Source organism: Lygodium microphyllum, chromosome 23 (assembly GCF_053477565.2).
Source record: "Lygodium microphyllum isolate KBCC chromosome 23, Lygodium_microphyllum_v1.1.10, whole genome shotgun sequence".
Lineage (NCBI taxonomy): Eukaryota > Viridiplantae > Streptophyta > Polypodiopsida > Schizaeales > Lygodiaceae > Lygodium > Lygodium microphyllum.
In genome coordinates, this window is record NC_141157.1 from 14,970,730 (window position 1) to 15,114,908 (window position 144,179).

General features: G+C 42.1%; 1 protein-coding gene across 4 annotated transcripts; it reads right to left on the minus strand.

Annotated features, from left to right (window-relative positions):
• Nucleotides 1–36,035: 36,035 nt before the first annotated feature.
• Nucleotides 36,036–113,307, minus strand: LOC148015913 (bifunctional nitrilase/nitrile hydratase NIT4A-like). Of its 4 annotated transcripts, none has more exons than XM_087663746.1 (6): nt 113,178–113,307; nt 91,485–91,604; nt 63,337–63,516; nt 37,405–37,698; nt 37,022–37,303; nt 36,036–36,905 (listed from the first exon to the last, which is right to left on the minus strand). In XM_087663746.1, exons 1-6 carry the CDS (start codon nt 113,185–113,187, stop codon nt 36,721–36,723), a joined length of 1,071 nt encoding a protein of 356 aa, XP_087519872.1. In that variant the 5' UTR covers nt 113,188–113,307; the 3' UTR covers nt 36,036–36,720. The 4 variants fall into 4 exon arrangements, with proteins under 4 accessions (XP_087519872.1, XP_087519871.1, XP_087519874.1 ...); XM_087663745.1 differs by having other exon boundaries at nt 113,059–113,193; XM_087663748.1 differs by having other exon boundaries at nt 36,037–36,905; nt 91,485–91,637; nt 113,059–113,185.
• Between the last annotated feature and the right edge of the window lie 30,872 nt (nt 113,308–144,179).

Here is a 144,179-nt window from a genome sequence, read left to right on the forward strand (position 1 = left end):
AAATTATGGATGTATTGATAATTGAGGTAATGTTGCAATTACTGATCCATGTACTACATTCTACAAAGGTCTCGAGAATAAAGTGTGTAACAAGATATGGCATTTTTGAATGTGTTTTTATGTTAATATTTACAATAAAAATATTATAATTTTATAAAGCCAAAATACAATAAGAAAACTCAAATTTAAGTTGAGAGTGAAGATTAACAACAAAAACTTTGTTCATACTTCAAAGCTAGTACAACAAATTTTAGTCAAAGTCACGTCTTCTATGAATGTGGAGGACACGTCCAAAAAGGTAATATTACAAACAATATTCATTCCATTGGAACAAATGCATCCTTCACTATCAAGAGATTCTTTACAATTTGAAAGTCTTTAGGGGTTATAGTAATGCATTTAGCATGTCTTGCACAATGTTAAGCATTAGTCATCAAGTCTAGCAAAAAGGCTCTATAGCCCCCTAAAAAGTGTGAATACATTCTTTGGTGAAGTGATCGGGTCTATCTTGACCTTGTGATAGAAACCACCTCTTGCTTTGTGTTTAATAATATAGGTGTTGCATAATATCATGAACAAGTTTTGAGAAAGTAGTCTTTGGAAAGATGAGATTGAAAGAGCGTTGGTACTTCCTAATTTTTCTTAAGGCCACTGTACTTAGCCTCCAATTACGCTTCTCGTAGGGATGTTGAGGAGGACCCTTGTTAGGGCAACTTGAGGAATCTAGGTTAGGTTCAGAAGGGGGTGGTCTGTTGGTAGGCTGCAAAGTACTACTATCAAAGATGGCATTTGGGCCAGTAGGTGCCCCATTGAGTTGAACACAATAGGGGCCTTTGAGAGGAAGCTTCTTTACTACTACCTTTTGCACAACAATTTTTCCTGTACAGCAACATAGAGATAAACATATAGAGATGTTAATGAAAATAGAGATACACATAGATGTTAGTGGTATTAGGGGATGGAAGGACATACAAAGATGTCAAGGAAAATGGAATAGTTGAATGTAAAGGGAGAGTGCATAGATAGATAGATTAATGGTGAGTAGGAGAGGCCAAGTTAGGTTTTATAGACATAGAGAAAAGCTCACAATAGAGCTATGAGAGAGAAGTGAAATAGAGAAGAAAAACCTACAGTGAAGGAATGCCCTAAAATTTTTGGATGAATTTTTTTTTAATTTTACCTCCAAATACATTTCTAAAAAACTAGAAATTTGACCAACATGTTTGTTTATTGACCAAAATAAATAATCCCAAAAATATCTTAAAAGGAATCCCAAAAATTTTCTTTTTTTGCTCAAAATATAAATTACTTCGAATCTAGTAAACATATCTCATTGAAAACCAAGCACCACACTCTCATAACTGACTTCTTTTCAAATATAAAATTTGGTTTTAAAAGGGTCATTGAATGAGTGAAGCTAAGTAACAAAAAAATATAAGGGTAGTTTAATCAAATTGCATTTCCTTTGTGAAAGCTATATATAAATAAACCTCAACTTGTAATGAAAGGATCCCAAGCCCCCTCTTAATTATTCTCTTAATTTTTACTTAGTTACTAAGTGGAAGTGAATAAAAATTATTGAGTCTACTTTCAACTTGCCAATATTCTCTTAAGATTTACTTAGTTACTAAGTGGATATGAACAAAAGACCTTGAGTCAACTTCTAGCTTGCCAATATTTGTATTTCTTATTGGGATATTATTCACACTAGTAATGTAAAATGTTTAACATGAGTTATTGAGGACATTGATGTTAAAGGAAGGCCCTTAGTGTGCATAATTTGTTAGATAAGAAAAAATAATGTCAAGAAAGACCCTCAATGTGCATAATGCATTGGATAGAGAATTCACACGTATAATGAAGGGACATTGCTTTGGGATGGATAACTAAGGATGCCTAATACAAGGCTTTGTGAAACATTATTACAACTTGATAATTGTATATTCATGTATTATTAGTCATTCGAGGCACATTGAAAATAATTAAGCTAGTATTCTTGATAATTAATCAGATTTATAGAGATATTAATGCAATGAGTAGTAGAACTTTTGAAAGCTATGAACATCACAAGCATCCACTTTATCACACATGATGGATGCATTTTATAAATGTGGGAGCTCTCGCTCAACCGCCAAGATCCACAGACCACTTATTGCTTCAAGCGTTTCAAGCCGAGCACTAATGGCTACCTCTCACATAGCCGACGCACTACCTATCCATGAGTGTAGTGAGCTTACCTCTATGCTGATCGAGTTACCTCCTCTCCTGTGCACTTCGGTAGCTCCACGATCCAAGTGCAAGCTTCAAGCAAGCTCCATCCTCAAGCTCCATGCTCCAAGCTCCATTGCCATGAGCAAGAGAAGAGAAGAGAAGAGAAGAGAAGAGAAGAGAAGAGAAGAGAAGAGAAGAGAAGAAGAGAGGAGAAGATGGAGAGCTTTCCCTCCCCGGTCCCTCACCCTCATACACTCACTCCCTCACACTCTCACACTCCCTCTCTCAAGCACAAGCTCAAGCAAGCAAGCAAGAAGAATAAGAAGAAGAAGAAGAAGAAGAAGAAGAAGAAGAAGAAGAAGAAGAGCCACTTTTGGCCACACACAAGAATGAGCTTCTCATTCACTTTTCAACTTTATATACAAAACCCTAAATCCCTTTTGGGCGGTCATCCCCTTATCCCCTTTTTTACATGGCCGCCGGCCGTGGCTTAGGGCCTTTTTTCCATTGTCCTCCTATCTTCCTAGCTTCCTTCCTACCGCCCATCTACCTTTACAAATTGCATGGGTGAGAGCCCGGCGCTATTTAAATTAAATCATGATGCGCTTGCGCTCTTTTACAAAAGTATCGACTTGTGCTTTTTCTTATGCACATTTTTCCTTTATTTAGGACTTTTTTGCACTTCTTGTGTTTCCATATTTTTCTTGGCGCGCCTTCGTCTTCTGTTTCACTTTTTCCTTGGCCTTTGTCTTCTGCTTTAGATTTTCCACCTTGTTCGTCTGAGGGTTAACATTACCCCCCTCCTAGAGGAGTGCCAGTCCCATGGCACTCACCGTTGTAGGTAGCAGGCTTTGGCATGCACCGAAGACGTGGGTGGAAGGGACCGCTGTGGTTTGCCGTGGAGGGGTTTTGGTGGTGGTGTGGATGAAGGTCGTTGGGGGCATGTGGTTGGTGATAGGACTGGAAGTTGCACTCATGGGTTGGCACATATGTTGATGTTTTGGGGATTCTGTGGTCGATAATTCTTGGTGGGCTTGCATGGTGATAAAGGATAAGAATTCAGAGTTGAGTGTTGATGAAGGGCGAACGACACTTTTGTTGGAGTTGTCAATACCTGCAATTGAAAACCTCGCATATGTGGTCTCTCCCTCGAGGTAGTGCTAGGATTTTTATCGTGCACAAGACGTAGTTCGATTAGTTTGGGAGACATGTCAAACTTTAAGCAAGCTGAGAGTATTGTCTTGCACTTGAGGCAAACTGTGTATATATTTCGGTGCAGATATGATGTGAGTGCTTGTGCATACTTAGATATTACGTAGTTAGAAGACCACGGGTCTGGTTCCTCGTAACAATGTGTGGATGAATCAAAGTTGTCCATGTTGAGGAGTACACATGAAGGTGTATGACATCCTTTGCATTGTGACAACATGATGTTGCATAATAATTGAATACATTGACACCGAACTTTCGGTAGCTGGTAGCTACTGGGCTTGCTCGACGAGTATGGTGTACTTTTCATGACCATTCGTGTGGTGCTTACCACGATCGATTGCAATGGTATTAAGGGGACTAGGGACGGAGCTAGCCCACCAAGATCATTGGATGTACCTAATTAGAGGACCCCTAGGTGATGTGCTGTGATTGTGGGTGCTTCTTTTCTTTTTCTTTTTTTCTCCTTTTTTTTAATTTCTCTTTTTCTTCTTTCCTTTTCTTCCCCCCCCCCCCTTTTTTTTAAATTTAAAGAATAACATGAGTACACCCATTGCAATACGTTGAGGCTATCAGCCTTTCAATTGGATTGGAAAATGTCGAGATTCAAGGCCTGTGAAAATGGATATTACAGCGATGATTATATCCTAGCCTCGTTGCTAGAGGAACAATTGTTGAGATGAGGAGATAAACTGGAGATTTTGCAAAACCTCTTTGTCATGTGCGATGTCGATACAATTGAGTTAACAGCTGACGTGAGTGCCAGGTGTAGAGTTTGACTCAGAAAGAGAGAGTGGCCACCACTGATCGTGCTTTGGGCCATGCGATGTGGGCGAATGGCAAGGGTGATTTTCTCTTTCGGTGGTGAGGCTTCGTCATGGCTCTTTGTGAGGTTGGTGGTCTTGCAGTGACTTGGGCCTTGAACACTTTCGCACAAAGACTTGTGTCGTCCTGCATCCACTCGACACTTCGTGAGAGTATATGCAAGTCACTTGCATCAATCATAATGAACATATGCAACACAAAAAGATATCACTTTATCAAAATCCTATGGTGCTAACTGCGATGCATATCCTCGACGCTTGTTAAAGACGTTACATGTATTAGTAGGTAAGGGAGGTTTGTACAGTTGGGGAGCCTGCCCCTTTAACCACTTAGGGACAAAAAGCTATGGCAAGATGGCCTTTGCTAAGAAGCTTATACAACATAGGGGCTATTCTATTTGGATGAGGCGGGGTGAGTTCGGGTGGTTGGCCGACTGGGGCTGTGCCGATGAGGGGCTCCCATTAGGCCCGGCAGGGAAGATATCGACTAGGACCCGAACGGTGTAATGCTTGGCCGCATCTGTTTCAAGAATGCTTTTAAATAATTCATCAAATTCCCTCTTTTTTCTAGCTGCCTTCTCCTCTTTCGAGCACCTGGTGCTCAAGCGTCTGGTGAGGGCCTGCACGGTTGGTGTCACTACACCCGGGTGCTCCCTTGAGCCTTCGTCCTCTTGGCTTGGGGAGCTTTCGGCCTGCGTCCTGGGTGGTGTCACTTAGGGCCTCTTTTTGGTACGTACCTCTTAAGGGTAGGCATATATCGCTCTGGTGGAGGCGTTTGTGCCTTATGCTCCTTTCTACGGAGGAGAGCTTCCTTGCATGCCAATTGCATTGTGTGCTCCATGACGACTACTGTGGGGGGAATCTGCAAAATGTGAGCCAAGGTTAGGCTTTGAGGTAGGATATAATTATTTGCATGAAAGGGATTAAATAGTGGATTATCAAGTGCATATGAGGAGGAGGGGCGAGGTGAGGCATGCAGTGTTTGTTGTAGAGGGATGGTCCCCGTGATGATGTTCATCCTGCCTGGACTGCGAGGTGTGTTCCAGCCATTAGTAGATCTTGGCTTATGCTAAGTTGCGTGGAGTAGTTGTTAAGGAGTGGAGTAGGTCTCATCCCCAGAAGGATAGATCGAAAACAGGGGGAAAGCTTGTAGAAAGGGACGATGCCTTGTCTACGCCCGCAGAGGTGTTGGTCAGGGCTTCTTATGGTGGTAATGAGAGTTGTATGCCCTCCACTTGGAGGCAGGAATGGTCACACAGCCTCTAGACGTGTGGTGAGAGGAGGACCTGAGGAGCTCAGCCTGTCAAACCCAAACTCTTCTCCCTACGCTTGACTATCATTGCTTGTGTGTGTTGATATTATCTATACAGGGTCACAAAACTCATTGTTTATTTATGTACATATTTATGAATCCAAGTCACTTCGTGAGGATAAAAACCAATTGTAGAACTCAGGATTGTACTGGAGTGTGGCACACGCATCCAGTACTTGTGGTAGCTTACTCAATAACAATAGATATTTTGCAACATCGAGTAGCATGGTACCTTGCCCGAGTCTACTGGCAACATGTAACTCCTCCTCAGTGAGAACCTTATTAGCTAGAGAGTTCTCTTGGCTAGTTCCGACTAAGTCCATACCCCGAATGGCAGTCAGTACTCGAAAGGAAGTCGGCGCCACATAGGTTGGGTCTCTTTGAGAACGCCATTCAGCCAATCGCTCCTCTGAGACTGTCATAATCTGGGCTCCTAGTTCGGCCATTGCCACGTGGTTTTCATACCAATGTTTTTCAAATTAACTTCAACCCTCTGATTATCGCTTTAGTTGCTCTATCTCTAAGAGATTTGGTTGGTAGAGCACATCATTGAATGTTATAGTTAAGCGTAGTTCGTCGGCTTCCTCATTAGAGGTGAGTCGCATGCGTTCATGCAGGAGCCTATCATAGTGCTTGTCAAGATGTTCTTACTCTTCCTAGGATAGGGAAAATGGAAAGTATTCCCCAAGGTGCTTCTTGGGGAATGCACCCATGTCCGCAAGGACGTAGACACGTGCGAATATTTTGAGTTTAGCATCCAACTCAGTTAAGCATTCTATGATACTTCTATGTTCAACAAGGGCTTGCTCGGTTGCTATCTCATGCAAGGTTCTAGGAGTTTCCCTAGGCTTTATCATAGTTGGGGGCTCAGGCCTAGATGAGCAAGATTGGTCAATGCTAGGATTGCTTATGCTCTCGGGGTTTCCATGTTTCTCTTGAGGTCTTACTGCTATTGTGTCATGGTTCTCCTTGGATGTGATTGGTATAGTCTTGTCACCCTATTGTGATAGTGTTGTATCCACTCTTGATTGGTCAATGCGAGCTCTATTGTCGGTGGATTGAGTGTTGCAAGCAACCGTTGATGGTAATGGTTGCTTTGATTTTTCAGAGCACATGGATGCATCTGAGGTTTCACAGCTACTAGGGGAGATGGCAATGGGTTCCTTAGTGGGTGGACTTGATGCTTTATTCCCAAGTTCTTCCATACTCTTGGTCTCAATGTTCTTGGCATCCACAACCACTTGTAACTGCCATTGTGCTCGTTGTGTTCTCCTCTTGTTCGTGGGCAATGAAGGTGTCTTTCTCAAAGACTCAAGTCCCTGAACTAGGTCAGCCATTGATGTGCTTGGTTGGGCCTTAGCACTCTCTTTCTCTGGTGTGCTCTCATGAGACTTAGCTGCAACATGCTGAACATCCTTGCTAGGTTTATTGGTCAGATGTGCCAGCTCCTTGGCCACACCTTTGAGAGGTTTTTCCTCAAGCCTAGGCTTTAGGTGCTTCGACAGTGCTAGAGATATCAAGGATGTTGGTTGCGACACCTCTTCCACCGGTGAATGGCTAAGGACATGTTCCGCAAGGGGCATCGTCATGGCCAAAGGTTGCGACTGTTAAGATTCCTGATTGGAAGTAATGACGGCTAGTTCAGTGGATTGGACACTGTTAGTAGATTGCTGTGTCAGGTCCTTAGGCAGATCAGAAGTGGGTGTGTCTTTTGTCGCCCTTTGAGCATTCACTTGTGCAGATCGAGCCTCAGTTGATCTAGTCACATTAGATTGCAAAGGTATATCCTTGGACCGAGAGCTACGGGTGGTGTCATGTCCCACCTCTTGGACATTTGGAAGCTTAGATGGTGACAGAGATTGGGATTGAGCACATGCACTTGACGATTGCTGTTGCGCTTCCTGTGTGCATTTAGGGAAAGAGGGTGTAGGAGACTTGGGACTCCTAGGTGGTCTTGGCATTAGCTTGAGGATTTCCTTGCAGCTATTAGGCGATTTTGCCATTTGCTTTGTTGAGCAATTAGCCTTATCATGAGCAATGTTGTGCCTGTGATGCTCATTATCCTCTTGGAAAGTCAAAGGCTCCTTGGGAACTAATGGTTTTTGTGCATACTCAATGGTTATATTTGATGTCTGCTTATTAAGCACACTAGGCTGAGGATCTACCTTTCGAATAGTCATGCTTGGTTTCTTGCCTCGAGACTTGGATTTTTGTTTAGATTTCCTCCTGCGCTTCTTTGCTTTTGATGTAATCTGTCCTTCAACTGATAGAGGAGGTTTAGCAAGGGGTTTTGGTATCCAAATCCATTGGTTACCTGCGTAATACCCTTGAGTACGCAGCAACACTTTGGATATCCATCTCAGCGTTGTGCTTGCTCTCCATCGATACCTTCGTCTATAAGGCTTGGGCTTCTTTTGGGGTCTTCTACGATATTTGTAAGTTCAAAGCCTGCCCTTGGCATTGTCTCCTGACCTTCTTGTTTCAAGCATGGCCTTGCTCACTGGTTCTCTTTGTTCAACATGCACTTGTACCAACTCCTTCAACGAGTCCTTGCCCTCATTACTAGGCTTGCCTGCTATGCCAGAATGTTCCTTATCTTTCCCTTGAGGTTTGATGAGGTCACCCTTACTAAAGGTCGTGATTATCCTCACATCCGGTAGTGACAAGTGTATCCTCTATGCTACATAGTCGGCCTCACACTTCGCGGCCCTTTCGAAAGGTCGTCCGAGGAGGGTTTCCTTTCCACAATTAATACTATTTGGAGGAACATGGAATAGGATAGGCAAGCTTTCCATTTCAATGGTTACAAGGATTTTGCACTTCCCCATAAGTGCTTGGGAGTGTCCCCCATAAGGACTAAGAGTTGCCTTAGTCGGTGTGAGCTTTGGTTGGCCTAGTAGAGTCTATGCTTCATAGGTCAAGATATTAAAATCAGCTCCTCCGTCAATGCGAGCATTGACATAGTGCTCCCATTTTGTGGCGAGTTTGACCCTAAGATAAGCAGGTGGTACTACGTCTTTGTCTTTCGGGTCTTGGCCTGTAAATTCAAGCCTTTTGATACATGCCCTTGAGTCCCCAATCATATGACCAGATGTGGATTCTCCACTGATGTCTTGGGTCATCTATGCAGTGCCGTTCAAGGTGCATCTATAATTAAGACTGTCATGTCTAGTCATCTTGCAGTCATAGCTTGATGTTGTTTCATTCCGCTTTGACTAGATGCAGTCCGGACGCAATCTATACATGTTTTTGTGGTATGGCCTTTGTGCCCTTGTTGGCTAGATTGGCCCATTGAGGTTCTAGGGTCTCTGTTGTTTCGAGTATGGGCTTTTGGTTGCTGTTTTGCAAGTGAGGATCTATGCTTGTGCAGAGCCCTTACTACACTAGGATCTAATTTGGAGGATCTGTCGCAGCGCGTGTTTTTTCTCCAAACTACTTGGGGGAGGTGCAGAGGCAGAGCCCCCTCTGCGGGGGTCCAGGGGGGTAGTCCCTCCCGGCTCGCAGGACTGTTACGGTAAATGCCATGTGCGATTTGAAGGACCGTTTATAGCCAAGTTTTGAACTACTTACTCTAGATTTCAGCCCAGTGATAGATCTATGATGTGGTTTCAGCTTTATATGGTCTATCGGTCAGTTTCAGAGTCTACAGGTTAAAATTGGAAAAAATCCAAATTTGGCCCAACAGGTCCAAATTGCAGGGGCCGAATGCTCGATTCGGACCGTTTGAATGGCTGAGGGCCAAATGAGAAAGGGCCGAATGTAACTAGTCCAAATGTCAAATTTGGCTAGTCCGAGTGTGGATGTCAGAGGGCCAAGTGGCCGATGGGCCGAGGGCCGAGTCAGGTTGGGCCGAGTGAAAGGCGTCCGAGTGTAGTTGGCGGAGTGGGCTGAGTGGTTCGAGGGGGGTTGGGCTGAGCCGATAGGGCTGAGGCAGATGGGCCGAATGCCAAGTTGGCCCGAATGGTCGATTCGGATGGGCCGAGTGATGGGTGTCCGAGTTGAGTAGTTCGAGTGGTTGGCATTCGAGTGATAGTGGGTTGAGGGTCGATTCTGGGACTTGGCCCCCTAGAATCGCCGTACTCAAATCACACGGCTTAGGCCACGACCTATCGCACGCACCTCCAGATCAAAGCTATGGGTGGAGGGGAAGAGTTATATATACCTGGAATAGCAAATAAACTCCAAAATATAAATCGGCAAACAAATCAAACCCTTATGTCCTGTTATGACAACTGAAATCCTATTGCTTATTTTCCTTTGTTTTTGTTTGTTTTTTCCTACCCTAATGCATCCGAATAATAAGAAAAATACCTACAATACTCCAACATGCTTTCCCAAATCCAAAAAACCAAAAACCTACTTGCTAGGGAGATCAAATACCTCTTCAAACTCCCTCGCTTCCTACCTATCTACCTCAAGCACTGGTTCGGGAAAAACCCTTACTTCAATGCTCGATTCGAAGTGCGCAAGCACTCAAGGCTTGAATCCGTTGGTCCCGGCAATGGATCCAAAATGTGGGAGCTCTCGCTCAACTGGCAAGACCCATGGACCACTTATTGCTTCAAGCGTTTCAAGCCGAGAACTAATAGCTACCTCTCACATAGCCGACGCGCTACCTATCCATGAGTGTAGTGAGCTTACCTCCATGCCGATCGAATTACCTTCTCTCGCACACACTTCGGTAGCTCCATGATCCGAGAGCAAGCTCCATCCTCAAGCTCCACGCTCCAAGCTCCATTGCCGCGAGCAAGAGAAGAGAAGAGAAGATAAGAGAAGAGAAGAGAAGAGAAGAGAAGAGAAGAAGAGAGGAGAAGATGGCGAGCTTCTCCTTCTCGGTCCCTCACCCTCACCCTCACACACACACTCCCTCACACTCTTACACTCCCTCTCTCAAGCACAAGCTCAAGCAAGCAAGAAGAAGAAGAGAAGAGCCACGTTTGGCCACACAAAAGAATGAGCTTCTCATTCACTTTTCAACTTTATATACAAAACCCTAAATCCTTTTTGGGCGGTCATCCCCTTATCCCCTTTTTTACATGGCCGGCCGTGGCCTAGGCCCTTTTTCCCATTGTCCTCCTATCTTCCTAGCTTCCTTCCTACCGCCCATTTACCTTTACAAATTGCATGGGTGAGAGCCCGACGCTCTTTAAATTAATTCATGATGTGCTTGTGCTCTTTTACAAAAGTATTGACTTGCGCTTTTTCTTGTGCACATTTTTCCTTTATTTAGGACTTTTCTGCACTTCTTGTGCTTCCATATTTTTCTTGGCGCGCCTTCGTCTTCCATTTCACTTTTGCTTTGGATTTTGTCTTCTACTTTAGATTTTCCAAATTTTCCACCTTGTTCATCTGAGGGTTAACAATAAATGTGAAAGGGGCTAGCTTTTTTTTTGGACACTCCGCATACCTCACTTTAAAGGCTATATTAGTGGCAGGCAACTAAATGAAGGCTTATATGCCTTGATTGGGCATTTACATTTGTTGCAATTTTAATTATTTAGATTGGATATATATCTTGTTATGTAGTATAAAGTGCAGTCGAAATCCCCTAATGACATGTTGACAAAGGAAGGAAGTGTTTGGTTATGAAAAAGAGACAAAGAAGAGAAGCCTAAGTTTACCCCTTCAAACCTAAAAGACAATGTGCCTTAATTGCTTGAAATAATCAATGTAGTGGAGAGGTCAAGCATCAAAATGCTCTAAATTTATAACCCTATTTATAGAGCTTTGAGAAGAGGTTACCACCAAAATGGACCAACCAAATCAACTAGACAAAGAATAGTTTGATTAATTTTTTTCCAACACCAACAATTATGGACGACAGAAATACTAGTGCTTGACAAGAATTTGATGATAAACTAGCTTTTCATAGTAGCTTAAGGAGTTCTTTACATTCAGAGTGGACATTAGAAAGAGGTTTTTTTTAATACTAATCCAAACATGTGATAATATTTATCCAATATGGTTGGAGCAAGCACAAATAAATATTATCAATAACAAAAATTTAGAGAATTACAAAAAGGTAATGTTGAAGCACAAATAAGAATTCCAAATGTTAAAATACATTTTGGTTAATGAAAAAAGGCATGGATGTGCAATGAAAATATCTGTATATCTAAAGTTTTGTTCTCCTCCTTCTCATATTTTATCATTGGATTATCTACTTACACAACAAGATCATAATCAATATCATGTGACAATTAAGGATCAAATTCACTTGCTCTACCAGCATGATCCCTTCTAATCACCATTGCATATGGAAAGGAATAGGTTTAAGAAGATTCAATTCTTAAAAAGGAAACACCTAAGCCTAAGTATAATCAAGCTATTTTTCTCTTGAACAAGCTAGCTTTGTTTTCATCAAAATAGCCAAGTTAATATAAATAAGTATTTTGATGTTATCTCATCTAGTCTTATCATATCCATGAAATGTCATTGCATCATTTTGTATACTTATAAGTAGGAAAAATGACCCTTGTACAATTGATTATCAATGCTTCTTCTTTGCTACATGGTTTTAAAGCACTCTACCTTTAAATGTAAGTCTTTATCCTCTCTTTATATCCTCCTCTTAAGCTAGCGAATAGTGATTTGGACATGCATCAATGGCTCTCTTGATTATCGATGCTTTTGTAATATGTAACTCATAGCCCTTAGATATGCAACCCATAAATTGACAAGTTTGATCCATTTTGGAAGTTGAAGATGGAGCTCTACCTCCTAATTCATCACTTCTTTCACTCCTATACCACAAGCAACTTTAACTTGACATGAAGCACCCTCCCAACACCCTGCTCATGGGTGAAACACTACTTTCATCACAGCTCAAGAAGGTGGAAGGACCCTCTATCACAAGAACAACTAGTATCAACCACACAATTAGTTGACTATCCATTGGTCCCTACCCATTGTAATTCTTCTACAGAGGCCCTCATTGTCCACAAAAATCTCTCCCTTATCCTCACTTGGTCCCTCTCTCCACTCACATCACCGACTTGATTGTTCTAATGTTCCATTGTAGTTTTGCTTTCTGGCTTTTTTTGTTGGGTCACTACAATTGTTTGTTAAAAAAAACACCTTCCTTTTGAGGTCAAATGGGAGAAAAGACATGGTAAACCATCTATCTTTTCCCACTGTATTAAGTACCATGTCTCTCTAGTAGTTCCCATTGTATTACATAGCTCTCTTATATAAAAATACTAATATACTATGCAGAATTCACAAATGTTAGCAAGTTTCTTGATATCTTCAAGTCTTTATAATAGTTTCTTTGTGTTCGTCAAGTCATTTTTGGTAGATGCAAGATTTTTTCTCACTTAGAAAATTGTTTGCCTTGGACACTTTTTATTACAAGGTCATGCTTGTTCAAGGATTATCTTCTATCATGGACATTTTTGTTGTTATCTTGGCATATAATGCTCAAGGGCACACGTATAAGTTTATGAATGTAAATGGAGCATGAACTCATGTTTTAAAAGGAGCCATACTCCCTATCTTGATGGTCATGTATCCTTCTCCATCCATCACTCTACTAGCCCCACCATCTTTATCCCCTCTACAGCACTCTCTATTTGATTTGTTAAAATGCAACAATGGTCTACCCTCCACTCCTTTACTTGAGATACTACCAAAACAAGGCACTCTGTTGCATCCTTGGTCCCCTAATCCTCAACTATAGCTAGTATACCTCTTGAAGTCTAGGAGTAAATGACAACGAAGCTTTAATTGTCAATTCACAACCATTAGAATATGATGCTACCCCTCCCAGCAAAGCCACTAGCACAACTTGATAAAAAAAACATGAAGTTTGATGTAAAATGAAGTGAATTTTTTTTGAAAAGAACCTTCAAAGTTTCAAGAAAAAGGCATAAGACTTTAACTTTACAAAAGTTTAGTTAGGAAAATGGCAAATACATGCAATTTGATTTGAAGCTCCATCCCAAATTTTGAGTTAAAGGTTTGTGTATCTATTGCCAAAAAAGTTTTTTATGAATAGTATGCCAACGTTACTATGACACCCAAGAGCTTCTCAGTTGGAGGTGGTAATATTAAGAGAAAAGGCCTTACTACTTACAACTTGGATCATGTTATCTTTTCCAAGTGCATAGATTTGAAGCAAGAATTACCCTAAGAAAGCTTTGGACAAGTTTAAATCTCAATTTGTTTCTAGTTTTTGTAACACCGATAGTCCTATTCTACACATGACATCTCTTCACATCATTGTCATTTGCCAGACTCTATTATCAATGACCCTTGCATAATATTGATGTGGAAGTTGCATTTCTCCACGAAAAACCTGATATAAAAATTTTATGTGATCCAATCTCTATTCTTCCAATGAAAACATTGATTAGTATTCCTATGGCAACATATGGTCTAGTTAGGCACATAATTGTTCTCATTTTAGGATTTTGGTGCTTGGAAATTACAATGCTATGTGTATACTTTCAATCATTCACTCTCTTGTTTGAATTGGATTGTATGCAAATGATTTCTTTTATTACATGGCACTCACTTCACATCATAATTGAAGTCAAAGAACCTACAACTCACCATCACTTGAGAATGCTCACTCACATACTACCTTGTCTTAGCAATCACATGCACCTCTTCTCATGTCAAAGTGCACCAATACAAATATAATGTTAAAGCTCTAAAGGAAATTCAACATGAAGTGATGTACACTCATGGCATTCACACGAGGGCTAATTATTCCCAAACCTTAAGAACCCTTCACACATTGCTACCAAACACATGTATGATAGTCCTTATAAGAAGTCACTAAAACCCATACACTGTCTCGTCATATGCACATGGATGTGTGTCTCATATGTGGCCTACAAGCTATTCAAAATAATGTAGTCCTAGGTAAAAGCATTGAGATGATGTAAAATAACATTTGCAAAACCTACAAGATTTACAGTGTTGATTTCTCCATCTATCTTAAAGCAAGCGTACATTCAAAGATCTATATGATTATTAAAATGGATGCTATCTTGGTGAAAATTGTTTGCTATTGACCAAAATTTGTACTTTATTCAAAAAATAGTCACAATCATAAAATTTTTGTATTGTTGGGTTATGTATTAAATTTGAGCCCTAGATTATGGTTTATACTATCCTAAGGTTGACGACAATAACTCAAGAAGGGGGAAAACAAATTCTTGGGTCCATGAGAGCAAATAATATGTACACACAAGCATGAATGAATGTGGACCACTCATGCTTGGGAGGAGATTGTACTCTTCTTGTGCATGATCTCTTTTTACTTTTGTTTATTCTCGATTATTTATCTCTTATACAAGGTATTTACTTTCAATTTTGCTCTCTTTTTACCTTTGCATGTTTTCGGTGCTTTGTCTTGCTAAATAAACATTTGCTTTCATAGCTTTTATCCCAAGATCAAGCTCAAGCCACCAAGGAAAATGAACTCTCCATCAAATAGGGGTGAACATGGCACATGGTAGAGAATGTGGAGTTAGTGGCATTGAAGGCCATTAGGCCCTTTAAAGTAATAAACCTCCCACTGCCAGGCACATGGCGGCTCTCCCTTTTGCATGCATGCAAGAGAGCCAACCAAGAAAGTGACCTCTCTTAAGACATGTAGTGAATGAAGAGTCGAGGTAGATATGGGGTTGGACTATGCGGCTGATACATGTGGTTATGCATGAAGAGACTAAAGTGTACACAATGAGCATAAGAAGGTCAAAGCTATTGTAATAGAGGGAAGAAGTTATTCAAGGCAGCACTCTCTTTATATCTTGTGCTAGATAACGTTATGATGATTTTTCAACTGCAAGCATTTTCTTCTATTGTATGGGGAATTTGCCATCTAAAGAGGAATTTAATTGGTGGTTTTCAATCACATACCATGGTAAGACCTTTCTTCAATGGTACATATTTGTTGGAAGGTTTTTTCTCATGGCTCTTCTTAGTTCTACTTTGGAGAAAGATTGGGTATTGTGTTGTGCTATTGGGTATAAAGGAAACTTGGTTTTCACCTTGCCTTAGAGCTATACCTTTTCATTAGAGATTGTGCCTTAGCATGAACGTCCCATGTGTATATCATTCTTGGATTCATCAATTTGGTTGAATGTTTAAGTGTAAGTTCTTGTAGAAGCTTCTTTAGATGTACATATTGTTGCATCTTCCTATGGTATTCTTAGAAAAAGGAAAGATAGAATCTTATGGGATAGGTGCAAAGATCCATCAAGATACATGAAGGTATTTGATCCCCATAGCCTTGATGTGGGGTTGCAGATCAAGTTTAGGTCCTTCTTAGATGCATATTACATTTGCAAACAAGGAGGGGTAAAATACCAAAGGTTGTTTGAAGAGCACATAGAAAATGCAACCAATCAAGAAGAAGGCTAAAAGTCTACATGTCGTAGAGATATAGAACTTTATTTTTGTGGGAAAAGATGGATCTAACCCTACGAAGACTATTAAGAAGAAGGAATGCCTAGAGAGCTTGGCGACACAACTGAATAGAAATGGTCATCATGGCATTCCATCTAAGGAAGAGAAGTTTGGAGAGAAAAAAAATTTAGATCCTTGTTCTAAAAATAAAGGAGTAAGATTTAGAACCTAACTAATTGAAAGTTGTGGGTCATCATGTATGTTCTGGCCTCTGATCATTGTCCTATCCATCTTACCTTCAGAATTCTTTCATGTGAAGTCTAGAGCAAGATGACTGCATTTTAAGTGCAATGCTCCCTTTTTGTCATACCCATAATTTGTAATGAAAATTAAGTATGTGAGGAAGGATGTTAAGAAGACATCACATGATATTATGTGTTGCTGGATGGAGTGTAATAGGGTTATAATTGAGGAGACCAAAAAGCACAGTAGAGATTGTGCTCCCAAGAGGAAAATGTCTCTATCAAGCAAAGCTTAGGCATGTCCTACCCTTGATTTTTCCTTGGTTTCATGAAAATAATACAACCACAATAATAATGTGTCCATGAAGTATCACAAATAATACAAGTTTCCAAAAATAATATAATTGGACCTCCAAAAAATAATATCCTTCCAAAAACAATTCTAGCACTTACGCTTTGATGTGCTTTCACCTACTTTGATATTGCCTTCCACATTTCCTATTAACAAAGGGTTAGGTGTAGTTCTATGTAAAAAGGGACAATCCACTTGCACTTTGACATGTTTCACTTGCTTTGATGTTGCCTTCCACATTTTGTGTTAACAAAGGGTTAGGTGTAGTTCTATGTCAAAAGGGATCATCAAAGTTGGACCAATTGATTTATTATGCAAGCCTCAAAGTTATTGATAAGAAAAGGGATTGTGTAGTGAAAGAATTGGAGTACTTGGCTATGGTATTTTCTTTGAAGAAGATTTGGTATTAGCTTTAGTGTATCCATTTTAAGCTATATGTGGATCATGAAGCTTTGCCATTCCTAATGCACAAAGTAGGTGTGAAAGGTTGAATGATTTGATGGTTACTTCTTTTCTAGGAGTTTGAATTTGAAGGGGTAGCAAGGCTTGCTTGTTCCCATATACTTGTTGATCATCTCTTGTGGATAGTCAAGGTGATGAGGGGAAGAAAGATGATTGGGAACCTTTTGGCTTCACAATAATATTCTCCTAGTCTTTCAAGTTGTGAAGAAGAAGAAGCTATTATTGGAGGATGAAGAGGAGAATGATAATCCAAATATTATAGATGCTTCACTATTTCTAGTTGAGACTATTACTCCATGGTATGCAAACATTGCCAACCTTTGGCTACACAATGGTATCCTCTTGGTCTTTCTAGCTGTGAGAGAAAGAAATCATTATTAGGTCAGCCGCCTTCACTTTGCTAAGTGGTGCATTGTACAAGAAAGGGAAAGATGAAGTGCTTTGTAAAGGTGTTACAAGAGATGAGATTTATATTATACTAAAGGCTTGTCATGATGAGCCTTGTGGTGGTAGGCATTATGCAGGAGAAGCAATGACTAGGAAAGCTCTTCTTGTAGGATATTAGTGGCCTACACCATACAAAGATGCCTATGATTTCTACAAGCATTGTGACATGCATCAATGGATAGGAAAGACAACTAAAGCCAATGTCATGATATTGCAATCCATCCTTCTCCTAAAGCCATTTGAAAAATGGGACATCAATTTGTAGGACTCATCATCACTCTTACTAGACAAAAGCAAAACATATACATCCATCGGTGCATTGAATATGTGATGGGTTGGTTCAAAGACAAAGCTCTCAAGAGAGATGATGGAAACAACGTGCCCCTATTCTTGTATGAAAGTGTATTCACTCGCTTTGGCAACCTGCTGGATTTGATCAATGATCCTAGATCCAGTGGCCAAGTCAAAGTAACTAATCAAATCCTGTTTTGGATCTTGATAAGGACATTCCAGTATATAGATACGATTGGGATGATGGACTTGTAGAGGCTTCCTAACTATACACAACCTCCTATAAAGCCACAATGGATCAAACACCCTTTCAACTAGTTTAAAATAAAAAAGTTATTTCTATTGTAGAATTGGAGCTTCCCCCTAGGAAATGGGTTAATTTCTTCTTTATAAAGCTAGAACTTCAAAAGCTTTGGTTATGTAAACCAAAGCTCGTTAAATACAAAATTTTTGATTATTAACACAAATACTTTGACTTTTCAAACTAGGGTCATTAGACCTTCCCTTAACCTAGTATAGATTATGTTTTTTTCTACAACCATACATTAAGAAGAAAAATAGCATTAGTTAATAAGAAGATTATCTAGTTTCAAGGGGTCAAAACCGTGGAGTGTGGAATGATGTTGTACAAGAGAAGGTTTCTTTTGTTGTAAGGGTGAAAAGCCAAATGAAGATTGCATGTTTCACCCTCACAAGCTAGAGTTGAAAACAACCAAGACCATGCCTAATACTCATTCAAGAAGAAGAGAAATAATGATTTTGGGCTAAATATCTTCATAGCCAAAAGACAAAGATGAAGTACAAGATTTTCCACTACGACCATATATTCAACTAGCACGCACTCACCATCACTATTTTCAATAATTATCACTTGCGAATTACCTAGAGTCATTAAGTCATGGAATCAACTACCCCAACTATGCGCAATTCCCCAATTCCCACAATCAAGAAATCAACAAAGGCCAAATCACCATCAACACAAGGTAGGGCACCCTCAAGCTAGTAGTTCCCCTCAACTTTGAAGTAGTGAGAAGAGTCCAACACCTACCCTAATGGCACTCAAACTACTCTCAATAATCATAACTACGAGGTGGCAGCATGGTTTATGGAAAAGCAAGATGGAGTGCACTTGCTACGAGCATAAAAAATACTGACTCAGACACCCAAATTAAAACGCTCCATGCTATTCTTCTCAACTTCCTCAAATCATTTGAGATGACATGAATCAGTAAGCACTTCAAAGAAGATTTCTTGATGGTTGAAGTAATCAAATAAAATTTGAAACACTTCAAGGTAAGATAGTGTTGAGTAGAGGTCTAAGTAATACTAAGAGGACTCCAAGATCTTGACCATTGGATGTCTATCCATCATTATCCAACTAATAAACCCACCCATAAACCTTGAAGGCTACATAAGCATATGCATGACCAAGGAAGCCAACAAAGAAAGAATAAGGCCAAGAAAGATAACAAAAGTGAGAGACATTAGGGCAAAAAACGCTTCAAAAAATGCACTTTTGTTAATCACGGGATTAAGAAAAGGGCTAAAGAGAGTTTGCCATGTATGCAAGAATATGGTATTCTTGCCTTATCTTTTTTGGAGATACTAGATTCCACTTCGTGATTCTCTCCTCCTTTCAAAATCTCCAAAGTTTGACATGTTTCAGTAATCCTGAAGTCCTTATTTACTTATAAAATTTGACAAGGGACATGACAAAGATGTTGTGAAGTTAACAATGAATTTTTTGAAAGTCAAGAGATTTAATTATTATTTTTGGTACCCAATATATTTTAATTAGTCTTCTTAATATTTATTTTTAGTTCATTCATTTTTCTTGGTGAGCTTCTTTTTGTGTGAATTCAATCTATGTATGGCATCTAGAAGGCACCCTTCTCGTAAACTCTTGCATTGTCTATAGCCAGGGAGGTGATGGAAATTGGGAGCCAAAGACCTCAAGCATAAATGAATATGTTACCATATTGTCCTCTTGCAAGGTCTCTCACAAGGTGAAAAGAAGAAAATGAGAGGATATAAAATATCACTGGAAGAAGGGACATATCATTGCTTTCAAAATTATATTTGAAAGGTGGTTTGTCAAAGTCAACATGTTTACATGGCCGAGGATATGCACTTGCCTCCAAATGAATGTGTTTCTAAGCAAACACATTGTAAGTCTTAAGTTGATTATGTATGTAAATTTCTTTTCATTTAAGCAAGTACTAATAACGAAATCTTGGTTGTAGACATATTTCCATCAACAAGTATTGAATGGCAACTTATGGAAAGCTTAAGTGCAGCCTTCCATGCAATTCATAATGTCTTCATAGACATTATCTATGCTGATCAAACCGTGGGTTCTTTTAGTGATGGAAGGGTTTTTATATATTATGCATGGTATGTGGTTGTTTCTAGAGCAGGTAGATATGGACATATCAAGGATTTGCCATTGCCAAGTCTTTCATCTCTAAATTAGGAGATTCTTGATAAGACAATGATGTACAATTTTAAATTCAAAATATGTCAAGATTCAAAAGTTTATGAGGGTTGGAAGGATGTCAAGAAGAATATGCATATCATGGTTTATACCCTTGCATATCTTTGTGGATACTTCAAAATAGCACATTAACAAAGGACAAAGGTATCTTGGCTAAGTAGAAATTTTGCAAAAGAGGAATTAGACAACATTATAGAAAGGCTTTGGAAATTTAGAGAGTATGACCATAAGGGTGATACCATGATCTGTATTTTATGCCTCTAATCCAACTCTTACTTTGAGCTTTGATTGTAGGAGATACAAACTTAAACTAGGCATTTGGATTCCCTTGGATTCTGATATAGATTGCATGCCTTTTAAACTGAAGGTGCAAGTTATAGCACATGAAGAAGAAAATGAGGTAAATGTCTTTCAATTGGATTTTAAAGGATATAAGGGATACCTTGGAGCTGCTAGACAATACATCCCCCCTGGATATGAGTTCAAAGTCAATGGTAAAACAATTAGGAAAAGAGTTGAATGCTCTTTCTCTTGTATGAGTTGTTTGCCTCCCACAATTGTAAGTTTAGAGCCATAAATATGAAAACAAGTATTACATTTACATAGGATAAAAAGCTTTTCATTACAACAAGAGTTATAAAATTGAAGTGAAAATATACAAGGATGCAAAACAATAAAGGAGATTCCTCCAAGTTTTTGTTTATATCTATTTATCTTCTTCTATCTTCAACACCTTCTCATTCTTTGGCACTATAGCTTCTTCATCGTTTTCTGCAAAGATCTTTAATATCCTCATAGTGGATTTTTTCTTTGGTTGTGCTGGAAGAATTTGACTTTGATAGGTACTCTCTTCTCTTCAGGCTTAAGTCCTAGGAGATGGATGAAACTTCATCATAGGAGAAAGTGTTGACATTCCTTTCTTTTTGGTGTTTACCTTATTAGTCTTTCCAGATGACTTGCCATCACCCTTACTCTTATTCTTAATTGAATATTTTTGTGAAGGGGAGTCAAGATCAACTAGTGTGATTGCCCTATCCAAAATCAACTCAATACATCGCTCCCTTATCCTCCCTTATCCACTGCATATATGAGTTGAGGTAATCTCAGCACTAAAAGAAAGAATGTAACAAGTTGGTAAACTGAAAAAGGGTCTCTCAAAAAACAAACAATATAAAAGAGACTTACATTCACCTCATCTATTTTGAGTATCTTTGAATTTATTGTCTTGCAGACATTTGAAATCACTCTCCATATCCACAAGTACGTGCATCACTTTATCCTCATATGTGGTGTTCAAGAAGGTAGTCACGAGCCTGCTTGCATTGCAAATGAAAATATATAACTAAAATAGACAATCAAATAAAATAAAAAATTAACAAAAAAGCAAGAAACATTTCATTTAATACACATTTTGCTTGGCCATGGATACCTTAGAGAGTTCATAAGAATAATTTCTTTGGTGAGTATGTCGATATATATAAGACTCCAATGTCCTCTACAAAGTGAAATGTTAGTAAGAAATAAATACAGCAAAGAAGTACATGTTAACCCTTTTGGAAAATTGCATACATTTTGACGTAAGGAAAAAAGATACGGTAGTTTGTGATGGAATCAAAAGATTTGAAAAACATTCTATGTTTGAACTAGATCTTGAAAACAATTCCACTCATAACAATGAATCAACAATAAATATAGTTTTAGAGATTTCTTGGCTAAGAGAAGCAATCAACGCCCTAAAGCCAATAGCAAAAATAAAGGAGTGTTATTTGTAATCAACAACACAATCAGTCTATATTCTAAAAATTTTGAGAATCAAAATACCTTACCTTATGTAACAATAAACTTATAGAATCTGACAATTAAATATCTTTTTTTACTAGCATTAACTTGTCCTCAGGAGAAATGCTGAGATAGTTCTCTTTCTCAGGAAGTGCAAGAAACATTGACAACCATTTGAACATACACCTCACCTGTCCTCTTATTATTAACAGGGACAAGCACAACAATTTTTCTCATGCAAACATCATCCTCGGTTTCTCTGACCTCTTGCATTTTTTCTTCTTGGACAAACTCTTGTTGGGATGTGCTCCTTATTGGATATAGATGTGTCACATCCTCAATATTTGGTCCTTTTGCTTTCTTGGACAATTTTGAGGGAATGTTAAGGATCTCAAAGTATTTTTTATCAGTAGTGGGAAAGTGCCTCAATACCTTGTCGAACCTATACCTAATTCTGCTGACCATACTAAAATCTTTGCTCATCAAGGTGATCCTATGAGCATGAGCAGTAGCAATGTAAGCATCATTCATAAAGTCAATAACAAAATATTCTTGACAACTATGATAAAAGTTGTCTTTGGAATGATATGTTGTATAGCTCTCTGGGCCTTCCTTATCTCACTAAAACACTTATGCATATAATAAAACCTAGACATTTTTCTCCTTAGCTTAGAAAGCTCACTTCCTTGAGCAGAAGAGGGCCTAGCTTGATTTGTTGGCTTATTAGATACTCTAGGGGAGGTTGAAACCTTCGCAGTTGGAGGAGAGGATTGTCCAGCAAGATCATGGGGTCGGTTATTACAACATGGACCTTGGCTTGGGTAAGAGGAGAAGAGACAGTCTTTGTACTTGATTGCTTTGATTGCATGACAGAAGACTAGGGAAAATCAAGGGTAGGAGGGATCTCAAGAGGGACAACTCTAATGGCCTTGCCTCTTGTGGTTGCTCTTTATATAAACTTTCCTTGATGTTTGTTTTGTCCTTACCATCACTACTTGATAGAAAATGACAGGAAGAACGATAACAAAATATTCGTTGGAGGTATTATCAATACATTGCTCAAAGGATATGTCAATAGGATGCGAGAGTAACAAAGCAAAATCTCCACAAGGGTCCTCCTTGCTCTGTATCATGGAGGAGCTGATATGGTGCGAGAGCAGAAAAGCGAAACCTCTGTAGGGTCCATTTTACTCCATATCGTGGAGGAGCTAATATGGCACGAGGGTGGTAAAGCAAAATATTTGGAGGGTTCTCACTCCATATTGTGGAGGAGCTTATATGGTGTGAGAGCGGCAAAGTAAAATCTCCATGTGCCAATAGGCGTGTGTAAAGGAGGAGCCAATATGGTGCAAGAGGTAAGGAATGTGAAGCTGTGAAGGGGTCCCCCTTGCACCATACCGTGGATAATTAGCTAGCCCGCATTGGCCAATATAGCATGAAATGCAAGTTTTGCAAGCTTTGGTAGGACTCCTCTTTGCGCCATTTCGTGGATGACTCACTGGTCACGCTGTTGCTAGATGACTAAAATGAGCCAAGTAAGCTAGGGTCTAAGCCAGGGTTCATTTTATATACTTGGTGTAGCTTGTGCTACACGGCATTGTATAATTGGTTAGGGTTTTTCACGGCCATCCAATGGTTGTCCACATGGTCATTCACATGGCAAGGCACCTTGGTTTTGTATAAATACAAGTGACAAGGCTTTTGTTTACTTTTTAAACTGGATCTTGAACCTTAATTATCCTAATATTTTGAAGCTATTTTTGAGTCACTTGTATTATTTTATGGGCTATTTCCTTTCATTTGTTGTTGGAACGACGATACGAAGCAACAAGTGTGGTTCGTTAGGCACAGAGTTTGTTTTCGCACCGTATTAACATTTTACGATATGAAGCGAGGATGCATTTTTCATGTGGTCAAGTTCTTCTCATCACATCATATTGTGGACCTTGTGATGTTTGATGCAAAAGATATTCAAGGCTCCCCAGATGTGGGCACACCAAAGAGGAAAAGAAGAAGGTTGTCTTCAGGGTCAAGTGGTTTAGTTTGTGCTGCCTTTTCTCTTGAAATTCCCTCTATTTCTTCTCCTTGCTCAATAGAGCAAGTGCAGGAATGCCTAAGAAATCTCTAGTCAAAGGTAAGTCACCATTGAGGGTTCTTGGATTGTCTCAAATCATAAAGGTTTCTCCCTTAGAAAGGCTCCTAGACTTTCTTTTTTAGAATGGCATAGAGTTATCTTACTATGCAATTGCAAAGGATATTTTCAACCCTGATTAGGATATTGACCATGTGGTGAATTCTTGCAATTTTTTTTTAAATGGAGTTTACCGAGTTTGAAAGTCTAGCATTGCCTATGGTTGAAAAGGATACAAAGGAATATGTTCATATACCTATTGGGACCTCACCTTCAGAGAAGTCACTATTCATAAGGAAGTGTGGAGCTCATTTTCTCAATAGGTTTTGTGTATTCGATGTGTTTTGTTCTGCTCATTCTAGGAAATGTAGGCTTATGTCAAAATCAGGTGCATTCATTGTATATACTCTTGTTAAATATCCTATCAAATTTGATGGAGGCAGCAAAATCTTCTAGCTTCTGCATTTTGGATGAGGTGGCAAACGAGAAGGATGCATAGGAATGTTTGGACCCTCAACAAGAAGCATATATTGCTGACAAACTAGATGTCACCCAATTCAAAGCTCTGGCCATTATTGAAAAAGCCATGTAAATGTAGATATTGTGTTTGACTTCCCTTCTTGCTATACCGTTTCTTCTCTTTCAACTTTTCCTATTTAAGGACAAGGAATACATACTACTATTAGACATGCAAAGGTTCTTTAATCTCAGGGAGAATTATTATTTAGCAATCATTGTAGAGGCTTTTGATGGTGCAAATGACATAGTTGATGTCGAAAATGAATCAAAAGAAGAGTTACTTAAACTAGACACTGAAATTGTAGATGACAAGTTTATTGATGCAGGGGATACCCTTTCTCTTTGTTTCAACAAGGCAAAGGATGCTGAGAAAGAATTGAGGATTATTGATGAGGAGTTCAACTATCTTCAAGACCAACTTGGAATTTCCAATTTTGAAAGAGAGTAGTCAGTCAGAGTAGCTAAAGAATTGCATGATACCAATGAGACATCATCATCAATTAATATATGGAATCCAACTAAGCTAGAGTATGATGAAAATCAATTCGTACTACTATCTCCAATTTTGTAAGATACATGAATATGTCTGATTTCAACTTTCATTTGATATTTATCTTTTTTGCAGTTGGAGATTGAAGATTTTGATAACTTCTTGGGATGGGGGAAAGGGTTGAGAGCTAATGGTAATTTATTGAAAGATGTTGCACTTGGCCATTACTTGGCAAGGATTGATCCTCATGTTTTATTAGTATTCCATAACATCTTCTTAGAGGAAGCAACATGGCCTATACTATGCATTAAGGCACTTACAAGGCTACTTGGTTTCTTTAGGTTACAATATAAGCACAAGGTGATGTTTTTGGAGAAGACAACAACAATTAGGATTTTTGGTTACGGTCCTAGGTTCTTTGCTTGTAGAGTAGGATACTTTTTGGCCCTCTCATCTTATGCTTTGGCAGCAAATCAAATTGATATAAAATCCATAGTTGGCTATAAGAGAAGAAAATATCTATATTATAGAGGAAAGATCCTTGAGGAGGTAGAAGATGTAAAGGCTCTTGAGAGCTAGCTTTGTACTTTTTATCTTGAAAAATACTATGAATTCTCAAGTTTCATTGTCATAATTAGTATTCATTCTTTGAAGCTGTCGTAAAAAAACCCAATTGAATAGCTCCTTAAGAGCATTGCTTTTTGTAACTCCTCCTCCATGTCTTGTGCTTTGAAAAAAACTTGTATGTGCTTGATAGTGAGCTTTTTCCATGCCTTGGTTGCTATAAGTTGCTAGGGGGCCTTGCTCCTCCATAAAGTAAGGCCCATGGATATGAAGGATATGCTGCAAATACAGGGGAGTAATAATCATTTTACACCATTAGAAGATTTGTCAAAGAAAATTTAAATTAAATATTCTCTCTTACCAAATAAAGTGTGATATTATTTTCTCCCCATGCCTCCTTTATTGCTTGAATAAGATTTGTAATTGAAAATTTGAACTCTTCTAAATATGTGTATGTTGTCTTTTGTTGCTTGAGGAGCTTTAGAAAGACATTAAGGTGTTTCCAAACCTCTATTCTTAGAAATATGAGTTGTGGTGTGCTTGCAATGTTTGTTGTTGTCCCACATAGCTCTCTCCAATACTCCCAAGTAATGCTCACCGATTTTCCTATATGGTTTCCTAAAAAGCGTCTGGCTTTTGAGCCCCCCATTGAGACATCAGTCAAGACATCTCTTATTTTTCCTAAAAGTGTTGGATCTTTTCTTAAGTGAACTTAATCTCCATAAAACCCCATTTTTGAGAGTAATGCCTTATATTTGTTGATACACTCATTTGATAAAGCCAAGGGCTTCATTGAGTATGCATAGTTGAGATGCAACCTAAGAAGTTTGTCAATTATTCTAATATCTGCATCTAAAGTACAAATATGAACATTTTTAAGAGGAATTGAAAGAATGGGATCCCATATGTCTTCTATGTTTTTAAATTTACTTAAATCTATAGAGTCTTTTGTTGGGGATCTTCTTACAGGGCGCAAGTTGCTAGACCCAACACTTTTCATGTAATAAATACAATGATATTTTACATTTGTCCTATTACATATTTCAATCATACATTTGATAGGTTTAAAGTTAGCGCTCATATACTATTCCACATTAAAATTACCAACCCTATCAAGCACCAACATTTCTCCTTCACTTTAAGACGTAACGATGTTTGGAATACCTGTATGAGTGAACAACCATTTCAATGTTTGATGATTTTCAATTGGTACTACTTGAGCCACACCAACCCACCAAATCTCTATCTCAGACTAGAACTTATGCACTAGTGCTTGACCCCCACCCATTGATGTAGTCCAATACCTTGTTCATGACTCAAATGTTCTCATTTCATCTTTTGTCCTTTTTGAATATGTGCTTCATCTAACTTCAAGAAAAACTTCAAAACACCATGGCATTCCTCTACTGTGAGTCTATACATGTAGACCATTGCAATTTGCACTCTTCTTAGATTAATCCATATAAAAACACATTGTATTCAAAAATATATTTTCTTTTTGTCTTTTCGTATGACATAGACCCTTCAATATGAATGTATTCCCCCAAAACATGTGGAATCTTACAATTCATAGCAGTCCTTGCAACTGATGCTACAAGGGCTCGAGGCAACCCAAATGTACTTATTATATTATATTATATTTAAAGCTTCTAAACCATAATCTAGAGATATCATGATAATCTTTTTCACTAATACCCACAATATCACATGTCTCTACAATTTCATTTGGTTTTACTGTGTCCTTTAAGTCATTTACCAATTCTTTGAGAGTTGGGCCTCTCAAATCCACATTTTGAGGTGACTTAAGAAACCTCAAAATATCCTTCTTATTTAAGTCATTTACCAATTCTTTGAGAGTTGGGCCTCTCAAATCCACATTTTGAGGTGACTTAAGAATCCTCAAAATATCATTCTTTTGCATGGTTTCTTTTAAAAGATTTGAGAGTTGGGCCTCTCAAATCCACATTTTGAGGTGACTTAAGAATCCTCAAAATATCCTTCTTATTCACGGTCTCTTTTAAAAGATTGATTCTCTCCTTACTCTCTCGAATACTAATGCTCGATATTTTAGAGACGTATTTTTGTGCAAGATTTAGTCTTCTTTTCTTTACTCTCACACACAAGCTAGTTATATTTTTTAATGGTCTCAAGTTTCCTTCAAGCATGCTAGCTTGTCTTGTAATGACTTATTAACATTTTCTAGAATGTCAATCTTATTCATTAGCTCAAAAATGTTTTTTTGTGCAATTAATAATGCTTTTCTCATTTCATGCATTTGAGCCATGTATGTGCAAGATACAAAGCATAACCTTGTATAATAGCCAAGCATCCCATTATAACCTTCTCCAACATATATTACGTAGTTATGAATATTAAAAAAATTAGGAGGTTTACCTATGGAAGGGTCCTTGGGATAAATATCTCCATCCACCCATAAATATATATGCTTCTTTCCTTGTATTCCCAATTTGTTAGCCTCCATCTCATCTATTAGTACTTGATAATGTATACATCTCCAAGATGTATAAATTGGATCTAGTTGAATGGTAACTTTGTACTTGCATGTGCTTGCATCTATATTAGTTGAAGAGGTATTGCTAAACATTTTAGTAGATCAACCACAAATGAATATCACAGATAAATAGAGCCACCTCAATGAAGGGCAAGCAATGAATGGGTAATGCAACATTCATTGTGTCATCCACATGTAGTTTCAAGAAGTCACATCTCAATAGGCTTGAATGTTTAGCTTATCCACGCCTTATAGGAGCTATAGACTACTATACTGCTCTCCTCTTCTATCATTGAGATAATCTCTCTCTCTTGCTAGCGTAAGGATACTCTCATATTAAAGGAGTCTGTAGTTGTTGAAGAGGACATATGTGAGCCCTTCTCAAGATTGAGAGACCCAAATGCTTGAAATAAGATGAAAATTTTAAATAGCTCTAGATTTCCTAGTATATTTCCAATGCCTCTAGGCCACTATACAATGATGCAGAAAATAGGAAACTTTTATTGAGCTCAAATGTGGCCTCAAAAGAAGAAAATTTCACCTAAAGCCTTACTAACAAAACTAGCCACCAATCTCACTCTGTGATCAAATATGAAAAGTGCTTCTTCAAGGGGCAAGTCTTGATGCAAGAAGATATTTTCTTCAACTGGAGATGTTTTTCAATAGCATGTAATCAACAACCACCTAGGAATAAACCATGTTGAAGATATGAGATTGGTACTCTTATGACAAGTAATTTTTGGGAGACTTTGTTGTATTTTATTAGGGAAGAAATACCTTAATCTCTTCCATGGAAACCATGATCACTACATCATTTTGATGTTATTTCCTAAATAATAATGGGTAGCATTACTCAAGTTATTGTAGTTGGTGTTACTTATTTGTGGCTAAGAATAATTGAATGTGGTAGTAGTATCCTAGATAATAGCAATTAACTTTACCTTACATGCAAAAGTGTAAATGCAAATAACTTACTCTTCCTACAATTCATTATATATTATTCACATTGATACATTTTTAATGAAATTATTTAACTTCCCAGTTGTTAAGTGTAGATTAGACTAATTAATGAGTTCAAGAATGCAAGATAGAGCCGGTTATTCTTGGATCATTGAAGTAGATGATTACTTGGTAGTAGAAGATTATTTATATGGTAGTACTTTGCTATCAATTGAAGCATTGTTATTGTCATCACATTTATATGGTAGTACTTTGCTATCGATTGAAGCATTGTTATTGTCATCACATTTTGTATTTATGGGCTTTGTATCGATTTGAATCCTAGATTATGATTTTTTTCTATGTGACATTAAGTGGTGAAAAAAATAGAAAAATGTAAACTATATTTTTGGTCTATCTATATTAAGATGAAATAAATATATAAAATGCAAGCATAAGGAAGTGTGGCCCACTCATAATTGGGTGGAGATATATCTAAAACTTGTGTCATGCTCTCCCTCTCTCTCTTCTTTTTGTGCAAAGTATGTGCTTTGCTTCATTTGCTAGTGATTTGGGTTTGCAATGTCCACATCCAAGCCTCGATCAAAGAGTTAGTATAGGTGATTGATCAGGAGTCTTCTTGTCATGCAACACCACAAACAATGTAAGTAGAAGAGGATTAGGAGGGGGAAGACCAAGTAAATGAATGCAAGCATCAATAAGGGCAATAAAAAGAACCAAGGTTGGACCACCACTCCCACATTCACTATAATGATGATCAAGGCCAAGGCCCATTGTTAGCCCCAATGCCAACCCATGATCAACAAGAACAATAACCACCATAATAGGACCAACAACACAAAATCTTTAATGCACTCCACAACCCAATACTTCTTTGGCACGGCCTCTTAAGCACATGCCATCCTTAGAAGCGCATCAATTTTGAAAGCATAAAGATCAAGTTGAGCTTTGAACCCATGACACCCAAGACAAAGACCTACAACTTATCTACAAGGATTTTAAGGCCTCAATTTAAAACTTGTTGGAAATATGTGTGCTACTATATAAAGTGCTTTTGGGTTCACCTTGTGAGGTGCTCATAGTGAGGTTCGACTCTTGTCTATGTGACTCTTTCAAGTCTCATCCCACATGTAGTCTATAATGATATTAAATGTTTTTTTATCAGAGGTTTTTATCCTTGGGCTAGTCACAATTACCCTAAAGGTGGTCAATGTTACCCCCATGTGCCTAAGACAACACTAACTATAGCATATTCATAGACTAAATTACCCAAGATAAAAAATAGAGCACAACTACTATTTACAACTCCTTAGCAATGCTAACAACCACATTTCTTACACAATTTACTAGAGAAGCTACTTGTGGGGAATAAACCAAAGCAATTAAGATATCTATGAAAGGCCCAAGGATGAAACTTTTCCAAAAGAAAAATAAATATCACCTAATATATCAATTCTCATAAAATTATAATATGATAATAGAATACAAGTCATACAAGTAGCAAACATCAAAAGCTTAAACTTGGTCATTCTTTCTCCCTTATCCAACTTCTCTTTTAGAATATATTAGAGAAGACTCAAAAGGTGTGTAACCATGAACACAAAAATCATTGGATACAATTGTCATAGCTTTGCAAACTTTATGTCAAACTTGATGGAACACCTATTGTTTCAAGTGCTTCACTTGATTCGACAAAAGGCTACCTCTCACATAGCTGTTAGTACATCTCTCATGCTCACTGATCTATCTATCCTTCTATCAAATCCCATTACAACAAGAATGGATAGATGGACAAGGATGTATAAGCTCATCATCTTACCTTCTCAGTGACACTGCGAAGCAAAATCTCAACTATGGCTCCACAATTTGTATGGTGGTACTCAATCCACCTCCTCTACTCCATAGCTCCTGATCCAATTTGTGAGTGCTCAATCTATAAGGGAAAACATGAAGAAGAAGAGAAAGCAATACAATCTCCTTTCCTATTCACCTCAACAAGGGGAAGGACAAAAAGTATAAAGAAGAAGCTTCACTCTTCATGTCTCTTGCTCTCACATTTTAACTCTTCTTCACTCTCAAGATGAATCACAAGAATATGGAGTAGAAGCAAGAAGGAGAAGAATGCTCTCAAGATTGTACACCACAAGAATGAGCTTATCCACTCACTTTTCAGTTTTTATACATAGGGCTTTGAGTTTGGGCTTCCACTCAAGTTGGATGCTTGTACCCATCCTTATCGAGCTCTGAGTCTTTCTTACCGATAAAAAATATTACAACTTGCATAGGCATTGACTTTGGCTCTCAAAATAATATTATAAATAATAATATGTTTGTGGACATTAATCGAAAATTATTGTATGTCTTACGCCTTTGCCTTGATCTACGATTCTCTTTTCTTTTTGCTATCTTTGTCCACCTTTGCTAGTTTTGCCACTGCCTTTTCGTCACTTTTCCCATTTTATTGTTAACATTACCCCCTCCTAGCCAAGTGCCAGCCCTATGGCACTCTTCATTAGAGGTAGCATGCTTTAGCTTGCACACCGAAGATGAGTAAGGTTGGGGACAGTGGGGTGGCTATTATGAGGAGGTAGTGATTATTGTTTAAGGTTCGTTTGTGGACATTGGCATTGCTTGTGATGTCGATTGTCAAGTAGGAAGTGAAGGCTAGATGGGATTCTTAAAACTAGAGGCCTTTTGTTGTAAAATTGATTAGACTTGAATGGAATGATCAAAGCTAGTCATTGCGAATGATATTAGCTCGTGGTAGAAGCTACAAACCTTTAGGTTTGCTTGTGCTTGCAAGGGAAAACTTTTCGTGCTCTCTCCCTAAAGACATGCTAATGGATTAGGAGATGGGTTGGACTCTAGTCAACAAGTCAAAATTTTGTCCCATACCGGAGGACTTAATCCATACATAGGTTATGGTGCAATTACAATGTGAGTACATGTGCTTACATAGGCTATTGCATAGTTAGAAGATAGCTTCATGATAGTCATTTGTCAATTATTGATAAAGTCATCGGTTGATGGATAAGAGATGGGGAGTATTGTTGTTTTTGAAGGATAAGGGAGTCCAAGGGGAATCATGAGGGGAACCTCGAGCTACATAAGGAGTGCGAATCTCACAACCATGCATGTGGTGATAGAAGTTCTGTTACAATTTATCAATGAGTAGAGACTATAGTGTTAAGTGGGATTGCAGTATCGGGTGAATTCTGATAAACTTGCTAGTCGTTATGCTTCCCATACTAATGTCATAGTGATGAGAGATTCGTGAAAGTACAAAAGGAATTATGCTAGTGACTTGCCTTATTAACATGCTCTTGTATAGAAAAGGACTTGTTAGGACTCAAAGTTCTCATCTGAACCTCTGACGACATCCATTTTATCATGATCATCTGATTGTACATTTGATCTAACTCTACCTATATCTTTCAAGCCACAGTTAAGTGCTTGATGTGAGCAATGACGACTAGAGTGCAAGAGAGAAAGAGGAAAGGACGGATGTGGGCATTCAATTCATCTCAATGTGTATATATCTTCATCAACTCGACTTTCTCATCTGCAAAAAACCTAGAGGCATCATGGATTATAGGACATTGGATAGCCTCGATCATGAGCTTTGCCAAATCATAAGACTCTAGTACGACAAGCATCATTATGTGCCAAATGCGACAATTCTCCCCATCAAGCCTTTGATTTGAAGGAAGAGCCCTACAAACAATAGGGGCACCTTATGGTCCACAATAGCCTAAAACTTTATGTCAATTTTGATTAACATTGTAAATGGAATGACATGCACAAAAACAAGGCCAGCTCCCTCTAACTACGTGCATAGTATCGATGCCTACTAGGCTTTCTTTGCTTGTCCTTAAAGAGTTTCACTTGCTGGGGTTAGTGAAAATTCACAATCTACTCCCAAACACTGAAAGCATAGCCTTTTTTCCTTCACCAATAGCAATAACCTACAAAAAATAGCAACTTTGCTCCTACGTGCTTCTCTTATTCACCTCAACCTCCATAGGCTGTAAACGCAAACTTTTCTTGTGAAGAATTCTCTCAATTAGGTTTTTCCATAACCAATCAATCCTTCTACACAGCTCTGATACCATGCTAGAGTGTACTGAATGCGAGAGCGTATGGACAACATTGAAAGACAATGAACTTGAGAGAAGAGGGAGAGAAAAGAGAAGAATGTAGAAATCTATAGTTAATGAACACTAAAGTGAAGAGGGAGAATGTGGCACTACCCTTGCCTATAATAAGATGCCCATACATTATGATTGCTAAAATTGCCCAAATAACTAACAAGAAAATGCGTAAGTTCACTTGAGAGAATTGACGGTACCAAATGTAGCCTAAGAATGCTAGTCCAATGGATGAATAATCTCTAACAATTAAAGGTGGCCATATCATAAGTTCATCAACTTCCATGCCCTGATTTATGGATATCTTCTATATTGCTTATTTAACTATTTTGGCCAACCTATATTATGGTAGGACAACTACTTTATTTTTGTCCATCAAGGGAGTGTAGCCATGGTCATTCATTCATGTACTTGCAAATACTTAGTGTGCAGAGGAGCATGTGGAGTGTGAGCTAGCACTTAACCATTGTACTCTTGATTATTGTACTAGATTATCCTAATCGTATCTCGTGCATTCTCTTTCTCAATCTTGTGTCTCATTGTTCCACTACTTGTTTTGCTTTTCTAAATTGGTATCAAATGTTTACATTCGTTGAATGAATTATGCTCATGTTTGTGCCATTGGTGTGTGTTTGGAGAGATCTTGCATGTGTTAGTTAGTGCAATACCTATTAATTTGTATTGCTGTGACATTACATTGGTTGATATAATCAACCCATTTTCCACAATTGTGGTTGACCAATTGGATTGCCTGCCTATGATCATCCGTAGTATCTCTTATGTCAACTTACTATCTAACAAGAATATCTCTAATCAATGTTTGATTAGGCTTGGATATACTTTGTTGTGCACATGGATAGGTGGCAATGTGTGTGGTGTAACAATCACTAACGTTCAATATATTGAGTGCTTGGTTATTGGCATGGACCATTATTGTCCTACTCATGTGGCTAGCAAGGCCTCAATTCTTGTGGTATTGTTTGCTCATTATCTTCCATATTTCCAAACTCCAAAGTTACTTGACTATTTCCTCGTTTGGAGACTTTCCAGGGGAGCAAGATAACCTCAATTGAAAAGAAACATATTAATATCAAGTAACAATCCTTGTAGAGAGATGCATATGAAATTTTAGAAAATTTCCTATGTGAAAAAAGGGTTATTGTCCCTTGTTTTTCCCTATAGTATTCCACATCATGAGCTTTTGCAAGGGAGTGATGGCATACCTAGCTAGGCATGGTGGGCCAACAATCCCCTATCCTCAACCGCACCTAGCTAGATATGCTATACCTACCTCATAGAAACTCACGATACTATTATCATTTACAACGTAGAAATTATAATGAAAATTTGTCTAAAACTTGTGATGGTCCCTCCTTAGTAGAAGCTCATAATGTTATCATCAATCACAATGTGGGAATTATAGTGAGAATTTGTTTAGGGGTTCTTATGATGGTCACCCAAATACATGCAATCTCAAGGTAAACAGTTGAAAGAGTCTTGAAAGGGCCAAAGACAAGAGAAAAGGAAACATTGATGGGAAGCAAAGGGGAAGTGCCACACTGCCACATTCATTTAATGATACTAGCTATTTGGAAGAGCAAAAGCAAAACCAAAAACGTGATTGACACCAAGGTTGTGCCCAAAAGACCACAACAAAGAATACCCAATCACAATTTAAGCTAAGAAACAACCTCAATACTCATTGAAAGGACATGCGACCCTAAAACGGAGCTCTTACCATGTCCAACTAATGCACTAGCATGGCAATCAATGAAAATACAAGGATCTCACAATCAAAGATAGCTACAACAAGATGTTGAAGTACAAATAGTGATCTCGTAAAGGAGGAAGGTCACATGTAAATACAACTCAAATGAGTGACCACCCCACAAGTAACCAAAACTCACCAAAAGAGCCATTTCCAAGTTCCCCCAACGTGGACACACAAGCCACAAAAATGACCTTACCTACAACACCTTCTACTTAAACACAATATGAAATAGTCCAATATTTGAGAATCAAACAAAGGCTCATCCTAATCTTTGTTCACTTGTATAAAACCATCACAGTGAAAGTAACAAAGAGTTAATGCATTCTCGTGCTTTTGATTCCTCCTTTTTAAAAGACTTTAATTACGCCTTACAAGGATTGCCTACTAAGAGGAGAAAGCCAAATTTGACCAATTTAATCAATAGGAGGCATCTATGGGAATACTATATCACAACCTAGATCTATAGGAAAATACTGTAAAAACAAACCCTGACAAAACAAGCTAAAAATGCTACCACCTCAATCCAACTATTTGAAGATGAGTACAACACACAATAAGAGTATTGAGCATATAGAGCATGAAATTATAAGCCATAGGTGAAAAGTACATAGGCATAGATGAAGAAGAAACTAGTCCAATCAAGACCATAAAATTAAAAGGTTTAATAGGGGTCATACAAGAGTGGAGCCTCAACAATGTTCAAAGCATATAATGACAATGGATTTTTCATGGAGAAGAAGAAACATGCAAATATTTGGATATGCTGAATTTAACATGGGAATAAGTTATATGGAAGAACCTTAAAAAAACATGTCAAACAAGGCAGTCACTTTGCTTACCTAGCAAGACGCTTTTGCCAATGGGTATGGGACAATAACCCAAGTGGGGCATGTTTGCAATGGTTGCATATTGCGAGGGACTCAGAAAGGCATAAGTACGCAGGCTTAGAAGGCAAGCATGACAATTAACTAAAGAAGCAAGATTTTTCCGAAATGAATACTCTCATCAAGTTACTTTGCAATATGTGTAAGTAACACTATCTAGAATTAAGAATATGTTACCTAAATGCATATAGGCTTAAACATGCTCGACTTACAGACATCTAGAGCCAACCTCTCCTAGTTTATTATGAGCCTAAGCAACCTTGTTGCTGTATGTACAGATGTTATATTGTCTATGCCCAATACTGGATAGATTGTGCAGATTCGGTAAATTCAATGGTAAGCTAGAGTGCTATCCAAGTGGTAAGCTAGAGTGCTATCCAAGTGCCACACATAATAAGGTTGCAAGGAAGCCTTGATCTTTGTCCACGAGTATCTATGATGCTGGCTTGAGACTTCACTCTTATTCTGTGACTCTGCATTGCTTTACATGGCCCTTGAGGGTGAGTTGAGAAACTTCGCCAGGCGCATACTGTACAGTATAATTTGTCAATGCAATTATTCAGTCCTGTGTGAGCGCATGTGCATGGATGTGTGTGATAGAGAGAGAGAGAGAGGGGGGGGGGCATCTTGAGGGTTATCTGGTTTGCTTTTAAAAAATGCCCTCCAAGTAAACTGACAAACTGACACAGTGGCATCAATAGACTATCACCAAACTAAATTGGTTCTTGTTGACATTATAGATTGAGTTGTGAGCTGTTATTATTTAGACAGGCTAAGCTTCTTGAAATCTGCTAATGTGTCACTCTCAGTTTGTTGTGCCGAGCTTGAGGTGAAACGAACAGCAGGGATATGATGATCTCTTACTGTAAGACCAAGAACATCTGGGCGTGCATAATGACCCACGACATCAAAGTCAAACTTTGCCCTGATTATCTCCCCCAAATCTGCACACAGTGCAGGTTTAAAAATTTCAAAAAGAACAATAAGAATAAAACACTACCATGATTTGCCCTTCTCATATGCAAAAGAAAATGTGCTGACATAGACGTGGTTCACTTACCAAGGTCTGCAGAAACAAGTGCTTCATCCTCATAGTTAGGTCCTGCCAAGACAGACCCCAATGGGGAGATGATAACACTTCCTCCAGAGCAAACGATGGCATCAGGGAGTGGCTCTTCTTCTGTGCCTCCAAATACATAGTCAGGAGGTGCAGGGTAGTCTCTTCTGCGGCAAAATTGGTTTGCAGATAAGACAAAGCAGCCCCCTTCTAACGCTATATGAATCATTGATGATTGCCAACTTCCTCTTGAATCAGCAGTTGGTGCACAGTACAGCTCTATGCCTATAATTGAAACAACCAATAAGCTTGTTTCAAATGAAGGAACGACTAAAATGAAAGTCTAGCATACATAAGCACTACCAACTAGTCAAGCAAGCACTAACCTTTTGCATACATTGCAGTTCTTAGAAGTGGCATTCTGTTCTCCCAGCAAATCAGCGCCCCCAAGCGGCCAAGGGGGGTTTCAAGTACAGGCAATGTAGACCCATCCCCAAAACCCCATATCACTCTTTCAGTTGCTGTGGGCATGAGTTTCCTATGCTTTCCCAAGTACTGACCTTGTGCATCAAAGAAAAGGACAGTACAGTAAAGAGTACCACCAGCTCGTTCAATGACTCCCATGACCAAATGTACCTTGTACCTTGCTGCAGCTCCTGCCAGTCTATCTACTTCAGCACCTGCCATACAGCACCATGCATCATGAAAACCTTCCCAGTGACAATATAATCACTGGCATCTGATCAATATTAAAATAAGTTCATTAATTACTGCTAATACATCCACATTAAGACCCCAAGCCCTCTGCAGCATAACACAAATCCATCCCTCAAAGAGGGAAGAGATAGCAGAACATTTAGCACATGTTTTTAAGGCCAATTTGACTGTATTACAATGGATTCAAAATGCGTCTAAACGGAAATATACATTTTAAGTGTACACACTGTTTGATTTGTGTGACTTGGTACAGTTAGGATCAAGTTTTCTAATAAAACAAAACAACACAATCTCAAGTAAATCCTACACTATGTACCAATCAGTACTAAACACTGTCAAGTACTGTCACGGATATCCACCTGCCTTTCAATTTTACAGACCCACATAATCTAACTTCCAATTTGACAGGGTTGCAACACCATGTCCAGTGCACAAAGTATGCACCTCATATGCTTTTGTATTGGGTTCTCCCACATTTCATCAGTCCCAGCATTTAGCTGCCAGAGTTGAAGGATAAGAATGACTAATGTGAGTACCTTTCCTTATCATTTGCTGCCAATTATAGCATTTGGTTCTCACTGATGGACAAACTGGGTAAACTTGGAGGAATGCCTAAACTAACTCCTGAGGTTTATGTGGTAGGCATTAAATTGTTAAGGAGCTTTGACAAACAGGCACGAAAGGGAAACTTAATTACAGCTTGCTGTGTGTACTGGGAAAGATGATGCATCGTGAAACTATCACGTTCTAAATAGGGTTCAAACGTGAAGTTGATTCACCACCACCAATGTAGTCACTGCTGGTACGCATGGGTATACCACCCCCGTGTCTCAAGATCCACCCTATTCTCCCATCTCCAGGTGGCTACACAGTTTGCCAACATGACAATACCTAGTGGGCCACCCTACACCTTTTCATGGGAGCTTGTTTAGAGGCAGGAATCTTAGCTTGACCCCCCCTAGTTCTCATATGTGGTAGTTTGCTCTTGGGAGACCAGAAATGCCATAGCCATAGTCAAGTTGCAAGGTCTTATGCCAACATTTCATTCACAACTCCAACACTTTGACATTGACTTTGAGTGTTGGGCACATCTAGTAAACCACTTTGCAGCTCGCGATTGTACCTGATGAATTAACATTGACCATGATCTTCAAAAGGTCAAAATCATTGAAAGGGATAATTTGACTATCAAGTTGGTTGAGTGTCGGCAATTGCTCGTCGCTGAATTTGCCACCACTGGCTTATCCAAGTCAATTGATGATCAAGTCACTTTGGTCATGAACAAATTACCACAAAGATATTTCAATTTCATCCAACAAGTCATCTCACAACCCAAGTTATCCACCTGTAAATTTGAGCATCAATAACTGTGGTATGCTCAGCTGTTCAATCAATTTCATAAGAAATCTCAATATTCAAAGGAGGCCTTGACTTTCCACAAGGTGAAGAAAGGTGATGGAAAGAACAACACAAAGACTAAGTCAGGTAGTAAGGAGCAAAGTAACTCCCCTCCAAGATTGAAACCAAGTTAGCAAAATGCCACCAAAAGAATAGGTACTCTCAGCATTGCAAAAAGGCCAGCTATTTTGAGAACGAGTGTTGCCCAAAGGCCAAGGGCAGTCCACCAAGACTCCATCCTCTTCCCCATCTAGGAACTTGAGCACATCAAGCTAGGGCCCTTCAACCCCATCTTCACAGCTGAGAGGGGGTCATCCTCCACCTTAGCAAGGTAGATCCACGGCTCACATGGCAACATGACTGTTTGCCCCCACTTCACCCGGACTTTGGTCCTCACGCACTCCTTGTCTCCCTCAAGGATAGACTTGAATAAGTCCCCATCTATTTCTAAGCTGCCTTCTATATTGAGTGCACAAACAAAAGTAGTTCATCCCACTTTTCCTAGAGATCCTTTGATCTAGTGGATTGTGGAGTCTTCTTCCGGTTCAGAAGTCAGTGACACCAACTAGAGATCTGTCACACCTCTTGCATGCATATATTGGTTCTTGCAAGGCACGCTCTAGCCTAGCTTCTCTCTTCCATTGCATATTCCTACTCTCACTTTCCTACATCTTCAGTGTGCCAACCTTTTGGTAGGGGGACCATCTCAAAACCACCCAACACATTGCACTCCAAGCACTTTTCATTGAGGTTGATTTATGTGTGTTTTATGGTCTTATGTGGTATTTTTGCTCTTAAGTTGTCTTTTGCAAGTTGGCACTGACCCTTCTAGGACCTATTGGTCGATTGGAGTAGAGACTTCGATTGTTCAACGCTCCTTACCTTGGTTGCTCTTCCTTAATGGAGCTTTACACTCTAGGCCAACAAGCATAGTTGCCTCCGTATGTGGTACGAAACAGTCCGTACGGTACAATCCGTACGTTACCGTACGGTACGAATTCGTACGTTAAAATTGGCATGTTTTGGCCACCTGGCCTGCGCGTCCTCATTCCATGTTTCCTGCACCTCCGCGTCCCGCGTTTCCCACATTTCGTGCACTTGCACTTTTTCGGGGGGGTGGGAAGCCTTGGATACCTCACCCCACCCCCTTTTCCAAATTCCAACTTCCAGCCATGCAAAAGGTGCTCCTCTTTGGATTCCTTCCAGCTTGCAGGCTGCAGCCCTCTCTTTGGATTCCTTCTCTCTTTGACTGTTTGAACTTTGAACTTTGACCCTTCTCTCATCTACAAAAGGTGCTCCTCTCCTCCAAGGCTCCATGCTTCCACACCAATTCAGCAAGCACTTACAAGTTACCATTCTCATCTTCCTCTCTTCGATCTTGATTCTTGAATGGACTTGTGATTTGTCATTCTCGAACCTCACCTCCCATCCCCTCTTTCCCGCACCCTATCGAAGCATTTTCCATTCTCAAATCTCATCTCCCTCCCATCCCCTCTATCCTGCACCCTATCAAAGCATTTGCCATTCTCATCTCCCATTCCCTCTCTCTCACTCTTGCTCTTTCAACTTTACCCCAACCCTTGGGCCTCTCGAGTCTCCCTCCCTTTCAACTTTCAAGAGTCAAGACTCAAGCATCTCTCTCTCTCAACTTTACACCTGAGGGCATCTCAGATACAGTCAATAGCACCATTGGGGTGAAACAAAGCTGTCCACTTTCACCGACACTATTTGGGTTGTATATAGATGAAATTTCAGAATATGTGGACAGGACTGGTGGGGCCGGAGCCAGCCTAGCTGCAGTGCTGATACCATTACTGCTTTATGCCGATGATATTGTACTTATATCTGACTCACCTGAGGGACTAAATAGACACTTGGATGCATTATTAGCTTTTTGCAGAGATAGAGATCTTAAGGTGAACCTTGGGAAAACTTAAGTTATGGTATTTAACACTTCAGCTGCTTGGGTGACAAGAGCTGAGCACCAGTTTACTTTTGATGGAGAGCCAGTGGAGATAGTTAGGCAGTATGTCTATTTGGGGGTCACATTGAAGGGACCACAGTTCTCTTGGAGAGAGACATCAGAGGCTCATTTGGCAAAAGCATATGCAGCCTTAGGTGCATTGGAGAGGCAATGTGCTCACATACAATTTCATGAGGCCGCGCACCAAATTGTGGCTTTTTGACACCCTGGTAACACCCACACTCCTATATGGGGCAGCTATTTGGGATCCGAGTCTCTTTCACACGAGGAGACAGCCTTTGGGAGACCAGGATGGACCAGAGAAGGAATACTATGACGGGTGGGAGCATATGGAAAGACCATTGGTCATGATGATCTCACGTATGATACGAGTGAAGAGCTCGATCCCACATGAGATTATCAAAGCTGAGTTGGGAGCATCACCCATGGTGGTTGAGGCCTTGGTCCAGGCAGTGACTTTCATACATAGACTATGGGAGCTCCCCCAAGATAGATACCCACGGCTGGCCCTAGCCTCTTCTAGACAATTAGCAGCAGATGGTGACAGACATTGTTGGTATGCTCAAATGAGTACATGGATGAGTCTACATGGGCTGCAGATTGACAGACTACCCCCCTTTGACTATAGCCTGGATTGCCCTACACTTGACCTAAGCCGATCAGAGCTAAACCATGTGATCAAAGCAGACATACTAAAGTTAGATACGAAGAAGACCTGGATCCGACCCCCCTCCCCCCATGGCACGAGGATGGCACACTACCAAATCCACTTCCTTCAAGTATCTGAGGATGGTTTCATCACCCGACCCAATTACATGGACACACACCTGCCTCATGGACTACGCACAGTTATTGGTCAAATCCGCACCTCATCTCACCACCTGAGGATTGAGACAGGCAGATGAGAGGGTACACAGACAGAAGAACGCATATGCCCACTATGCGACAGAGAGCCAGAGATAGAGGAACACTACATCTGCCGATGCACTGTATATTATGACATACGAGGTAGATACTACTGCCTGTTTCGAGAGGGTTTTGGACCCTTGAGACGGATCATGCAGTTTGAGGATCAGAGATGCTTGGGATTCTTCCTCTTGGAGCTCCAGAGGCGCAGAGCAACAATTCTACGGAGTAGGAGGCCCCCACAGCTCGGCTCACATAGACAGAGAGCAGTCACTGACTTTTTCATTGATACACGACAAAGTATGGCAGATACCACTACTACTGCCACACAGCCTACAGGAGTACATCATCATTGGACCTCATCTTCTGTAGGTGTCCCTTTGGATAGAGCAGTGGCACTTAGCCACTCTAGGCGTCCACGTCCACCCAAACGAAGGCCTAGACATCCACACCATAGACAAATTAAAGCCATTATTGAGCGCCACAGGAGACAGATGCCGAGATGCCTCAGCCATGCAGAGATACACCTCCTTAGAGAATAGACCTAAGGATATGTCTAAGGATAACTCTCCTTAGAGATCATTGACATGTTTCGCTTTTATAGGACACTATTTCATTTTTTCAGTTTTATAGGCATGTTTTTTCATCTTTTCTTGTTCCAGATGAGAAACACACCATCATTGTATGTATTGCTTTGGTCTCATAGGCCACATTGGCCTTTTAGAGACATTAATATTCTCTCTCTTTCTCTCTCTCTCTCTCTCTCTCTCTCTCTCTCGGGCCTCTTTATTCCTCATCAGCACCATGACTCGTGAGAAGCACGAGGCCTTCAATTTGCATGCGATTCATGTGGAGAGGGACACAAAGAAGTCCAACTCCCACCATTGGACATGCAAGTATTGCGGGAAGTGCTATACAAGTGGTGCAACTCGGCTTCTCCAACATCTTTCCAAGACAAGGGGCCAAGTTGCTCCATGCAAGGAGGTCCCTCAAAACAGTGCGGAGGAGATTCTCGCCAAGATAAGAGGGGGATCCACAAGAGGAGGAGGAAGTGGCTTATCGGCACCAACTCCTATGCCTACTAATGAGGAAGCATCCAATGTGGGCGTATCTTCAACCGATGCAGGAGAGGCCTCTACCATTGGTGGTGGGGGACTCCGCATCCGCATCCGGCTCCGGTAAAAGACAAAGAGTGGAGGCTCATGCGGTACCGGAGAGACAATCGTCTCTCTCTCAAGCTCCTGGTCATGTGTGGATCGGTTGCCTTTCTTATAGAAGGGCAACGACTTGCGGACATTGAAATTGCACGCACGGTGATTGAGTGCAATCTTGCATTCAATGTCCTAAAGCAAGAGCAATGGAAGAAGATGGTAAAAGCCATTGCCAATGTGGGTCCATGTGAAGGATGGACCGGTGTCACATACAACGACATGAGGACCAGAAAGATTGATAAAGAGAAGGAGAGGATTGATAGAGCTCTTGATCCTATTCGGGCCGCATGGATAAAATATGGTTGCTCCATTCTCACCGAGTGATTGTAAGAAACAAAGTATCATCAACATACTCGTCTCATGTCCCTTTGGATCCTATTCGTCTCTCTCTCAAGCTCCTGGTCATGTGTGGATCGGTTGCCTTTCTTATAGAAGGGCAACGACTTGCGGACATTGAAATTGCATGCACGGTGATTGAGTGCAATCTTGCATTCAATGTCCTAAAGCAAGAGCAATGGAAGAAGATGGTAAAAGCCATTGCCAATGTGGGTCCATGTGAAGGATGGACCGGTGTCACATACAACGACATGAGGACCAGAAAGATTGATAAAGAGAAGGAGACGATTGATAGAGCCCTTGATCCTATTCGGGCCGCATGGATAAAATATGGTTGCTCCATTCTCACCGATGGATGGAGTGATTGTAAGAAACAAAGTACCATCAGCATACTCGTCTCATGTCCACTCGGCACTTACTTTTTGCGGGTCGTAGATACCGGAAAGAGGGCGAGAAAAACGATGGGCGCATTCATCTACCGCTACATTCGACAAGCTATCATTGAGGTATACATTGCAATTTGTGTTTTAAATTTGTTTCACTTTCTTTCATTATGATAACATCATGATTCATAATTGAAATTTGATCTATACATAACTTGTAATTTGTAAATTGTGGTTGTAAGTGGACCCCTCAAATGTGGTGCAAGTTGTTACACTGACAATGCATCGAATTGTCAGCGTATGGACCGTTTGCTTGAGGCCGAGTTCCCTACGATTGTATGGACTCCATGTGCAAGTCATTGTTTGGACTTGCTCATGGAGGACATTGGGAAGCTCAAGTGGGTGAAGAGGGTGGTCCGCAAAGCTACATCAATTGTCACATTCTTCACAGTAAAGGTAAAGGTGCTTGCGATGTATCGTGAGCATAGCACACTAGAGTTGAAGAAGCCTTCTTAAACTCGCTTTGCTTATATGTGGTTATTGCTGAAGCATCTTTATGAGGTGCGGTACGCCTTGCGCTAGACAGTGGTGTCCACTCTATGGAATGAGTGGGATGAGCATGAGACAGAGGAGGCCAAAGCCATACAGTGCTTGTGCCTTAATGAACAATTTTGGCAAAAAGTTTGTGTCATTGTCATTGTCGTGACTCCCTTTTATAGGGTGTTACGTATGAGTGATTGCGAGGGGTCCATCATGGGCCTTCTCATTCACTTCTTTAGAGCAGCATTGGTCGAGGCATGTGCTTGTATAGTGATCACAGAGACACAGCCTGCACATGTTTTAGAGATAGCAGAGAGGAGATGGGAGTGGATGCATAAGCCCATCCATGGTTTTGCCGCATTGGTACATCCGGTCTACAAGTCACCGACGGTCATGGATAATAGAGAGTTCCGTTCAGACCAGCTTGCTTATTTGACTCGTGTGGTCCCTGTTGATGACCACAATGCAGTGCTAGAGGAGCTAGAATGCTATGCACATCAGAGAGGGCATGTGGCTTTTGCTTCTCCCACTTGTTGGAGGAGAGAGTCACTTATGAAGCCTTTATTTTGGCGGCAAAACTTTTGATATGCAGTGGAGACCCTTTAGCCCTTGGCCATGAGGATCCTTGCCCAGGATTGATATTCGGGTGTATGTGAAAGAAACTGGAGTGCCTATTCTCTCATTCACACAAAGATTCGCTATCAGCTTAGCACACGACAGTTAGAGCGGCTAGTCTATTGCCGCACTAACTTACGCATGATGACAGCTATGATGAGCATGGATAGTCCGAAGCAAGTAAAGTTTAAACACTTAACCATAACATTTAAAATTTGTTGTAACTTTTAAACTTTGAACTTTGAAGTTTAAAAATTATACTTTATAATTTAGAATTTAGCATTTATAATGATCAATCTTATGTGCATCACTGCACTGTGTAGGTGAATGTTGATATATTTAAGTTAACGGGCAACACTCTTCCGAGTATATATAAGGAGGTGGACGAGGAGCAGGAGATGATTTTTGCAAAGCTCTATAGAGGGCTTATAGTAGCAAATACTCGTGACACTCGCAGTTAGCGTGCTCGTGGGCGATGAGTTCGAGTAGGTGGTAGCAAGGGCATGGTCATTTGATGCCCTCCATCATCGAGGAGGGGTGGTTCAAGTGGCTTGCAGATATATGTAAGGCAGGGCTCTAGTAGCTCACATCCTGTGCCTGATGATGACATCCCCCCCTTGCTTACATAGCTGCCACCTAGGGAGCCATCATTTGATGGTGATGGTAACCTTATCAGTGAGGATGAGTATGAGTGTGTCTCATCATCGGATACCGAGGAGTCATCTTCAGACTCTCTTGATGAGCACTCAGATGGTTCTGACGATGATGATGATGATGATGATAGTGATACATCATCATAGATTCATTATTCATATGACATAGGTCTCTCTTTTTTTTTGTATCAGATATAATAGACTGTAGTTGTATCGCATGTTTTGCGTAGCCCATGCCACTGCGATGGTCACCCTCATGTATTCAACTTATTCTGTAATGAAATGGCTATTTCCACTTTAGACATGTATTCTATGATCTATCATTTAATGATTTATGGTTTTTGTTATTTAAAAAATCATCTTAATTTTTTTTCGTACTAATATTGTATTGTACCTTATAAAATCATAAGATACCAATTAGTACCGTATTTTATTGTACCGTACCATATCATACCTTTCGTATCTGACAACTATGCCAACAAGGAACCTTTTTGTCTCGAGGCCAAGATCTTGCCTTCCTTGAGGTGCCCTTGAAGACCATTCATTTTGGACATGCAATTTACTCTTCTCCTTGGAGTGCTTCTCTTTTCCCCCATAAACATCAACATCAACATCAACATCTTGAGTGAGGGGAAGTTTACTTCTCCTTCCATAGTTCAATGGTAAGAGAGGACGGTCTTCTACTCTTGGTGCCTACAAGATTTTGATTTACTTCAAAGACATAATCATTTTGGTACTATTGTATCATTATCTGTATCATCGAGGATGATTATGACTATAAAAGGGTGCTTGTGACAAGTGAACAAATCCCCTATGAGGGCACTATCCAAGTGGCACCATGGCATAGCATTTTGCATGGGCATGACATCTTGCATTGCCTTTGCATTACCCCATGCATTGGCATCCTGTTCTTGTGAACATACATCTGTGTCAATTTATTCATTTTTAATCAAAAAGCGGTGGACTCTCAATCCACCATATTCACACCAACTCCCATAGTAGTCTCCTAGGGCAGTCCTCTTACTTGCTTTTACCACATACTCCCCATAGCTTCTTTCATCATGGACACCTAGGGATGGTCAGGACAACTTGTCTGTTTTGTGATGCGTTGGGTCTAACCATCCCTTTTATTCTCCCGTCCAGGCATGGATTACTCAATAGGACAAAAACTATCATTTAATACACTAAAAAAAGAGTTTAATGTGTTATATCTACCTAGCAAGTTCTATTAGGCCACTAGCAACTAATGAGTACCCTCTTTCCAATGCCTTTGCCTCTTCATAGTAATCACTTGGGCTCCCTTGGTAAGATATCCATTGCCTCTATAGTCTTGATAGACCAATAGGCAGTTAACAAGCCCCCTTTGCCCAATGCCCTAGTTGCTTTGGGGTGGGGTGCCTTGAGAAAAAGAAAATGGGCTTGAGCTATCTTAATTACCGCTTCCTAGCTCACCCGTTTTGGTCCTGAGAGGGGTGTTGAGCTAAAAATGCATTCTAAACTCAATTAGCTCTTACTAACAGCCCGAGATCTCAAAATTACCCAACTTTTATTAAAAAGAAACGTAATCCTAGAGAATGTATGTGCCCCATAAGCCAAACCCTAATTTGGGAGGACTTATCCATCTATGAATGGACAGGCTGCCCAACACTCAGCCCTAATCTCATTTTTGCAAATTACCGGTGCTCAAACTCTCTTATCCACACCCTGCATAGAGGATATCTGAGTTGGAGTTGTTTACTGCTGCTCAAACTCTCTTGTCCACACTCTGCATGGAGGATATCTGAGTTGGAGGAGTTGTTTACTGCTGCTTGCTGTTGGCACCGGCTTTCAGACACCCCAGAACTGCTGGCAACTATTGTTCAGCCCCTCTCCATTACTGGTGACTGCTGACTTGACCTATGCTACAACTGGCAACTTGTTACCGGCCTATTTGATTGCAATATAGCATGCATTTACTGCTGATTACTGCCTGCCAGCATGCATTTACTGCACATCAGCCTGCAAGGACAGCTGATGTCACTTTCCAACTGCTGTACAGCCTTCGTTCGCCATCATTTGGCTGTGTTATGCTAACTGCCACATCATCATCCACTACTGAGTTTGCTTTTTTCTACACTGCCTAGCTCTATCAGACACTGATTCAACCTTCCCTGCTACATTTCGGGATCCGTCAAAGTACAGCACTCTCTACTAGTCATACTCTCTGCCTCAGTCCTCGAGACACTAAGAGTTGGAGGGCCAATATTTCAACTTTGCATGGTGTGTTTGCTGCATTAAGTATCATACGTATATTCATTCATTGTTTTTGTCAATTTACATTGTCTCTGAGTTACCCTAACCCTTACTTTGTTCTTTATTAGTTTGCACTTTGTCACACAATTGTGTTTGTTATCTATATTGAGTATGTGAAGAAAAACCCTAATGCAGAAACATAAATGAAAGCATACAGTTTAGCATAATCTCAACACAAAACACAAGGCTAGGTTAACTCAAAGACAATGAACACAATGAAAATTTGAATGAATGACTAAATACTGAATATACAATGGTCATGCAACAAACAAATTGTACAACGAATGAAAATTGTACCCCGAACTCTCCTATCTCAAGGACAAAGGTAGAGGTGATGAGCAGGAGAGTGTGTCATACTCTTGACGAATCCCGAAACACAGGAAAGTAACCTCAGAGTGTCAGACACCAGCAAATGCAACAGAGAATGTTGGATCTGGTGATAGATAGATAGTGAGGAGAGAGGAAAACTGCAAACACAACCTCCAAGAGCAAGATGACAAACAAGAGAGCACTAGGGAGTGATAAATGCAAGGAACAAATGCAAAGGCAGCCTGCTGGTACAAAACCCAACCTTCTAGAGAGGTCGCTTGCTACAAATGGGGATGATGCTAGAGCAGCAAAATGCAGAGTTGATGCTGCTAGGCTGAAACGCAGGGTACTCAAAGGTGGGCAATAGCTCTTAACAGCTCCTAGGGGTGAAAACCACGAAGATGAGGCTAGCAGCACATGCCTAACCGATGTAGATAACAATGGATAGCTTTGGGTAAGATGTCATTGGCGAACGGGGGTGTAGGCAACGAAGCTAGAGGGTTTGAAACCTGTAAAAACGAGATTGGGCTGAATGGAGGGAAGCCTACCTATTTATAGAAAGTTTCGAGATCTTGCACCATGCACCGTTTTAAAACTCTCTTAAATTGCGCATCATTTTAGGGTTTTCATTAATTAAGCATTTTTTGGAACTATTTTAAGAGGCTAATTCTAGATGTAATGCTTACTTTAGCTCAATGCCCCCTCTCAAGCCCAAAAACTAAGCCAAAAACAAAGGCCATTCCAAGGTTTTGTGTGTTTTTGATTGTATGTGTTTTTAGCCGAAGGCATCCCATCCCAAATTAGCCACGGTATTGAACAAAGGGTGCACGTGGCTATCCAGTGGCCTACCAAGAATATAGAGGTGATGGTTATCTTACCAAGGGAGTTCAAGTGGTCAAAACAAAAAGGCCAAGTGCATGTCGACTGCACAATGGATTACTAAGTCTTGCAAAGGTGGATGGAACTACAATGAACTTTTTTTTTTCCTAGGAGAGTTTGTTTCAAAAAATGTGGGTGGCAGCCGATTAAGTAATAGATGGGAGACTAGTTGTTAGACCCAAAGGCTTTCATAAAATAGCTACATGCTGTGTTTGTGGTGTAGTGATCAAATTGCCCACAAGGCCAATGGCACTCTCACTGTCACAGTAGACAATGGTGGAAAAGTCGCACGGAAACTAAAGAGCCGCTAGTAAGATCCTCAAGTAGATAGCCTCTGTGGTACCATCAAAGAGAGCCCTATACTTAGCATTGGCCATAGCTGACATGGGAACTCTGGGTGTTAGAAACTCCTGCCAATCAAAGTCAATGTGTCCTTGCAAACATAAACCAGAATCATAAGTTAGACCATAAAAATAGGTACATTGCAAATATCTCAAAATACGAAGACATGCAATCCAATGTGACATCCTAGGTTTAGTGAAATACTGACTAAACAAACTAATTGAGTAAGCTAAATTTGGCCTAGTATGAATCAAACTAAGGAGTTTCTCTACCACAGATCTATAGGTATGCTTGTCGAAGGGTTGACCTAGGGTATCCCTAGAAAGATGGACAGTCGGATCAAGAGGCGTGGCACTAGGCCGTGTTTGATCTATGTAATATTGGTTCACTAGTTCAAAAGCGTACTTCTATTGTGACACCAAAATACTTCCCCCAGATCGCGTCATGTCGGGGCATGGTGGGGGGGAGGGGGCATCGCGACACCCCGCATCACCCCCCACGACACGGCACACCCCCCACCCCACCGCACCCCCCCACGACGCGGCGCCTCCCCCCCCACCCCACCTCGAAAAACCCCGCTCCATCCACACCACCCCACCACTCCTCCAAAAACCCCGCTCGACCCACCGTGCCCCGCCTCACCCCCCCACGACACGGCACACCCCCCACCCCACCGCACCCCCCCATGACGCCCCCCCGCACCCCACCTCGAAAAACCCCGCTCCCTCCAAGCCACCCCACCACGCCTCCGAAAACCCCGCTCGACCCACCCCACCCCGCGTCACCCCCCCACGACACGTCGCACCCCCCCACCCCACTGCACCCCCCCACGACGCCCCCCCGCACCCCACCTCGAAAAACCCCGCTCCCTCCACAGCACCCCACCACGCCTCCGAAAACCCCGCTCGACCCACCCCACCCCGCATCACCCCCCACGACACGGCGACCCCCCCCACCCCACCGCACCCCCCCACGACGCCCCCCCCCCCACCCCACCTCGAAAAACCCCGCTCCATCCACACCACCCCACCACTCCTCCCAAAACCGCGCTCGACCCACCGTGCCCTGCCTCACCCCCCCACGACACGGCGCACCCCCCACCCCACCGCACCAGACTTCCTCCTCTAGATAACCGTTCAAAAAGACACTTGATATTTATTTGAAAGATTGTCCAGCCGTAGTGAGCGGCAAGCTTAACCAACAAACAAAATGATGTCAACTACGTACAGGAGCAAAGGTTTCTTCATAGTCAATGCCTTGCTTCTATCGAAACACTTGCACTAGAAGGCGAGCCTTGTACTTGTCTAAAGTCCCATTAGCCTTTAGCTTAGTTCTTGATGAATTTCTTGCGGCTTGGATAATCCACCAAGGTCCAAGTTTCATTTCCGTTAATACTCTGTAGCTCCTTTTTCATGGCCTCTTGTCTTTGGGGATGTTGAAGAGTCTCCTACCAACTTTTCAGCTTAGGATGCATTATGCAATCAATGTAAACAGTGATGCAAATGATACATGAGGTGCAAGCTGGGCACATCTTCTAGGGATCTTCGAAGTAGAATCGGGTGGAAGGATCCTTGAATCTCGCGTGGTATACTAGTACTAGTAAGGTAATGGGTCTCTGGGAGGGGGCCTAGGAATTGAAGAATTTGCGGATGGGTTAGGAACGGATAGTAGACTTGACTAGAAAGACACTATCTCCAAGAAAATAATGTGAGAAAAGGACTAAATCCGATGCAGAAAATTGCACAATGTCCCTCTCATCAAGCACATGCCTCCTAATGATCACCTTGTTTCTTCATGCCTCTAGGATTGAAGAGGCAATTGGCTTTCGCTTTAGAGGAGTATTTTACAAAAATCAAGAGATTAGCTCGAGAAGTCAGCTTGCCTATCTTATCATCAAGGATGTGCGTGTAGGTATGACTCCCAAAGACTCTAACGTGGAAAACTATAGATTGGAAGTCAAAAGATGCCTCATACAAAGTTGTCTGAAAGACAAATGTAGTCAAGCACCGATTGGGAATGTACACTGAAGTGTTAACAGCCTTGATCCAAAGGCGCTCAAGGAGTTTTGCTACGAACAATGTAGAGCGTACCATGTTCATGGTCCAGTTCCTACGCATTATGACTCCATTATGTGAAGGGGAGCTAGTAGAGGTAAGCTAGTGTGAAATGCATGCTTTTATAGAAACTCAAAAAAGTCATGGAAAGTGAATGCTACCCCACTACCATACTCATGCATCCTATATGACAACCAGTCTAGTTATGCACTAGCAGCACCCAAGCAAAAAAATATGTGAAGGCATCGCACTTATGCTTGAGAAAGTACACCCATATGTATCTAGAATGATCATCCACAATAAAAAAGGAGTACAATGTAGGGGTTTTAAGGTGGTGATGGATATTGGCCCACAGATCAACATGAGTCAATCTAAAAGGCATCTCAGCTTGGAAAGAATTGGGTCATGTGGTACAAGCCACTAGACTATGCTTCATAATGAGCAATCACTAAACCAGTTTGAGAGTCAAGGACCTCAACAGTGGTTGTTGAGAAGAAGAATGCTCGATTCAACCAGCAAAGTTGTTGAATGGATAATAAGTTCATTCCAAGTTGGGAGACATAGTATACATCATCCAATGTAACGTGATTTGGACCTTGGTTAGTGGCAAAACTAACATGACTGTGAGCTTGACTCTTGGTCAAGGAGTTGTTTCCAACTTGGACTTGCTTGGTTACAGGGCCTCGAAAAATGAAAATGTCATTAATAGGGATCATATGGTGGATAGCTCCACTATCCACAATCCAAGAAATAGTTGTAGTAATCAGTTGTGATGGGTGGGCCTCGTTAGGAAGCAACTCATAGATGTGTACAACTTGTATTCTCAAATGTGTCAAAAGATGACGTACTAGCGAGACAGTAGGGTTTGCAAGGAGGAACACGGAGTGAACTCGACAAACATGGAGAAGAGAAGAGAGAAGAAACTCTGATGAATGGAATGAGGAAGACCTAAATCATGGAGTGAATGTGATACAAGGGAACAAAGGTGCTGTAGCACAAGGAAGATGATGAAGACAGCCATGAACCACGAACCGCAATGTCCTCCTAAAGGGGTCTGAGGGTAGTGGAGAGGCTGGAGAGAAGAGGTGACGGACTGAATGAATCAACCATGAGAAATGAATGAGAGAGTGGCCTATAAATAGGCACATTCAGTCTAGGATGGCGCCCCTTTTTGGGGCTGCAAACCCTAAACGCAAAACGTAGAAACGCAAACTGCGGGTGAAGAGTTTCTCAATACCCCCTCTCAAGCCCAAAAAGGGGAACAAGAGAAGAGTGAGGTGGAGATGCAATGCTACATGCTGAAGAATGCTCATGCAATAGGCCCTTTGGACAGTGCCCCTCGTGGGGAAATTGTTCACTTGCCCAAGCGCCCTAGTACAAAGATGATGAAAACATGCAACGCATAGGAGGAATGTCGGACTTTGTGTGGTGCTGAGAACCATAAGGATATTCCCGTACTCAATCTTGGGAGGTGGCTCCATGCTGACCAAGTGACCAAGGCAAGAAGATGTAGAGGACCCCTAAGATCCAAGATTTCCACCGCAAAGAAAACCTGCAGTAAAGACCAGTAGACAGAGTGAACTGGAGAACCCGGAACACAACCTCGAGAGAGAAGCCACTAGCTCTGTGCATCCATGCTGGAAGGAATACGAAGGCCTCGTCACCGAGTCGTGGCTAAACCTCTGAGGTCCCGATCTAGGTGGTATCTGAAGATCCTAGGTATCAGTAGAAGAGATGATTGGTCGAAGATAGCCACCCCAAGAAAGTAGAGGATGGGTGAAGAACTTCATGTGGAGTAGTTTCCCCCTCTGAGGTGGGAGGTGGAGGGGTCCCCGCTGAAGTCGAAGAAGAAGTAGATGCCTCCTCTGAGGGCAAAGAAATAACATTCCCCTCTGAATCCCCCTCTGAAGTAGATAGGGAATCCAAAAACTCATGGATCACAGACTCCGAAATGTCTGATGATGAAGGAAGTGCCGCCGATCGTGCCGAAGAAGGTATCTGGGGTGCCAAAGAGCTCCCAAAGGTAGCCTCTCGAACCTGAGTAGTCGAGGGTGGGAAAGAGTGGGGCTCAGAATGAGCAAGAGGTGGGAAATAGTCGTTGTCTCTCAGTGGAGCGGACTGGGTAGCCGAAAAAGAGGAAGGAGTCGAGCAGCCACTGTCTCTCAAAGGATCAGACTGATGAGGAGACGGTATCAAACAATCACTGTCTCTCGATGGAGCGGACTGTAGATCTGTAGGTCGTGGAAGCCACTGTACCTGAAAATAAGTGGGAGAAGACTGCCGCTGACATTGCGACGATCTCTAGGAGATCGTAGCACCAATCGATCCTCCATGTGCTTGAAAGGACTTAGTGCGCATCAGATGCCCCTTATTGCCTTGAGCATAGTACTTTGATAGTCGATGCAGAACGATCTCGGTGGCCCAGAAAGGAGAGGTGGCACAAGGAGTACCTGGTGGAAGACGCATATACTCCAGAGGGGTGGGGAGCAAAGGTTGAAGTCGGCAAGTATTGGTGGTATATCCGATGATGCCACAGTAGGAGCACCCAGTAGTTTGGACATCTGTTGGTAAAGAAGCCATGGATACCAGTGTGTCTTGCTGAAGAAGAAAGAGGTCAACCACCATGAACCGCGAACCGCAATGTCCGCCTCAAGGGGTGTGAGGGCAGTGTGAAGCACGAACCGCAATGTCCGCCTCAAGGGGTGGGAGGGTAGTGGAAGGGCTGGAAGTGAGCTGCCAGTGGGAGGAGGATGTGACCAGCAGTAAGAGGTTGCAATCAGTAGAAAAATGCAGGTGAGGAGAGAGAAAGACTAAAAACGCAAGCAGATTGGGTGTAGCTGCCGACAGCAGGAGCTGAGCCATTGGGGTAGACAGGAAACAACTGCCAGGATGCAAGACAGGCCAGGATGCAGGGTGGAGCAGGCCAGCGGTAGAAGACAGCTGCCAAGAGTTGGGCGGAGCCGGCCAGCAGCAAAAAAACAGCCGCTAGGAGCTGGGCAGAGAAGGCGGAGGTCAGCCAGCTCCAAACGCAAGCTAGGCTGAGCCTTGGGCTGGTTTGATTGAGCTGCAGGCTGCAAACGCAATTTAGAACAGCAGCCAAAAAAGTGTTGATGCAGCGGAAGAAGAAGAGAAGTTGATGCTAAACTCGTTACTGGTCTTTGCCTTCACTGGAGTGGAGGATCTTCGCTACTAGGTGAGCAGATCCAGCTCTGATACCATGTCAAAAGATGACGTACCGGCAAGACACTAGGGTTTGTAGGGAGGAACACGGAGTGAACTCGGCAAAGATGGAGAAGAGAAGAGAAGAGAGAAGAAACTCTGAGGAATGGAATGATGAAGACGTGAATCACGGAGTGAATGTGATACAAGGGAACAAAGGTGCCGTAGCACAAGGAAGATGATGAAGACAACCACGAACCACGAACCGCAATGTCCTCCTGAAGGGGTGTGAGGGTAGTAGAGAGGCTGGAGAGAAGAGGTGACGGATTGAATGAATCAGCCGTGAGGAATGAATGAGAGAGTGGCCTATAAATAGGCACAGTCAGTCTAGGACGGCGCCCCTTTTTGGGGCTACAAACCCTAGACGCAAAACGCAGAAACGCAAAAAACGCAAAGTGCAGGTGAAGGGTTTCTCAACAAAATGTCCCTATGGAGATGATGTAGACCTCTATAGACCAGTTAGATGAGCCCTCAGGCATTGAGAACGTTGTCGACTATGATGGCTAACTCGCGGTAGTGTGGATTTGGCCTCGCCACAGCCCTTGCTGAGGATTGCCACCACCGTGTCTCCCCTATTGGGGATTGCCCTATTGGGGGGGGGGGGGTGGTGGTGGTGGTGGGAGGGGGGAGAGGAGAAGAGGAGTCTGAGTCTTAGCTTTTGGTGATGTGCCTCTTACCTTTTATTGACACTCATTCACAATGTTGACAATACCAATTCTACCATCCGGGCTTTAGAGATGATTGGGAGTTTTCTTGGGTCTTAGTAGATGGATTTTCATTTTCATTTTGAGTTTGTTTTTTATTTTGAGTGGAATTTTGATATTATTTACCCATCTCTTGCTATCCCTTCTGAGAAGAAGCAACAAGAGCCCTCTCTATAGAGGTCAAACTATGAAACTAATCGAACAATCGAGTGTAACTCAGTATAGCTGACACTCAAATTCATAGAATGTAGACATAGTAGGCTGTGAGATCACCTATTGTACAAAATGGAATTATTTCCTCGGTAGCATGTTTAGAAACAATGTAACATAATCATCCAAGGACTTAGGAGCCCTTGTAGTAAAGAACTCGAAAAGAAGATACTGATACTCAACTAACTTGACTTTCAAGTCATCTCGGTTACTAATTTTAAAGTTTTAGCACTCATGATCAAAATTGATGTGATAAGTCCTATCTCGAGCCGCATAGCAGTCACTCAAGTGTACCTAACGCTCAAATGCTAAGTCAAAACGCTGAAGCTGTGAATGGAATTAAGGTAGTAGACCTTGCATCAACTCAACAATAGCGGATGCATTTCTAGCCTTCCATGAGCAGACAATCTCGTATATAACAAGTGCAGGATGAAGTAAGAGTCCCAATCCCTGCACAAGATTCCATAGGTCTTGTGAGTCAAGGACATGTCTCATTAAGTTTAACCAAGTAGTGAAGTTCTGTCAGTTAAAATGAATCTTGTCATTAAAGGCATCTTTGGATGATGAGGAGAAATAACCATGAGGTGTTGAATAAGTGGAATAAGATGGATAAGGAGAAGGTAGTGGAGGTGGATAAGAAGGAGGGGGAGGTTGGTAGATAGAAACAAGTTAAAAATGTCCAATGGATACTGATTGATGTGGAGACATTGAAACATCAATATTTCGAAAAAGTGCCGTATAGATGGAGGCACTGGGACACGAAAGCCCTATCTAACGGTTGGCTAAGGTACAACAAAATGACCAAAAGCTCCACCAGCTAATGCCATGGAGGCAAACTTTGGTACCAATTGATCCACACTTAGTGATGGTTGGGTGGTATTTCCAAGCCATGAAGAATCCAAAAGTGTGGGGATGGGAGGAGTAACCACTATGGAGACACCATCGGGCTAAGGAAAACACGAGGTTCTAAAGGGCGTACTGAAGGGTACAATACCCCTAGCATAATGTGTGAAGACATGAAAGGTGCACTAAATGTAGGCTGAAAGGAAGGTGCAACAGAACTAGTGGATGGAATGGGTGGGAGATTAAATCGATTTAGTTGTGGGAAATGTATTAGGTTTCTTTAATCTATAAAATGTAAATGATGAAAAAGATGAATCACCAAAATCAAATTGACCATGAGATATGAAAGCTGAAGGAAAAGATGAAGAAAAAGCCCTACTATTCATTCTTGCAACGTTTGCTTACCCTTTTTTGAGTGCAACTAGAAAAACCTATCCTCTTCAAGGCTAATGAACTGATACTTAGTTTGAAGAGTTCCTTCATCACGACCATCACCAATATCTTATGGAAAAGAGAAAGTAAACTCAGAAGATTGAGAAGTACTAACATGCGTATTTAACATAGAAGTGAATGAAGGTAAGAAGTGTGGAAAAGATGAAAGGGGTAAGGATGAACATGGTGGTAGAGAGGGAAATGGTTTGTACTCCATGCCAATTTCCACATCAAGATGGCCACTCCTTCATGAAGCTTTCGTTCTTCTTGCAAAATCATTAGACCAATGCACTAAATCTAAAGGGGAAAACTCAAATTTACCTTCAATCTGCTATTGAGCATGATACATGAGGATGAGATAATAATCAGCTTGTGAGATCTCATATGGTCTATGGACTACATGGTAGTCCAAGCCATGTTGGAAGGAGAGCAAGCTGTGGAGCCCACTCTGTCTCATGTCTCGATGTGCTAAGCTTAGGAGCATCACAATGATCTGGTGAAGTTATATTTGAAGTCATCCTACCCTCTTGTTATTTCTGCTTCTTACAAAGGGCTTTCAAATCAAAGGCTGAGGTTTCGTGGAAGAGAACCTTGCTCTGACACCATGTGAAGAAATACCCTAATGTAAAAATATAAATGAAAGCATACGACAAAGCATAAACTCAACAAAACACACTTAGGGTTAGGGTAACTCAGAGATAATGAACACAATGGAAATTTGAATGAATGACTAAATATTGAATATACAATGCTCATGCAATAAACAAATTGTGTAGGAAATGAAAACTATATTCCAAACTCTTGTGTCTCAAGGATCAAGGCAGAGGTGATGAGCAAAAAAGTGTGACATACTCTTGACAGATCCCAAAATGTAGCAAAGCAACCTCTGAGTGTTGGACACCAGCAAACACAAGAGAGGATGTTCGATATGGTGGCAAACAGGTAGTGAGGAGAGAGAAAACTACAAACACAGCTCCCGAGAGCAGAGCAATAAGCAAGAGAGCACCAGGGAGTAATAAACACAAGGAATAGTGTCAAATGCAACCTGCTAGTACAAAACACGGTCTTTTGAAGAGGTCGCTTGTAGATGGGGATGACATTAGAGCAGCAAATGCAATGTATGACACTGCAAATACCAGGCTAGAAACAGATGCATTATTAATGTAGACAACAATGGACAACTTTGGCTTGGGATGTCCTTTGAAACCAGCCTTCCCGGAAAAGGGTGTAATCCTTGATTAAGCACTTAGCTACAATAATCAACAAATCAACAAATGAATATAATTTGAAATGCACAAATTACCTTAATAATCTTGGACATTGGACACCCTGTTGGCCCCAAAACCGGCGCCCCATTTCTTTAAAATAATTGCTAATGGAATGAGTACAAGCTGAGATTCACAATTTCCTTTGCTATTCCAAAAAGCTTCTTTGCTGTAGTAATAATCAGCAATCAATTTGGGCCAATCGCCCCTTAATCTTTCACCCACAACTTACACAAATGGAACCACCAATTGGCCAAATGCTGCTCCAAATTACAATGAATGGGATGACATCTGAATTCCTTGACAATTACACCAATTTCAGGTGCTGAATTGAGTATACGATGCCTTCACCAATTGGCACGGGTCTCGAGGTGGCTGTCAAACCCTAATTTCTGCAAAAATTTAGGGTTTACAGCAAAGATCTCTCTATTGTCTACCAAATTTGACTGAGATCTACTCAAAATGGTTAAGAAATGCTGAGATATCGTGAGAATGGGATAGAGAAGGTGAGAGAAAGCCAAGATGAGAGAGAAATCTGATTTTCTTCGCAAAAAACCTTAAATTCTGCCTGTTGCTTGCTCCAGCCTGCATTTAATGCAGTCACCTACTGCCGAGCACCTTCAAAATGTTGTCAGCTGATTAGCAATGCTATTGCCAGCCCCTAGAACGTGACTCCTTGTAATCCCCTACTTGTTGAGGCCCTCATATGGGCGCCTTCTCTGCAGCAAATTGCTATTCTCTGATCAAGAAAAGGACCAACAATTCTCTCTCTCCCTCTCCCAAGCTGTAAAACTGATTGAATAGCTAAGACCTAGCCCCAAAAACGTTTTCTTAGTTTGTATGGGCATTTTTGCCAAGTGGCAGTCTTCTAAACCTAGTTTTTAGCATTATCCAATTATTTAATTAATTTTCAGAATTAAATAATCCTAAAAATTAATTTCAACTCTTCTGACCCTGCCCAAAATTAAACGTGCCCATCCATAATTAAATTGGCTAGGCCATTTGAACCTGGAGTAGTCCCCAATCTCTATTGACCCTTAGACTAGCATTAATTAATTAATTAATGCTAGTTCCTAGTGTCACCATTGACACTTATTGGCCAAATAACTATCCCAAGGTCAAAACTTACACCAACTGACCCCCAAAGCCCAACTTGGAAAACTTATCACAACTTTTGCCTTTGACACCCACTACATCCTCAAGGTCCTTGACTTTCATGACCTTATACCATTCACCGTTTTAAAACTCTCTTGAATCGCATAGCATTTTAGGGTTTTCATTAATTAAGCATCTTTGGGCTGTTTAAGAGGCTATTTCAGCATGTAATGCTTATTTTAGCTCAATAAAGTATTTCTTTAAAATATTGTATCACATCAGTGCATCACAGTTACCCGTTTGCTCCATCTTTCTAATGTTCTTGGGATTCTTCTTTGCGTGCTTTTACTTACTATAGTTGGAGCTTTTACATTTTGAAATGCTATAAGAGGAAACTTTTTATATACTTCTAATAAATATTAATTCTTGTGCAGTTGTTGATTCTTGGGAGCTTAAAGCACCACACACACTTGTTGCACAATGCAGCAAGGCCACAAAGAAAGTGAGATAGAAATATAGTTGGAACATTACCTTGTATTCAATAAGATCGAGTTACAAGCTATATCTGCAAGGTACAAAATACCACCATCTAAGAGGAGGATCACAAGGAGATAAAAAGACTCCACAAAAAGAGGGTAAAAAAAGTGTTCATATGTTAGCTCACATTTAGACCCAAACGAGTATAAGCGGAACATGTAGGTGCAACAATCCCATCTAGAGTGAACAATTTTTGGAGGAAGAGCACTTTTGAACCCCTCTATCACTCTTGTGAAGCTACATAGACCAAGTGTATCTCACCAACCTTAAGCCTTTACTAACATAGTGATGAAGCTCCTCATTAAGCTTTGTGTAGCTACATATTTTGAGTCTGTCTCACCAACATGAAGCCTTTACTAACATAGTGATGATGGTCCTCAATAGCATTTCTGCAAAATGCTAAGTTTCTTGCAATCGCAATAGCATTCTGAGTGCCCGTCTAGATGAGTGTCAATGAGGCAATTGTCTCACACATGGATCAGCCATCAGCATTCAAGTCATATACATTCCAAAGTAGCTATGAATGTTGCCCTCTGTGCAACTAGAGTTGGCCTTTTTGTCTACTTCTTGTTAGGCGAAGAAATGGGACTTTTGAAATATGAAACAGCTGCCACTTTTTAGTTCTCAACCTTGAAACACTACAAAATCTGTCCAATGTATTTGGAATGTCACAACTCAATTACCCCCCTACTTGTGCACACTGAATGCTCAAATAATAATGCAATGACAAAGATCTATCAAATCAAAATCTTGTTGTGACTCAACATTAGTCAATATCCAACTCACAAGTCTGAGAATGAGCATGTCATTCACATGTAAACCAAGATCACAAGTCCGAGAATAAGCATGTCATTCACATGTAAACCAAGATCAGCAAATCCTCACCGCATTTGCGTCATAGAGGCATAGAGGGTGCTGTCAATTGGGCTAGTAGTGAAAACAACGAGAATCACATGCATGTATGTTTTCATATCAAGAGTAAGGTGCTTTGCTTCAAGCCATGGGGTGTGTTGTTTTAACATCTAACTAATGCACTTGCCAACCATAATATGCTACAATAGCAATGCCCCATGGAATAGTGTTCATGCATGAGGCAGGTTCAATCACCTCCTCGAGATACATGCCATCACTTACCAAGAGGTTAGTCACTTGAAAGTCCATGTCATTATTGTAAATAGTATCTTCATGACAGCATGGCTCTTCATTGCAAGATATGGCAATTACACACTGTGTCCCTGCATGTGACCAGCACCAACCCTTGTATGAGAGGAAAAATGAGTTTGCTATTTTACTAAAAGGTTTCCAACAGTCATGTAAGTATTCATTTGCTTCTCTATTCTCAGCCATATCTTTATCTATGACACCCTACATTGATATATTGTTGTTTAGATGGGCCAATTTTTAGGATGTGTTTGCTGCTAGATTGACTGATTTTCAGCACGAACATGTGGTTGGTTTGATTGCCAGGACTTTCCATAGGCAAAGAGACTATGCAAAGCCAAAGAACCACATTAAAAGAAGCCCAACAGCAAGTCAAACATATCTTGTGAGCCAATCATGGACGAATTTTGACATTCAAGCAGTGACCTACACTAAGTCTCAGCAAATACATCTCCACTGACAATGATCTTGCTTGATTTACAAATGGCAACCCTTGCTCTCTAAGCTATACCTCACAAAGACACATTTAGTGGCTTGTCCTCTAGTTTGTGCCTATTTGTAGCAAGTATAAAAGCAAATGCAAAATATTCAAAAGCATGCATGTGACTCACTATGGGGTTCGTGCAAAATAATCAAAAACATGTATGTGACTCACAATGGGGTTCCTACCATTTCATTCCTCATAAAATGAGAGTTTTCAAAGCTCTAGTTAGGTGTCTATCCAAGTACAAACTGCCTCCACCAAAAGGACTTCCCATACACCATATAATGTGTGATCTGCTAAGAGACCTACTTTTGCATTCAGCAATACTGTAATCATTAGGTACGTATTCATATTAAGCACTGGTGGATAGCACACCTATCAGCCAAGAATGCATTGAATTCTTTTGAGATGTCCTTGCCCCTCTATCAATGCAGCAGAGAGTGCAAAATTAATGACTGCTAAAATGAAGCTTGGAAAAACCTCATACTGGAACTTCAATGGATAAACCCATGCATGACATGTAGCATCATCTATTCACTGTGGATCCTTCTAACCCGTTTGTTTGTCTCAGTATCGACTGAGGACATTGGAAAAAAACTACATGCCTCCTTGGGGGAGGCCTATTTTCACATTGCATGATAGAAACCCTCAACTCTGCGGCCTTCCCCACACCCCCACAAAACAGCGGCCCCCGGCCCCCCCCAAAAGACCCCTCTGTCAAGAAAACCTTTTGCCTTTTTTCCCATCTCCCATTGGTCTCCTTTTTGCATGTTTAATTCTCTCAAAACACTATTGTCAGGGTTGGAGACCTTGTGCAATGGTAGTGTGGACTTCCCTGCCAAGTTTCTTTGTGTGCGGATGCTCCAAAGGAGTCCTGGTGCACCAATAGGAGATGTTGCTTTTAGATGCGAGTTAGCTTGGACAGATGCTTCAAGGCTTAACTCCAAGTTTAGGCTGTTAAAAGGTCTCAACTCTCAAACTTCTGGTTCTATTGGATAATCCTGTTAGATCTGGTCAGTAGCAGCGTTTGAGGTTGGGTGCATTTCTCATAATATACAAACCTTGATCGAAAAAGCACAAGGAGGTGTCACTGATCAAACAATACAAGGTATTATTTGGCCAAGCTTTCTATAGTACAATTTTACGCTATGAAAAGCCACTCAAGACTCATTTAATATGGTCCATCCATCGTTTTGTTCTTCTCCCTGAGCCATGAAGGCACCCGTATTGAATCTTTCTCCTGTAGAGATTATTGTTCCAATAGAACAGTAGATCAGCACTTTCTTCATATGCACACTCTTATCTGCTACAGACTGTGCTGAGTGTAATTTCATGCAGCTATTATCTGCAATACGTAATTCCAGATTTATCACGATTAAGTAAACATGCTGACCAGCTGACATGAGAGCATATAACTTTCAGTTACCAGCCATCCTCATAAACTAAATAACCCCTGTTGTAAGTTATACAAAACATACCCCCTAAAACTGAGGATCTTAAAACTTCCACAACCAAATGCAGAATTGAAATTTTCAAGACAATTACCTCTTTAGTTAACAACCATCAAAAGTTATGCAGCATTTTAAAAGGAGACTTGTGATTTGTTGCAAACAAATGTTCTAACTATTATTTCAGGAGTAGTTCTTCAGATTTACATTTGCTTCTCATCAAGATAAGAAACGAAGATTTAATGTTGAGCCCAGAACTCTGTTAAGTAACAGTCAGTCATTCTTCAAGCAAAAAAAGAACCTGGCACATCAATTGCTGCCGCATGGTATTTTCGAAAATCTTCACGTCCCTTTAAAGTCCTGTTCCCAATAACAGCACCAAATGTAGCTCCCCGAGGGTAACCACCAATAAAGGCCTCTGGGAAAACAACCAGTTGCGATCCAAGAGTTGCAGCTTCAGCAATCAGCCTCTCGGCTTTCTCTGCATCCACCAAAGTAAAACATTTGTGGATGTTATACCCATTCAGTAATTACCAACAAATGCACACGAATACAAAGGTTTAGAAAATTCTCAAGACCATACCCAAGTAAAAATAAATGTTATTACAGGCTGCCAAAAATATTATTAAATCCTAGTTACAAACTAGGATATTACAGTAAGGATGAAATTCCATCGATCTCAACAAGATATTTAGCCAACTTGACCTTAAGGTCATCCCAGTCTAGAATTCTAAATTATTAGAGCTCATGGTCGAGATTTATACAACGGGTCCTATCTCGAGCCACATAACAATTAGTCAACCCTTCCAACCACTCAGATGCAAGGTCAAAATGCTGAAGCTGTGAATGGGATTCTGGAAGCAAACCCTACATCAACTCAACAACAATAGAGACACTACGTGCCTTCCAAGAACGGACAATCCCAAGTGGAACAAGATGAAGTTATAGTCGGGGTTCCAGCCCCTGTACGATGTCCCACAAGTTCTATGAGTCAAGGACATGTCTCATCAAATTTGACTAAGTTGTGTAGTTAGACCCATAAAAACTAGTCTTGTCTGTGAATGCATGCTTGGCTGATGAGAACAAAGAACTATAAGGTGTCGGGTAAGAAGGGAAAGAAGAATAGAAAGGGGGATAGGATGGGTACGCCAGAATGGGATTAGGGCTTCCATAAGGTGCTAATAAAGGAGACACTAGAACTCAATAACCCTGACCAACTGTCAGTTAAGGTGTTGAAACATGGCCAAAAGGTCCACTAGGAATAGCCATATAGGTAAACTGTGGTACCAACTAGTCTAGACTTGGAAAGAAGGTGCTTAGGAGCATATCCCATGCAAAGAGAAACCCAAAAGTGTGCGAAGAGGAAGACAAGCCTCTCCATTTGCACCACACAGATATGTGAACATAGAGGTCCTAAATGTTGTGTTTATGTTTGAAGAACCCCTCGATGTGATGTGAGATGTCACCTATGTTGTGGTCAATGGAGATGAGAATGCAAGTGTAAATATGAACGTGAGTGTGACCGAAGAGAAGGGTGATATGGGTGGGGTTTGAAATTGAGGTGTGGATGGAATTGAAGTGAACGGAGATGCATTATTTTGTAAAAATTGAAATATAGATGAAGATGGAAAAAATAAACGAGATGAGTTGCCAACTTCAAATTGACTTTGAAACCCAAAACTAGAAGGAAAAATAGGAGAAGAAGCAAATTGAATGAACTATGTGAAGATTTTCATCTTCTTCTTGATCATCACCAAAATCTTGCTCGAAAGTAGAAATAATAGGAGTTAATCCTGAAGTAAAAGCAAGCATACCTAACACGAGCAAATGTAAGAGGAAGAAAAAGTAGGCTTATACTCTACGTGGGTTTCTTCAATAGGATGGCTAGTCCAAAGTGGAGGTTGCTTTCTTCCAATGAGACCAATCGATGTGTCTGCTGAATTTAAAGGGGAATAATCAATACTACCTCCTAGTTGTTGTTGGGCTCAATGCATGAGAATCAAGTCGACCTTGGCCTATGAAATCTCATATTGGCTATAGACTCTATAGTAGTCTAACATGTTGAAACCTTGTGGAGCAAGTTGTGAAGCCCACTCCTACTCAATTCTCGTCATAGGCTACTCTAGAGAGTAAAGTAATGAAGAGGAGTTCAAAGTCATGTTTCCTCTAAGATCCTATTTTTTATGTCTAGCTTTCCAATCAAAAGCCTAGGTGTCTTGAGTGAGTACCTAGCTTTGATACCATGTGAAGAAATACTTGAACACAAAATACAAACACAATCATACAACAAAGCAAAGATTGATAAAAAAACTCAGTAGGGTTAGGGTAACTCACAAACAATCAACAGAGAAGTTGAATGGATGATAAATGAATAAACACAATGTCCAATCTAATAGACACTCGAACCTCAAACTCTCGTGTCTTTAAAGGACCGAGGCAAAGGATATGAGATGCAGTGTATGTCTTACTCTATACGAGTTCCGAAACGCAATAGACAACCTCAGAATGTATACAGCAGCAGCAAACACAAATCTAAAGAGTTTGGATCAAGCCGAACATATCTGGGACAGCTCGAACAATAGGCAACAACTGGGGAAAGTCTCAAAATAAGTAGGCGATGTGTCAGAACAGGTAGGTGACAGCTCGCAGCTGCAAAACACAAAGTGTTACAGATCCTTTGATAGATGGGGATGACTGGAAATAGCCGCCAACAGGCTGTAGACTGTCACCAGGCAGCAAACATCTAGGTCTAGAGGATTGAGGATTGGGTGCCAACTGATGGAGAAGGGCTCAATGTAGGCGCCAACTAATGGATGGCAAACTTGAAGTCAGATATCCGCGCCAGAAGGGGTGTGGACGGCAAACAATATGCAAAACAAGGACGGGTTAAGTGGTGGAAAGCTTGTCTATTTATAGATGAGTGGATCCTCCTATGAAGAAATACTCAACAACAGAAAATAAACACAATTATACAACAAACGCAAAGACTGATACAAAAATACAATTAAGGTTAAGCTAACTTAGAGACAATGAACACAATGAATAATGAAATGAATGAATCTGAATAGAATACGATGCTCAATGCACTAAACATACTATGCAATGATGAATACCAAACCTCGACTCTCGTATCTCACTGAAGGGGATGCAATGGCAGTGGAGAAGGAGAAGAGGAAGATGCAGGAGAAAAGAGCACACACAATGTAGGTGCTGTCCAACTGAATTGACAACCTTATTGCACTATCATATTATATATGAATAAAGAATGGGCGGTCACAGTATATACACAGGTAGGCCCAGAGGCCTTTTACCCCAACAAGGATGCAATGGCAGTGGAGAAGAAGAAGAGGAAGATGCGGGAGAGAAGAGCACACACAATGTAGGTGCTGTCCAACTGAACTGATAGCCTTATTGCACTATCATATTATATATGAATAAAGAATGGGTGGTCACAGTATATACACGGGTAGGCCCAGAGGCCTTTTACCCCAACAACCTCCCACTAAAAGGCCAATGTGGCTAGGGAGTGAAAACAAAGAAAAGAAAGAAAAAAGACAAGGTGAGGAATCATAACATCTCACCCAACGTCCAATCGGAAAGCGAGCTTTGCAAGAAGTGTCGGGAACCTCTACAGAAGAAGAGTCAAGCATCCCCGAGTACATGACATCCAGGAGATAAGCGATCCCGTAGCTCCATACAACGGAGCAATCCAAGAATGCTTCTCATAAAGCAAGCACAACTCATCAGTGCACGGCTGTAAAGCATCAGAGTCGCGCATAGCATCAGCGTGGCGCATATAAGACAACGGAGAGCAATCAAACTCTCCAGAGTCAATCACTGAAAGAGAGCCAACATCCTGGACACTCGTCCAACGGGGTCTCAAGACTACATGTGGCCTTAGCGAAGCGGAAGACTAACATATGGCTGGCTGTCTAGCCTGCAAAACTATAAGAAAACGGCTCTCATGAGCCTGCAAGGGGTCTAGCAAGTGACCACCAACATCCTGACCCTGACTGCTATACATAGCTATGTCATCTGGGCCAATAAGTGCCTCATTTTCAGCATAAACAGCTTGCTGTAATGGCACTGTAGCTGCTGTAAAATCAGCCATAAAGCGTACTGAACGCTCATCAAGAGGGCTAAGAGGTGTCTGCGTCTCATAGAAGACAACATGACGGCTGCGTATGACCTGCTAGGCATCCAAATCCCATAATCTGTAGGCCTTAAAGTCACCATCTCCATAACCAAGGAGGATACATCTATGTGACATAGGCTCATGTGGCATATGTACAGATGCTTGGCAGCCAAACATCTTCAAGTAATCATAGGAGGGTTGCATGCCACTCCATGTCTCATGGGGTGTAATACCATCCAAGGACAAGCACGGCGTCCTGTTAACCAAATAGACTGCTGTCATAAGGGCCTCAGCCCAAAAGCCATAAGACAACCTAGCTGTGGTAAGCATAGAAGCAACCTTTGCCTGTAAGATCAGACACATGCCATGAGCAATTCCATAATACCGTGGGCACAAGAAATCAATGCCATACTGCTGACAAGAGGTCCGAAAGCTGGGAGAGAGAGCATGACTCTCATAATCCATCTACAAGCACCTAGCCTGCTACCAGCAGAATCCATAAACCTGTCAAGCATAACTACAGCATCCTCAATCTGCACCAAGGGAAAAGCCCAAACACGATGGGTAGCATAATCAACAAAGGTCACAAAGTACGATGCTCCACCAAGTGACTGGGAAGGCATAGGTCTATATACTGCACAATTGACAAGATCTAGAGGAGCATGTCTCATACGATCGCCATAAGCCAAGGGGGCTCTGCAAGGACCAAGAGTACAATCAGGGCAAGCATCAAGATCTGTAAGTGACATAGGAGGCAGCAATGAGTCTGAACGTAACAAGATCTCCATCTCTCTGTGGTGCATATGGCCTAGGCGATAATGCCATAACAATGCATGTGGTATCCGGATAACTGCAACCATAGAATCTCCCACATGAGAGGCATGCACTGGGTAATGAGAACCAACTCGAGAACCTCTGGCCAAAACCAAGCAACCATGACAGGTCTTCCATGACCTATCCTGAAGAGAAACAGAGTAACTTGCATCATGCAACTGACTGACATAAATCAAGCTCTTACTGAGCATGGGAACATGTAGAACATCCCTGAGCATAAGAGAAGTCCCATTAGGCAAAGCTAGGTGTATGTTCCTTGTACCAACAATAGCATAAGTCTGCTCAAGGCCCAGATCAATACATCCGTCAACCTCCCTGTAAGAAGAGAAACATGCTTTATGAGGGGTAACATGACAAGATGCCATAGAGTCGAAAAACCAATCAAAGGCATGGGCTTGATTATTGAGCAAGTAAGCTGTAGGGAAACTAGATGACAGGAGGACATGCTCAACTGCATCATCATGGGTAACTGCATGTACCTCACCACTAGAAAGAGTCGTAATACTTGCTGCATCACTGACTCTCTGCTCATGTCGAGTCCGTCTCTGTCTCTGCTGCTCTCTAATCCGTCTAAAGCATTTACTTTGAACATGCCCAAGCTTCCCACAATGGAAGCAAACAACATCTGAAGTAGAAGAATCTGTAGAAGATGACAAGGAATCCAAGTCATCATGAATAGGGCTATCCATAGCATCCACGGAGCTCAAGCAGTCGAGGGCTGTCCCAACATAGGGAACCTGCTCATAAAGACAATCATCTGCTAGTACATCAGTGGTAGAAGCATGCTGCAAATGCTCATGAAACCTCAATGGATGGGAGGACATAAAGGCATCAATCAAGGATGCAAAAGCTCCCACATGAAGAAGAGTCGTAGCCAACTGCATGGCATAACCAACCACAGTATAGTAAAGCATAAGACATCTATCATAAGAGCATATGATATTCAGCCATGAAATCAGCCCATAACCATATGCATACGCATAGCTCTACAGTACATCATGCCACCAAGGAACATCCAAGTCAAGTAAAGACCGACAAGTGACAAAGCATCCTACAAGAGTCAAGCTCTAAGTGAAGCCCAAACATCTATACAACAACATCCAAATAAGTGGCTCTATAAGGTATACAACAGTAGACCATGTGCATAGATAGGTAAGCATACATAGCATCTGCTCTCTAACATGGACGGGCAACAGGAGCCCAACTAGCATAGAAGCTAGACAATAGAGGAGCAAGAAAGCCATAACTGTAGATCCCAAGCACTATCCAAGTCCACTGATCAGTAAGTATCCCGCATATCAAATGCAAACGAGCAATCACAACTCCATAGGCAACTGCCAAAACAAGGGAGCAGTTCACTGCTCAATACCTGTAAGTGCATCCAAGTAATAGCCAAGATTCATAATCGGAGCATCAAATCCCATATAGCATCCAAGGTCGTAACGGAAAAAGCCAAGTTGTAACGGAAAAAGCCAATTCAATGTCCAACTGCTCAAGGGAATACTCAAATGAATGTCGAGATGAGCTCAAGCAATTGCCATCCACAGCCAAAGCATAAAGCATTCACCAAGACATCATAACCCGTACTGGGTAGCCTAGGCATAAACCATGTCATAGATGAAATGCCAGCTACAAAGAAGTGATAGTCAAACCCAAATCGAACTCTAATCTCAGCTCAAAAGCATTCCGGAGTATAAATAAGATATGTGGCATAGTCCAAATACATCATGACATCATACTGAGTAGCCGAGAACACCCCGTAACCAATAGGCATAATCCAATTGTAGCATAAATAGCTTCAGCCCTGAAGTTTTCAACAGCATATAACCTCTGTAAACTGAGCAAATCAGTGCTTAATCCAAGCTCAAATCCATAGGCAAACCATAGGCATACATTCCCGTATGTATAGGCACCAACCAGGCATAATCGAGCATCAACTGCCAAGACCTGTAAACATAAAATTGAAGTAACAGGTGGTTGCCCTGTTTTGAACAGATCTGGGATTGTTCAAAACAGTCAATGGCTGAGCTAAATCAGCTCCAAATATATCTCACATAAGAGGCATAACATCCACAAGTGATCCGGTATCAATGGACATCAGTAGAAGCATCACATAAGCCATAGGCATACAAATACATGCTGTCTCAGAACTAAAATCTGTTACAGAATATTTTGTCATCAGAATTTGGCAAATCCGACATCACCATCACGTCCGGAGCATGCCAAAACCCCAACTTAGACTCTTACCTTGCCTGAATCGGGCTCCGAATGCCCGAGATATGACAAAAATAATTATTTTTGAGCCAGATTTTAAAAAGGGCGCAAAAAAAACGTGAGCTGGCTGGGGGGGGTCTGCTGTCCCATGTGTCAACAATGGGGCCCAAAGGGAGCACAAATGGGGGCCAAAGAAGGTCTACACCAAGCCTCAGCAAGCCTTGATAGGCTGGAAGCAAGATCCAGGTGAAGGAAGCTCCAACAGGTGTGAGCTATGGCTGCCCACAACCTGTGAAAACCCTGTTGAGCTGAAAACTGAGTGAGAATGAAGATCTCATACCTCGTGTGGAAGGCCGGGATGAGCTCTTGAAGACCCGCTCTGATACTAGTTGAAGGGGATGCAATGGCAATGGAGAAGGAGAAGAGGAAGATGCGGGAGAGAAGAGCACACACAATGTATGTGCTGTCCAACTGAACTGACAGCCTTATTGCACTATCATATTATATATGAATAAAGAATGGGCGGTCACAGTATATACACAGGTAGGCCTAGAGGCCTTTTACCCCAACACTCACAAACTGAGCAGAGATAATAAACTGGAGAGTGTGTTGTACTCCCAAAGGATCCTGAAACACAACAAGCAACCTCCAAAGGTGTTTAACAATAGCAAATGTTGCTCAGGTGTGGCTGGATTAGTGTCAAATGGACTGAATCCAGGCAGGATCAGAAAAAAGCATGTGATGATGATGTGGGAATGCTAGCAGTGTCAAAAGCAGCAAAATGTCAAGTTGGTAGGTGACATTAGTATCAAACACAGGCTACATAGGGACAAAGAGCAGCAAGCACAGCCTTCTAGGGCTGGAGGCAACATGCAACAATTGGTAGCAATGATGGGTAGCTCCAATTGACATCTCCTCCATGAATGGGTTGTGGACAACAAAGCTCTAGCACTTGCAATCTACAAAAATGAGATTGGGCTGAACGGAGAGCAACTTGTCTATTTATAGAAAATTTGGGGCTTTCCAAATTAAGGTTTGCATGTAGGATACAAAAACTCTCTAGGATCACATTTCTTTTAATAAAAGTTTGGATAAATTCATTAATTAAGTATGTTTTGGGGTTGTTTTAAATAATCTAATGCAATATCAACTCAACACCCCACTTAGGCCCAAAACTGGTACCAAAAGGGACTGCAAACAAACCCAAGCTATTGTTCTTTTCTGTTTACCCTAGGCATCCCACCCCAAAGCAGCTAGAGCATCAAGTAAAGGGTACACGTTAGCTGCCTAGTGACCTATCAGGACTATAAAAGTGATGGTAATCTTACCAAGGGAGCCCAAATGTTCACCCTAAAAAGGCCAAAGCATAGGACAAAGGATACATGTCGCCCACCTAGTGCCTACTAAGTCCTACAAAGACAAATGAAACCACAGTGTACTTTGTTTTTGTTTTGTTTTGTTTTGTTTTGTTTTTTAAAATAAGGATTTAGCTTTGTTTCTTACGATTTAGCATTAAATGAGCCTTTTTAGTGAGTTTTTATCCTATTGAGTATATGTGCCCCAAGGGGAGAATAAGAAGAGATGGTCAACCCCAAGACCTTCACAAAACAAACAAGCCAACCCTACTACTACTGGGTGTCAATGATGAAGAATAATGGAATGTGGATAGTATGTGATAGAGATAAAAAGGATACATGGAAGCAAGGTAGGCAAATTGACCAAGCAAAGCAAGTAAGGGAGATTGCCCTTGGAGACTACCATTGTAGATGCTGCAAATATGGTGGATCCAAAGTCGACCACTCCAAAGATTGAAAAGGAATAGATGCACGTAGATGCATATTTACAAGAATAGAATGCTGATGCATTGGAGTTATGTAAAAGGAAATGCAAATGATCATGCTCATGTAAAATGCGATGCAACGATGCCACTTGGATAGTGCCCTCACAGGGAAATTATTCACTTGCCCAAGTGTGCTTTTACAATCATGGTCATCCTGATATTGCAGATGATGATACAAAGTACAAAATAATATATGATATCCAAATCAAACTATAACCAAAATCCTGTCATCACTCCAGAGAAGTGAAAAATTTATGGAGGGTATGAGAGAGAGCCATTCATAATAAGAATGTATACAAGAAAGATGATTGATTTATAGTTGAGAAAGTACATTAATTTATAGCTTTTCAGCTTTGACACTCTCCTTTCTCTTTGTCTATGAGATACATTTCATATGTTGTAGGTAGCCTCTTTTTGGTGCCAACTCATCCATCCACATATCTATCCATTCTCTTAGACTTATTCCCATTCATATGCATCAAATATGCTAACAAGAAGCCCTCTCACCATTTACGGTGGAAGGAGAAGTAAATACCCTTCTCTCCCCAAGATGCCAATGTCGATGGGGGAAAGAAGAAGCACCCAAAGAAGATGAGTAAGATGCATGTCCAGCTAAAAACCTCTTAAATGAATGGCCTCCAAGGTGGCCTCAGGAAAGGCAATGATTTGTCCTTCAAAGAAAAAGGCTCCTTGCTGGAACGGAGTGGGAAGCTTCATCAAAGAAGTGTGATCAAGGAAAGAAGTACTGAATGATCCAAGTCTTCACTCCAATCAAAGCGGTAGGTTCTATAGAAGGTAGTATCAATCTGCAAAAGAGAAGCAAAAACAATGACGTAAGGCCATAAAACATATATACCTCAACTTTAATGTAAAGTGCAAGTGAGTGGTGTGTGAAATGTGAAGGGAGTTCCACAACCAGAAGATAGGCATACTAAAGATGCAGGAAAGTAAGAATAGAAATGTGCAATGAAAGAGAGAAGACAAACTAGAGCGTGCCTTGGATGTATCAATAGATGTGAATGTGGAAAGTGTGGTGTGATATCCGCCCATATCACCAATATTTGAACTGGAGGAAGGCTCCACAATCTGATGTGCCAAAGAGTCTTGAGAGAAAGTAGCCTCGAGTGCTTATAGTTGTGCACTTGATGGAGAGGTTAACTTCAGAAAGAGAAGGGAACTCATCAAGTCTATCTTCAAGGGAGACAAGGAGAGCTTAAGGACGAAAATCCAAAACAATAGGATGGGCAGACATTATGACAACTTCTTGGGCGAAGAGGGAATATAAGGTCTAGCTACCATGTTAGCAACGGTGGGTCTATCCTGATGTCTGAATTGTGGAGGTGGGACTGAAGAGCCCTAACCTAATGTGCTCGAGACACTAAGTTCTAGGTGGACTGCCTTTGGCCTTCGAACAATACTTGTCATCAAAGTGGCCAACCTTTTGACAATGTTAGCAATACTTATTTTTCTTTGGTACATTCTGCCACTCCGGTTTGAGAGAAGACTAGGAAGTTCCTTGTGACTCACTAGCTTGATTTAGGTTTAGATTTTGATACGAAATTTAAGTTTGCTTGCCCTTCCCTTGCTACCCCTTTTGAGAAGATGCAACAAAAGTCCCCTCTAATGAGGATGGACTATAAAACTGATCGAATAGTCGAACATAACATAGTAGCTAACATTCAAATTCATAAAAGGTGAGGATGGTAGGTTGTTAGACCACATTTTACACAAAATGAAAGTATTTCTTTGGCAACTTATTTAGAAAAAATAAATCCTCATCATCACAGGACTTAGGAGTCCCCGTAGTGGAGAACTCTATGAGAAGGCATCAATAATCAACCAACTTGACCGTAAGGTCATCCCTGTCAAAAATTTTGAAGCTTGGAGCTCACAATCAAGTGTGATACAAGTGGTCTAATCCCATGCCGCATAGCAGTCAATGAGATGAGACCAACGCTCAAAGGCAAGGTCTAAGTGTTAGAGTTGTGAGTGGAATCTAGGGAGGAGACCTTGCATCAACTTGACTATAGCTATGATATTTTTGCACTTCCAAGAGTGAACAACCTCATATGGAAGCCATTGTGGATCACACTAGGGTTTTTTTTATCCTTCTCTTTACAAGCTCCGGTGTCTGCTATTTCTACCAGTTCCCTTCATTCCTTTCTAGCACCAACTTGTTCATAGCACAAAGGGAAGGGCAACTTGATCCTCAAACTCCACCATCTTTACAAACAATGTTGTTTGGACAAGCGCTCTCACATATGGTCTCCAATGGCTAGACAACTTTAGAAACAATGATGACTTCTTCTCTCCAAGCTGTGTACACAAGAGTTTGCACCTTTGCAAGATAAGGTGGATTCATTGACTAGCAAACTAAGTAAAGCTTTGGAGGACTTAGCCTCAGAAAGAGCTACTTGACTGACATTCACAAACAGATGACTATGGCTACAACTTTGTCATATCAAACTTTTTATTTCAATCACCTCACGTGTGTTAACATAGAGCAATTGGTCCTTAAGAGGTCCTTTTCCGTAGTCAACAGGCTGTACTCTTTCTTCCTCATGATTTCTATCAACATATTGCAAATCCAAAGAAGTAAAAGAAGAAGGAACAAAAGACAAGTCTAGTGTACCTTGCATTGGAGTAAATGGAAAATGAGGAAAATAGATTACATGCTCCGAATCTCCTTCTCGAATGCAAGGCTCGTCCCTGATAGAGGTCTCGACGGCCAAGTAACGTCATCAAACTTACATGCAACATCTGAAGAGGGAGAATCATGTACACCTTCATTAAGTAGCTTTTATCGAATGGCAATCTTTCTGTCGAGCTCCTTAATCTTCTTTTTTGATTCTACAAGCCACAATTACTTGATATTCCTCATGAGTCAGCTAATATAGCGTAGTTTCTCCCATGTTGTCAGAGGTGTGTCCACCCATATCGAAACCTTGGAAGTATGTAGGGCTTCTGAAAGAAATGCTTGATAAGCTCGACATTAAGTATAAGGACTCGAAAGTTACCCCACTATGAACCATTGTTGCACAGGCACTACTCAATGAGAAAACCAAGGGTATCTCTGTCTACACAATCAAAGTCCTCCACTACAGATACAATGTTTCTCTCAGACACTTTGTAGCAACAACAAGAGATGAAACAAACATTCCGCCGAGCAAATTTATGAGATCTAAGAATTACACACATAGACATCACAAACCAGCTATCAGTATTGAGAAAATAACATTCAGTTAGCCCACTCTATAATAAAATTTATGGATAGCTTAACGATCCATTTACAACTCCACCCACAACAAAATTTAAGTCCACAAAGATGATTGATTGCTCTAAAGACAATAATATTAACTTATAAAATATAAAGACTGATACAGAAATACAATTAGGGTTAGGGTAACTCCAAATCTAAAAAGAATACTATGCTCAATGCAGCAAACACACTATGTTGTGATGAATATCAAACCTCAGACTCGTGTCTCAAGGACCATGGCAAAGATAATGAGTTGGAGAGTGTGTCATACTTTGACAGATCCCAAAATGTAACTAGTAGCCTTCGAAGGTGTTTGGCAGCAGCAAACATAGCTCAAGTGTGGCTAGATTAGTGATAGATGGACTGAATCAGCAAGACACAGATGTGCTAATGATGTGGCACTGCTAGCGGTATCGGGAACAACAAAACACTGAGCTAGCAGGTGACATAAGCATTAGGCGCAAGCTGCTCTGCTGTAAACACAGGTTGTACAAGGGCAGACAATAGTAAACGCAGCCTTCTAGGGTTGGTTGGTACAGTAGTGGACAGCAGTCAACTTGCTCTACAGCAGTGAGACAATGGCTAGAAAGAGAGAAACGGTGAGAGAAGGCTGGACAGCAGGTGCTGATTGATGGATAGCAACGGTGGGCAGCTCCAACTGAGATTCCTTTGCGAATGCCTCTCTAGGATCACATTTCTTTTGATAAAGTTTGGTTAAATTCATTAATTAAGCATGTTTTAGGGTTGTTTTAAAGAAGCTAATGCAATTAGCTCAATACCATCCAAATTAGGATTTGGCTTATGGGGTATAGACGCTCTAAGAAAGTGGTTAGTTTAATGAAAGTTTGGTAATTTGGGGCATCATATCCCTTGCCATCTTACAAGGTTATCAAAGAAAAACTAGTTCTTCCAACTGAGGGAAGCAATTTTGTAGAAATTACATGACACAACGAACAAAATTTGAGCAAGGAGTAGAGAACACATAACAAATATGAGAAGAACAGAGATTGCTTTAATTTCAAACGAACTAACATAAAGATGGCTCTATCCATCAATGCGCTTCCATTGTGAAGCTTAGATGGCGATCCAAACAGATGATAGGTGAAGAGCTTAGGGTAGCTGGAAGAACTCTAGCTAGGTGAAAGATAGATTGACGATGGCTTTAGAGGGGTCTTCCTTTTATAGCCTAAGAAGGTAATCTGATTAGCATGTTCGACCATATTATGAACCTTCCGTAGTCGGCCCTTGATAACTCCCACATCCCCCAGCTCAATGCATTGTGCATCGAGTTGCTACCAACATAACTACTTTATCTAGCCCAAAGTCTAGATCTACAAAGGTCACCTTTTTGCCATACGGTCACATAGACCTCATCTGAGGTACAAGTTAAGACCCAGCCAATATTCGTGCTCACATATGGCTTCTTCTCATAATGAGTGCCTTACAATCTCCTCCGTTGGATAGTAGACCAGCTCTACTATTCCATCCTCGATCAAGTCACGCACATAGTGATACTGGATCTCAATATGTTTGGTGCGTGTATGAAAAAATTGATTTTTAGCAATGGCGATGAGGCTTTGATTGTCACATCTTACTACGTAAAATTGTTGGATCTTCATCTTATACTCGCGTATGCCATAGGATCCTTCTTAACCATATTGCTTTACATATAACAAAGCAAGTTGCCTTGTACTCTGCTTCGGTAGAAGACAATGCCACAGTTGGTTGCTTCTTATTGATCCAATATAAGATTCCTGAACCTAAAGAGAAACAATATCTAGAAATTGATTTCTTGGAATCACTATTACCTGCCCAATTAGAGTCACAATTCCCCATAAGAGCACTTTTGAAACTGTATATGATACCATAGTTAAGAGTTCCCTTCAAGTATTTGAGCACTTGCATCCTAGCTTTCCAATGACTCTCTCATGTCTACTTTGAGAACCTACTCAAAACACCAACAACAAAACTGATATCTGGCTTGGTGTTACACAAGTAGATGAGACTACCAACCAACCTCCTATACCTCCTCAATGTTTGCTAGTACTGATGTATCCTCAATGAATAACTTCACATTGACCTCCACAGGTGTAGCTATCTCCTTACACTCGGTCATGCCAAATACTTTTAAGATCTCCCATGCAAACTTCTATTGAGAGATGAAGATATTGCCAGACTTCAATCCCCAAACAACAGTGCAACAAGCCTAAGTCTATCATTTCAAACTCAAAGCTCAAAGCCTTTCGAGTTTCATGGATCATATCTTTATAGTCACTTGTAACATGAAGGTTGTTGTAAACCAGTCTTCCTCCTCAAAAGAGTGGTAAATAACCTGATTAAACACTATTTACAGCAATTAACAAATTCACAAAACTAAAATGTACACTTTACCATATAATCTTGGACATTGGACATCTTGTTGTCCCCAAAATTGGCGCCCCTTTCGGTATTTATTTAACTTAATTAAAGAAGAAGTTGATATACAATGGGATTCTCCCAATCCCTTTCCGTATTCCAACTTCCTTTGCTGTCCAAAATGACCAGCAAGTCCTCAATCTAATTTGCCTCTTGATTCAGGCAGCCAATTGGCCTTCACCCGCTTTGATGGAGATGGAAAATGCCCCAAATTCATTGATTTGTTGATCCCTCCACTTGAATTTGACTAAAAACAGCTTCATCCATGTCGAATCCAAGTCTTGGAGCTTCCAATTTCTAGCATGCTTCTTAAGGTTGCTGCTAAATCCTAATTTCTACTACAAAATAGGATTTACAACAGAGAAATCTGAAATTTCTCAGTCTTTGGTGATCTCAATGTTGTAATCTTTGGAGTAAGACTAGGAGATGAGAGAGAATACTCAAGAGAGAGAAAATTTAAACTTTCTTCATGAAAAACTTATGAAAGTCTATCATTTACTGCTACTGCACTATCTCAACAGCTTGCAGATGCAAATAATTAAAGAAAATAAGTCATTTATTGTTGTTGCCCGTCTCGACAACCTGTAGATACTGTCACACACCTCCTCCTTGAGGTCACCATTCAAGAACGCTGCTTTGATATCCATTTGGTGAATTGGCCACTTCTTATGAGCAGTCACTACAAGTACTATGCGAATAGTGGCCATTCTAGCAGTTGGAGCAAATGATTCTTGAAAATGAAATCCTTCAACCTATGAAAATCCATGAGTAACTAATCTAGCTTTGTACTTTTCTAAGCTGCCATCGACCTTGTACTTTACCCTTCGAGACCCACTTAGTGCCAATAATGTTCCTCTTTTCTAGCCGATCCACTAGCTCCCAAGTGTCATTCTTTATTATGCTGTCATATTCAACTTGCATAGCTGCTCTCCATGTTGGATCGACAAGTATTTCTTCCAAGTCTATGGGCTCCTTTACTTCTCTTATAATCTCAACCATCAAGGCCATATTGACTATGTGAGCAGAAGCCTTTCTTTGCTCCTCTATTCTCGGAGACCTCCTTGGTCCATCCGCCTTTTCCTCAATTGTAGTAGGCAATCATAGAGCTGTTTCACCCATCGCGGCAATGGCTTTTCCGGTGGCATGATTGCAAGTCGGTAAACTTTGTCCTCATCATTCGAAGACAATGTTTCCTCCTCCTTGAGAGTAGGGACAGCTCTTGGAATAGTTCATAGTAGACTACTTATTTGTTGGATGATAAAGTGGAAGAGCTTATATTCTCCTCCTCCACTGTATGTGGCTGCTCCTTGAACACCATATCACGGCTCGCTACGATCTTCTTTGCCTCTTGGTCATATAATTTGTAAGCCTTTTACTCATCATTATAACCCAAGAAGATATATTTTGTGTTTTTTGGATTTAACTTGTTTCTATTATCCTTTGGAACATGTGTATAACATTCACATCCAAAAGTTCTAAAATGTGAGACAGATGGTTTTTTACTAGAATAGGCCTTAGGGAAGGTTTTGCCCTTCAGAGCCTTTGTGTAACTCTGATTGAGAATGTAGACTATAGTATTGCCAGCTTTTGCCCAAAATTGGTTAGGCACTCCCTTGCCCTTAAGCATGCACCTTGCCGTTTCCACAATGGTGCAATTTCGGTGTTCAACAACGCAATTCTGATGAGGTGTATGAGGCATCGTCAATTGACACTTAATCCCCTTGTCCTTGCAAAAGTCTTCAAACTCCTTTGAGTTGAACTCATGCCTCTTGATCCTATTGTCCACTTATCGAAGGATACCCTAGGTTAGCCCTTTCATGCACACACTTATCAATATGTTGTAGGGAAATTTCTTTGGTTGATTCACACCACACCAGATTTAGCTTACTCAGTTAGCATATAGTTAGTATTTCACAACACCTACAATGTCACGTTGGAGTAAAATCTCCCGACCAACGTGCCGCTGCCCTCGCCCCTGTGCCCCGTTGAACTGTGCCACCTCCTCGCTATCGCGCTGCCCCCTGCTCATCATCAATGCTGCGCCACCAATCATGCTTCCCCCGCCTTGCCACCACATCACGCTGCCCTGTGACCCTCGCCATCACGCTGTGCTTGCGCCCCCCCTACCCTGCACCCCCGCCACCACGCTATGCCTGCGCCCTCTCCGCCCTACGTCCCCCCCCCCCCCCCGCCCTGTGGATCCCGCCCTGTGGATCTCGGCCCCCCTCCCGCCCTGTGTACCTTTGACCTCTCCCGCGTTCTCTCCCGTCTCTTCCACCCTGCGGCCACCTACCTACACGCCTCCCACGCCGTCATCCGCGGCGTCGGCACCTCTACCGGCATCAAAAAACAGAATCCAAACCCCCCCTCTCACCATCGCCCTCACCCCCTCCCCCTCCTCCCCCGGGTTGCTCCCTCCATTTGCAACAACTCCCCCCCCTCCCCGATAGTACAACAGTGTGTTTGGAAGGTTCTTAGTATTAAGCGCAATGGAAACCTCTCGTTAGACACTGGTGCATTCTGCGAGTGCCCCCTAGTCAAACACCTTGCGCATTGTCCTCTCTGAGGAACAGCTCTTGGCCGTCCGTGCCACTAAGCTAGAGCTTAAAGAAACAACGATTTTCAGTCAGGTAGTAGGACACTCTCTAGCCAGGGCTCAGCTTCGCGACAAGCTCCACTCCACGCTGCGCATTGGCACAGCGCAAATCGTGGAGGCAGTCCTCATGGGCCGTGGAATCTTCATGGTTCGTCTCACCTCCGCGGACGCAGCTCCGGAGTTAGTGGAGAGCTCGCCCTATGCCTCCTCGAAGGGGGTCATTCACATGGTCCCCTGGTACAGCGGCTTCACAGTGGAGTCATTTGAGCTCCACAACAGTTTTCTCCGACACCCAGTCACTTTACTTTTTCTTGGACTGGTGATAGAGTACCGCTAGTTGGTGGAGGACTTTGGTCGGCTCTTCGGCACAGTTCTCCTTGCCTCCTTCGCGGATGCTGTGACAGCTGTAGAAGTCCCCAAGGTACAGGTGGCCGTGAAAGACACAAAGAGTATACCCAAGTTTCTGGAGATAGAGGCTGGAGGTCACTCTTTTAGATAGCACGTCATTGTGGCCGGGCAACCAGGGCAGTGCCTGCGCTGCCATGACTTTGGGCATCAGGCAATTGACTGTACGCGCTTTCGGAGCCAAAGCGGCTCTGTCAACTGGCCCGCGAGTGGATGCCGACGGCTTCACCTGGGTCTAGAGACGACAAAGAGGGAGACAGCAGGGAGGGCCGCAGCCATCTCTGCAGACACAGCCTCGTCAGCAAGGAGCAGGAGGGCGAGCGACGCCCCCTCGATAGAGCACTCCCCAGTCCGCCCAACCCAGCAGGGCCGCAACCTCCCACGTCTACCACCCGCGCCACAGACTACCGCACTGGAGAGCCCACACCCACCCTCCCCCACCTCCCATGCCCCCCCCACTGACCCGAGCCCATGCCCCTCCCCCCTTCCAGGGCCACCAATCCCCCCACCAGCCATGCACCTCCGACCATCCCACCATCCCTTGATCTTCTCCCCCTCCACCACCTCCATTGTCGATCACCCCCCCTCCCCCCGATCCGCCCCCGGGTCTGATGATCCCCCCCAGAACCACCACCCCCCCCCCTCCCACAGGAGGTGATGAGCCACACACGCCTACATCTTTCTCGCACCAACAGTTCTTCCCCTCCCATACAGCCACCAACTCATCTGCCCCTGCCGCCCGTCACACTTTCCCAAGGAGACAGGCACAGCTGTTGCCATAGGAATTCTTCCGCACTGGCCCATGGTCCTACCTGAGAGTTGCAGAGCGCGGAGAGTTTCCACTACCTCTAGAGGTGGGGATCTTCGTGGTTCGCAAGTCAAGGAGGGGCAAGGTCCATCTACTAGCACCACCGGATGGACCAAACTACGCCTTCTTCTTTCAATCCTCCCACTCAGGGGTTTGGACGACGACGGAGATAGAGGAGGAGAAGAGTTAAAGAGTCAGGTGGAGGACCACATCTCCCAGTGGATGGGAGATGAAAGACTAGCACTGTTCGTGCAGCAGTGGCCTGGCTGCATGATGGACATTAACTGGTGGGCTGGTGCTGAGGTCCCGCACTTGAGCATCATTTTTCAAGCCCCTCCACAGTGGAAAGCTCCGCGGGATGTGATCGAGTGGCCCCTAGCACAAGTGGCCCGTTTCTACCAGTGCACAATCACGACTCTCAGCATGGCTGATTGATGCATTGATAGTACCACCTGGAGTATCTATCACCCCTATGGTCCGACCGAGGGCCACCATGGGGGATTGGAGTTCTCCATCCAGACCTGCGGCAAAGTGCACTTGCATGCCTCATAGTTTCTCTTCCTCATCAGCAACTTCCACACCAAATAGATGCCTATTCGGTCAGTCATAGGTTTCCCCATGAGCTTACACCTTGCATCATGGAATGTGAACAGTCTAGGAAGTTGATTGTTCGGTAGGAGCTACAGCCTGCCCTTGCTGGACGGATCGACATCCTACTTCTACAGGAGCAGAAGCTCACGCCCACCCAGGCCCAGCGGGTAGAAAAGAAACTCCTGGGCAACTCCCGCACTTACTAGGAGCACGCCATTGGTGCCCACGGCAGGAGTGGAGGCGTATGCGCCTTTATAGGCCCAAGTCTCACCGCATGTATACGAGACCACGGGACGATAGTGGCAGGGAGGGTTTTATGGATCAGACTGGACATTGGGGACTCGTGCCTGGGAGTCCCCAATGTCTATGCCCCTACGGAGGTTAGGACACACAGCAGGTTCTGGGTGGAGATCGCGGAGGGACTCCCAGAGGTGGACTCCTAGATCGTTGCAAGAGACTTCAACAACTTGGAGGCATTGGAGGATCAACAGGGTAGAGGCAAAAACTACCAGGGCATGGGTGGGGAGGAGTAGGAGGAGGCATGGGAGGTATTTCTACTAGCAGTAGGTACACACAATGCCTAGAGAGACCCTGCCTTTCACGGGAGGGAGAGGTCACTGGACTTCTCCTGGGGATACAGGCAACTAGGTGGAGTCCTGCTAGAGCCCGTGGACAGATTTTATGTGGGAGAGTGAGGAGGCTCTCATGGAGGCCAGATAGGGCAGTTGGTGAGTACCACGTTGTCCAATCACTGCCCGTTTCTCCTGACACTAGACCCCCCAACATCTGCCCTAGACACACGATCCTGTCAGATCCCTGACTCAATCTATAGGAGGGAGGAGGTGACGAGACAGATAGAGTAGCTTTGGACTAGGAAATGGGGCAAGAGGGATCGGATCGCAGAGGAGGTTGTAGAGGCCCTAGCTGAATCGAGCTGAATCTGCCAAGAGGCAGCAATACAGGCCAGGTAACAGAGCTGGGAAGAGAAGAGAGCACTCCGGCGAGACCTTGCAGCCACGCAGAGATTACTACAAGAGGCACCCGAGGATCCCACCCTCCACGCACAGGAGGTGCGAGCGCGAGCAGCCATTGCAGGCCTAGAGGACAGGCGCTCAGAGTTCTCTTTCCGCACCTCAGCATTCTGGGCACGAAAGGGGGATACGAAGTGCAAGGAGTTTTTCCAGGTGCACCAGCCTTGAACCTCAGGAGAGCAAATACGCAGCCTCCGAGATCAGTATGGGAGGACTCCCTCTAGCCCAAACGACGTGATGGAGATTGCCGCTGACTACTACGGTCGCCTTTTCTAGTAGGAGACAGTCTCAGCTAGAGGACAGCGATATAGGCAACAAGTCTGGGATCACATCCCGTCCCTCATCACAGAGGAGATGGGACGCTCCCTCCTAGCCCCCTTCACAGAGAAGGAACTAGAAGAGACTTTCCATACACAGGACGAGGAGAAATGCCCGGGAGAGGATGGCCTCTCCAAGGCCTTCTTTACTACCTATTGGGAAGTGGTGAAGGATCCCCTCCTGATTGCCTTCCAGGAGATTTTCACTTCAGGACAGATGCCAGGGAGGCCTTTCGGCAGGCCTCATCAGTCTTCTCCCCAAAGGGGGAGATCGATTGGAGCTTTTCCAGTGGAGACCAATCACCTTATTGTCAGTGGCCTATAAGGCATTGGCAAAGATGATTGGTAGGCGACTACGGCCCGTGCTGCCAGACATCATCCATGACACATAGACAGGCTTTGTCTAGGATAGGAGCAGCCTGGACAATGTATTTATCTTCTTTGAGGTGACAGAGTGGGCTCAGCACAGTGGGCATAGACTAGTCATACTTCTCTTGGATTTCGAGAAAGCTTATAATAGGGTGGACTGGGATTTTCTAGAGGGCACCATGGCAAGGTTGGGTTCCCCATAGGCTTATATTCATGGGGTCTCTACACTTTACAAATCGGCCACCAGCAGGGTTCTCATAGGTGGTAGGCATGGGAAGGAGTTTCGGTTGGAGAGATCGGTCCGCCGGCAAGGCTGCCCCCTAGCCCCGTACCTATTCCTACTCTTTGCAAAGGCGATGTCTCACTTTCTCAGGTCCCGTATGAGCGGTTTACGCGGCCTCCAACTTCTAGTGAGAGGAGACCGAGTTGCTAGACTCAGAGTATGCAAATGATGCAGAACTCTACATAGAGGACGATGAGTTGATGTTGGAGAGAGTGAGGTTGGCCCTTGAGATATTCTGTTCAACAACGGGAGCGAAAATCAACTGGCGAAAGTCGATTGGTTTTCTCACAAACCCGGACTCTAGCACAGAGTGGGGCGTCCACCTGGGATTTAGATGGGTGAGCAGAGGGCAGACCGTCCGGAGCCTAGGATTCCAGGTGGGACTCGACATCACTCCCGCCCAGCAGTTTCTTCTAGTCCTCGATTCTATTCGGAGGAAGCTGACCTATTGAAGTACGGCTTGTCTCTCACTAGCGAGCCCTGGTGGTTAACCAGGTCCTCCTAGCGACAGCCAGGTACATCGCCTTGTGTTGGTGTTTCTCCTCGTCTTGCGTACTGCAGCTTCGCCGTCTTGTGCAGAACTTCCTTTGGTCCGGGTCACGGCTCCATGGATTTCGAGGCCAAGGTGGCGTGGGCGACCATCATATGGCATTGGTACGCCATCGGTCAAAGGGAGGGCTCGAGATCATAGACCCAGAGTTTCAGAGTATGGCCCTCTTGGGCAAGCTAGTTGTACGCGGCCTCACACCGGGAGGGCAAACCTGGAAGGTCCTGCTGCTGCAGGAGGGTCTTCAGGATTATAGACCGAGGCTTGGTGGTGAGTGGATGTCGTCCTTGAGATGGATCTTCACATTAGCCCAAATTACCCCCCCCAGATCACCTTTCCTACGTAAGCTTACTCCGTCGATGATCTAGGACCCCCCAGTCAAAGATCGGGAAGGGGCATAGATTGGTGAGTGCCCCCATATCCAGTGGGCTGGTTGGGAGGCCGGCCTGGCTCGTACCATCAGGACATGGCAGGAGGTGTACAGGATGGCGGACGAGGAGGTGCTGCAGCAAGTATCAGGCTGCCAGAGAGGAGTGGAGTTGAGGCGAAGGGAGATAGACGCAGCAATACCTCTGGAGTGGCTTGCTCCCCCGAGACGAGTGCCGATAGAGCCCGGGGAGGTATGGGCAGCTAGGTTCTCACCAGCAGGCATTCCCCTACAGGTGGCAAGTAGAGTGGGCGGCACCCCGCAGGGGACTTTCTTCACTATTCAGGAGGGGGGATCTAGCCCTTGACAAAGGACAGCAAGATGAGGGATTGGTTGCCCTTTCGTGGAGGACGATTTGGGTGGTGGGCCTTCAGGGGAAGACATGGCGACTGGACCCCTATGTTTTTTGGAAGGAGCTCAAGGAGTGGCGCCTTTAGATCTGGGAGGGCAGACCACTTGATGAGCTGGAGTGGGATCCAAGAGAGTGGCTATGGCTGGCCATAGCAGTCGCTAAGAAGCCACCAAGGTTCCTAGAATACACTGCCAGGATCGGCAGACACGTACTGATGCGGGAGGACATGGATTGGGTGCCCTCACGTAGTAGGCATTGGGCGGAGCACAACATCACGGAGCCGTTCCGACGGACCTTTTGGCGCCGCCTATGGGATAGCTGGAGGCCGAGGAGGGTATCGTACTTCTTATGGCTGGTGGCACATGGAGCCTTGGCAGTGGAAAGTTGGCTTGCCCAGATGCAGAAGGAGGGAGGTTGTAAGCGTTGCACACAGCAGCCTCTGGAAACCCCCAAGCACTGGTAGCTCATATGGAGAGGAACATGCCACATCCTTCGCTGTATAGCACCCAACCTTGGATATATCTCATGGGGAGCTTTCTGTTAGCATGCACCTTCTGTATGAGACCGGGATGCAGGACACGATATTCATCGTCGAGGCAAGGTCATGTGCAGTGGTCGGCTTGGAGGTGCTACCCATCCGTCAGGTACTGGAGCCCACAGCAGACCGCTCCGAGGTATGGAAGATCATAGGGAGTCTTACTGGATGGCATATCTGGAAGGCGCGATGTCAGGAGACTTTTGGCGGAGAGGGACTTTCAGCACAGGTGACCTTAGCAGAGCTATGGACCTCCATCATCCACTCCCTCCATAGCCGTTGGGATCAAGTACAGGGTGAGTCCACGGCTCATCAAGAACTCTGTAGTCATTTCATGCATACCTAGGGTGGCCAGGACCTGTTTTTTGTGATGTAGACAGGCAGCCCCAGATGGCGATACACCCCCCCTACATGGCTTCTTACCCCCATCCCCCCAGACCGCCTTGAGAGGCTTGTATTCATTATGTATTTGTGACTTTGCATCAGCTCCAGCTAGTCTGTTGAGCATGAGCACTCCGTTATAATCATCTTTTTTTAGTAATATAATCAGCCACATTTTATTTGCAAAAAAAAAACAATGTCACATTGGATTGCATGCCTTCATGTGTTGCATTATTTACGGTGTACTTATTCTTATGGCATGACATATGGTTCCGGTTTATGTTGCAGGGATACACTGATTCTAATTGAGCAGGGGATCCTAACACCCGGTGTTCCCATGGCGGCTACCTCTTTACCTTGGGCATGGCTCCCATTTTCTACCCCTTATGACCCGAACTTATATGCTCGATCTACTACAAAGGGGGTTAGCTATATCCTATTGTACGTTAATGACTTACTCATCATAGGCTCGGATTTTGTTGCCATCATAGAAATTAAGGCAAAGCTTAGTGCTACCTTTGAGATGACAGACCTCGGTTTGTTGTCTTATTTCTTGGGGATGGAGGTAGTTTGATCTGGGGATTGTATTTTTGTGTCTCAGCAAAAGTACGCACTTCAACTTATGGAACAGTACACTACCAATTAGACACGGCCAATGGCCACACCTCTTGATCCTATTGTCCAATTGTCGAAGGATATCCTAGGTCAACCCTTCAATGCACACACCTATCGGTCTATTGTAGGGAAACTTCTTTGGTTGATTTATACCAAACCAGATTTGGCTTACTCAGTTAGCATACTCAGTCAGTATTTCACAGCACCTACAATGTCACATTGGATTGCACGTCTTAGTGTGTTGTGTTATTTACAGTGCACTTATTCTTATGGCCTGACATATGGTTTCAGTTTATATTTGCAAGGGCACACTGATTCTAATTGGGTAGGAGATCCAAACACCTAGCGTTCCCATAGCGCTACCTCTTTACCTTGGGCACGACTCCCATTTCTTGATTTAGCAGTAAACAAAAGATGGTGGCAGCTTCCACGACTGACGTTGAGTATAGGGCTCTCTTTGATGGCCCCACTGAGGCCATCTACCTAAGGAGTTTACTGGCGGCATTTCATTTTCCTTGAGACTCTCCCACCATTATCTACTGCAACAACTAGAGTGTCATTGCCCTTGCGGGCAATCTGATCATCACACCACCAAACGCGGCATGTGGGAGTCCACTTCCACTTTTTGAGAGAGCAAATTAAGCTAGGCACTATCTGCCTAGAGTTTGTGCCTTCATCAGATAATTTTGCAAACATCTTAACCAAAGCAGTCAACCGGCCAATTCTTCAGTACATGCCACCCAGGATCAGCTTGGTGGGTACACCCTCCCCTACTTTATCAGATTGTGGAGGAGAGGATGCTTTCCTCTTGCTTTCTCTTCCAATTTGAGAGGGGATGGCTTCTTCTCTTAATAGTGACAATGATCCTTACAGTTTTAGACGTTTATTTACTCTTTTGTATTGTATTATGGACATTTGTAACTTCATCTGCACTATCAAGATGATATGATTGTAAAAGGGCACTTCGGCAAGTGAACAATTCCCTTGTGAGGGCACTGTCCAAGTGGCACCATTACATAGCATTTTGCGTGAGCATGACATCTTGCATCTCCCTTTGCATTACCTCATGCATTGGCATTCTGTTCATGTAAACATGCATCTGTGCGTATTTTTCCACTTTCGATCTTTTGGAGTGGTCAACTTTGGATCCACCATATTCATGGCATTGCCAATGGCAATCTCCAAGGCAATTTTTCCCTAGCTTGCTTGCTTGCTTTGCTTGTCTTGCTTGCTTCACTATTTGCTATACCCACACCTTAGTCATTTTCCTTCTTCACCAATACCCAGTAATGGTAGGGACAGTATGCTTGTTTTGTGAAGGTCTTGGGTCTGACCATCCCTCATGACTCTCCTGTATTGGGGAACGGATACTCAATAGGACAAAAATTGATTTGCAATCCTCATTTAATGCTAAATCTATCAATCTAAAAAAACTCTCAAAAGAAAAAAAAAATCCATAGCTAATTCCATCCGCCTTTGTAGGGCTTATAAGCCACTGGGCACCCAACATGCACGCTTTGCCTTATGCTCTATCCTCTTTGGGGTGATCACTTAGGCTCCCTTGGTAAGATAACCATTGCCTCTTTAGTCTTAGTAGGCCACTGGGCAGCCGACACACACTTTGTCCGATGCTCTAGCTACTTTGGGGTGGGACACCTCGGTGTAAAAGAAAAGAAAAAGGGCTTGGTTGGCCATCATTCTCGTGGCATCGTTGTTGGGCCTGAGAGGGGGTGTTGAGCTTAAGGCATTAGCTTTACTTAAACAGTCCCAAAAAATGCTTAATTAATGAAGTAACCTTGTTTATTTAAAAGAAATGCATTCCTAGAGAGTGTATGTGTCCCATAAGCACAAACCCACTTGGGACGGCCCAAACTTTCTATAAATAGGTATGCTGCCCTCCATTCAGCTTAATATCTCGTTTTTGCAGGTTTCAAGTGTTTTTTCCAGTCTTCCACCCATAGTTTGCAGCTGTTTACAGCACAGCGACTGTTGCTCATCACTCTCCAACTGCCGCCTACTCAGTTTTCTCTCTCCTCCCTAATGTCGCTGCTGTTTTTCTCTCTCCTCAGCCTATCACAGTAGATTTTCTCTCTCCATTGCCTGCGTTTGCAGATTTTCTCTCTCCTCTGCTTGCATTCAACTGATTTTCTCTTCCACAGTCTGTGTTTTCTGTTTACAGCCTGCATTAGCTGTTTTTCTCTCTCTACAGCCTGCGTTTACTGCACACTCTCTCTCTAGACTGCCGTTTGTTTCACGTCCAGCCATACACAAGCTGTGTTTACTGTTGTTCGACATCCAGAGGCTGCATTGCTACGGTTCGGGATCCATTCACAGTACAATGCACTCTCCAGCTCAAAACCCTTGCCCTGATCCTTGAGATACAAGAGTTCGAGGTTCAGTATTCATTCACTGCATAGTGTGTTTGCTGCATGAGCATTGTATATTCAACAGTCATATCACTTCATTTATTTTCTGTGTTCATTGTCTCTGAGTTACCCTAACCCTAATTGTGTTCTTTTATCAGTCTGTGCTTTGTCGTACGGTTTCTGTTTGTGTTTTTGTGTTAGGGTATTTCTTTATACCCCCCAAAACCACATTGAGAGGCTTGTATATTGATTTTCAAACAGCTCCAGCTAGCCTATTGAGCACATGTACTTGTTTGTTAAGTTCTTCTAAGTAATATAATTAACCACACCTTTTTTGCCCAAAAAAATGGAATAAGGAAGCCTTATCTTGAGACAGTACCATACACAGCACAATCTCACATTCACAAATGTGCTTCAAAACCTTCAGCGTCCTTTTGGAAATAGCATTCGTAAATGTAGCCAACTTTGAGGATGGTACAATATGTGAATACAAAATAATGTGCCAAAAGGCTGGCAAGACCACGAGGTTTAAGGATCATGGTTGCTGGGTCGTGTTTGGCTGCTAGCGAACGGACAGCTTTTCTAATTGGCAGCCCAAATACTCAAGTGTAAAAGACCCAAATGGCAAGGTAATTGTGGCAAGCCACTAGAAGACAGAGTGCAAGACACCGGAATGGTTGGATGGTCAACTGTGCAGCTAGCAGGCAGGCAAGCCTGCAACCAAGTAATGCGGGAGGCAGTGGGAGGCAGGCAGTGCAATGGTGGACCCCCAACTGACCGCATTGCACAAGTGACCAAGCGGTCCAGAAAGAACTAGCCAGCTAACTTATGTTATACATGCATGCCCTACTATCTAGGCTATGCATTGTGGATCATTGTCTACCATTACACTATTCTATGCACACACTGTTCATATCTGTGAAACTTGAGTTGTACAGATGTGTCTCAGTATAGGTGTCTTATGATTGGTATCAGAGCCTAAGACTGCAAATTTTGCCTCCTATGCTGCCCCCCCTCCCATTTTTAGGTACAAGTTAAAATCATTCCCCTTGGCTACAAAAGATGCTCCAAGCATTTCAAGAAATTTGTGAAGGCATGACAGGGCTGGGTGTAGGAGAAGTTGTCAAAGTAGGAGAGGAGGTAGGAGCTGCTGATATAGAGGCAGTAGCTGACCCCTTACTGATTAACATCTTGGTGGTCCTTGTTTGGACTAGATAATTAGCCATAGAAACCAGCTACAATCTTCACTTCATGGGGATGTAACCAGTTAGTTCATATGTGAAACAGAAAATGGCCTCACTCACTTCTGTCTCTTCTTTCAGCAACTGATGATTTCATTGTAACCACCCTGTTCTCCCTCTTCAACCAACTGCTAAGCATGAGAGTGTTTGCTCTCTGCAATCGCCAAGTATAAAATCTGCTGCCATTCTTGTGTGGATGCAACAAACAGAAAACTACCTTAAGCTCTTCCATCTCAAGTATACAGCACCTTTCTGCTGAAGTCTATGTACTAAATTTTAAGTGGTAGACCCCGATACTTGTTTGTCTTGGTACTTAAGAAGATCCATTACCTGGTTTTCCTGGCTGGTATCTAATGCATGATTAAATCCTGTGCACCTAAAACTCAGAAGTCATCTCAACAGGTAAATAATATATGGAGGTGTTTACCTATTTCTGAATCAAATGCTTCACACTTCTTTGAAGCAATCAATGCCCTGGAACACAATTCTACCTGCTGTCTTGCCCACTCCCTCATCATTTGGTAGCATGTAAAAAATGATCAGGAGGTTCTTAGTCTCAATGGAAACCATGACTTTGTATTTTCCTAGTAATGCGTAGGGTTTTCCTGCATAGGGGTTGACTTTTGCAGTTGCAGGGATCAACTAGGGCTGTACAATTTTGGTCCAGTCCTCGTAGGTAAGTATGTTGTTGTTAGCTCCATCAATTTGTGCAACGAGAATGAAAAGTGTAGCCAGACTTATAACCATACATTTCTTGAAGAAAAGCAACTGAGCATCATATATGTCAAGTAGAAATGCATAACTTAAAGTTCTGACTGGTTATACAACATTATTGAAAAAATCTTAATGGCTTTATCATCGTTGAAGAGCACAGTGAACATTCGTTACCTAGCGTGGCTGGAGTATCATAAAACACAGTTGATGCTTGCACCACTGTTGCACGAACAATGCGATTTGCTGGACTACTAGTCATATCCACATCGGCATACACTGGAACATCTGCCATGACTGTTGTGACCACTTTTCAATTCTCTATGAACCCTACCCATCACAATAAGGTGATCAAATTACATAACAGGTCATAAAAACAAATTACTACTCTTGATGTTCGTATGCTCTTGTAACAAACCAACAGATCTTTTCATGTGCGCAAGCTTCTGATGCAAATATTTCCATACATTAATATACACTTATTCACCGGCGGGGGGGGGGGGGGGGAGAGAGAGAGAGAGAGAGAGAGTGTGTGTGTGTGTGTGTGTGTGTGTGTGTGTGAAAGTCCATATTTCTAGCAGCTATAATAGAAAGCTGGCCCGCATGTGCTCTTATCATCATAGATACAATTGACATGTGCCCCACCATCCATCAAGCCGGCTTGCCTATACTTTTCTCATGACAAACATATTATTAGATGCTATAATTTACATAAAATTTTGAAATGTGCACCAACATCTATCAAGTCACTCGACTACCTTCAACTAGAGCAGATGAATCAAGTCAATCTCTCCGCTCTCCCCCCCCCCAAAAACAAAAATTCTCACTATCGACTATAGACAAGACATTAATCAGCCAAGCACAGGAGAAAACAAGCAATAACTTCCAAGAGTGCAAATTTTTTACTCATGAAATTCTCTCCAATTGTTCAATTGTAACAAATCACTTTGTTTATTGCATGGTGGATATAAGCATTGTAAGCATATGCAGATTTTAATATATTTGCATGTTCTGTGAGAAGAGGTTAGCGATCCTCCTCACCCTTATGCTTCCATCCCACAATTTCCAACTCTCAGCTTGGATTTCTAACTATTTGGTTAATCCACAAGCCACGGTGTACATTGTTTTAAACACCTCTAGTTCAAGAGTTGACTAAGGAACTCCTTGAAAAATTACCCCAGCTTCAATCAGTTTTCATAAGTATTCAATTTTTCAAGTTAATATATTGATTTATATTGACAAGAGTCAATAACTACTAATTTAATTATCCATGGAGCATATTAAAATTTATGCTCTGATACCCATGAAATGTACTCGACCCTAAATCATAAGAAGGGTAGTTTGGCCGTCGTCTCGAAACTTAATCTTCCATCACCATTCGTGCTACTTACGAGCATGTAAATTTAGGCGACTAGGTGTTCCCTAGGTCTACCTCACAACTAAAGCGTTTGGCCGCATCTCACAAGGATTGACCTATGGGTCCCTAAAAACACAACTATGGTCTCTAGCACTCATCTAACATCAAGCTAAGATGGTCACTATTGTGCAAGCCATCAAAGACTCAAGGTAGGCACACTGCACTTGCCGAGAGAAACTTAGCAGTCTTGTTTGTCATGCCTTGTCATCTCCTGCCTATGAGCCCCGCAAACAAGAACTTTTGGAGCTCTGCTGGGTCTGTCATGTGTTTTGATAGGGAAGGCTGCTCATTCTAGAGAGGCTATCCGGGTGATTTCTTTTTTTTGCCGATCCCCAATGTGTTTTCCATGGGCAATTTCTGTCTTTCCTAGGCTGTCCACACCTGCCGGAAATTGCCCTTGCAATCGGATTTTTTGATGGCCATCTCGCATTTCCAAGGCATTTATTATGCCACGACTAGCATTACATGCTGGTCGGCCAATATTTATGGCATTTTCAGATTTCAATAGGCCAGTTTAGGGGTTTTGTGGCTATTTATAGCCATTCCCCACTTGGCACTCATTCATACCATCATCTTCCTACTTCCCCAGCAGGTGCACACTCTAACTCCATCATCTTCCTTTGTCTCCCGTGTTGCTATCATCATCAGCCTCATCTAGTGCCCTCACTGATGTTGTGGGCTGCGTGCATGGACTGATCAGTCCATTATCATTGCATCAGCATTCTTCTTCAATCAATGCAATATTCTTCCCTCATCTTCTACTTCCTCTCTCTCTCTTTCTACTTCTCTCTGTGTTCATGTTTCTCTTCCATTGTGCACTCTCACATGGTATCATTGCCCAAGTGAGGGCATAGTTTGGAGATTTCTTGTAGAAGAGCAGGTTTTCATTGAGGAGGAGCAGCCAAGATTTCCAAAATGCAAATTTTCAGCCTGCATTTACTGTGTTTATAGCTTGAACAAGTGGTCCATTGCCCATTTTCACCCCCAAGCAGCTAAGCAACAGCCTCCAGGAACCAAGCGGCAGCCTTTCTACATCACGTGGCATCAACTTTTGCGTTTTGCCCAAAAAGCAAATTCCTCAACCTTTGGCGACAGCTTTTTGCTATAGGCGACAATTTTTTGTGTAGGTAACAACCACCTAGTGGCAAGCAATAGTTGTTTCTCTGTCAAACGCAACTTTCTAGGAGATTGCAAGTTCAAAGATGTATTATCACTAGTTCTTTGCTGACTTAGAGGATGAGGTCTCTATTCCTTCCTCTAAGAGATGGAGAGATTTTCGTGCTAGTTCACACAACGAATAGAGGTCTCCTAGCCCATTTGTATGGGATCCCTCTCCTCCCCATTCTCTCCATGTTTCACAAAAGGTCCATTCTGTTGGCCTTCAAATGCCATTCATGGCCCCTTAGAAATAGGTGCCTGTAATCCCTTCTTTGCCCAAAGAAGACCGGCTTGACAGTTTCAACTACTCGCTTTGGTCGTGTAAAGTGGAGTGTATCCTTGATACCTTCGATCTTTGGGAGTTTGTTACCCACCCTATTCCCCATCCAATGGAGGATCTCATTGTTGGATCATCGATGAATAGTGCGGCCTTATGGGATCGACTCAACTCTAGGGCCCAATCTTTCCTCTTTATGAATTTGCACGATTCTGTCCTAATGCATGTGCGCAGGTTGTGGCAAGCAACGTAAGTGTGGACAAAGCTTGCTTCTTTGTACCATCAGAAGACATTTTCCCATCGGATTACTCTTGAGAAGAAATTACAAATGCTTGATATTGATGATTCTGCTTCCATAAAGGATCATATCAACAGGTTGGAGGAGAGCAGGGATAAGCTTGCGTCCCTTGGCAAGATGATCTCTTCAGAGGATATGGTTATGATTCTTTTGACTCATATGCCATCTCCTCGGTTTGATGTCTTCTACACCAATCTTCTTACATTGAGGACCCATGAGAAGCTTTTATGGGAGGAGCTTGCTCCACTTGTTTTGGAGCATAACAAGCATGCCAAAGAGATAGCCAATGGACCCACCTCCACACAAGCTTTTGTTGCACATTTGGGAGGGGGAAAGAAGAAGAAAGGGAAGTCAAAGGCTAAAAGACCAGAGAGTTCTTCAAGCTCTGACTCCAACTTGGAGAAGCCTAAATGCCCATACTGTGGAAAGGAGACATATCCAGAGGAGAAATGTTGGAAGAAGTACCCTCACCTTCGTCCAGGAGCAAAAGATAGAGCTAAAACGTACAAGCCTTCTATCTCTCCTTCAATGGTTATCCATGAGTCAGTGTTCCTTCATATTACTAACTTGAAAGAGCATTCTTCAGTTGGTTGCCTCATCTTTTGAGAGGCCTTGGCTAGTTGATAGTGGAGCTTTTGCTCGTATGACTCCATGAGCTGATTTGTTGCAAGATCTATGCCCTTTTGAGCATTCACTCACACTTGGTGACATTGAATCGGTGCCTATTTATGGTGTTGGCACTTTGCCTTTATTTCCCAACCATGACTCAAGCTCCCTTTCACAAGTCCTTTATTCTCTGAACTTAAATTTTCCATCCTCTCAGTTTATGGTCTTACTAGGCTTAGTATCCGGGTCGTCTTCACCAGGCAAGCCGTTTGTATTGAGGATTCTACTACAAGGGCTATTATCACAATAGGTTGGCAAGAGAGCGGGCTTTACAGGCTCCATTTCCCTTCTCTTATGCAAGATCCTCCGAGGTAGTTGTCTATTGCTACACCCGTTCCCTCTTATGCACCATCTTTTCCACAGGTTCCTTCCCATCCCCCACCCTCTCCTTTGGTGGTTTCCTGGTATCCCCATCCCTTTTAAAGAGGGATAGTGGAGCTTTTGCTCGTATGACTCCATGAGCTGATTTGTTGCAAGACCTATGCCCTTTTGAGGATTCACTCACACTTGGTGACATTGAATTGGTGCCTATTTATGGTGTTGGCACTTTGCCTTTATTTCCCAACCATGACTCAAGCTCCCTTTCACAAGTCCTTTATTCTCTGAACTTAAATTTTCCATCCTCTCAGTTTATGGTCTTACTAGGCTTAGTATCCGGGTCGTCTTCACCAGGCAAGCCGTTTGTATTGAGGATTCTACTACAAGGGCTATTATCACAATAGGTTGGCAAGAGAGCGGGCTTTACAGGCTCCATTTCCCTTCTCTTATGCAAGATCCTCCGAGGTAGTTGTCTATTGCTACACCCGTTCCCTCTTATGCACCATCTTTTCCACAGGTTCCTTCCCATCCCCCACCCTCTCCTTTGGTGGTTTCCTGGTATCCCCATCCCTTTTAAAGAGGGATAGTGGAGCTTTTGCTCGTATGACTCCATGAGCTGATTTGTTGCAAGACCTATGCCCTTTTGAGGATTCACTCACACTTGGTGACATTGAATTGGTGCCTATTTATGGTGTTGGCACTTTGCCTTTATTTCCCAACCATGACTCAAGCTCCCTTTCACAAGTCCTTTATTCTCTGAACTTAAATTTTCCATCCTCTCAGTTTATGGTCTTACTAGGCTTAGTATCCGGGTCGTCTTCACCAGGCAAGCCGTTTGTATTGAGGATTCTACTACAAGGGCTATTATCACAATAGGTTGGCAAGAGAGCGGGCTTTACAGGCTCCATTTCCCTTCTCTTATGCAAGATCCTCCGAGGTAGTTGTCTATTGCTACACCCGTTCCCTCTTATGCACCATCTTTTCCACAGGTTCCTTCCCATCCCCCACCCTCTCCTTTGGTGGTTTCCTGGTACCCCCATCCCTTTCAAAGAGGGATAATCTTAGTGTGATGCACCTATGGATTTCCTGGCCCCTAGTGCTTCCTCATCGACATTCTATATTGATGGACTTCGTCGACATTAGCATTCGTCTTGTCACCCCAAGATCCGTTTCTTTCCTTAGCCTTCCGCCACATCGAGGATCTAATAGGGGTTATTAGCAGTCCTGTTTGTCATGCCTTGTCATCTCCTACCTATGAGCCTTTGTCTAAGTAAAACGAAGACTTTTGGAGCTCTAATAGGCCTATCATGTGTTTTGATGGGGGAGGCTACTCATTCTAGAGTGGCTATTTGGGTGTTTCTTTTGTTTGTCGGATTTCAGTGTGTTTTCCATGAGTAATTTCTACATTTCCCAAGCTATCCACACCTATCAGACATTGTCCTTACCACTCAAATTTTTCGTGGCCATCTGGCATTTTCTAAGCATTTATTATGCCACAACTAGTAATAAATACTGGTAGACCAACATTTATGGCATTTTCACATTTCAATAGGCCAATTTAGGGGTTTTGTGGCTATTTATAGTCATTTCCCACTTGGCAATCATTCATATCATCATCTTCCATCTTCCTTGGAAACCGACTCCGTCATCTTCCTCAATCTCTAATGTTGCCTCATCATCAATGTCATGAGGATATGTATTTTTGAAAACTCACTTAACATATGGATTAATTTTTCATCACATGGTTGAGTAAATGTTGCACATGTGAGGTGTAACTGGGATTAGAGTAAATTTACAAGCCCGAGAACCGAGAAAATCACAAGATGTCAAAGATAAAAGTTGCTATAAGTTATAATGCACAAGTACTTGGTGATATTTGGTTCCAGTTGTTGAGCTAGGCCTTTCATTTGGCCATAAGTGTCAATTTGGTGACACTAGAGAAGTGACGTTTAATAGTACCTAACGCTAATCTAATGGTCAAAGATGGTGCAGAGACACTCGAGAATGGAAGTTGCCTAGCCAATTTAATTATTGGCCAGTCATATTATTTTTCTGGGCAGTGAAATAATTATTAGATTAATTTTCAGTATTTAAAGATTGAAAGTTAATATTTAATTATGGATAATACTAGAAAAACAATTTGAAAAGACTGTCACTTGTTAAAATATCCATGCAAGTCTGAAAAACGTCTTTAGAATCTAGAGAGAGGCATTTTAGTGCATTCAACCTGCAACAAGAGAGAGGGAGAAGATATTGTTGGTCTAATCTACAGCCACTGGAGGACCTTCTAAGGCAGCCAAGGGCAAGAGAAGACCAATCAACAAAAGGAAACAGCATCTACACACTATTGAGACAGGGCAGCAATAGTAAATGAATGATTTTTTTCAATTCTTTGCGAAGAAAGTCTGAATTTTCTCTCTCCTTCGCATTCTCTCTCAACTCCCAACCCTTCAACAGCCTTGCTTTGAAGATTACAGCATTGAGATCACCAGAGGCTAAGAAATTTCAGATTTCTTTGCTATAAACCCTAATCTACAAAAATTAGGGTTTAGAGCTTCAAGAAGTGTGCCAAACATTGGAAGCTCCAAGACTTGAATTTGACAGGACTGAAGCTGTTTTCAGTCAAATTCAAGTGGAGGATCCAACAAATCAATGAATTTGGGGCATTTTCTGATGAGCTAAAAATGCATTAGCTTCACTTAAACAGCCCCAAAACATACTTAATTAATGAAGTAACCTTCTTTATTTAAAAGAAACGTGTTCCTAGAGAGTATCTATGTCCCATAAGCACAAACCCACTTGGGACGGCCCAAACTTTCTATAAATAGATATGCTACCCTCCATTCAGCTTAATATGCTGCCCACACTCCTTCCGCGAGGGACATCGCAATCTCAGCTATCCCTTGCTATCATCTACAATCCGGCACTAGTTTCCAGCCTTCCACTTGCAATTTCCGACTGTTTATAGCAGAGCAACTGTTGCTTATCGCTGTTCAGCTGCCACCTGCTCAGTTCTCTCTCATCCCTGCTATCGCTGCTGTTTTTCTTTCTCCTCAGCCTGTCGCAGCAGATTCTCTCCTCAGCCTGTCACAGTAGATTTTCTCTCTCCACTGCCTGTGTTTGCAGATTCTCTCTCCTTTGCTTACATTCAACTGATTTTCTCTCTCCACAGTTTGCATTTGTTATTTACAGCCTCTATTTGTTGTTTCTCTCTCTAGACTGTCGTCTGCTTCAAGTGCAGCCATACACAGGCTGTGTTTACTATTGTTCGACATCCGGAGGCTGCCTTGCTGCGATTCGGGATCCGTTCAAAGTACAACACACTCTCCAACTCATTATCCCTACCCTGATCCTTGAGATACAAGAGTTCGAGGTTTAGTATTCATTCACTACATAGCGTGTTTGTTGCATGAGCATTGTATACTCAATAGTCATATCACTTCATTTATTTTCTATGTTCATTGTCTTTGAGTTACCCTAATCCTAACTGTATTCTTTTATCAGTCTGTGCTTTGTCGTACGGTTTCTGTTTGTGTTTCTATGTTGGGGTATTTCTTTACATGGTATCAGGGCAAGGTTCTCTGAGAGAAACCTAGGCCTTGATCTCAAAGCTCTCTGCAAAAGTACGAACAACAATAGGTTCAGATGACTTCGAATACAACAATACCAGTTCACTCTCCAAAAACATCTATACCGAGAACCGAGTGAGAGTGGGCAGATTAGCTTGCTCCACAAAGTTCCGACATGGTGGAAGACACTTCTGACCACAAGAAAGAAACAAAGTTATGTAAGCTGTCCGCTGAAGAATATCACATGATCATGGCTTATAGCTAAAAAAATTTTGAGAAGCTCGACTTAAGGATTTTTGTTCAAGAAAAGCTACTCAATGAAAGTATACATGATTTTCTCTCTTCAGATTTTGCATGTAAGTCTGATGATGTTGCAGGGCCGTCGAGACCTCCATCAGGGATGGGCCCCCCAGTTGGAGAAAGAGATCCAGAGTATATTCCATTCTTTCATCCTCTTCCATCTACTCTGGTGCAAGGTACTTTAGATTCCTCTTTTGTTTCTTCGTCTTTTACCTCTTTTGTTTTGCAATATACTAGTAGAAATCATGAGGAATAAAAAGTACAATCCGTTGACTACGGAAAAGGTTCTCTTGAGGACCAATTCTTGTGTGTGAACATACATCATGGGGATTATAAGAAAAAGACAGGTACTTCTTCTTCTACCCGTCCTTCTTTTCAATTTGCTTCTCAAAATTAGAATGAATTTGGTATTCCTATTCCTTCATTACATGGTGCATCATCATCATCTTTTCTTGATCTTTGTGGCCAACATCCACTACCGCCTTGAACGGCGCGTTGTACTTCTTTTTGATAGTGGATGATCATTCTAGATACATGTGGGTGTACTTCCTCAAGCATAAGTCAAATGCTTTCACATATTTTTCTGCTTGGGTGTTGTTGGTTCATAACCAAAGTGGACGTCGTGTTGGTTGCATGAGGAGTGATAGCGGTGGAGGATTTATCTTCCATGAGTTTTTCGAGTTTCTACAGCAACATGGCATCTCTCGCCAGCTTACCTCTACCAACTCCCCCTCTCAAAATGGAGTCATAGAGCGTAGGAACCGAACAGTCATGGAAATGGCACGCTTTATGCTATTCGCAGCAGAGCTCCTTGAGCGCCTTTGGGTCGAGACTGTTAACACTGCGATGTATATCCTCAACCGGTGCCCAACTGCAACTCTTCCTAAAAAAACCCCGTATGCGGCATTCTTTGGTTCTCGACTTGTTATTTTCCACTTCAGAGTCTTCGAGTATTGTGCTTACACACACACGCCTAATGATAAGATAGAAAAGCTCAATTTCCAAGCTGATCTCCTTATTTTTGTCGGATATTCCTCTGAAGCAAAAGCATATCGTTTGTTGGATCCTTGGATAAATAAGGTGATCGTTCGAAGGGACGTCATTTTTTAGGAGAGTGATATCGTGCAATCCTTTGTACCGGATTCCGAACTGATTTCTCCTTCCACATCATCGGAGATCGTGCCTACTGGGCCAGGTCTACTTCTCGCTCCTAACATTCCTACAGATTCTTCAACTCTTAGGCCCCCTCCACAACACCCATTACCTCGCTAGTACCAGCAAACCATGCGGGATTCAAGGATCTTACCATAGGATTCCACTCCAAAAGGACCTAGAAGATCTGCCCGGCTTGCTCCTCAAGCATCATTTGAGTCGATGTTTACAGCTGATTACATAGCGCATTCTGAGCCAAATACATGGCAGGAGACTCTGGGCACCCTCAATGGCGAGAGGCCATGTATTTTGGCATGCCGCATTTTGCTTCCGTCTAGAGATTAGACTTTATATTTGTAGTCTTTTTCCGGGCAATGAGCATGTTCTTTCAAAGATTAGACTTCAATTTCATATTTGTAATCTTTTAAGTTTTTTGGCAATGGGACCATAGGCATGTTCTTTCAGCTTAGACTTTAAAGTTTAGTTCATTGTTCATTGTTTTATCATTTATGGCTTATGTATTATGCATTTTATTATTTATAATTGAATAGCTTACCTCTTGAGCCTTGTAAGTTGCAATTCAATTTCTAATGAATAGTTTTAGAATGATGCATGATATCTTAAAGTTAAAACTTAAAATGATTTGTCCTTGTGGATTATATACCTTGGTTTTAAGTTTTAACACTCCAAAGTCCACATGGATTATAAGTGAAATATCAATTTTTTTTCATGAATTTTAATTTTTTAAATGTCGTTCCCGTTCCCATGTCCCCGTCCCTTAGGTTTGGCGTTCCCGTCCCCGTTCCCCGTTCTCATTCCCTGTTTCATGTTTCTATGCATCGCAGCCTCAGTTGTCCCTTCTGTCATCTATAGTCTGGCACCTGTTTCCAGCCCTCCACCTCCTATTTGCTGTTTTTTCCAGCCAGGTGACTATTGCTAATCACCTGCACAGCTCTATCGTACAATCTACCACATCAACATACTACTGCGTTTGTAGGTCCCAACTGCCACCAACACAGTTTTCTCTCTCCTATCTGTTGTCACCATCATTCTCTCTCTCCTCAGCTACGTTTAATAATTCTCTCTCCTCCGCTTGATGCAGCAGATTTTCTCTCTCCACTGCCTGCATTTTAGTCTCTCTCTTGCACTCTCGTATGCATTAGATACAACCTTCCTTGGTTGTGTTTGCTAGTGTTCAACATTCGAAGGCTACCTTGCTGCGATTCGAATCCGTTCGGAGTACGACACACTCTCCAGCTCATTATCGCTGCCTTGATCCTTGAGATACAGGAGTTCGAGATTCATTATTCATTCACTGTATAGTGTGTTTAATGTATGAGCATTGTATATTCAATAGTCATATCATTTCATTTATTCATTGTGTTCATTGTCTCTAAGTCACCCTAACCCTAACTGTGTTTTTTTATCAAATTGTGCTTTGTCGTACAATTGTTATTTGTATTTCTGTGTTAGGGTATCTCCTTACACTGGCTTCTCCAAGCACCAATGTGTTCTTGTCTCCGGGTCTTTCAAGTAGTGTTGGAAGCTCTGAATCTCGTGCCAGTAGCTTTACCAAGGATGCTTTCTTCCGATCTGTCTCAAAACCAGGCAAAGTTGAATGGAGTTCTCAACAAAATTCTAGAAAACTTTCTAGTGCCAATTGAAACTTATTGTCATCACCGGCATCACATACAAAGAGACTCTCTGATTCAGATGTAAGGGATTTTAGAGTTTTATCAACATCCAAGACTCAAACACAAAAGTGTGATATTGAGCTTGATCCAAGATCCAATAATGGATCTATTCAAGCTTTGGATAAGGGAGGATCGAAAGATGCATCTATGGTACTTTCCAATAACATTGATTCTGACAGTCATTCTACAAATGCCAATAAGCCTTTGTCTACAAGCATGGTGGTATCTTCAGTAGGAGATTGTACAACTTCCCTACTCTCAACAAACCTTGCACCCTCAGCAAGGCCCTGGACAAACAATAAAGTTCCCTCAACCCGAGAACAAGCCCACCGATTCTATAGTCAGACATTTTCAGAAAGTTGTCACGTAGGCTGGAGTCGTAGCTAAACGTAGACAGAGACATTGCCATGAAATGACACAGGAGATTGCAAAGCACAACGCAGGAGATCCAAAATGCGTTACTTTCCCCAAGCTATGGGTGATCAGAGGAAAGAGGCTAAGAAGCCTACTATTGTTGCTGCTAATGCAAATGATGATGATGATGATGATTGGGAGTATGAAGTAATGAGTGATAAACTTGTTTATGCTAGATGATTTGCTATGGTTGTTCAAGCACAGCATCCTTCATATCGGATCCCTTCGTTAACGACCTTCTTATCAAGAGTGATAACATTGGCCTCTCCATAGCCACAGGAGGTCAATTCCCTTCCAACAATCCGTTCACCCCGAACTTAGTCAAAACTGTGAATCCAGCAATGGCAATAAGGGAAGCACAACAACAAGCCACGTTGGGAGAGTGATCAGTTATGATCAAAACGGAAAATCTATTCAAGTGCAATCCTCATAAGAAACCAAGAGAGAGCAAAGAAGCAATTGATAGAGAGCAAATAATCCAACTGCATCAAACGACAGGGATCTGCATATTGGTAGACTGCATCATCAAAAGGTTTGAGTTTCAAGAAATCACAATTTAGACACAGCAGAAGGTTGAAGAAGACAGGAAACCACAGATTGACGCTTGGCTTCTTTCTCCATACTACATTTCCAACTTCAAAGATTTATCGAACACTTCTTGTCTACGAAGAGATCTTGCGGATATTTCCTCCACAATTGTGCAGCTCTGTAAGAGGCTTGTTACGAGGACGTGAAAATTTGATGCTTGCTTATGCTTAATTGACATTTGATTAAAGGATTAATCAAATGTGCAATTAAAATATGCACATGTGTTGCACATGTGAGATGCAAGCTACTTTTTCACAGTTGAAAGGCTGAAGGACCCAGTGAAAAAGATGGGTGTCAAAGGCAAAGTTGTAACAAGTTACACTTGTTAGATTCTAAGTGAATTTTGGTGTCAGTTTGCCACTAGGACCATTAATCGGCCATTAAGTGTCAGTGGTAACACTAGGGACTAGGCATTAATTAATGGATTAATGCTTGTCCAAGGGTCAATTAATGCATGGGACCACTTTTGGTTGCAAATGGCCTAACCAATTAATTTTTGGATGGGCAAGGTCAATTTTTCCGGGCATGGATTAAGGGCTGAATTAATTTTCAAAAGTAACTAATTCTGAAAATTAATTAAATGGTTGAAAATTGCTGAAAATGGATTAAGAAAGCTGCCACTTGGCAAAACTTTCCCATGCAAGTGGGGAAAAGGGTAAATAGGGCTGAAGGGAGAGGAAAATCTCGTTTTTTCATTTTGGAGCTGTTGGAAAGAGGTGTTGAACTGTTGCTGCCAGCTTTTGGGGCCATTTCCCAGCCATTGGAGACCATTTGGTGATGAAGATTGCATATTCTTGACCTTGGGAAGCTGGCAATTGCTGCTGATGCACTTTCTCTTGAAGATCACAGTCTCTGATGCTCCTATTGTTGGTGGTGCATCCGTTTGGGGCTGGTACAGCAGGGCAGCAACTGATTTTGATCAGTTCTTCGCGACAAATCTCAAAATTTTCTCTCTCTACAGCATTCTCTCATCTCCTTCAGCCTATGCTCAGCCATTCTCAGCAATTCTCAGCCATTCGGAGGAGATCACAGCCATTTTTGGTGGGCTGATCTGTAATTTCTGCAGTAAACCCTAATTCACAGCAGAAATTAGAGTTTAGCAGCCACCTTGGGATCCGTGCCAGAGATTGAAGGCTCAAGGGACTGAAATCAACAGCTGATAATTGAAGATTATCAAGGGATTTCAGGAGCCAGCCCATCCCGAATCGATTTGGGGCAGCATTTGGCCAGCCAAGGGTCAAATTGGAGAAGAAGTCCTGGGTGAAACAAGGGGCAAATGGCCCAAAAGGCTTGCTGGACATTTATGACAGCAAGAGCAATTGGTTAGCAGGAGGAGATTGAAGAATCTCAAGTTGTACTCCTTCCAATTGAATGAAAGATAAAGAAATTCAACACTTGAGATAGGAGTTGCATTCCCTGCTCGGGTACCGATGTCGAAGCTTCTCCCAGAATCCAAGGAGACTACTCCTAATGACAAGCATACTAAAGTGGCTACACTAACCAAACCCAGACTCTTGTAAAGTCTGCAATTGTACAGGTCGATGCTTCTTTCCACCAGTGGTATAATCAGCACTATGGCATGGATATTGGCAGGAAGAAGAAGTCTTCCGGTGCCAAGAAAAAGGCTGAGAACACTGTGAAGAAGGAAGAGGAACCTTCCTTCATTTTTGCCTCCAGCTTTTAAAAAGTCTTTAATGCTGCATGGCTTCTTCTTGGAAATGTCCACTCGTCACTTCAATGCTCCCTACCATGTTTGTACCTGAGTACCTAAAGTTCTTGGATTTTGTGCAACTGAAAAGGAAGACCTTAAATTAAATGTTGCTGACTGGATCAAAAACCTGAGTAGCTCTGATACCACTTGTCAAGAAGTGAAGTGAAAAGAGAGAAAAAGAAGAGAGAAGACTACAAAAGAGAGAGATAGAGTGCAGAAGTGAGAGAAAGAGTGACGAGGAGAGAGAAATACTAGAAAGAAGAGAGACGGCTGGAAATCATGAAAGAACATGAGGAGCTAGAGAGAGAAGAAGGACAAAGTTGTATTACTGTTAAATAATTGATTACATGTACATGTGTCCTTTTCCCTTTTATATGCCCCTAATTCAGCTCTTTACAACTAATCATGAACTAATCCTAAATTGATGCAAAAGTATAGTATCAGAGCTGCAATAAAAACCATACTCATTTGCATACATCTCATAGTTGCTAGCACGACGAAATAGTGACCTCATAGCAAACATACTGTCGGCACAGTATCTTGGATGCATACTCAATATATTCAAGATCCACTATATAAAAGAGCTGTCCAAAAGTAGTGAAGTGAAAGTGCTACCTCCCCCTTGAGCATCAAGGAACGCTCCAAACCCCTACTCTGTTGAACCTAACTAAGCCTGAATTGAAGTCGGCTCTAACTGAAAAGCATCTAGGTAAAGTTGCAACAACTAAGGATGGTTTGCCAAGTCATCCTCTTCCATCCATTTTGCATCCATTTGTGAATAATTCTGAAACTTCACCAAATATCTTTTGGAAACTCTACCTCTGACCTTTCTTTCCTTATGTGCCAAGATCTGCTCAAGTAACAAGATCTTATCCAACTCCTCAACCTCAAACTTAATTTCAACACATAAATCCTGTGGCACATCATCACAAAAAGACCTCAACAAACTAACATAAAAGGCATAATACATAATTACCCTCTGTAAATTGCAAAGCACATCTATGGCGATCAACTACCTTCTTTTGTTTTTCCTGTGATCTCTAAAGTGCATACTTTATCTTTGCATAGGCTGCATCCAAGTTTTCTACATAACGATCAATCTCAAAGATCTTATCCTTAGTCTATAAGATGGGTGGTACCTTCTTGTCATCCTCAACCACCTTAAATGGAGCTTTGCCACTGAAACTATGCACATTGTTGTTGTAAGCAAACTCAACCAATGGCAAATACTGCTTCCACTATGTCTTGTGGTTTGAAACATAGCACCTCAAAAGATCCAATATTGTGGAATTTGCTTTCTCAGACTGACCATCTATCTTTTACGAATGAAAAGATAATGAGAATTTCAACGCGGTACCCATATTCTCAAAGAACCCCTTCCAAAATAAACTGGTTATCTGAGGATCTCGATCATTGACAATCGACTCTAGCATACCATGATACTTAAAGATGTGATGCAAAAATAATGGTGCCATGTGATCAATCTTCATTTTCTTCCTCACCAAAATGAAATGGACTTATTTGTTAAACCTGCAAATGATAGTCCATATCCCACTATTCCTTGTAGGTGTCCTAGAAAGCTCAAAAACAAAGTCCATTGCAATGCTTTGCCAAGGCTATCTAGAATAGACAAGGGCTACAACAAGCCCAGCATTTTTTGCCTATCATATTTTACCTTCTGACCTAGGATGCATGTTTTGACAAATTACTCCACATCATGCCTCCAGGTTGACCAATAAAATAAATGCTTCACTACCTTGACTGTGGCATCAATACTTTTGTGTCCTGCATATGAAGGAGCATGACTTTCACTGAGAACCTAGGCCTCAACTACTTTGTGACACACAATCATCCTTGTATCATCAGAAATCCATCTCTAGGCACAAAGAGATCCTACCTCCGGCCATTGCAAAGCTGATCATAAACATTAGCAAAGTCCAAATCAGCAGCATATTGCTCTTTCATGGCATCCAACTTGTGATAAGCCATGCTGATGGCTAAAATTTGTGGCTTATGTGACAGTGCATCAACCACAACATTCTTTTTATCATCAATATGTATATGAAAATGAAACATAGAGAGAAAATCTACCCATCTCATATACTTCTGTAACAACTTTACATGCGTCAAAAAGTATTTCAATCTCATATAAAAATGAAACATAGAGAGAAAATCTGCCCATCTCATACGCTTCTCTGACAACTTTATCTGCATCAGAAAAAACCTCAAATTTTCATGGTCTAACTGCAGTATAAAATCAGTCCCTAACAAATAATGTTTCCACGTAGACAATGCATAAATTATAGCCAAGAGCTCTTTCTCATAGACTTGCAAATTCCTCTTTGCACTATGGAGAATTCAGCTCTCATAAGCCACAACTCGGCCATCTTGCATAAGAACAGCTCCAATATTGTTACCACATGTATCACACTAAACGATGAATGACTTCCTTAGATTGGGCAATACAAGCACAGAATGTAAAGTTATCTTATCCTTCAGTTTATAAATGCTGAAATTTCCACTGTTGTCCATCTAAATGGCACATTCTTCCTCTCCAAAGCATGCAATGGAGATGCAATTTCAACAAACCTGCGACCTACAAATTCATCTTTGCATCGTGGAGAATTCGGCTCTCATAAGCCATAACTCGGCCATCTTGCATAAGGACAACTCCAATGTTGTTACCATATGCATCACACTGAACCACGAATGACTTCCTTAGATCAGGAAATACAAACACAAGATCTGAAGTCATCTTATCCTTCATTTTGTAAATGTTGAAATTTTCACTATTGTCCATCTAAATGTCACATTCTTTCTCTGCAAAGCATACAATGGAGATGCAATTTCAACAAACCTGCATACGTACTTCCTATAGTAAGACCATAAACCCAAGAAACTGCACATCTCATACACATTTTCCAAACGTGGCCATGATCGTATTGCCTCAACCTTTATAGGGTCCATGCGAATATCATCAGCCAATACAATATGCCCCAAAAAGTGGATTTCATGCAAAGAAATTCACTTTTCTTATCATTGATAACTAGCCTATGCTTATGCAATTCACTGAACACAATGTCTAAGTGTTTTTATGCTCTACCTTATTCTTTAAATAGACAATCATGTCATGAAAAAAAGTGACCATAAATCCTCTATGTGGCCTAAAGATACGATCCATTATCCGATTGAAAGTGGTGGGAACGTTCATAAGTCCAAAAGACATGACAAGAAACTCATATAACCCAAAAGATGTCTTGAAAGCTATCTTAGGCACATCTACTGGTCTAATACATATCTGATGATACTTTTCAAATCTATACGGCTGAATATTGCTATCCTTTGCAATCTATCCATATCCAAGGGATCGGAAACCAATTCTTTATTGTGATCTTATTTGAAGCACGATCTGCACCAAAAGCATTGGAGAACAAAAAGGAGATGAGCTAGGCTAAATCAACTCTTTTTCTAACAGCTCATTCACCTGACTTACAATCTCCTCCTACTGGGCTCCATTGACTTTGTAGGGTAGCTTATTAGGTGGGCTACTTCCAAGGATAAGATCTTGTTAGCAGCCGTGTATATCTTGTATGGTTATCTCTTGCCTATGAGCCTTAGTGTAAGTTAGGTGGGAACATTAGTAGCTCTATCATTGCATTTTTCTATCATTTTATGTGTTTTAGACACTTTAGATGGAGGACACATTCATGCGTTTCTTCTTGTGAACTTTTGGCTATTTTTAAGGGTTTGACCACGTTTAGGGTTTTCCCTTTTTTTCGCCTTTATATAGGCAACTTGCCCCCCGCTTTCATTATCAATTATCTATCATTGATCCTCCGTGATCAGCCAACCCTTCTCATTCTCTCATCCCCCTGCTACCATCTAGCGCTCACACTGACGCACAGAGTTTCGTGTTGGGGTTGACCGTTACAACCTTGTACCTTCAACCATTGCAGATTGTTCCTTCTCTCTCATGCATTCTCTCTTTGTCTCCTCTCCGTGTTCACTTTCTTCTTTTCGTTGTGCACTCTTACATGGTAACAAAGCCACGCATGGGAACCGGAGACCTTGAAGAGGAGTGTGCTGTCTGCGACAAAACCAACTAGGCACCATCCATACATGTTGCAGTCCTTGCATTTGACATTCAACAGTGCAGGGCGGCCTGATTCCAGTCCATAGCCAACTAAGTTTCGCATCAATAAATTTGTATTTTACTCCTAGGCAGGGTGGGCGGCACCATTATTATACCTGAGCAGTGTCAAACAAGTTGGGTGGCCATTCTATTGGTTAGGCGACACCAAAACAAACGTGTGTTTATGTAGGCAGCCTCCCAACGCACGTGCTACAGAACCAAGCCCTGTGTTATCTACGTTTTTGTATAGGCGAATCCTATATCTCTGCATTTTAGGCAAGTCATCAGTCCTCCTGGACGGTACATTTGCAAGTTGAGCGACACCTATTCTCTACTAGGTGGCCTATTTACAAGTAGACAGATTTCTTTCTTTGCAGCATTCTTATACTAGCTAGTATTTGTTGACCAAGGTGACTTTTCTTTTGTGTTGGGCGACCCCTTTTTCAGGCCAACAACAGGGCAGATTTACATTTATTGCAAGTACACCATTTTTGGGCACTCATGGGCATTACCAATCCCTGGATTGGCTGCAATTACAAACAGAAGACTTGTTTTCCTCTGCATTTACTACTCCCTTTCTCTATCCAGCATTATGTGTTCCCTTCACCATCGGATACTCCCCATTTACCTTGCCCGATCAATCTTCTTTTGTACCGTGGCCCAAGTGAGTCTACTTGTAAATTATTCCAAGGACACCTCTCATTGGTCACCTTTATTCCAGTGGCAAAATCTTTTGTTTCCTTGCATGTACTTTATTGAAGGACATCTACGGCTGACGTGTATGCTATGGGGAATCATATGGTACAAGTTCATTCAGACCGACCACCATCTTATTACTTTTTCTTGTTATATTCTTCTAGGGCTTCTAGTTCCCAATTGGCAATGATGGCATCCCCTGAGCACGTGCAATTCCTACCCTCTCTCTCCGCATCCGACAAGCTAGATGGGTCACTATCCTCTTTGGTCATGTCGCATGGAGTGTGTCCTTGACAATTGTGACCTTTGGGATTTTATTATAGTCCCTATATCTGACCTACCCCAAATCTTCATGATGGCATGACCACAGATTTGGCAACTTTATGGGATCGATTGAATGCTAGAGCCCACTCTTCTCTTCTTTTGAGTCATAGAGATTCTATGCTCATGTATATTAGACATCTCCACACCGCTGTAGAGATTAGGAGGAGATTGGCATATCTCTTTCAGATCCAAACATCTGGGTATCAATTATCTCTTGAGTTGAAGCTCAGATAGCTTTCTATTGCAAATCCCCCTACAATGAGGACTCATCCACAAGATGGAGGAGATTCACGATGAGCTTTCATTCCTTAGTACAAGCATTTCTTCGAAGAACCTAGCTATGATATTTCTCTCACATCTTCCGTCACTGACGTATAATGCGTTCTACACCAGTCTTCTCGCTTCTCGTAGCTAGGAGACTCACTTGGGAGGAGCTAGTCCCATTGGTACTTGAGCACAATGTGCATCACAGTGAACCAGATTCTTGAGGAGCCCATACACATGGCCGTGCTTATGCGGCTTCATCTACGGGTACAAGACAAGCAAAGCAGATGAATGGAAAGAGGAAGAAGTTGAAGTTATCTTCCGACTCTGATACAAATTTTATGGGGAAGTATAGAGGACATCCCACGTGTCCTCATTGTGAGAAGACCTCACATCCCGAAGAGAAATGCTGGAGAATATACCCTCACCTTCGTCTAGGAGTAAAGGGTGGATCTACATCGGAGCCTTCATCTACCCCTACTTTGTCACCCACTATTTTTACTAAGTCAGTGTTTCTACACATTTATCAGGTGAAGGAGCCTTCTTTGACCGTCTCTTCTTCTAAGCAGCCTTTGGCTCATTACTAGTAGTGCATCAAGTCCTATGATTCCCCGAGGTGATTTGCTATAGGTTCTTCGTTCATCCAAGGGTATCATCACTACTAGTGACACTTCTTCGATGCCTATTAGTGGTGTTTGCACCTTGCCTTTATCATTTGACCATACATCAAGCTCAATTTCTGAGGCCCTATATATTCTTGTTCCCTCTCTTTCACTTTATGGCCTTTCTAGACTCAAGACCCACGTTGTCTTCACCGAGCCGTCCATCTTTGTTAAGGATTCTTCCATAGAAGCCACTTTTGTGACAGGTTGGCAAGAGGGCTATTTATGCTCCATTCCCCTTTCCTTGTGCAAGGCCCTTCAAGGCAATTTTCCAATGTCACACTTGTTCCTCATTGTGCACCATTTATCCCACAGGTTTCATCCCATTCCACACCATCTCCTCTAGTGGTTCTCTCGTACCTCCCATCTCTTTCAAAGGGAGGCGATATTGTTGATGTTGTTGTGGAGTTCCTAACCCTTTATGTTTCAGAGGAGGCTTTCTAGGATCGTGAGGAGTTGCTTCAAGGTTTCCAATCTACTTTGAGCCTTTCTTTTATGCGGCTGCCCCTTTTCTTCGTCATCAAGCCACCATTTCTTGCCACTTGGCCCTTGGTCCTTGGTGTTTCTATGTAGCTTATGGCACCTTTGATAGTTCCTCCGTATCATCTCATAGTTGGGTTAGAGGCTTCGCTCACCCATCCTCAACTAGAGTCTTCAAGAGTGATCCGTTCAAGGCCTCTCTGTTTTCATTACTCTTTGATGGCCTTCCGTTTGATCGGATTATTCTATGGAGAGGGAATCTTGCTCCTTCATTGGCTTTCTTCATCGATGGAATACATCTACATTGGCACTCTTCCTACCACCCTTGTATCCACATCTCCTTTGGCCTTTTACCACACCTAGGAGCTAAGAGAAAGTGTTAGCAGTCGTGTGTCTTGTGTGGTCATCTCCAGCCTTATGAGCCTCAATCTAAGTCATATGAGGACATTAGGAGCTCTGACGCTGTATTTGTCTGTCACTTTTGGGCAGGCCCCAAGCTTACATTCTTACTCCAAGTAGCAAACCTAGAAGTTGCTTGTAAAAAGGAAGACAAGTTGGAGTGCAATGGAGGTTGTTCTTGAAATAAATATTCTCGATAACCCCATCCTTGGCATACCCATTCTTTTTACAATCTATTTAGATTGTGGCACATTCTTTGCAAGTATTTGGTGTAGGATTGCCAAAAGAGATTGATGTATAGCCTACTATACATTTCAGCAAATGTTAATGTATAGCCAAATGTGAGAATGTACTTAAGTATGAAGCAAGTTGCAAGAGAACCCAAAACACTCTTTTGAGAACAACAATAAAGAGATGGACAGCCAAAAGAATAACCAACAAGCTGAGAAGTGGACTTAACAAACAAGCTATTGGTGCCAGGCAGTTGGCTTTACACAAATAAGACAAGAGGCAGTTGTTACAGAGACTGTGAAGCACTACTTGTGAGACTTGGCAAATGTGCAAGCAATGTAAGGCCGGCCTTGAAGATCATCAGCCACATTGAGCTAATCTTGGGCTACATCACCTAGGTTACATTTGCCACCTACTATATTAGACCAAGGAGCGAGATACTTTCTCTTTTCATGCAGGCTATGTGAAGCCAGCCTTAAAGATCATCAGCTACATCACCTAGGGTGCATTTGTCCGGGCCTCTACTAGAGTGACTAACCAACCATGAATTAGACCAAGGAGCAGGATACCATTTTTCTTTTCCCAGCCAAGATCGTTGACTGCACATGGCTGCTCCATAGGTTTATCAAATATGCACTTCTAGAGGCCTTTGCCAGCATCAAGTGTCAAATTCACAGTTCTAGGGGCCCTTTCCGACATGCATGTGTTAAGGACGTCGAATCCACTCAGAAATGTGTGCGAGCATGTGCAAGTTTGTCAGTTGGCACACACAAAATACCCTATAGATGCACAGCTTGCTCTAGCACGAGCAAAGCCCCTCGGAGACCTTTTGGTCCGAGTAAGACGAGTAACCACTCTATCTCTCCCAACCTCGTTAAAGCAGAAGGGAAATAAGATGCTTATTAATCTTATTGTATGTGTCAGGTAGAGATGGTGACTGACGACTTTGTAGTAGGGGAACTGATTGTGAATGTGTAAAACATATTCATCAAGCACATCACCTGAACGTGTTTCTCTGCAGGCTTGTTGATGGAAGGCTCCATACATAAAAACTAACCCTCGGATGAATGAATGCTGAAGTACCGTTCGCGCACTGTCCTACGAAGGAAGGAAGGCTTACCTTCTCTCATTTAGCCTGGTGAAGGAGCGTCTTCGCGTCAGCCCTGAGGCCGTGTCAAAGCATGGACGACATCAAACGTGCTTATGTGCTTACATCTACATCTGTATGTATACTCTATACTATCTGTCTATTATTTTCGCATTTTCCAAACCTATCACCATACCTGCTTATATCTATATCTATATGTAGTACTCTGTACTATCTATTATTTTCAGATTTTCCAAACCTATTACCGCACCTGAGGCGTTGTGTCTCGCATTAAGGAGATCTAAACCTCCAAAAGGATATTTCTATTTGAGAAATGTTGTTGGAATTTGCAAGTTATATTCTCAGTAAGAACCTTTATGTTCCACATGCAATGCATTCAAGCGTCAGTACGCCTCACACGTCTATTTCAATGCATTGTGGACCTCTCTCTCTCTCTCTCTCTCTCTCTCTCTCTCTCTCTCTCATCAGACTTCTAGACAATCGGATTATGAAATCCTGGGTTGCGAGGAGCTAATAAGGGCGTCAAGCTTTGATGAGTAGGAGAGCACAAACAACGGTGGAGGATAATCGACGAACATGAAGCCAGTCTGCCATTGATGCCATGCTCTCAAGAAGAAGGACGGATGTTCCTTATGAACCGATGACATCAGTATTGTGGCAGAAAAACATTAGGAGAGCGCAATGGTCTTTTGCTTCGCTTCCTCTTCTCCATCCCTTTTCCTTCTTCATCCCTCTCACTTAGAGAGAGCACCTTGCTACCATCTTCCACTCAGCTTCGCCTGGCTCCAGTCTCGGTTGCGTCTACTGGCCATATGCTGAGAGAGAGAGAGAGAGAGAGAGAGCGAGCGAGGGAGGGAGCTTGTTGAACGTAGATGTCCTAGCGCCTTACATCTAGCAGCTAAGTGTTCCAAATGTGCGAAAATTATCTGAATGGTAGCTAATAGCAAGGCGACTGCGTACCCTACTTGAAGTAGCAGCCCCTCCGCGTCTTCTCTATCATTTGGAATAGCGACAGCTTGGCCATGCAAGGCGGCCATGTGAAGATCAATTGGGTGCAATTCCCCTTCATGGCATCCTACTACAACTTCCAAGCACGTGCCCCATGGAAATCGAATCCACCCCTGCAAGCATTGCTTCAAAGTTCAACCTGATGGTGGCGGGAATGTTGGGCATGTCAATGCCAAGGTCATTGGACTGCTGACAGGCATTGATGATTGATGTACGCGTTTAGCATCACAAGTGGGGCGAGTTGCCGTTGAAGTTCATGGAGCGGGATGACAACGGGCAACCAAGTGTGAACATACAGCCCCTTTTGTATGGGCATGACTCCCTCTCTCTCTCTCAACCTACCCTCTTCCCCTCAACTTCGCCATGCACACATTTATACATAATGTCATATAATTTGATGAGATGAATGGAAACTCTTTACATACGAGAGTAAAAAGAGTAGAAACAAGGACAAAGATCAAGTAAGCCTATTACAACTATGAGTTTATCAGATCCAATAACATTGGTGGAGGCATGCTTGAAGTACAATGTCATCGATAGAATAAACACATTTATACCTCATTTAAACAGTTGCATTGACGAGTCTTTCAAAATCTACAGCACATGTTAGTGTATATTCACTTAGAAGATGGACATAGTCACACCATGAATCATTTGAATTATTGATTGTGGGATTACTACTTGGATAGGTTTAAGTATGGATGTCACGCACACTATGAATGCACATTGTGTGGCATGTAAAAGTTGAATAAGTTGTATGTTTCGTTGTTTCTTAAAAGAGTTTTTGAGCAAATCACTTAAGTTTAGTGTAGAATACCATATGGGCTTATGAGCTAGAGGCATCGAGTCTTTTCATAAATCTCAAGGGGCCCTATGACATGCGCTTGCATGGGTGAAAAGAGGAGATAGAGAAGGAGAGATAAGGAGAGGGAGGGAGAAAGAGAAGGGCAGTAAACACCATCGTAAAGCTTTACGAGCACCTAAAAACCTACACTTGCGCATGTCCTAGTGATCTATGAGTGAGAATTGATGAGAGAGGGTTGTGTGTACATTGTACATTGTAAGAAGTGAGTTTAGGGTTCAGTGTGCACTTAATGGGAAGGATGGAGAAAGAGAGAGAGGGGGGGTGTAAGGGCTTTGTAGCTATACCATGGCGTTATTATTACAAACACCTATATAGGGAATAGTAGTGACTCTGAGCCCTGCTTTGTTTTTACTCTATGTATGATTCCCTATACCTAGTGGTAAACCCTCTCATGCGTGGCGTTACGAGGGTGTAGTCCTGGCCTATGTTGTACCATTTATTTGATTGAATAATACAAGAGTATATCTTGCTCTCACATATCCTGTTACCTTTCTATACCGTATTGAGTGAGTAATGAGTGCAGGTGCATCACACTTGGTATCGGAGCAACTCTTGCTCAAAGTGAAGGAGTGCTCATGAACGCAAGAGAAAAGGATTCAATGCCCCAAAGCAAACGAGCCAAAACGGTCCATGTCATGTCGCCTTGTATCGCGACACCCCATGGCGTATCGACCCTTGTCGCGTCATCCCACATCGCGTCGACCCACATCGTGCCGACCCCGGCGTGGCGCCCCGGCACTGCGACATCGACACCACCACCCATCTGAAGACGTGACGTGGATTCCTCGCAGCAAAGATGAGACTTCTAGGAGAGCACAAGACATAAGAAAAGACAAGGAGAAGGTAGTAGAAGCAGGAAGTAAGAAACAAAGCAAGAAGCACAACCATAGAGAAGAGGAAGATAGTGATAGCTCAGAAGATGACTACGGCAAATTCAAGATGCCCCAACCCGTCAAGTACAAAGGAGAGAGAGACGGTCTAGTTCCAAAGAAGTGGATTGCACAAGTGGACAGATACTTGAAGTATGCTTGGATTATCGAAGATAGGAAGGTAGAGGTGGCAGCCATCTACTTGGAGGAGGATGCTACTAGTTGGTACCTGCTAGAACAGGAGCAAGGACACACCATCTTTTCATGGGAAGAACTCCAAGAAGAACTCAAGGATTACTTCATTCCAAAGATGGAAACATTCAAAGTCAAAGACGAATGAAGGAACCTCAAGCAAATGCAAGGGAAGATAGAGAAATATGTCAACAAATACAAGCAGATCATGCTACAACTATCCAACATGGACACTAACACCAAACTACATGGATTCTTATTTGGGATGCACGAATGGGCCAGAAGAGACGTAGAGAGGTAGGAGCCAACCAGTTTAGCTGAGGCTATGGGAATGGATGAAAGACTAGTGGATTTGGAAGGCAGGAGGACGGTCTAAGGGAACCAGAATAGATTCAACCAACCTCAACAACAACTCATGGATCCCGAGACCCAATGCTCCCAGAGGCCAGTTCACAAAGACGCGAAGTTAGACACCCCGTGTCACAATCTGCATTAGTACTAAGAGGAGCAAGTGGCAAATGGGGGAACAATCACTACAGGCCGACCCCAAGTACATCATATGGTCCCATTGGATCAAACATATCATGGTGGAGAACCCCAGGCCCAACCACGAGGATTAGATGCTTCAAATGCAGAGGACCACACTATCAAAACAGATGCCCCATGGAAGACACAGCATCATCAAGCGGGTTGAGGGTGAACGCCACTAGTACGTATGGAGGAGAGGTATTGGAAATCAAGCTAGAAATCAAGCTCCACCCACTCTCTCTTTCAGTATGTGAGACATATTTCATGTTTTGCAAAGGTTGAATACATCATAATTAGATGCAAAGGTTGAATATATTGTACTTAGATATATTGGGACAAACTACCTTGCTATTGTAATTGTCTCGACTCCCACCGCCATGGGGGATCTTTGAAGTATTGCATCCATAATGACTCAGCCTTTTCCTTCCTAAGATTTGATTCAATGCAAAGGGGAGATACAGATTGCAAGACCAGATATCTACCAAGACTTGTAGAAATGTTCCTAGTAAGAATGAGGATCCAGTGGGGATGATGATGATGATGATACCTCGAATCCTTTCTGCTACACCGACTCGAGGGAAGCTAGACCTACTAGGATCAAACCTAGTGTAACTCTCTGTCTCTTTCTCTCTTCCAATATGGTATCAGAGCCATGCTACGTGGGCTCTATGGAGCAGGAGGCAGTGAAGAAGACTTGAAGAAAGTGAAGATCGTGGCATTTTGAAGCACAGGCAAGCTGCCATTGTTCTTGAAAGTAGGCATTGGTTCATTGTGGTTCCTATTTGTTCAAGTGTTGGTCATGACTTGTTGGGGAGTCTTCTAAGACTTGTTTAAGCACCATAATACTGATCACAACCACCATGTGCATCTAATTCATGGAAAAGAAGCTTAGGACTTGCTCATGCCAATTGCGCCTACTAGACAGATTTGAATGTTGGCTGCAAAATCATCATATGGAGCACTTCTCAAGTGGCAAAGAGCTTGAATGTACACCTTAGAAGGTACTTGAAGGGTGTACTAAGCAAATGCCTTTGTGGGAGCTCATCCATGAACTGTAATAGGGAATTACAAATCTGAAATATAGCTTGAACTACTATACACAGATAGTATACATCACTTACTTGGTATTGGAAAGAACCCGGAGCCTTTTGACATGCTTTGAAGGCTTCATTGGAGCATAGATATGCTCATATAGACATATGTATTGGTTGTAATACTTATGACTTGGAATCTTTAGTCAAAATACTCAGATCTAAGTTTTTTATTGGCTGGAAAACTATCAAAATTTGTGGGTAGTAAGCACTTAATGGTCTTGGAACATTAGATGACTTTGGTTAGCATATGTCTATTGTATGACTTGGTATATGGCCTGCAAATATCTTGTGGATCAATAAGGGAATCGAATGCAAATGTCTTGGACTGAAACAAATGTTTTGACATGGTCTTGGATAGCTATGAATAGTAAATGCACTATATAACACTGGCTCGTGAAGACGATGTTGGGAGCTGGCAGGTTTATGCATTGATTCTCATGTATGGTGGCATATGTACATGACAACTTGAGGAGATTTTGGACTAAGATACCTTGTGTTTTGATGAACATTTGTTGATTGCAACTTGTGAACAAGAGTTTTTGACACTTGTACTTGCTGATTATGCACTGATTTATGCCCGCATGGTCATATTTGGATTGCAACTTGTGAACATGAGTTTTGACACTTGTACTTGCTGATTATGCATGGATTTATGCCCACATGGTCATATTTGGACTGCTACATGTACTAGCAGATGTCTATGAAGTTTTGGAGCATGTATGACTTATATACACCTCAATTTTGGCTTTGAATGAGCTACTCGTCATTGACAGTTTACAGATTTCAGACTGCATGTATGTACTCTGAGAGTAAGGTTGCATGATACAAAGTATACAGAAACTACATGGTTGATGTATTGACGAATGTATCTACAGGTTATGCCACATGTTTGTGGATGGTTATGAGATGTTAATGGATTGAAATACCATGTTTTGAGCAATGAACTTGTTGCCAAAACTGTCATAAACAATCAAAGATTGCAGTTAATCAGTCAGACTTGTTGGCTTGCACAAAGTCAAGCATTGATCAGACATAATCTGTTGCAGCATGGCAAATGCACAGGGCACTGATAACATTATATAGATTGTTGGTGAAAAGCTAGACAACAAGAATTTTGCCTTATGGAAGTTTCGTATGAAGAATTTATTGGTCAGTAGAGGTTACTGGGATCTATGTACTAGTGATAAAGCTGAACATGCCTGAACGGCTGACTCATGATCAAAGAAGAGCTCATAAACAGTGGACAGAGAGAGCATGCAAAATGCTACATTGGTTTTCCTTATGTATGTATGATGCTATGGCAATACAGATCACTGGATGTGATTCCCCGAAAGATGCTTGGGACATACTCATGAAGAACTATGGAAATGTAACACATGCCAGGAAGATATAGTTAAAGCAACAATTTAACAACATGTCTAGGAATGGCAGAAGCATCTAAGCCTACATAACATAGATTAAGACTATAGCGGACCAGCTTGACACTATTAGATCTACAATATCTAAAGATAATATGATAGTAGTCACTCTAAATGGACTTGGCAAAGAGTACAAAGCATTTGACACTTCTATTTCTATTAGAGCTGAACCCCCTGACTGGGATGAGTTGCTTGCCCTACTGTTGCATGAAGAAGTGAAGCTTGGACTGAACACAAGTTCTAGTATGTCTCAAAGCATAGACACTGTTCTTTATTCTAGCCAGCGTGGCAGAGGCAGTAGAGACCATGGCTCTTTTTGAGGTCGTGCAAACACTCGAAACACCTATGGACAATGGCAACAGAGTAATTGGCATGGCATGAATACGTAGGGCCTGACGGCTTTAGAGGTAGGGGGATATCACCCCGTGGTAGCGGTGGTGGATCATGGCAGTCAAATGATCAATCCAACATGGATAAAGACTATCATTATTGCGGCAGATATGGGCACATTGCCATGGATTGTCATAAGAAACAAACAAACATGAAAGCTAAAGAAAGACAACATGGGAATTATGCATCATCTAGCGATGCTCATGATGATCAGGGTGATAGATTGTTTGCCATGAAACATGTGTCCAAGAATGCACCTAGGCAAAGCAGAGATGAGAGATGGTACATTGACTCTAGGGCTTCTAACCATATGACACCCCACGGAGAGTGGTTCGATGAGTTAGTTGCAGGTTCACATGGTTATGTGTGTATTAGGGATGACACCCAGCATGATATTCAACACACAGGAGTTGTTGAGTTGATGATACTTGATGGCAAGAAAAAGAACCTATATGATGTACTGCATGTATGGTCAATCACAAAGAAACTTTTGTCAGTTGAACATATCGCATAACAGAACTTGCAAGTGAGGTTTAACAAAGATTGATGCTTTATTGACGAATACGGTAATGAATGTAAATTAATTGCTAGAGGTAGATGAGATGGCAGGATGCTTACCTTCGATGCATCCATTCCAAAACTTAAAGCAACCATGTTTGCATATAATGAGGGTGCTATACGTGACGTTGAGATTTGGCATAAGAGGATTGGCCATGTTAATGTTCAAAAGCTGAAATCTATGCAACAGAAGGAGGTGGTACTTGGATTGCCCAAATTTAAGTATAATGACTTTGTCCATGTATGTCCTACATGTCAATTTGGAAAGCATACAAGGTTTCCCTTTATGAAGCATATCAATAATAGTTTGAGACCTTTGCAGTTAGTGCACTCTGATGCGTCGCATAATGCTTCATTTGGTGGTGCTCGTTACAATGTATCCTTCATTGATGATTTTAGCGGGTACACTTGGTTGTACATATTGAAACATAAAGATGAAGTGGTTGATGCATTTAGATATTTCGAGAAGCATGCTAAAAATGAGTTGGGCTGCTATATTTCTTGTCTTAGGTCAGATGGAGGCAAAGAATATGTCTCACTAGAGTTTGACAAATATCTTGCAAAGTATGGGATTAGCAGACAGCTTACTTACAGCTATACACCGCAACAAAACGGTGTAGCAGAGAGAAAAAATAGGGTACTTATGGAGTCAGCTAGAGCTATGTTGAATGAAAAGTGTTTGCCTAATGCTTAATGGGCTGAATCAGTATGACTGTTGTATATGTGTTGAATAGAACCCCTACAGTAGGGATTCATGATGTAACACCTTATGAGAGGTTGTATGGTCATAAGCCTAACATTAGGCACTTAAAGGTATTTGGTTGCATTGCATACGTGCATATTCCTTATGAAAAGAGTGTCAAGATTGTGGGAGAGAAGGAAGGAGTCTCGCTTGAAGCTTTCTTGCTTGCACAATGGGGGAAGACACACAAGGGTGGAGGCTGAAAACAGTTTTCCTCTTTTTAGTTGTGTAAGCCAAAAGAACTCAAGTACAAAGAAATAGAAGAACCCTATATATGGGTCTCAAACCAAACTCAACTAACTAAGGTGGCATACTAACTGAGCCACGAACTAGAGTAGATAAGGATAGCTATCATGTAGCTATTATTCATGGGCGGTGTACCAACCGCGTCTGCAACTGACAAGTCGGTGACATAAATATACAACGGTCACCCTGGCGTATCACGAGTGGAGCTCGATATCTCAACACTCCCCCTCGAGCTCAATCCCAATTCCTGCACACCAAGCAGGTCTCTGAACTTGCGCAGCTTCTCTGCGCCCAATGCCTTCGTGAATATGTCAGCTACCTGATCCTCTGTGCTGACATAAACTAGATCAATAAGACCTAGTAAAACCCTCTCTCGCACATAGTGATAATGCACCTCAATGTGCTTTGTTCTAGCATGATAGACTGGGTTATTTGCCAAGTGTATACTACTCATGTTGTCACAATAAATGACAACTGGCCCATCTGTAGACTGATGCATATCATAAAGTAGCTTATGCAACCAAGCTACCTCACATGCAGCCATTGCTGCACCCCTGTACTCAGCCTCTGTGCTCGACAAGGCAACTGTAGGCTGTTTCTTGCTGCTCCAAGTGACTGCACCACTCCCAAAAGAGAATACATATCCACTGGTAGATCGTCTATCAGAAATACTACCAGCCCAATCAGCATCAGTGTATCCATGCAACTGTATCTGAACCCCAGTCTCATAAAATAGTCCATACTGCAATGTGGACTTCACATACCTAAGTATGCGTCTAGCCGCATCCAAATGTGGTTTTCTTGGAGCCTGCATAAACTGACTTACCAATCCAACAGCATAGCTCAAATCTGGCCTGGTAATAGTCATATAAATCAAACTTCCTACTATGCGTCTGTACATAGTAGGGTCTTCTAGAAGCTCACCTGCATCTGTGCTCAGCTTCACATTTTGCTCCAAAGGAACTGAAATAGGCTTACAGCCTGTCATCCCATATTTGGACAGCATGTCCAATCCATACTGCCTCTGCAAGAGCTGTATCCCACTTGGTGATCTAATCACCTCAATGCCCAAGAAATAACGCAGCTCTCCCAAATCCTTCATCTCAAACTTCTGCTTCAATAGCATTTTCACATGAAGGATATTTTCATCACTGTCACCTGTCATAATCAAATCATCAACATAAATGACAAGCAGCATAATACATTTCTCTGTTTTTCTCACATAAAGTGAGAAATCTGCCTTGGAAATTTGAAAGCCAATAGTGACAAGATACTGTCCTATCTTGTCAGACCATGCTCTAGGTGCTTGCTTCAAGCCATACAAGGCTTTCTTCAACCTGCAAACAAACTCAGGATGAAAAGCATGTACATAACCTGGTGGCTGCTCCATATAGACCTCTTCTTGCAAATCACCATGCAAGAAGGCATTCTTTACATCCATCTGATGTAAAGACCATCCCTTTGATGCAGCCATAGCAATGACTGCTCTTACGGTTGCCATCCTTGCAACCGGACTAAATGTTTCTTCATAGTCAATGCCATATGTTTGTGCATACCCCTTGACTACTAATCTTGCCTTGTATCTGTTCACAGAACCATCAGCATTGTGCTTCACCTTATAAACCCACTTACAGCCAATTGCATTCTTACCTTTAGGCAAAGGTACTAACTCCCATGTAGCATTTGCTTCCAAGGCATCCATTTCTTCATCCATGGCTTTCTCCCATTTTTCTTTTCCCATGGCTTGCTCAAAAGATGTGGGTTCTGGTTCCTGTATCACTTTGACCATATATGCATAGTGAATGGCTGTAAATCCATCATATTTCAGCCTATCCACAGGATACCTAGCTCTTGTAGACCTGCGCAAAGTAGGTTCACTCCCAGGTGCTCTCAAAACATCCCTGGTCTTCCTTACTCCAGGTGTAACAATAGAAGGAATACCCAACTCATCATCAATGCTCTGTTCTGAGCCACTGGATTCACCATCCACATAAGAGTGACCTGCATTCACATCAAACATGGGCTGATCAACCTTCTCTTTTCCTTTTCGTGATACCTGCATACCACTATCTGCATTGCTTTGAGAAGATTCTCCTAATCTCAATCTGCCTGTCCATGGCGAAGAATGTGAACCACTGCTAGAGGACGCTCCAGGTCCACTAATATTTTGTGACTGCTGCTGTGAATTCTGTGTAGCATTACCATTTTGTGCATCTTCATCATCAATCACATTTACTGGTTTATACCAGCTACTCATCTCATCAAAAACAACATCTCTGCTCACTGTAAACTTACGAGTAGAAGGATTATAGCATCTATACCCTTTTTGCTGCAGAGAGTAACCAATAAAGATGCACTTCTCAGCTTTTGGATCCAACTTGGATCTCAGCTCATCTGGCACATGTACATAGGCAATGCAACCAAAAATTTTCAAATGAGAAATATCTGGTTTCCTACCAGTATACCTCTCCTCTGGAGTCATTCCATGTATTGCTGCAGTGGAAGTCCTGTTCATTATGTAGACTGCTGTAGCAACTGCTTCAGCCCAATAAAAATCTGGCAAGTCTTTTTCATTGAGCATGGCACGAGATACCTCTCCAATATGCCTGTTTTTCCTTTCTGCAATTCCATTTTGTTGTGGGGTATAACTGCATGAATATTGCTGCTTTATGCCATGCTCCTGCAAGAACTTTGCAAACTCATTTGAGAGGTACTCTCCCCCTCCATCTGACCTTAGGCATTTTATCTGCAAGCCTGTTTCTTTTTCAACCATAGCTTTAAGAGTTTTGAAATGCCCAAAAACTTCACTTTTCTTTTTTATAAAATACACCCAAATTTTTCTGCTATAGTCATCAATAAAACTGACAAAATAATGACAGCCTCCAAGAGATGCAGCTTTAGTTGTCCACACATCAGAGTGAATTAATTCCAATGGCTTCTCACTCTCTTGAACATGTCTAGGAAATGGTTTCCTTGCCTGTTTTTCAAACTGACAGGCTTCACATACCTATGCATTTCTGCAACCTTGAATTTGGGCAATCCTGCAACAATATTTTGGGCCTGCATTGATTTAAGTCGCTGTACATTAACATGACCAATGCGTTTATGCCAGATATCAATATCTGCAACTACGCTGGTCCCATGTGCAAACATTGCTGCACTCAATTCAGACATGTCTGCATCCAATGTAAACATTCTGCCCTTCTTCTTTCCTTTTGCTATCAAGCGACCTTTATTTTTCATATCCTCAACAAAGCATCCATGAGGATTAAATCTGACCTGCAAGCCCTGTTCAACCATTTGACCAACTGAAACCAGATTCTTGGTGATATTCGGGACATGAAATACATCGGACAGGTATTTCTTTTTCCCATCCTGCATAGACAAAGGAATTTTTCCAATCTGCACAATCGGATGTGCAGTATCATCACCAGTCTCCACAAATCCTGGTTTTTCCATTTTCCTTGCATCCTCCATCCATTCTGCATGACCTGTCATGTGGTTTGATGCACCTGAGTCAACGTACCATACACCATTGCTTTCTTCTGCACTTGTCACAGAATTGTTCATGTGCTGCACCATGAACAAATGCTCATTTCTGTCATCACCCTGTCTGCTAGAAGATGCATAATTCCCTTGTTGCAGTTTTCCATTCATGATGTCATTCTGCTTTTTATAGCAGTCTTTAGCCATATGACCCATTTTACCACAATAGTAGCATTCAACATTACTGTTTGCATTTTGGCCTCTTTGCCATCCACCACGACCTCTTTGGCTCCCCCTGCCTCTAGAGTTACCACGTCCTCCTCCATAGGACTGGTTTTCTTGTGTTTGCTGCATATTCTGATTTCTACCACGGCCTCCAAATCGGCCTCCTCTACCTCTGCCTCTACCTCTTCCAGCATTTGAGTAGAAGACAGCTTCTTTTGAAGTTCCTCCTGAAGAAGATGCACCACCATTTCTCTGTTCCTCAGAAATTAGAAGAGCAATCAACTCCTCAAAATCAGGAAATCTTTCACGAACTGAAATGGATGTCCGAAACTGTGCATAATCCTTTCCTAGACCATTCAAGGTCACGGAAACTAAATCATCATCTTCCACTGGCGACCCAATGGAAGCAAGTGCATCTGCAATCTTCTTCACCTTCATGTGGTAGTCGTTGATGCTCATACTTTCTCTTTGCACATTATGCAACTCTTGCTTGAGCTGCATTTTCCTGGCTTGCGTATTTGTGCTATACATTTTTGACAAAGTATCCCATGCCTCCTTTGGCGTACTTGCATCCTGAATATGCACAATCATAGAGTCTGAAATACTGATAGACAGCCAATACATAACTTTCCTGGCTCTCTCATGCCATGTTTTAAATACCTGCATTTGTTGTTGATTGGGAACATCAGGAAGAACTGGTTCTTCTTCATTTCCTGCAACAAATTCCCAATATCCTTTTCCCATAAGGAAATTCGTCATTCTAAACTTCCATGCCTGGAAGTTGTTCTTGTCAAGCTTTTCAGTGACAATCTGTGAAAGAGAATCAGACGCCATTACAGAATACTGCAAGAAATTCTGTCACTGCAAAAAACACAGCTTCAGCCTCACAAGGGCAAATCTGCAAAACTAGCGAAAGTGGTATTTGACCACACAGTCACTTCCTAGTGACAATTTTGCATAAACAGGAACCAAGGATGATTCTGAAACTCCCAATGTCTCTGCGCACAAGCATACGATGCAATTTCTACAGTAACTTTTCACCGACCTGTAGAACAGTGGTCGCACAGCATAAAACTGAGCCTTTTCCTGAGTGCGTGCAGAAACTTCCGTCTGCAAAACAGGCCCCGAAATGGCCTCAAATCAAAAAAACAAGGTCGCCGAGGGCTAAAGCCCCATCCCGTAGCATATACCGCCCTGTTGCTTCACCGCGAAGGGCGTCTCAACCTGAGACAATGCACTCCTGCAATTTCCGGCTGTGCTACCTGCAGAGATCTGCTCCCAAAACAGGAAATGAAAGCAACACTGCTCCTCTTACCAGACCACCGCGAGCTTGGCTTGCTTTCTTGAGCTCCTTACCACGAACAAGGCTCTGATACCATGTCAAGATTGTGGGAGAGAAGGAAGGAGTCTCGCTTGAAGCTTTCTTGCTTGCACAATGGGGGAAGACACACAAGGGTGGAGGCTGAAAACAGTTTTCCTCTTTTTAGTTGTGTAAGCCAAAAGAACTCAAGTACAAAGAAATAGAAGAACCCTATATATGGGTCTCAAACCAAACTCAACTAACTAAGGTGGCATACTAACTGAGCCACGAACTAGAGTAGATAAGGATAGCTATCATGTAGCTATTATTCATGGGCGGTGTACCAACCGCGTCTGCAACTGACAAGTCGGTGACATAAATATACAACGGTCACCCTGGCGTATCACGAGTGGAGCTCGATATCTCAACAAAGAGGAAGAAATTGGATCCCAAAGTTGTCAAGAGTGTTTTTTTGGGTTATGCATAGGACAGGAAAGCTTATAAATACTATGTGTCATCTACTCATGAGACGTTGATAAGCAGAGATATTTTTGACGAGTTGGCATCATGGTATGAGAATCCTGTTGTAGTGGCTACATATGGATTAGCCAGCACTAGTAATGCTGAAAATACCCCTGCAGTTAGTACATCTATGAGTGGCCCAATAGGTGATGTGTCATCTATAGTAAGCCCTTGGTTAGAATGATTGTGAAATCGCACTCCTACGTCCACTGACATGGACATGTCAGTGAGGTGAGCTCTCCCTTGGCCTCTTGGCTCTTAAACCCCTTCCCGGGTAAGGTTTGGACGCTCCCAATCACTCACTTGCGAACATTAAGCATCCCAAGCAATCTTTTTGTCATTTTTTGCATGATTTGTACCCTGTTTTGCAACAATAAACCCTACCCTTTTTCGATTCGATTTCCTAATCCTAACCTATGCTAAATGCAACAAGAATCGAAAGCAAAAAACTGAAATGATTTCTCCATGTTTTCCAATCATCAAACAAACAAAATAACCCAAAATACTTACTTGCTTTGAAGATCAAAAAACCCAACTTCCTACCTATCTCAAGCTCCGGTTTGGGTATGAATCCCTTACTTCGATGCTTGATATGAGGCGTGCAAGTGCTCAAGCTTGAATCCATTGGTCTCGGCAAACGGAACCAAAATATAGAGGGAGCTCACGCTCAACCGCCAAGACCCATGAATTGCTTATTGTTTCAAGTGTTTCAAGTGAACTCTAATGGCTATCTCTCACCTAGCCGACGCGTCGTCGATCCTACGAGTGTAGTGAGCTTACCTTGATGCGAAAATGAGTTGCCTCCTCTCTCGCACACTCTGGTAGCTCCACAATCCAAGTGCAAGCTTCAAGCAAGCTCCATCCTCAAGCTCCACGTTCCAAGCTCCATTGCCGCGAGCAAGAGAAGAGAAGAGAAGAGAAGAGAATAAGAGAGGAGAAGATGGAGAGCTTCTCCTCCCGGGTCCCTCACCCTCGCACACACACTCCCTCACACTCTCACACTCCCTCTCTCAAGCACAAGCTCAAGCAAGCAAGAAGAAAAAGAAGAAGAAGAAGAAGAAGAAGAGAGCAACTTTTGACCACACACAAGAATGAGCTCCTCATTCACTTTTCAACTTTATATACAAAACCCTAAATCCCTTTTGGGTGGTCATCCCCTTATCCCCTTTTTTACATGGCCGGCCGTGGCTTATGCCCTTTTTCCCATTGTCCTTATATCTTCCTAGCTTCCTTCCTACCGCCCATCTACCTTTACAAATTGCACAGGTGAGAGCCCAACGCTCTTTAAATTAAACCATGATACGCTTGCGCTCTTTTACAAAAGTATCGACTTACACTTTTTCTTGTGCACATTTTTCTTTTATTTAGGACTTTTCTGCACTTCTTGTGCTTCCATATTTTTCTTGGTGTGCCTTCGTCTTCCGTTTCACTTTTGCCTTGGCCTTTGTCTTCTGCTTTAGATTTTCCAGATTTTCCACCCTGTTCGTCTAACGATTAACATTGATTTAATGAAAACTCTAATATCCTTTATGAGTTTGTGTTGCTATCAAAAAAAAAAATTAATGGAGATAATATCCAAAAGGGTGTTTTCCTTTCATTGTAGTATTATCAGATATATAGGTTACTTGTTGGGGTCGTGATTGGATGATTTTATGAAGTGTTGGTGAAGACAAAAGATCACATTAAGCTCTTTACTGAACTTTTATTCTTCTTTTCCTTAGGTCGGGAGGACACTTCCTATTTTAAGTGTGGGGATATGTTGAGAGTGAAAAAAGACTGAATTTTTGACTGATTTTTGTTGTTTTTGGTGGACTGAATGATTGATTTAGTATGATTTTTTATTGATTTTAGAATGATTTGAAATAATTTGGATAAGTTTGGATTGATTTTGATAGCTCATGATATTTTTTTGATGAAGATATATATTGATGTGATAGGTTCTGATAATGTTCTGATAGCTTCTATATGATCCTGTTTAAGCCTGTTGAGCTTCTGTTTTCTTTTGTTTCGCCCTGTTTTGTTTGAGTAAGTGAGGTTGGGATATTGAATGATGAATTTTGAGGTTGTATGATAGCTTATTGAGTGATTTATGATGAATTTATTTGGTTTTAGTTGAGCTGAATGTTTGATGTTTAGTTGATGTTGACCTCTGTAGACCTTCTATAGACCCTCTGTTCCTACTTTATTTCTGTTATGTTCTGTTCTATAGATCTTATGTATGTATTCTATGATATGAGGGTGTACTTTGGAAGAGTTTTCTAACTTTTGGAAATGATGAATCTAAGTTCAAAAGAGCTAAAACAAATGGAAGAAGTAGTTGTTAAAGACTGAAGAGAAGATTGGAGTGAAGTGACAGTGATGAGCTATGAAGAGACACTGTAGTGGCTATGGTGCCCTTTCATACCTCCCATACCTTTTGGAAGGGGCATCCACAACCTAAGAAGGACTATTGAGAGTCATTATTGAGTACTGTAGTGAGGAGATGATGTATTATTGATTGAGAGAAAAAGAGAGAGTCAGAGATAGCCAATTCTATTAAAACAATGTATCTATTTGTGAAAGATTGAGAGAGAAAACTATGAAGACAATGAAGATGAATCATATGTGGTGTATTTCCATTCAAAAGTGATGTTTTCTTTTATGTTTTTATTAGTTTTAATGGATTCTATGAAGATATTGAAGATTATGGTTGATTCTATCAAATCCGTGGGAGCTTGTTTCTATGATGCTGCATGAAAATTTGTTCTTTTCTTTGTTGTGGTTATCTAAAGAATGAAACATAAGCTTGTTGATGTTACAAGATAGATTTTCTTGTAGTAGAAACCCTTTTCCTTGGTGTCTCTCTTGGGGCTCCAAGGCCGCATCCCTATACTCAATTTCTGTACTAGACAATGCAACTATAGGCTAGTTTTTACTTCACCAGTTGATCACATTGTTGCCCAATCCAAACGCATAGCCACTGGTTGACCTCCTGTCATAGGCACAACCAACCCAATCAGCATCAGTATACCCTGTCAAGTCAAGGGGTTTTCCATATGCATAAAATAGCCCATAATCTGTAGTACCCTTTACATATCTCATGATCCTCTCGACTGCATCCAAATGCAGCTTGCAAGGCTTCTGCATGAACTGACTAATCAGCCCCACAACATAACTCAAGTCAGAGGTCTAGTCAAGTAGATCAAGCTACCCACCATCTATCTATACATGGTTATACTCTCAATTTCTGTCTCAACATCAATCTGCAGCTTAATATTTTGGTCTAGGGGTGTATCCATAGCCTTACATTCAGCCATACCATACTTTTGTAACATTTCATAAGCATACTACTTCTGTAACAGCCATATGCCTTAAGGCGTTGACACTACCTCAATTTCTAGAAAATATTTCAGCTTGCCAAGATCTTTGACTTTGAATTCAACCTGCAACAATGATTCAATTTTAGCAATTCCGTTCTCATCATCTCCAGTGATAATTAAATCATCTACATAAACAACCAGAAACACATAGCCGTGATTTGTCTTCTTCACAAATAGACTGTGATCTGCATCACCTAACTTAAATCCATGCTATTGTAAATAGCTGCTAATTCAAGCAATCCATGCTCTAGGTGTATGTTTCAGTCCATATAATGCCTTTTTCAATTTGGATACATGTGTAAGACAGTCTGGATGCACATAACCTTCAGGCTGCTCCATATAAACTTCTTCCTGCAAATCACCATTCAGAAATGCATTTTTCACATCCATTTGCCATAACTTCCAACCTTTAGATGTTGTCAATACAATGATTGTTCTAACAATTTCCATTTTAGTCACAGGGCTGAAAGTCTCCTCATAGTCAAGGCCATATTGTTGTGCATATCCCTTTGCAACCAGCCTGGCCTTGTAGCACTCCAATCATCCATCAAACTTGCATTTGACCTTGTACACCCATTTGCAACCAATGGGAACTTTGCTTTCAAGCAACTGGAATAATTCCCATGTTTCATTTTCAGCCAAAGCTGAATACTTTTCGTCCATAGCAGCACACCAGTTCTCATCTACACAACTGTCTCATCAAACTTACTGGGTTCTTTAAAACCTATCACCTTAGTCATATAGGCATAATGACTGGACGAATATCCATTGTATGTGTACTTGTCAACTGGTCTTTTGACCCTCTCAGATCTCCTCAAGTATGGCTCACTTTGAGCTTGCCTCTCATGAGGCAGTACATACTGATTCTGCCTTGCACTAGGCATCATAACAAAAGGAATCCCCAACTCACTATCTAGGCTATCACTACTAGAGGACTCATAACCTACAGTAAGTGGACACGTTACATCCTCAAACATCTTTTCTTTTCCCTTATTCAAAAGATTGTGTCTATGAGTCCAAGCTAATCTATCTTGGAACCTAATTCACTTGTGTAACAGTTTGTCTTTACTTGTCCAGGTCATTATGAACTTGGTCTTCATCTTTGATCCACCATAGCTTGTGTCATGCTCTAGATTCGCATCCTTTAACATGGTATTAGAGCCCAGTCATTATCTCCATCTCTTCCTAGCTCAGGTTGAGTGTTGGATCTCATCCTCAATTTCTTTTGCAATTCTACCTTCAATAAAGCTTCCGTGGTAGCCATAGCCAACAGTACCCTATCATCTTGAAGCTTTTATATCTCTCTCCACATGCTAAATTTCTCTAGACTTCCTTCTAGAGAAGTGTTTCCCTGCTTCCAGAGCTCCTCCCTTGCACCTCAATCATTGACATTGAGTCACTATTGCCTCAGCATTGCCTATTTTTGAAGTTGCTGCCATATCTGTGTCTGTGGACAGCAGGACCCACCTGACTTGGAGGAGTTGTATCTTCACATAGAGGTCATATCTCTCCAAGGTCTCTTCTAGGAAAACCTTCGTGAACTCCAGACAATTCTACTTGGCACATGAAAGTTAGACATTGGCCCCCCAACCACCCAATATTGCAAAAATTGGACGACGATGTCTAATTTGCACCAGGTTCCATTCGAGTACTTTATTCTCCTTCCACGCAGCGCGATTTCCATCGTGATCATAGGGCTTCTGTAGAGCTTGAAGAGAGCTACATTTCCATAAAAAAATTTGGAAATGATCCACTGTAGCTCATGAAATCAGTAAAAAATCAGACATGTGTCTAAACCCTAATCCAGGAAGCCATAGCCAAAGCTTCAAAATTTGACATTCTTCACAGGTTCTTCTCACTGAAGTCATCAACAGTGATTTTAATCACTGAGCAATACTCTTTGAAGTTCATTACTATTCTGGAAGTGCCCAAGCAAGCTCAGAAGCCATCCAGGAAGTTTGTGAGAGAGAAAGCAAATCAAGTACCGACTAGTATCCATTAACACTCAACTAGTGTCAATTTGACACTGATTCTCATGTGTTTCTTGACACATTAAAATACAAGCTTTTGATGGTTAACTGAAGTTTAGTAACATGGTAGAGCTTGAGCAAATAGCTAAATTCAATGGTGAAGGATTTCATGCATGGCAGGAGAAGACCATGTATCACCTGATGCGAAAGGACTTATGGGACCTATTTGAAGATGGTGTAGATAGCAAGGGGGAAGATGATGAAGACAGATTCGTTGAAGAAGACCAGCTCAAAACCAAAGAATGGAAGAAAATGAATAACAAGGCACTAGGCATCATTGCCTGGGGACTAAGTGATGATATACTACATCATATATCTGGCATTAGAGATGCTAGAACCGCTTGAGAGGAACTTGACAGAATGTTTGGTACCCAAGCAAAGAACTCAAAGTTAAAACTCCTCATGCAGTTTTATAAACTAGATATCAAAGACAGTGCTTCTATGACCACGCACATTAACAAGTTCAAGAGCCTAAAAACCCAACTTGCAACTCTTAAGAATAATGTTAATGAAGATGAAGCAATAGCCGTACTACTTGTAAGTGTAAACAAGAATCCATATGAGAACCTTGTGTCCACTCTAAGTAATGTTTCGAGTCTCTCACTCAAAGATATTGAGCACTCATTGCTTGATGGAGAAAGCAAATTTAAAAGAAAAGATGTAAAAGAGACCATCTTAAGGGAAAACCTCTTGTACACTAGAGGAGCTACTGGACCCAAAGGAAGAGGTCGAGGATTCAACACAGACAATAGAAGTCGGATGATATGTCATTATTGTGGTAAAACTGGCCATATTGTCAGTGAATGCTTTCACAAGAAAAGAGCACGACAGATGCAAAATGACCATCACTAAAGTCAATTTATGAATGAAGAAGAAGAAAAAGATACTTTCGCTACCATCAACAACTCTGGCAGGTTGTTCTAAGGAATTTGTTCCCATAGTGGATCTCTATGTTTCCCTTAGTGGATTTGATTTGTAAAACCCTTGCCAAAGATGTAAAGTCTCAAGCTTTAACTTGACTAGGCTGCCTATGAGCTAGTCTTCCGAGCCATGTTATCATGAAGGGGGGCAAAAGCTAGCAAGTGTAGGGACTCATCATTTGAGGGGTGGTGTTGAGAAATAGACAAATGATCTATGCTCCAAGAAGAGCTGTCATGAATCCCATATGCACAGTGAGGAGAGTGGAACAACTCAAAGTCTATAAAGCATTGTACTTGACTATGAAATGAATACAATGTCATGATGCTTTGTACTTTCAGTTAACTGTCTTGTCATTGTCAATTCTACACAAGATTGTATTTATGAGTCCAAGCTAATCTATCTCGGAACCTAATTTACTTGTGTAACAGTTTGTCTCTACTTGTCCATGTCATTATGAACTTGGTCTTCATCTTTGATCCACCATATCTTGTGTCATGCTCTAGATCCATATCCTTTAACACCGCTCGATCCTCGGCCCATCCGAGTGACCCAATTCGGCCCTCGGCCTGCACAAAACTTGGCCCTTGGACAAATGTGATTCGATCCTCGGTCCATCTGAGTGACCCCGTTCGCGTGGACCTTTTCGGCCCGTTTGAGTCAGCACCTCAGCCTGTCCGAGTCCATCCTGTTCAAGTCATCCATTCGGCACTCGGCCCGTGCACCTTGGCCCGTTCGAGTCACCCACTCGGCCCTTGCAATTCGGACAAGTTGGGCTGAGTGTGGACTTTTTCAAATTTTCCAAAAATTTGACCAGACCTAGCTAAAGCTCAGCTGCACAACCTGTCGCGAGTCCTCCTGAAGCTCAGAACTCGATTCTGGCGCAAGGAATATGCAAAATCGTAAGGCACAGCCGCTTAGCAGCTTGCGTAGGCTGTCACAAGACCTAGAGTCCTAGAGACAATCTGCTGAGCCATAAACCCCCCAAACCCTCGCAAGGGGGGCTCTGCCCCATTCGCACCTCCCCCAAATAGGTTGGAGAGAAAACACGTGCCGTGACAAGTCCTCCAAAATAGACCCTAGTGTAGTAATGGCTCTATACGAGCATGGATTCTCACTTGCAAAATAGTAACCAAAAGCCCATGCCCGAACAAAGACAAATAGAGACCCTAAAACCTCAATGGGCCAATCTAGCCAACAAGGGCAAAAAGGCCACACTGCAAAAATACGTACGTGTTGCATTCAGACTGCATCTAGTCAAAGCGAAAAGCAACAACATCAAGCTGCAATGGCAAGGATGACTAGATATGATAGTCTTAATGATAGATACACCTTGAATAGCACTGCATAGGTGATCCAAGACATCAGTGGAGAATCCACATCTGGTCGTGCCGTTGGGGACCCAAGGGCATTTGTCAGAAGGCTTAAATTTATGAGCCAAGACCCAGAAGATGAAGACATAGCATCACCTGCTTATCTTAGGGTCAAATTCACCTCGAAAAGAGAGCACACTATCGATGCTCTAATTGATGAAGGAGCAGATTTTAATATCTTGACCTATGAAGCATGGACCCTACTAGGCCAACCAGAGCTCACATCGACTAATGCAACTCTTAGCTCTTACGGGGAATACCCACAAGCACTCATAGGGAAGTGCAAAATCCTTGCGACAATTGAAACTAAAAGCTTACTTATCCTATTTCATGTTCCTCCAAATAGTGCTAATTGCAGGAAGGAAACCCTCCTAGGAAGACCCTTCAAAAGGGCGACCAAGTGTGAGGCCGACTATGTAGCACAAAGCATACACTTGACACTACTGGGTGTGAGGATAGTCACAATCATTAGCAAGGGTGACCTCATCAAACCTCGAGGGAAAGGCAAGGAAGGTGCTAACATAACTGTCAAGCCTGCTAACGAGAGCAAGGACTTATTGGAAGAGTTTATACTAGCACAGATTGAATAACGAGAACTAGTGAGTGAGGCCATGCTTGAAACAAGAAGGTTAGGAGACAATGCCAAGGATGGAATTGGGACTTACGAATCTCATAGAAGACCCCAAAAGAAGCCCAAGCCTCATAGACAAAGGCATCAATGGAGAGCCAGCACAATGCCGAGATGGATATCCAGAGCGTTGCTACGTGCTCAAGGGTATTACGCAGGTAACCGATGGATTTGGATACCAAAACCCCCTACTAAACCTCCTCTATTAGCTGAAGGCCAGATCGTATCAAGAGCAAAGAAGTATAGGAGAAAATCTAAATGAAAAACCAAGTCTTGAGTCAAAGACATGGGAGTGAACGAGCCCCTCACAGTCAAAATCAAGAAACCAAATCAGACTAATCGAAGGGTAGATCCTCAGCCTAATGTGCTTGACAAGCAGATATCAGATGTAATAGTTGAGGATACACAAAAGCCACCAGTGCCCAAGGAGACTTTGATTTCCCAAGAGGATAACATGCATCATAGGCACAACATTGCTCATGGCAATACTAAATGCTCAACAAAGTAAATGGTAAAATCGTCTAACAGCCACGAGCAAATCTTCAAGCCAGTGTCAGAGCCACTTAGGAGTCCCAATTCTCCTACACCCTCTTTTCCTAAACGGACACAGGAAGCACAACAGCAGTCGTCAAGTGCAGCTTCTCAATCCCAATCTCTATCTCCAGCTAAGCTTCCAAATGTCTAAGAGGTGGAACATGACACCACCCATAGCTCTCGACACAAAAAAATGCATGTGCAACCCACCGTGCCTAGATCAACTGAGGCTCGATCTGCACAAGTGAATGCTCAAAGGGCAACAAAAGACACAACCACTTCCAATCTGCCTGAGGACTTGACACCACAATCTACTAACAGTAGCCAGTCCACTGGACTAGCCGTTACTACTTCTAATCAAGAATCACAGCAGTCACAGCCTTTGTCCGTGACAATGCCCCTTGAGGAACATGTCCTTAGCCATTAACCTGTGAAAGAGGTGTTGCAACCAACATCTTTGACACCCTTGGCACTGCCAAAGCACCTGAAGCCTAGGTTTGAGGAGAGACCTCTCAAAGATGTGGCCAAGGAGATGGCGCACCCGACCAATCAACCTAGCAAGGCTGTTCAGCAGGTCGCAGCTAAATCCCATGAGAGCACACCAGAGAAAGAGAGTGCTAAGGCCCAGCCAAGCACATCAACGACTGACCTGGTTCAGGATCGTGAGTTGTGAAAGGAGATACCGCAATTGCCCAAGAAAAAGAGGACAAAAAAACGGAAACAACAGCAGTTGCAAGTGGTGGTAGACGCCAATAAGATCGAGACCAAGAGCACTGAAGAGCTAAGGAATAAAACATCAAGCCCATCCACCAATGAGCCCATTGCCATCTCCCTTAACAGTGGTGAAACCTCAGACACATCCGTGTATTCTGATAAGTCAAAGCAACCATCACCATCAGCGGTTGATTGCAACACTCAATCCCCTGACAACATAATTCACATTGACCAATCAAGAGTGGATACAACACTGTCACGACAGGGTGACAAATCTATACCAGTCACGTCCGAGGAGAACCATGACACAATAGCATCAAAACCTCAGGAAAAATGCACAAACCCCGAGAGCATAAGCAATCCTAGCGTTGACCAATCTTGCTCATCTAGGCTTGAGCCCCCAACTATGCTAAAGCCTAGGGAAACTCCTAGAACCTTGCATGAGATAGCAACCGAGCAAGCCCTCGTTGAATATAGAAGTGTCACAGAATGTTTAACTGAGTTGGATGCTAAACTCAAAGTATTCACACGTGTCTACGTCCTTGTGGACATGGATGCATTCCCTAAGGAGCAGCTTGAAGAATACTTACCATTTTCCCTATCTTGGGAAGAGTAAGAACATCTTGACGAGCACTATGACATGCTCCTGTATGAACGTATGTGACTCACCTCTAACGAGGAAACCAACGAACTATGCTTAACTGTAACATTCAATGATGTGCTCTGCCAACCAAATCTCTTAGAGATAGAGCAACTAAAGAGACAATCAGAGGGTCAAAGTCAATTCGAAAAACGTTGGTTTGAAAACCGTGTTGCAATGGCCGAACTAGGAGCCCAAATTATGATAATCTTAGAGGAGTGATTGGCCGAATGGCGGTCTCAAAGAGACCCAACCTATGTGGTACCAACTTCCTTTCTAGTGCTGACTGCCATTCGGGGTACGGACTTTGCTGGAACTAGCCAAGATGACTCTCTGGCTGATAAGGTTCTCATTGAGGAGGAGTTACATGTTGCCAATAGGTGACATGCTACTCGATGTTGCAAAATATCTATCGTTATTGAGTAAGCTGCCACGAGTACTGGATGGATGTGCCACACTCCAGTACAATCCAGAGTTCTACAATTGGTTTTTATCATCATGAAGTGACATGGATTTGTAAATATGTACATAAATAAACAATGAATTTTGTGACCCTGTATAGATAATATCGACACACACAAGCAATGATAGTCAAGCGCAGGGAGAAATGTTGGGTTTGACAGACTGAGCTCCTCAGGTCCTCCTCTCACTACACATTTAGAAGTTGTGTAATCATTCCCGCCTCCAGGTGGAGGGCATGCAACCCTCATTACTGCCATAGGAAGCCCTGACCAACATCTCTGATGGTGTAGATGGGGCACCGTTCCTTTCTATATACCTTTTCCCTTTCCGGTCTATCCTTCCGGGGATGAGCCCTGCCCCACTCCATGACAACCAGTCCATGCAACTTAGTATAAGCCAAGATCTGCTAATGGCTGGAGGCAAAACGAACATCATCATGGGGGCCGTCCCTTTACAACAAATACTGCATGCCTCACCTCACCCCTCCTCATCATATGTGCTGGATAACCCACTGTATAATCCCTTCCATGCGAATAGTTTTATCCTACCTCAGGGCCTAATCCTTGGTTCGCATTTTGCAAGTCCCCCCACAGTAGCCGACATGGAGCACCCATTGCAGCTGGCTTGCAAGGACGCTATCTGTCGTCGGAGGGAGCATGCATCACAAGCTCCTCCGCCGGAACGCTACGTACCTACCCTTAAAAGGTATGCAAAGAAACGAGGCCTCAAGGGACACTGCCCCGTCGTAGGCCAAAAACTCCCCAGTCCAGGGGAATAGAAGCTCAAGGGAATGCTGGGGGAGTGGCAATCCCGGCTGTGCGGGCCCTTCCCAGAAGCTCGGGCCCTAGGTGCTCCAAAGAGGAGAGGGCAACTCGAGACAAGAAGGAATTTGATGCATTGTTCAAAAGCATTCTGGAAACAGTTGTAGCCAGGGACTACACCATTCAGGTCCCGGCCGACATCTTCCCTACCCAACCTCATAGGAGCCCCTCACCAGCAGAGCCTCAATCGCTCGATTACTCGGACTCGCCTTGCCTCGTACAAATAGAGTAGCCCCATGTTGTGTAAAAGGCTCATCAAATGCTACCTGGCCATGAATTTTTGTCTCTAAATGGTTATGTGCTGACAAGTTTCCCAATTGTACAAACTTTTCATATCTGTGTTAATATATTTCACAGCTTTAGCAAAAGAAAAAGAAAATCAAGCACATGTGATAAGTATCTAAGTCAACACCATGGAATTCAGATAAGTGATTTCTCCTTGTGTTGCACTGGTTTATTATAGTTGCGGCATGTGCCGTGCATGTACTCTCATGAAGTAACAAGTGGATGCAGGATGACCAAGGTCTTTATGCGAAAGTGTTTAATACCCAAGACACCGCAAGATCGCTAACCCCACGAAGAGCCGCGACAAAGCCATGTTGCCGAAAGCGAAAATCACCCTGGCCGATCACCCACATCGCATGGCCCAAATCATGATCATAACCACTTTCTCTTTCTGGGTTATACTCTACACCGGGCACTCACGACAGCTCTTACCTCAATTATACCAACATCGCACGTTCCAAAGAGGGATGAAAAATCTCAAGTGTATCTCCCCATCTCAATAACTCCTTCTCTAACAATGAGGCTAAGACACAATCATTGCTGTAATATCCATTTCCTGAGCCTTCGAAGCTTGACATTTCCTAACCCATTGAAAGGCTGATAGCCTCAATATATTGCAATGGTTGTACTCAGGCAAGTCCAAAAAAAAGAAGAAGAAAGAAAGAGAAAAAAGAACAAGAAAAAGAAAAGAAAAAGAAAACGAAAAAGGAAAAATGAAAAGAAAAGACAAGAAAAGAATGAAAAGATAAGAAGCACCCACAATCACAGCACATCACCTAGGGGTTCTCAAATTAGGTACATCCAGTGTCCTTGGTCAACTGGCTCCGTCCCTAGTCCCCTAGCCCTTTAGCATCACCCACAATTGTTCAGGGAACATCAAGGGCATGACATACCTAGGGAGCTTTGTCTCGCCTATGGTTAAACCTGTCACCCTGACCCATTCACACGATTCCCTCTACACTCTGCCTTAATACCATTGCAATCAATCATGGTAAGCATTGCACGAATGGCCATGAAAAGTACACCATTCTCATCATGCAGGTCCAATAGCTACCAGCTACCGAAAGTGCGGTGCCCCTATGTTCAATTATGCTACGTCGTGCACAACGCAAAGAATGTCTCATACACATTCACGTGTACTTCTTCTCAACATGGACAACTTTGCTTTACCTACACGTTGTTATGAGAAACCAGCCTGCGGTCTTCTAACTATGTAATATCTAAGTATGCATGAGCACTCACATAATAACTGCACCAAAATATATACAGAGTTTGTGTCCTCAAGTGTAGGACAATACTCTTAGCTTGCTTAGGGTTCGACCTGTCTCCCAAATTAATTGAACTACGTCTTGTGCACGATAAAGAAGACTAGCACTACCCCAAGGGAGAGACCATATATGAGAGGTTTTCAATTGCAGGTATTGAAGACTCCAACGAAAGTGTCGTTCACTCTTCATCGACACTCATCTATGAATTCTTATCCTTTATCATCCTGCAAGCCCGCCAAGAATTGTCCCCAACAAACCAACACTTGTGCTGGCCCCATCAGTGAAATCCCCAACAAAGAACAACCCTACCACTAACTCCAACAACCCTACCACTAGCCACCTAGGTCACCAACGCGCCCCCAACAACCTTCCTCCACACCACCACCAACACTTCTCCATGGCAACCACCGATGTCCCTTCCACCCACGTCTTTAGTGCATGCCAAAACCTGCTACCTATGAAGATAAGTGCCATGGAACTAGCACTCGTTTAGGAGGGGGTAATGTTAACCGTCAGACGAACAAGGTGAAAAATGTAGAAAATCTAAAGTAGAAGACAAAGGCCAAGGCAAAAGTGAAACAGAAGACGAAGGCGCGCCAAGAAAAATATGGAAGCATAAGAAGTACAGAAAAGTCCTAAATAAACGCAAGCGCATCATGGTTTAATTTAAAGAGCGCCGGGCTCTCACCCGTGCAATTTGTAAAGGTAAATGGGTGGTAGAAGGAAGCTAGAAAGATATAAGGGCAATGAGAAAAAGGGCCTAGGCCACGGTTGGCCATGTAAAAAAGGGGATAAGGGGATGACCACCCAAAAGGGATTTAGGGTTTTGTATATAAAGTTGAAAAGTGAATGAGGAGCTCATTCTTATGTGTGGCCAAAAGTGGCTCTCTTCTTCTTCTTCTTCTTGCTTGCTTGAGCTTGTGCTTGAGAGAGGGAGTGTGAGAGTGTGAGGGAGTGAGTGTGTGAGGGTGAGGGACCATGGAGGAGAAGCTCTCCATCTTCTCATTTCTTCTTCTCTTCTCTTCTCTTGCTTGCGGCAATGGAGCTTGGAGCGTGGAGCTTGAGGATGGAGCTTGCTTGAAGCTTGCACTTAGATCGTGGAGCTACCGGAGTGTGCGAGAGAGGAGGTAACTCATTTTGGCATCAAGGTAAGCTCACTACACTCGTAGGATCGACGACGCGTGGGCTAGGTGAGAGATAGCCATTAGAGCTCGCTTGAAACACTTGAAAAAATAAGCGGTCCGTGTGAGCTCTCTCTACAATCAACATCATCTTCTGCTAGCTTTTAATCCAATATCTTCTTCATCAATCCAGCTTCAACTTCAACTCCATTAAACAAAGATAAACAATATACACATATCATAACGCACACCACTTACACAAATAATATTTGAATGACACCTCTTTGGAAGGAAAAAGATAGATAAATATATTCTGATCAAGCATCAAAGTTACAAAAGATAACGGATCAATGACGATGATCTCTTTTAAAGGATTGATGATTTTTAAACCTTTCTAGGGATAAAGATTTATCCACAAAGGTTTTGGGAGGAGTTTGTAAGAATTATAAACAACACGTTGCCTCTAGTAAGATAACAAATCTGCTTGGCAAGCACAAAGCATGAAAATAAAGCACATCCAGCTTATGGGTGTCCACATCTACATTGACATCCAAACATAACTTTGGCACTTGCTTTTGATCACTATGAGAGTGAGAGTGCATAAAGGCTAGATACCATGAAAAATGGGAAGTCAATCTCACTGATGGATCCAAAGATTGAGAATGAAGTTGAGCAAAATGTAAATAGTTGTGAAAGACTTGATTTGCAATCTTCCATTCTCAATCACATGCCAGTTAATTTGGAATCCCATAAAAGAATCTCTAGTACTCCAGCTTCTTCTTCTCAGGATTGTTTGATCAAAGCCTTTATATCCTGTAACCAACTGAGGGGGAGTCTGAATAAAAGATGAAAGAGATGGGAATGGAATAAGGGATAAAGGATGAAGAGAGGGGTAAGCGAAATTGTAAAAAGAAGAATAAGATAAGGTAGGAGAATCCGACAATTTAGTAGTATCAGAAAGGAAGGGAGTAAGGAAATGTGGTGAGAACATGGACATGAAATGAGAAGATGGGGAAGGACAAGGAAGAAGGAGAGAAAATACCCTCGATCAATGATGAAAGGACATTGCATAAAAATAGGAATATGGGGTGCATCTTTAGGTTGAAATAGAAGGGGTAACATGACATGTGGGGTATTCTGAAAAAGAGATAGATAAGCGTAATCCTATGAGCCATGTGTTGATAGTAGGTGAAGGATGGAACTGATGGTTCAAAGGCAGAATGTCTAGCATAGGCCTGAAAGAATAAAGGATCAAAAGGAGGTTGATGGGATAATAGATCCATCCTCACTTGGTTGACATTTTGTACATGAGACGAAGCCTTTAACTGTCTTTGATTTAAGATCACAGAATCCAACATAGGATGCTATGAATCCTCTGGACAAGCAGCTACTCTAGAAGAATACTTTTGAAACATTTCATCAATCTTAAGCTCCAATGGGTGTACATAGAGTACTGCTTGCAAGACTACATCTCCAACATACTAATAGAGGTCTTAATCATCTGGAATTAACAAGTCACCTCTGAGGTACATATAGGACATCAACATTGAATCTGGGACTATCGAATCCTCAAACACCATCCTGACCAGTTCAGACAATAGATTCGCAGACCAGGTTCCACTCCAGCCATTCTTTGGAGGAGATAAATCCATGGTTGAAAGTTTAACATAAAAGGCCAACTTCTGTTATTGATAATGAACAAAGAAAGAGTGGTCGGGAGGAATAAACTTCATAAACTGCTCAAAAGTAGTCCATAAGATATCCATTCTAGATTGTAATCTCTCAACCTTGGTCCAAAATAAAGGACATAAAGTGGCATTCCGTTGAAGAGCAGCCAAGTCCTACTAAGACATAGAAGGAATCATGGGGACACTAGGACTTGGGAGAATGGATCGTGACAGCGCTAGTTGGTCCTTCAATTGTTTAAGGTAGTAGGCTTGGGATTCCACTGTATTGTGAGTAGTCGCAAGTCTGACATATTCATATCCAGAAGAGTCTTGAACTCTTGAGCTTCTTTGGACATTTTCTCTTTCTCTTCAAAAACCCTGGTGACCTCTGACTGAGCTTCTACTAACTGATTTTCCAAAGAAGATATTTCTTCTCTCTAGGTCTCAATCATTTTGGTCTGTTGCTCCATCTGCTTAAACAGATCAAAAAGAGTGTCTTTGGCAGAGGCTAGCTCTGTGGTTGCCTTATACATTTGGTCATTGGATTGCCTCAATTCTTCATAGAAAGAAGAATATAATTGTTGAGCATAAGCTGTCACTGGGAGTTCAATAGAACTCTAGATGTCTTTGTAAAGGAAAGGGATGGCATCCCCTCACTAAGTGGTTCAACGAAGGAATTGATATATCCAAAGAACCCTCTCGATGTGCCCTAATAAGTTGTTGCATGTGAGGTAGGCAGGGAGTTCACTTCCAAAGGTAGTAGGAACTGACATTGAAGAAATGATTGGTGGAATTGTCTCTGCTACACGCTTCAAGCGCTTTCGCTAAATGACCAGTGGAGGAGGGGAGTTAGTATCCTCTATGTCAATGGGTTTTGAATCTTCTGAAGGTGGAGGGGGAGGGACTAGATTAGATGAAGGAGGAGGTAAAACACCCTTCTTAAGGCCTGAATATGTCAGAAAAGCATATAAATATGAACCAAAGGTTACATTGGTAACATTTCCTCTAGTCACCTTGACAAAATGCTGGTCCATCTTCATAAGAAGGTAAGTGCTCCAGTCAATGCCAACCCCTCTTAAAACCATCCTAAAGCTGTGAAGAGCTTCTTCAACAAGTAGTGAGATGGTGTCTTGGCAAGCATGAACTTGTCCTGGAGAAATTGGTAGACTAGCTTCCAGAGAGGATCGGTGATCATTGAGAAAGACACTCCTGAAGTGTTAATCACCTTCTTGACATCAAGAATCTCTTTAGTTTGCTTCTATAATAGCTTTAGGATCTCTTCATTTGGGAATAACTATCTGGCTGTGACAAAGGGTTTCCCTTTGTAGGGAAGGGACAAAGCCTTCCCTAACCTTCTAGGTATCATGACCATGGAAGTACCATGAACCAAGCTTGATTTCTTACTGTACGACGTGAGAAACTTATCACAAAGGGCTAGATCATCTGGAATCAGAGGGAGAGGAACATCCACAAAAGATGCAAGGCTAGCTTTCACAATAGGCTTAAAAGTCAGTAGGGAAGAGTAATCCGTACTGATCAATGGGACGTATTGAACATGAGGAGGCATATAGGGTGCCATTTAGATAGTGAATACACAACACAAACTCACAAACAAAAGGGATGCCTGCAAAATTAGCAGAAAAGGCCAAAGATAAGATATCAACCAAGGTTTTGAAACAAGACTCGACTGACGATTCCCAAGCAAGGCACATCCTAGAAAAAAATTCGACATGATCTCTAAACAAATGTAA

Bases quoted from the DNA above. Each gene is read 5' to 3' on its own strand.
- LOC148015913 (XM_087663745.1), bottom strand. From the start codon at position 113,104: ATGTATGGAGCCTTCCATCAACAAGCCTGCAGAGAAACACGTTCAG. The intron at 37,699-63,336 runs GTTCTTTTTTTG...GCTGTATGGCAG, and splicing joins GGCAGCAATTGATGTGCCAG to GTGCTGAAGTAGATAGACTG. The intron at 37,304-37,404 runs GTTAGTGCTTGC...TTTCAATTATAG, and splicing joins AACTGCAATGTATGCAAAAG to GCATAGAGCTGTACTGTGCA.